At 43.8% G+C, this 144,179-nt stretch overlaps 4 protein-coding genes and 1 pseudogene across 11 annotated transcripts; 3 read left to right on the plus strand and 2 right to left on the minus strand.

Moving 5' to 3' along the window:
- The first annotated feature begins 19,821 nt into the window (after positions 1–19,821).
- Positions 19,822–37,752, plus strand: DEK (DEK proto-oncogene). Its single transcript, XM_080917445.1, has 11 exons — positions 19,822–19,943; positions 20,284–20,449; positions 23,461–23,562; positions 23,793–23,902; positions 25,073–25,167; positions 25,857–25,977; positions 26,909–27,097; positions 34,277–34,415; positions 34,707–34,855; positions 36,081–36,149; positions 36,473–37,752. Exons 2-11 carry the CDS (start codon positions 20,293–20,295, stop codon positions 36,482–36,484), a joined length of 1,143 nt encoding a protein of 380 aa, XP_080773571.1. The 5' UTR covers positions 19,822–19,943; positions 20,284–20,292; the 3' UTR covers positions 36,485–37,752.
- Positions 37,753–37,962: 210 nt separating this feature from the next.
- On the minus strand, positions 37,963–77,138 carry KDM1B (lysine demethylase 1B). 4 transcript variants are annotated; one of them, XM_080914471.1, is made up of 21 exons: positions 77,013–77,138; positions 72,775–72,874; positions 71,697–71,824; positions 70,210–70,299; positions 69,127–69,238; positions 67,488–67,604; positions 63,582–63,620; positions 61,443–61,665; positions 58,745–58,929; positions 58,254–58,430; positions 57,842–57,916; positions 54,697–54,834; positions 53,676–53,847; positions 50,317–50,444; positions 48,516–48,647; positions 47,926–48,000; positions 45,118–45,234; positions 44,236–44,361; positions 43,362–43,478; positions 41,666–41,818; positions 37,963–39,575 (listed from the first exon to the last, which is right to left on the minus strand). In XM_080914471.1, exons 2-21 carry the CDS (start codon positions 72,859–72,861, stop codon positions 39,492–39,494), a joined length of 2,475 nt encoding a protein of 824 aa, XP_080770597.1. In that variant the 5' UTR covers positions 72,862–72,874; positions 77,013–77,138; the 3' UTR covers positions 37,963–39,491. The 4 variants fall into 4 exon arrangements, with proteins under 4 accessions (XP_080770597.1, XP_080770598.1, XP_080770595.1 ...); XM_080914472.1 differs by having other exon boundaries at positions 41,671–41,818; positions 72,775–72,897; positions 77,013–77,117; XM_080914469.1 differs by having other exon boundaries at positions 72,775–72,897; positions 77,013–77,117.
- Positions 77,139–77,499: 361 nt separating this feature from the next.
- On the plus strand, positions 77,500–98,058 carry TPMT (thiopurine S-methyltransferase). 4 transcript variants are annotated; one of them, XM_080910163.1, is made up of 10 exons: positions 77,507–77,554; positions 78,205–78,418; positions 79,920–80,100; positions 81,044–81,136; positions 85,887–86,019; positions 87,398–87,450; positions 89,810–89,884; positions 93,808–93,893; positions 96,033–96,077; positions 97,635–98,058. In XM_080910163.1, exons 3-10 carry the CDS (start codon positions 79,964–79,966, stop codon positions 97,745–97,747), a joined length of 735 nt encoding a protein of 244 aa, XP_080766289.1. In that variant the 5' UTR covers positions 77,507–77,554; positions 78,205–78,418; positions 79,920–79,963; the 3' UTR covers positions 97,748–98,058. The 4 variants fall into 4 exon arrangements, with proteins under 4 accessions (XP_080766290.1, XP_080766289.1, XP_080766288.1 ...); XM_080910164.1 differs by lacking the exon at positions 78,205–78,418 and having other exon boundaries at positions 77,500–77,554; XM_080910162.1 differs by lacking the exon at positions 77,507–77,554 and having other exon boundaries at positions 78,192–78,418.
- On the minus strand, positions 97,790–100,560 carry LOC308437831 (NACHT, LRR and PYD domains-containing protein 4E-like; annotated as a pseudogene). The gene is made up of 3 exons: positions 99,277–100,560; positions 98,219–98,849; positions 97,790–97,794 (listed from the first exon to the last, which is right to left on the minus strand). The product of its transcript is annotated as an NACHT, LRR and PYD domains-containing protein 4E-like (transcript).
- Positions 100,561–115,373: 14,813 nt separating this feature from the next.
- On the plus strand, positions 115,374–117,597 carry NHLRC1 (NHL repeat containing E3 ubiquitin protein ligase 1; the record flags this gene model as incomplete). The annotated part of the gene is made up of 1 exon (XM_080939803.1): positions 115,374–117,597. The coding sequence occupies one exon, from the start codon at positions 115,374–115,376 to the stop codon at positions 116,562–116,564; it is 1,191 nt and encodes a 396-aa protein (XP_080795929.1). The 3' UTR covers positions 116,565–117,597.
- Positions 117,598–144,179: the final 26,582 nt, after the last annotated feature.

The raw sequence follows: 144,179 nt of genomic DNA on the forward strand, positions 1-144,179 counted from the left end.
CAGCCTGCACCGGGGCTGTGCTCCTTGTGGCCAAAAGAATTTTTTAGAATACCAAGCTGAAAAAGCAAACACATTCTGGAGCCTATACCCATGTGTTCTAATTGCTGGGAGGGGAAAATTTTCAACCCAAAGTGCCAGCCATTCCTCTGTGAGCTGGCGTGGCAGAGAGAGTGTGTGTGGGGGGTCAGTGAAGCATCAAGTTACAAACTAAATTAAAGGTCTGAGGAAGAGTGGAAGGGTCTAATCATCCAGTCAGAGGCTGCCAGAGCTGGATCCTCCACCATTGCTCTCCAAAGACTTGCACGGGCTATGCACACAGTAGGCCATGGACATCAGGCATCTTTTTCTCGATTTTTTTTTTTTTTTTTTTTTTTTTTTTTTTTTTTTTTAGGACTTCTAGTTCCAAATAGATCTTTATAGAATTGTTTTCTTGAAGTCTTTAGTTCTGTCATATTAAAATGTCCGTTTTTTAAAAAAAAGTGATCAAAACCTAATGCTTAACTATCCCACCACAGAGAAAAATAGTGTGGTTTTTGGTTCCTATTAAAAACATGTGTTACATATATAATTATGGACGTTTCGGATCTAGCGTGTACAACACACACAGAACCTTTGGGAAATAATACTGCTTCTGCCTCACCGGTGGAGTCTGTAGCGTGATGCTGTACTCTATCCGTGCCATCAAAGGGGCACTTTGCAAAGGCCAGCTAGCACAGGCTTTTCTGCCAGGTGCTGTGATCAGATCTCAAACCAGGATCTACAGGGATGGAGGAAGGTCACTTTTACTGTTTACAGCATTGTCCGGAGTTGGTTGGGCTGAATCATGTGCATCTGCACTATTTTTCCTTAGGGAAAGTTAATTTTAGAAAGGAGAAAAATTTTGCCAGGAAAACAATCATATTGGCTCAATAACTAGACAGCGCCTTTTCTCGAGTGTTCAAAAGGCTTAACAGTCTCCATTTGTCCTTAGTGTTCTTGAAAGCTGGTATCAGCCCCATTTCACAGTGAATGAAAAAAGAAATAAGAGGAAAGGAAAGGACATGACTGCTCCTCGGTATGGTGGGATTGAAAATTTATTATAGATATGTGGGAGATCATAGTCAGAGACAGACACGTCTGGGAGAGTCCAGAGTGGTCATGACCTGAATCGTGTTGGAAGAGGGGGAGAGGAAGGGAGCGAGGGGAAACCAAGAACTGCAGCCAGGAGGCCAAAGATACAAACGAGGGGGCGGGTAACCAAAATGTCTGGATTACATAGGGAAGAGCCGCTGGGGGCAGGGCAGCCCAGCCTCAGGGCTGCAGAGTTGTATGTCTGCCATATGCAGTAACAGGTAGGGACTGAGGGATGCTGGGAGAACCTGGAGGCCAGGTCTGCTTTGATATGTTAAATTGGCATAGCAGCCACTCCTCCCAGGCTTAAAACTGAACCTGCCTCGTTTCATAAAATAAAATCAATGCTTTAATAGCGTGCCAATGTGACAAGATATTAAGAAATTAGCCTTTCCCTCAACTTTTGAGAAGACTTTTGTCCCTGGTTGTTGCTCTCTGATGCTTAAAATGTTACAGATACTTAAAATGGCTCAGGCACGAATAAGGATGTGCATTAAAAAAAAAAAAAGCAGATGCACAACTGTGACACAACGGAGGATGGAGACAGATTTAGCTTCATCAAAAATAATTTATAAGGCTTACGGGTCAGTCAGAGTAGAAGACCTGGGCTCACATCCCTGGGAGCATAAACAGGATTTGCATTCATTTAATGACCATTCCTTCTTCTGTTGCCTGGAGACTTGATCTGTTGGAGGTTTTTTGTTTTTGTTTTTGTCTTTGTCTTTAAATAAGCAACAAGTACACAGGCCAAAGGCCTGCATTCCATCATTGACAAAAATCTAGGGGCCATCAGGGGAAGATTTTCAGAGTCCCAGCAGAATAGACCACCACCCTTTCCAGTCACAGGGGTATTTGTGAGGAAACTCTTACATTTTGAAGAAATGTGACGTTTTTAAATCTGGTCTCTAACAAATGTAGCATTTTCCTCAAGTCTGTATCTGAATTTCAACATAGCATTAAGCTTCCCTTCCCCAAACCACCAGCCCAGAAGCAAAGGCACCGCACCAAACCATCAGCTTTGGAGAACAGACTTTCTCCCATATGGACCTTATACTTTCTAGAAGACAATAGAGAAAGATCGCACTCACTTCCGGGCGCTTTTCTTTCAGATATAAAGTACATATACATACACAACAACTGCCTCTCTCCCACCCCGCCCCCTAATTCCACCAGCTCTGAATCAGGAATAAAGGGTGAGGCCTGAGGGTATTTTTTTAACAAGCTCCGGGATAAGAGATAAGTACTACAAGGTCTGATAAACTCGTAGGAATTGCTGCGCCTTGAAAACATTGTAAACTTATCGCGGCGTTTAAACTGGAAAAGGGTTAGGGTTGAGGCTGAGGAATCCCAGCTTTCTATTCAGTGAGGACGCAGATAAAGTGATACGTTGCAATGGCTGGATTCCAGAGTTGATACTCTTCCCAAAGTTAGGGCAGTAACGCAAGGCCAAAGGTATGTTCGGGAAGATTAAGAATTGCAGTGTTTCAGATTCCAACTTTTAGATCTTAGGGGCAATCAGTGCATTTGTACTCACACACCTGGAGAGGATGGACGATCTTGTGCCACCCACTTGCCCTCAGGGACCCAGAGTCAGGGTGCAGGGTTCCTGGAGCGGTCCTGGGAAAGAGAGGAAAACAAGGGGTGGATGCTGGAAACCGGGCGAAGGTGCCGCGGGCCGCGGAGCAGAAACCCAGAACGCGCAGCATGGGAGCCCTTACCAGTCCAGCACAGGGCGTCAGCTTGGCGCTGAAGACCCCGAAGAAGAACAGAGGAAGAGGGTGAGGAGGTGGCAGCCCCAGGGAGGTAGGAACGTACTCGGCACGGCGAGTCCTGAGGCTCCAGGGCAGCAGAGTTACTCCTTACCTTGAGGTCTGAACCACAGCCTGAGACTCCCGGAGGGGCAGGGCTAGGCTGTCAGCATCTCCAGCCAGAGGCTTCTGGCATCAAAGGCTTTCCAATCTTCTAGCTACCATCCTGGGGCTCGCTCCGGCGGCCTGCGGCCCTTGCACCCTGCTCCCTGAGCAGCGAGCGTCAGCCAAGCCGCTCCCCCGCTGTTTATTCCCGGAGCCAGGCCCCTCTCCGCCGCCTCCCCGCCTCCAGCGCGCGCGCACACCTCCCCGGGAGGCGCACTCCTTAGTAAGCAGGCAGCGCGAGTGGTCTGGGAAATCCGGACGCCGGCAACTTGAGAAAATCCGTTTAAAACCATTTATCTACGCGACAAGGTTCAAGGAACTATTTACATCTATCTTCCGCCTCCACTGAGCATCTTCGCTCTATTTCCCAACGCTTGAAATTCTCGGAAGCACCATTCTGAGACTCTCCTGCCAGGCATCTTCATCCCCCCACCTCCCAAATAAACCTACAGTTGTTCTTAAAATGTAGACACATTCACTCTCTTTGAACTTGACTGTGTCTCGGGAGGAATATATTCAGCTGCACAAGCCAGGGCAAGTCTCCTTAGCCAGTACTATAGATGCATGCCACCTGTCAGGGCCGCGAGTACGCGATGGAGCCTTGAATTACTCTCCGGTTTTGGTTACTGAGTCTGTCTCCTCTGACGCAGGAGAGACCCAGTTCTGAGGCTCCAGTTCCAGGGAGAAGCAGATGGATGTTCAAGGAAGAGACTTCTAATAGAGGACAAACTCGCAATGAGTGCAGCCTACTTAATAATACAGCAGAAGAGAAAGGATGGGAAGCGGGCCAGGAAACATCACCTCTCACTAACGGGAGAGAGCAGAGTGACGTAACCCCAACGGGAATGTCCAAGCTGTCTAGTGGGAGTCTAGCCATCCATTCACCTTTGAGTATAATGCATATTTACGGAATACATTATCCATAGTCAAGTTGTAACTCAAAGGCTGATCAGGATTAACTTGGTAACTGGTTTATAACTACAACCTGGAAAATACAGATATCCGTTGAAGAGACTTATCATCCCTTATCTCTTCCAATTTTCTCAAATCGCTTTCTAACCCTAGGGTTTCAGTAGGAGGTACATGCTAGAACTGTCAGCTTTCCATACTGAGCCAGAGGCAGACAATGGGAGGTGAACTCATCAAACATGTCATCGCAATTAGAGCTGGAGAGCCAAGAGCTTAGAAAGCGTCTCTGCTGACGTGAAGGTGAAGATGGATGAGTCAACCGCCTCTTCGATGCAGGTGCTGTGACGGAGGATGCCCACAGGGGGCAGTGCGAACAGACAGAGGGTCAGTGCAGTTTGGCTGCCACAGAAGAGTAGGAAAAACGTTGTCCCAGTGTGGGGAAGAAAAGGGCAACAGGAAGAGAAAGTCAAGAGGACAAATTCAAAGATTTTTTTTTTTAATTTTTAAACTGTCCTGCGGCAATTCAAGAATTTAAAGTTCATCACAGATGAAGAGTCCACTCTTGGAGGTGGGAATACAGACAGCTGGGAAGAATACACTTGAGTCTGGAAGAGAGAGGAGAACGGATCAGGCAGTATTTCCAGCCCGAGTTTTAAAACCACTTCATTTCACAGAGGAGGAGGGGGCACTGACCTATTAGCACACAGTGTGAATGTCAGATTTTTTGGGGTTTGGTGTGGGAAGCCACTGTATTCACCATTACAAGATGGCGCCCAGCCCGAAGGGAGAGTGGCCAGTTTTGAGATAAACAACCTAAGTGCGCATGCACGCCTGCCTGTTTTTGCTGAATCATGGTGACTCTGAGTATGCTAATTAGGGCGCACAGAATGCACCAATCAGGTGGCAGCACAGTCCTCCTAAGCATATATAAGGAGGGCTGGTTTCTGGGCTCGGGGTCTTTCGCTACTTCAATCAAGCCCGCAATAAACACCTGTAGAAGGATCCTGTTGTGGCGCGTCTTCCTTGCCGGCGAGATAGGCGATCGCTACAGTTTGGTTTTGGTTTTTCCAGATAGGGTTTCTCTCTTGTACCCTTGGCTGTCCTGGAATTCACTTTGTAGACCAGCCTGGTCTTGAACTCAGAGATCAGCCTGCCTCTGCCTCACAAGTGCTGGGGTCAAAGGTCTGCTCTACCACAGTCAGCTAAGAGAATGAATGGGATGAGAGGTGGGACTGGGGTACAGAAGGATCCAGAAAGGACATTTAAAGCAGTGAATACTGGCATGTAAGTCCTCCTGCTGTTGAGAAATCCAGTTTTGGCCCAATGAGGAAAAAGGCTCAGAGTGGTTAAAAAAAAAAAATCATGAAACAAAGGTAAACCAAAATTAAAGAGAAAATGGCTATTTAGAACTAAGTATTGGGCTAGAGAGATGGCTCAGTGGTTAAGATCACTGACTGCTCTTCCAGAGGTCCTGAGTTCAAATCCTAGCAACCACATGGTGGCTCACAACCATCTGTAATGAGTACGCTCTGCCCCAGTTACCTGGCACCATAAAGGGGGCTGCTTGCCCCCTCCTCTCTCTCTTGTGAAGTTCTTTGCTCTCCTGCTCTTGCTCTCCCCCACCTTCCCATTCTCTTCCCCTCCTCTCTCCACATGCTCATGGCAGGCCTCTGCTTCTCTACTCCTCTTCTCTCTCTCTTCTCTCTGCGTGCCCTGAATAAACTCTATTCTGTACTATATCCTTGTGTGGCTGGTCCCCCAGAGGCATCCCCTTAGCCCCCATGCCTCATCGCACCTCCATGGAACGTATCCCCCACTATCTTCATCTTTTTCCTAACATTGGTGCTGAAAACTGGGACATGATTTTTTCCTAACAAGATCTGATGCCCTCTTCTGGTGTGTCTGAAGACAGCTACAGTGCACTTATATAGAATAATAAAAAAAAAACAAAAACAAAAACAAAGTATCTTAGTCCGGGCGTGGTAGCTCCAGTCTTTAATCCCAGCACTAAGGAGGCAGAAGCAGGCTGTGATTTGAAGCCAACTTGTGCTACAAAACAAGTACCAGGAAAACCAAAGCTACACAGAAAAACCCTGTCTTGAAAAATCAAAAATTAACTAATTAGCTGTCTTATTTACATAGTGATTATCTCACTAGCTCAGAGACCAAAAGGATGTTAATGGGGGCCAGAGAGATGGCTTGACAGGTAAAGGTACTTACAGCCAAGTCTCATAGCCTGAGCATGAGGTTAGAAGGTGTCATGGTTCGAATATGCTTGGCCCAGAGAGTGGCACTATCAGGAGGTGTGGCCTTGTTGGAGTGGGTGTGGGCTTTAAGGCCCTCATCCTAGGTGCCTGGGAGCCTGTCTTGTAGCAGCCTTCAGGTAAAGATGTAGAGCTCTCAGCTCCTCCGGCACCATGCCTGTCTGGACACTGCCATGTTCCCCACTTGATGATAATGGACTGAACCGCTGACCCTGTAAGCCAGCCCCAGTTAAATGTTGTCCTTATAAGAGTTGCCTTGGTCATGTTGTCTGTCCACTGCAGTAAAACCTGAGGTATTGCTGTACTAGGCCTGACCATGCTTTTGTTTGGAGTAATGTGGATTTTGGACTTTGGAAAGCAGTGGAAGGCTTTAAATGGGCTTAATGGGCCGTCCTAGTAGGAATATTCAAGGTGTTGTTGCTAAGTGTGATTTCAACTGTGCAGGCCTGGCCCGAGAGGTTTAATTGGAGAAGAAGAATTTCAATATGTGGCCTAACAACTGTTATGTGATATTTCAGTGTAGAATGTGGCTGGTTTTGCCATTGTTCAACATGAGGCTGCCTGAGGCTAAGGTGAAGAAATTTAGATTAATTGCTTTGAAAAAGGAAGTCTCAAAACAGCCCGGTTTAAAATCTGTTGTGTGGTTACTAAAGTTCACTCTTATAAAGAGCATTTTAATGAAAAGGAGCAAGCTGAGAAAGGAAAAATACAAACTCTTATGGTTCAAATATTAAAGGGGCATCAGGAAGTAGAATGGAGCTGAATCCTATGTTCTAGGAGATGACAGATTAAGGGACTTTGGGGGCAGTATCCCAGCCAGCTACATTTAGGTTCAGGCATGGTGCTATACACCTTTAATCCCAGGAGATAGAGCCTTGCAGATCTCTGAGTTCAAGGTCAATCTACAAAGCAAGTTCCAAGACAGTCAAGTTTAGGCAGTGAGAAAGCTGGAAAACAGAAGGCTGGTATTAGAATAAGGGGGTGGGGGGGGGTTCTAGGCCCACCAAGCAGCAGAACTTGGCAGCCTCAGCCATGTGCCTCTGTGTTAGAGTCAAGAGCAGAAGGGACTACTAGGACAATTGAATCTGGTTAACTGTAGCTAAGAAATTAGCAGCGATTAAGAAGAGACTAGCATCACTGAGGTGAAATCTTCTGGGAAGTGTTTTCTGATAGCACAAAGAAGCTGTGTTCCAGAGAGGTTGTACCTCATGCTATAGCTAGACTTGCTTATGAGTAAGGATCACACCGGTGGTACTGGTTTTGAAGGCATGAAGGGGTCATGAAGAGCAGCTGAGGCTCTGCACTGTGAGAGGCTATGGAAGGCCATTGGTGAAGGTGCAGCCTCAGCTGCAGTTGATGGCCCTGGACAAGCAAAGGAGTTGAGGCTTGGTGCTATGAAGGGAACCTATGCTAGGCTATTAGTAAAGCTTAGTTGCAGTAGAAACACCAGTGTATTAGAGATGCCAGGACCATGAATGTTCACCAAGAACAGCAGCAGCAGTGGTGTGGAGTCAACCAAAGCCTAGAGTACTACAGAGGGCAGAGCTGGAGATGTGACCCAAGCCCTTTGGAGTAGCCCAGATCATGATGTATGGATCTCAGACATTTAAACAAGAAGAGACTCCAAGATGTTAAGAGATGCCAGATCTGTGAGATACCTACCAAGGAAAGCTACTAACAAGGAGTAGAATCAGCCCAGAAGAACGAGGTTTGTTGCTGCTGAATGCCAGGTCTGCTAACAGCAGTCAACAAGGATGAAAGGAGCTGGAGATCTAGAGAGTGCTTTGACATCAGACATAGAGACATTGAGTTTAAAGTTTGCCCGGGTGGTTTTCTGTCTTGCTTTGATCCAGGTTTGTTTGTTTGTTTTACTTTATACTGTATTACAATTAAGAGACTGCTTGAATCTCAGAAGAGAATTTGAACTTTGGATTTTTAACATTGTTGAGGCTGCTATAGACTATGGGGACTTTTGAAATTGAATTAAATGTATTTTGCATTATGCTGTTTGGGTATGGCCCCCATAGACTCGTATCTGAGCAAGCCTATGGGGCCAGGGAGTGAAATGTGATGGTTTGTATATGCTTGGCCCAGGAGGTGGCACTATTAGAAGGTATGACATTGTTGGAGTAGGTGCCACTGTGGGTGTGAACTTTAAGACCCTCATCCTAGCTGCCAGCAAGCCAGAATTCTGCTAGCGGCCCTCAGATGAAGATGTAGAACTCTCAGCTCCTTCTGCACCATGCCTGCCTGGATGCCACAATGCAATGTTCCTGCCTTGATAATAATGGACTGAACCTCTGAACCTGTAAGCCAGCCCCAATTAAATATTGTCCTTGTAAGAGTTACCTTTGTCATGGTGTCTGTTCACAGTAGCAAAACCCTAAGACAGAAGGAAAAATTACTCCTCCAAATTTTTCATTGACTGCAATGTACTGGCATTCTTGTGCACACACACAACCCCCCCCCCCCACACACACACACTAAAGAAGTAAAATGTAGTGATCTTTTAAAAAGTTGATTTGTAACTGAACAGTGGAATAAGTTAAAGATATAAAAGTCATTCTGAGATTATATAAGTATCTATATGTAATATATATGTGTATATGTATGGAATGTCTTAGGGGTGTTTAGGCTTCCCAGAAAAACAAAGCCTGTGAATTCTTCAGTCCCTTTTATAAATCGGTGTAATATAGTATTTGCATGTAACCCATTCACCTCCAACCCTACACTTGGTTTTTTTTTTATTCTGTTGTTGTTGTCTGTTCTGGAGACACGGACTAGTTATGTTGGAACTTCTGATCCTCCTGCCTCTGTCTCCCAGGTGCCAAGATTACAAATGTGCATCATGAACCTCACACTTTAAATCACCTCTAGATGATTTCTACTACCTGACCTGAGTTAAGCAGCAGTTAACACTGTTATGTAGGGAATAATGAGACACATTTTAAAAGTGTTTTTACTTGTGTGTATATGTATGTGAGCATGTCGCAGCATGAGTATGGAGATCAGAAGACAGGATGTAGAAGTTACTTCTCTCCTTTCATTGTGTGGGTTCTGGGAACTAAACTCAGGACATCAGGCATAGGAGCAAGTGCCTTAACCTGCTGAGCCCTCTCCCCAGCCCTTAACTACAGTTTTGGTTCATGGCTGGTTGAATCCCTGAAGTTAAAACCTGTGGGTATAGAGCCCATGGATATGTAAAGACACTATATATGCACACACACACACACACACACACACACACACACACACACTCACACTTGTGTGGTTCATATGTGGAAAGACTGTGAAAAAATGTTATGTTTTATTCTCTGAAAGGGATGGGCACATGTGATACTAGATGCCGAGGAGTCCTACTGTCCACGATTCCCAAGTTAAAGACCTAGGAAAGCTGAATGGAATCCAGAGACCCGAGAGCCACAGGGTGATAATGGCAAGACTTCTAGGGACTACTAAAGACAGGAGATCAGAGTTTCACTTTACAGCAAGAACTCAACCTTCCTCTGCCTTTGTATTCTCTCCAGGCCTTAAGTGGGTTGGATGGTATCTATCCATACATTGAGGAGAACTCTCTGCTTTCCAATTAAAATGGTAATCTCTTTTTGAAGCGCTTTCCCCAGCATACCTAGAAGTAATGGTTAACTCTGTCTTTGGGCACCCCATAAAGTATGAAGTATCACTGCCGTGTTTTGATCACCTTTCATTTTCATTTTTCCTCCCTGTAGTCTAGGATCTCTCTCAATGATAGAAAGCACGCCTTACACTTCCTAACTTTATGTGTTACAGATGCAGTGATCAAGTAGAATCAGCATGTCTCTCAGTTTCAAATCCCCCAAAGAAGAAACTGTCATGGCCGAAGTCAGAGCAGATACAAAGCTGTGCCTACCCACTTCTTCCTCTAGCTTACAGGCGAGCAGACCAGCATCAGAATAAAGGGAGAAGGTACTGTTTTGGATAAATGCTTCCCAAAGTCCACAAAGTGTTCTGTGTCTGGCTAGCAGCCTTTGACAGTATTAGAAGCTGGTGGTACTTTAAAAAGTGGGACCTAGCAGAGGAACCAGCGTCACTGGGTGCATGCCCAACCTCTCTTTTTCTTGGATGCTGTGAGGTGAGTACCTCTTCTTCCTCGTGCCCTTGTGCAGATGGCCAACAGCCTGCTTCGAAGCAGGGCCAAAAAATCATGCACCAAAACCTCCAAAACCATGAACAAAATAAGCTTTTAAAACCGACCTCGAAAGCCTGCGGGGGCGGTGCAGTCCTTTGATCCCAGCACTCGGGAGGCAGAAGCAGGTGGATCTCCTAGTCCCAGGCCAGCCTGGTCTACAGATCCAGTTCCAAGATAGCCAGGGCTACACAGAAAAGGCCTGTCTAGAAAAAATAAAAAGAAAGAAAGAAACAAACAAACAAAACTAAAAGAGAACGGATATATCTCTGGTATTTGTTACGCTGCCAGAAAGCTGACCACCACAGAGAAGTATTCCAGGAGTTTTTGGGGACTGGGCAGTTTTTCCACAAAGGGTACTTCTAGAAAGACAACTCACTAGGTGTTTGTTGTAAAGACAAAGATTTAAATAACTACAACACAATTTCACAAGAAATAATAAAAATATGAAGATACTGGGTGAATACATTGTAGGCAAGAAGGAAAAGAGTTTCAGCTGCAGAGGCCTCAGGGACACTTCATGGGAAAAGCATCACTCGGGTCTTAATTATCTGTCTGAGCCAGATATATACTAGTCTATGGGACTGGCAAGATTGTGACTTGTCTGGTGGACTCGCTCTTGGGTAATTCAGAGGAAAGATAAGGCTTCAGGGAGAGAGATCAGTAAGAAAACAACAGTCATGCCCTGAAGGAGAACAGAACAGGTGGAAGAGCTATTCGGAGGTGTCAAATCTGGGTGACTGGAGGAGTTGGAAGTGGGAAAGGCCAAATCTACGCAATGGCCAGGAAAAAGGCAGAGATTTGCTAGCAAACAGCTCCTCCCCCAGGGCTGAACTGCAAACGGTGATGAAATGCAGAGTGGGGGCAGCCAATGACACACTGTGTGTTCCATGCCCCCACAGCAGGGTAAGCTGTAAAGCTGCAGAGGCCACTGGCACAGAAAAGATAATTCAGGAATATCATGAATGGGCAAAGGCTTACGTGCCAGTGGTGGGCACCTGAAGAGCACTGAGTGGCCACTAGCCTGGGGACTGCTGGCCAAGGAAAAGAACCGATAGAAACCAATATTGTATAGACGGAAAAAAGTTTGTTTTTTTTTTTTTTTTAATAGAGAGGTGATAAACAGTGCCAAGGCTGAACAGAAACTCAGTAATATGCTGGGCTTGGTGGTAATGCCCAATACATTAATGCTAGCGCCGGGGAAACTGAGGTATGGACAATCAGGGTTAAAGGCCAGTCCAGCCAGAAAAGGAAACAGCCACAAAATAGAGTTGTTTTCCTGCTTAAAGAGGAGGAGAGGAGCAGCAGGGAGGAAAGAGAAGAGGAGAAACCGGGTTATACTCCAGAACTGAAAAATGAGGGCTTTTGACTGGGCTTGGAGTTTAGGATTAAAAGGGCAGTGTTGGTGAGGCGGGACTGCAGTCAGCTCTCCACTGGGGGCCCCTGCATTCTCTATCAGGCACACCTGCTGTTCTGGCAGGTCCTGGGCACTGCATGTTTGATGGCGTTCTCAGTTTCATCTCACTAGACAGCAGCAGCGCCGCTCCCCAGGTTTGGGAACCTGAACTATGTCTAGACATTAGTAGTGTCTCTCCTCTCTTCCCTCCTGTCCTTTCCTTGATGATCATGAGGTGAGCAGTTCTGAACACGTGTTCATGCTGGGACACGTTACCCTCCTACAGGCTTAAACGCAGTAGGGAAGCCAACCAGGAACTTGGTATCTCTGAAACCTTGGGCCGAAACACACTTTTCTCTTTTCAGGCTTATTTTTCAGAATCATATTGGGAGGCACTAATATCTAATTGTCTTATTTTTCTTTCCGTTATTTGAAATATTCAATTTTTAAAATGTTTTGGGACCAGTACTCACTGGAACCTCTAGTTCTCCTAAAGAATAAATAAAGTTAAAATTCTTTATTTGTTAAAAAGATTCAAAATAATATTTATAGGACTATCTTAACATTAGACATATTGGTTTAGTAAAATGACATTTTGACAGTTCTGTAGCAAGGGTAGCTCGCCAGCATACACTGGAAAACATCTTTCTTACTTTGATGTTATGACTTGGCCTATAGTAGCAGCATGAAATATGACCAGAGCACTGGATGTCAGTTCACAGACAGAAAAGCCTTCTACAAGGATGATCTTATTTTATGGCAAACAAAAACATTCTGGGTTCTGTTGTTTCTCTCTGTAGCTTCAGTTCCATTTCACTGACAAAACCTGACAAATCAGGTGAAAAAAAAAACACAAAATCAACTATGAAAAGGAAGGCTTGGGGCTGGAGAGAGGTCAGTGGTTAAGGGTACTGCACTGGCTACTCTTCCAAAGGACCCAGGTTCAGCTCCCAGTAGCTACATGGCAGCTCACAACTGTCTGTAACTCCAGTTACAGGGGATCTTACACCCTCCTTCAAACAGGTATACAAACAAACAAACAAACAAAAACAAACAGACAAAAAAGGCGGCTTAATCTTGGTTCACAGTTCAAAGCTATGGTCCATCATGAGTTCTAAGTTATAGTCCATCATTGAGGCAAGTCCGCCACGGGGAAGGATGTGGGGCCAGTAGGTTAAGGAAGCTGGTCACATGTGTCCACAGTCAGGAAGTAAAGAATGATGAATGCTGGTGTTTTCTATGCTCCTTTTTATTCAGTCTGTGACGTCAGTCCATGCGAAGGTGCCATCTATGTTAAGGCGAGTCTCTTCCACTTCAATTAACCCATTCCAGAAAACTGCTCAGAGACTAACCTCATCTATATAATTTCTCACAGGCATGCCCAGAGGTGACCCTAGATTCTGTCAAGTTGACAATCAGTATTAACCATTACAACTTCATCCTTTGTCAACTTAACACCCAAGCATATCCTCTCATCCCTTCTCCACACAGACATGGCCATCTCATAGCACAAAATACATTGTGTTCTGCTTCAAGTTTCCAGTCTGAAAGTCCAATGTCTCAGTAGCATCGGAGGCTTAAGGCGCTCTCCAAGCTGTGAGTGACCATTTTAAAACTTACATATTTCCAATATACAATAAATAGTACAGAAAATACATTTGCATTCCCAAAGGGAAGAATGGTAAAAGGCACCAGGAAAGAATGAACTGGAGTGAGACCAGAGGGCAAACACCAAATCCTGAAACTCCATAGCATTTTCGGCTCACAACAGAATGATCTGAGCATACAGAGCCTTTCTCTTGGGCCAACCCTACTCTGTAACTACACTTTGCTCAGTGGATATCCCAAAGGCCTGGTGTCTCTAACACCCTGTGGTCCTCACTGCAAGTTAGGCTTCTTGCCAGGACTCCAACCCTGCCACATATTGCCTGGCCTCAGGAACACTCTGAAGCCATGGTACAAGATTCCACAACTCTTCAAACTTGCATCTTTCATGTCTGCAAAACCAGTGCCATGGGAACAACACTGCCATATTTTGCTGCCAACTAAGGATGGAGACTGGTCTCCCTGTACCACAGCTGCAGGAGCCACTGTGTGCTTACCCAAGGTAAGTATGTCACCAGACAGACAGTATCTTCCCCTGACCAGCAAACACTAGCATTCAACTTGGAATCTTTGATGTCGGGAGCCTAGCCCTTAGGGTCCTTTCCTATTGGCTCACCATGAAGCTGATGGTTTAACAATTATAATTACAGCCTATTTTTTGGACAGGTATTGGCCATAATTTTTAACTTATCTGAGCTCTTGTCTTGACAGAATGAACATTTAAAAATGTCTTCAGCCCTACCTGTTGCTCTTTTTTGCTACAGACCTGGGAAAAGTAGTAATATCTATGTCTTGATTGGATGCCATCCTGCCATGACGTTTTCTTTGCCTAACACATTAGTCCATTCATTACTTTTAAATTCAGTTTCACTCAAGTTCTCAAGACATGGGTAGAATGAGGTCATACTTTTTGCCAGAGCATAACCTGACTGGCTTCACGTAGCTCCTGGTAAGGACCCAATTCCCTTAAAAACTTCTCGACCCAGACCTCAGCAGTTCTCGCTTCTCTTGGCTTTCTGCTTTTCCATCAGAATGGCCCATTAGGCTCTGCTTTTAGCATGTGAGGGTTTTTCTAGCCCAAAGTTCCAAACTCCTGCAACCAGTTCTAAATGCCTATAAAGTGCATGGTAAGGTTTATCACAGCAACTGTTACAGTTCTCAGTACCAACTGTCTTCGTTAACTATGTGTCTCAGGGCTGCAACAGAACACTTTAGGAAAGCAACCTAAGGAAACAAACTTTATTTTGGTTCACAGTCCAAGGTACCCACCAGGATAGGGAAGTCATGGGCACAGCAACCTGAGGCATCTGGCTCCACTGTATCCACAGCCAAGAAACAGAGAACAATGAATCTAGTGCAACCCACTCTCTTGATTATATTAAGTCCCAGCTCCCAGCCCATGGGACGCTGCTGCCCACGGTTGAGGTGAGTCTTGCCACCTCAATTAAACCCATCTGCACACTTCACAGGCATGCCCAGGGGCTAACTTAATCTAGATAATATCCCACAGGCTTGCCTTCTATGTGATTCTAGAAGATAAAATCAACAGTCACACATAGGAAACGGCTAATATATTAATTAAATGAACCACAGCATGGTAACACATACCTGTATTTCCAGTGCCTGGGAGGCAGAAGCTTGGGGATTTCAAATTCAAGGCAAATCTGGGTTACACAGTGAGAGACCCTGTCTCAAAACAAACCAGATATGCTAATGACACGTGTTATAAGTGATAAACTCATGTGACATTCCCAAGCATTTCTTACTCCCACCTCCCTTCTATGATCTAACGCTCACCTTGAGTAGTCTTCCCTGGCCACTGTCAAGCTACAACAGTTATCACCAGCCATTGGGATCCTACTGCACTCAGACAGTCTGAAACCCTTACAGTCTTGGATCACAAAGATGTCTATTTTGGCTAACTCTTTCTACCAAAATAGAGTAGGATATCTTGTTTTTAGAAGAAACAAATGTGTCACTATATTTACATTTCTGCCCAGGTTTAAAAAAAGAACTGGTCATCAGCTTGTTCAAACCATGTTAAGCCACTGAGTTAATTTTGCTGAACAATCTTTAAATAGCACCCAGACAATAGGCTTGTGCCACTGTCTAAGAACTGAAATGGGGGTACAGTGTAATTAAATACTCTGAAAATATCATGTCCCCAAATCAGCACTGGGAGGATAAAAGTACAGACATGGTCTCTGCTACGAAGCTTGCCGTGTAGGGCAGACATGTGTGTGCAGTTGTGTGATAAACGTATGGGAAGCACGGATATGGGTAAGGAATGGATATTAAGACTTATCAAAGGCAAACTGAAAATCTAGGGACATCTTAACAACTCCCAAATAAAAGTAACAGATATATTCAACTCCATCCTTTGGTCATCTCAGTTCTAGCACGAGTTTTCAGTTGTTGCTCCTTTTGATGGTGGAAGCAGCAACGCCCAGCACCTCTGCCCTGCATGCTTCCATGACTAGACCAGGCTCACAGAAGAGCAGCAGCCATCCTTCCTTTACCTACCATCTGAACATAAAGGGCTCATGCAGAGATGGCTGATCTTTCAAAATCAAAGCAGCCTGCAGCAATGAATAAATTTCATGAATGGAAGCCCCAACAAGCTGCCTCAACAGACCAGACCACAGTTTTACAGAGTAAAAATAAACCTTAACTGTCAGACAGCTGAAATAGTTTGCTGTATCTTGTAGAGCACAGATAGCTTTCAGTCACGTCATTGAAAAAGATATTCTAGATCCTTGTGGAAAGGGTTTATTTTGGCTGGCATTCATTCATTCATTAGGCAAATACTACCTACTAAGGCAAGCAAAGCCTTTTGTGCTAAGGAGAGTGACGAACAAGGTAAAGAAAACCTGCAGTGTCTGGGAGCTACAGTTTAAAGGGAAGGCAGAAAGGTAAACAGAAATTGCAGGTGCTGATAAAAATGTCAGGAGGAAAAGCAAACATCTCAGTTAACCCTGCGGTCTAAGTTTACTCTCTGTTCTCACTTCCCTTCTTGCTCAGAGTCTATGGTCCACCATCCACTCACTGTCTGCACACATCCTCAACCCAATCAACCTTTGCCCTTCTCTTTGTACCTCCCTATTTGCTTAGAAAAATTCCAACTGAGTTAAATGTGTCTTCCATCCCTCTCTCCCTTCACCCCATCTTTGTACCTGCTCCTAGGTAGCCAGATAAAAGAATAACAACAAAGCTGAAGTTACTGATTTCACGGCCACTAATCTCAACGGGTCCTGTAGCTGTCTGGGATGCTACCTGCTTAACCCTATCGTCTTCCAGTCGCCAGCAAAACTAGTTCAGTTTCCAACCTCAACCCTCCAGCAACCTTCTCTTGAGCTCATTATCAGCAACTTTACTGTTAAGATACAGGAATCAGAACTTCTAGAACTTTTGTTTTGTCTGCCATCCCGAATCTGAGTGCATGCATAGCTTCTGAATTCTCTCATACTTATTTTGAATGTGCTGCCCAAATTTCGTGTATTTGAATGGTACATTATATATATATATATATATATATATATATATATATATATGAATGATTTGTTTTAAAAAAAGTGTTAGAATTAGAAAAGGCTCTAAGAGAGATGTGACCCTATTGTACCTGCTCTTTCTCTGTCTCGGTGTAATGTCCTGTGCTGTAGTGACATAATAGCACTTGCTGGCACCATGCTTTTGAACTTTTCAGAACCATAGACTAAATAAACATCTATTGCTTACCAATCACCTAGTCCCAGGCATTTAGCAGAGCACAGACTAAGGTGTATGTAGAAGCTGTCTACTCTCTTACGAAGGACAACTCTTCCACTTGTGTACTAGGTCCCATGTCCTCTTATCTCCTGTGGCAAGAGTTGGAGTGGTGCCACTCAGGTCCTGTACAGCTGTGGTCAGTAGGTGGCCTCCATTTGTCACCTCCTTCAGGGTGTGTCAAAGTTGTTGTCACTCCCTCCCGTCCCCCTGAACTGACACCCTTCCTGGGGCAGCCTGTACACAAGTACGGAGCAACTTGCAGGCCAGCTCTCGGGGCCTCTGAAGAACAGTACTCACTCCACAGCTCCGGGGTGGGCTGACAGCCTGTGGGATCAGCTTCATTCTTCCTCTATCCAATCTTGCTTTCTTCTCCTTCCTCTCACAGGTCTTGACCCCTTAAAAACATATTTAGTGCTCCAAATTCTGTTTCTGCATCTGCTCATAGAGAGCCCAGCCTGACCAGCCTGATACAGTGGTTTCAGCTGCAGTCCCTCCCTTCCTTTGCATCACCAATTTTTTTTCTTCCCCAAGTCACTCCTATCATAATATAGTGGTATCTTCTTCCCTAAAAAGCAGGGTCCCTTTGAGCTACTGCTTTCTTACACTCAGTGGAAAGTCAAATTCCTGTAGAGGGTCTGAATTTACCTTTTATCCCCACTCCTAGCACCTCCATGGCCACTACCTAACAGAGGCAGCTCTTTGGGGTCACTGAGAATATAGTTCTATCCAATGGTCGAATTTTCATTCACCTCTCACCCAGTTTGTCACACTCTCTTTGGAAGACGCTATTAGTGGAGAAGTCACTTGGCTTCTGGGACATAGCTTTTCTGGGACACAGCTTTTGATTCTCCTCCACCACTGACTACTATTACTCTACAGCATCCCAGCTGGCTTTCCTTCCTCTCTTAAACCTATAAATTTGTAGCATTCAGAGGTTCAGTCTTGAAACTCTCTCTCCTCTCATGTCAAATTAATTTCTCACCACTACCTCTGTTCATCCTGTATCTAATGTCATTCAGTGCCGGGGTTTATATGCTAATCTCATGTTGACAGTTGCAAAGTTTATATTGTGAGTTACTGCTTGCTTCTTTCTTTGAACTCTAGACACTAACATTCAACTATTTATGTTATGATTTGTATATTCTTGGCCCAAAGAGTGGCACTATTAGAAACTGTGGCCCTATTGGAGTAGGTGTGGCCTTGTTGGAGTAAGTGTGTCACTGGATGTGGGCTTTAAGACCCTCATCCTAGCTGCCTGGAAGCCAGTATTCAGCTAGCAACATTTAGATGAAGATGTGGAACTCTCAGCTCCTCCTGTACCATGCCTGCCTGGATGCTGCCATGCTTCCATCTTGATGATAATGGACTGAACCTAAGCCAGCTTCAATTAAATGTCCTTTAGAGGATTTGCCTTGGTCATGGTATTTGTTCACAGCAGTAAAACCCTAAGACAGATTATTTTTAACTTCCACTTTGGTGATGATAAATCTCAGTCCTCTAACATCTCTAGGACGAAATAAGTTCAGACTCCCACAAGCTCCTCCCATCTCCTTCAATCTTCCTCCTCCCAATAAGTCCTCTCTGTTCTTAGAACTGTCGGAACCAAAATCCAAGATGGCAGGCCTGTGGTGATGAACAGAGGACTCAGTACTTAGAAAGGAACGAATGAGAATGGTATCAACAGTGATGGCCTGGAGGAAGGAAAAATACTTGGCCAGAGATGGGAAGGATAACAGTTCACTGAAGATTAACAGGAAGAAGCAGCCCTGGCAGTGCAAGTGTGAAGTGGATGGTTACTGTGTGCAGGACCGTGAGTTAAGACTTGTGTGACTGAACGGCCAACTGTGTCAGCAGCCGGAGTCATGGCAAATGGAACCAACCATATTTCCACCAAGTTGACTGGATAAAAGGAGGGGGGTTTGGGGGGAGATCATTCGTGTTCTCAGGGTAGGGAGAAAATGACAATCACACGCAGGAGAGCACGTGAGGAAATACTGTTTTTAAACTGTGGGTTCTTGAAAGATCAGTGAGTGGGTTTGCCTAAAATTCTTGACAGAGAGTGTGGACTGGACAGATACCGTATCTGCATTATAGGGGAGGCCTGGGGGTGGCGGGGTGGAGAGAATGAATTTATCTTACATTCACCGGTTTGAAATCTATTTGTGTCGCTGGTGGTGTGATCACCTAACGTGGTGGGTCCTTGTCTGGGTGCAGCGTACCATCGACGCGAAGCCTCACAAGTAGGTCACATTTGGGAGCCTTCATCTCGAACAACCTCTAGGAGACAGGGTGGTTGGTGGCTCCAGGTCAAGCCCGTCCGTAGGGCGATCCGTGCGTAAAGCCGTGCCGAGAAAGACTTCCGCGGATCCCGCAACTTCGCCACCTCCAGCCGCTCCCCGGCTACGCGGCCCAGGACGGCCCGTCATTTTCTCCCGGCTTGGGAGGCTAGAAGCTCGCAGGCCCCCTAGCGTCCGACCGTTCAGCGCGGAGGCCCCGGCTCGCGCCCGCCACCCCGTGCACCCACCCGCCCGGCGCCAAGGACCGCAGACCCCCCCAAAACCTCCCCCCAGACCCCGCCCCAGCTGCCAGCCAGGGCCGCCGCCGCCCCGCCTCCCCCGCTCGCCCTCCCGCGCGCGCCAACTCCCAGCGCAGCGCGCTGATTGGCCGGCGCATTCCCGCTCTGCTTCCCGAACCGCCATTTTGAAAATCTTGTTGATTCTGAGCCGCGGAGGGAGAGAGAACGAGCGAGCGCGCGGCGCGAGGATCTCGGCCCGCGCGCCTTCTACTCAGCGGCGGCCTTCTCGTGCGCACTCACGGTGAGGACTGGCCTCCGGGAGGCGCCGCTGCGGCCCCCGTGGCAGGGCAGCGGGGAGGAGACGCGGCCATAAGCACGGAGGCCTGCCGCGGGGGAGGGGACGAGGCTCCGCTCTGCTCGCCTTGGCCAGACTGGCCTGGCCCGGCCCCGGGCGGCGCAGGCCGGGCGGGAGCGCGCGCCGGCGGCTGGAGGGCGGTGCGGTTTCCCGCCTCGGGCATCCCCCGGGAGGCGGGCGGAGTGACAGACTAGGTTAGACCTTGGAGGTGAGCTAACGCCGGGCGGTCGCTACGTTCCTGCCCGCGCGAGCGAACCGAAGCGTGCGGCTTCCTCCCCGCCCGCAGGCCCCCAGCATGTCGGCGGCGGCCCCCGCTGCGGAGGGAGAGGACACCCCCGCGCCGCCCGCGTCCGAGAAGGAACCCGAGATGCCGGGTCCCAGGGAGGAGAGTGAGGAGGAGGAGGAGGAGGACGACGACGACGAGGACGAGGACGACGAGGAGGAAGAAAAAGGTGGGCAGGGATGCGCATCCCTCACGGGTGGATTTTTAAGTCCCCCTCCTTTTGGGAAGCAGATAACTGTGATTTTTAACGCTTAGAGGCATCCAGTCCGAGTGGCTGATTTCACACGAAGGCTAACAGTGGCAAAGAATCTGGATTTTTTTTTTCTTTTGAGTATTTGCCAGGCTTTTGGTGCAAGTGTAGCAAGAGTTTTCCCAGTGTGCCATCGGAACACTTCGTTCGTTAGGAAGTTTGTAAGTCTGAGATCCGCATTTTGAAGTTACCCTGAGATTCTGTAATGTAACTTAACACTACAGGTATTCTTGCTAAGCCTGGAAATGGTTTTTATTTCCACATTCTCAGCTGTTTGTATCTGCTGATGTTTTTTTTTTTTTTTTTCCCCCAGTAAGGGTTTTTTTCTTTGGGGGCACTTTTCTTTGCCTAGGACTCACATATGCAAACTGTTGCTGTTGGAGAAAGTAGTTAGAAAACAAGGAAACTGAACTGAAAGTTAAAACGTGAACCCGCAGCTGTCTCGGTTTTGGAACTAATTCTGACAAAGAAAGGTGGTAAGAAGCATCATTTGACTTTGGCTGAGCTGTGCAAAGTAGTATTGTGTCAGCCGATGCTGTTCCTCTGCAGCAGTCCCCAGACAGTCTCAGCTTTTCCTTCACAATCTAGCTTAATGGTGCAAACGGCCACAGCTCAGCCAAACTTAGGGACAAGCCTAGAAGTTAAAGTGCTCTTCCCAGACTATCATTTCTTTTTTTATAAATATCATTTAGGTTAAGAGGACAAGACACTTATTTTAAGTATTTAAGCATTGACTTTAATTATTAATCTTAATAAGAATTGTTTAAATTACTTTTAGGTTTGTAGTTGATGTGTTTTATAAAGCCAATGAATGTTTGTAGAGGTGGTATGGTGAGGTGTGCGGGAGGGGAACCTCAGCGAGCCCATGCTAAAGCATCCCTCCTCCCTGAGGTACCAACCATACCTTTTGGGGCATGGGAAGGGGCGGTAATAAGGGAGTGGAGAGAAAGGGACAGGCCAGAAACATGTGGAGAGAGGGAGAAGGGGGAAAGAACTAAGACAGGCCAAACAGACCCTTTTATAGGCCTACCTGGCCGTTGCTAGGTAACTGTTGGGCGGAGCCTAGAAGGAATGCTTACAATAATATGACTGAAAGTTGACTGCAATATCTCTGTATAGCTCAGACTTTAAGGGAGGTGGTGAGTTTTCTTGGGCAGAAAGAAGTTGAGAAGTTATTTATAAAAGGCCCAGTGATGTTTGGAGAGACTATCAGTGGGTGACTCATAAGATCCTGGGTTTTGTTCTAACTGAATAAGTTGGTTGTGTTTTTAAGAGAGATTTTTTTTTTTTTTTTTTTTTTTTTTTTGGTAAGATTAGTTCTTTACAGTTTTAGAACTGGTTCATTATTTTCTCTTTGGGGGTGTTTGGGGTAACTGGATTGTAACTTCCTGTTCTATTTGTCCCAGAATACTTACCTTCAGTATACTGACAGAAAGGTGTGGGACAGTGAAATTACTGAAGTCTGTCCCACAGATACTGAAGAATTGGAAGTGATTTTGGGGAGATGATATACAGGGTTTGTATGATGCTGTTCTGTAGAAAAACAAGTGTGCAAGCTTGGTGGTAATACTGAGGTGTCTTGGATATGTTGTTTGGGTTCCTGTAGGACATAGTGGAACTGTCAAGGTTACAGTGGGGTGTGTATTAATTTGAAAGTACTGTTCCAGGGTTAGACTTTTGAGAACTTTTCGTTTGTAGATCCTGGTCCAAAGCAAGTGAACAACTTATTACTGAGAGGAAGCCGGGAAACTACAGGAGCTGTTTGATTCAGTGCTGTCTTTCTCCATTTATTCATTGCAGCTCTTTATAGCCCCCAAGCCTGACCTGTCGTGGAAAGCCTACACTAATGCTTTGATTCCTTTTTCTTATTTTTCACCATATTCATTCTGGGGCTTTGACCCCTGGGTATTATTAGACTTGGATCGCCAGACTTGGCAGCAAGCACCTTTACGTGCACAGCAGTCTGGCCAGCCAGGCTCACACATTTTATATTTGGTACCCTTTTCTCTTTTCAAAATGGAGTATTGAGTCTAGGGGCTTGGAATTTTAGACATTTTCTCATTGAGCTTTACCCATAACCCTTATTTGTGTCTTTCTTAAAGATATTTATCATCTTTTATATGAAGTATAGTTTTTATTTTCCTAGTTGAAATTTCCAAAAAAAAAAAATGTTTAACCTCATTCTTTTGAGTATCTGGTACAATTTGGACACAGTAGACAGTGATTTGAATTAATGAGAGGACCTTCACAAAATATAGTTTTTTATTTAACTAGATTTTAATCAGTAAATGGTTTTTAATGAATATAACTTAATGTTTTAAGCTTTATATACCACATATTTCCTGGGATTTTTCTCAGAAGTCTGGACTAAAGGGTACCTTCTCAGACTGACTTACAGACAGTGTGAGTATTGTTATAAAACTACAAAGTAATTTTCAGCCAACTATCTTAAAACAGGTAACAAAATACAGTTAGAGGAGAAACATGTTCTAGTGTTTTTAGCACAGTAGGATGACTACTTAGTTTAAATAATTATTACATGTTTGTATGAAAATTTAGAAGAGTTCAAATACCTATGACAATAAAATGATTGAAATACTAATCTCATTACATTGAATATACATATAGATGCATTTACTTGTATATGAAAAATAAGATAAATGAGAAACTAGATGGTTGTTTGACAAGTCAAATGACTAGATTTTAATAGTGATAATTGTAGTTGGATGGAAGTTTCTGTTATTTTAGACCAGATGTTTGACAAACAAGTAAAATGTTACTCTTTAGAAAAAAAAAGCTTCCATACTCATTTACCTCTCAAAACTAGCTCAGGAGGAAAGTAAGGTGCTGAGTTCAAGAGCTCTTCCTGACCTGTTTGTAAAGTTGACATAATTTTAGCTTTTTGATATGTAAGAATTATTAATTTCTAGAAAAGAGTCTTATCGTGGAAGGCAAGAGAGAGAAGAAGAAAGTAGAGAGATTGACGATGCAAGTTTCTTCCTTACAAAGAGAGCCATTTACGATTGCACAAGGTGAGTTTATATTGCTTTAATGGAAAAAGGTGCTCAGTTAGGCAACAAACACTTGCTACTAGCAGCATACTTAGTGTTTAGGAAGTGGGATATACTTTTTGACATCATTTTAACTTTCCCTATTAGCACAAAGTAATACAAATCATGCAGTGTGTATAATTTTCATTAAACTAACTTTTTGTAAATGTTATTGAGGCCTTGGTATTTAATTGTGATATTTTGTTTTTCAGGGAAGGGTCAGAAACTTTGTGAAATTGAAAGGATACATTTCTTTCTGAGTAAGAAAAAAACAGATGAACTTAGAAATCTACACAAACTGCTTTACAACAGGCCGGGCACAGTAAGACATTTGAAAAATATCTTTACCATGTTTTTTCATACTTAATATATTAAGATGCTTAACCTTAGAGCTGTAATTTTAATTCTGTAAGACTTTAATGGTCAACTAGTTCAATTTCTACACTATACCAGTGAGTAAATCTAAGATACATTTGTTAAGGCCGTGGCATACCTGTTAAGGACATACCAGTACATAGCTGGTAGTGACTAGGGTTCTTTTGTTTCTCCTTCTAACTGGGGCTGTCGGAATAATTTAGAGATAGATTGCTCCTGCAATGCCCAAGGACCTGAGCTGAGTCCAACAGCACTACCACCAAAACAAAAACAAGGAAATGAAATTTGCTTTAAACTGAAAATCTAAATTATATATACAATCTGTTGTGACTTCTAATGATAATAGAATTAGTTTTTCCATGTTCTGACATGGTTCCTTGTAATTGTATCTTATTTTAGGCAATACCCATAAAAGTAAGCGGCAAATATTTGCCAAATTGTAGCTATTATATCATACTGCTTGTAACTGTGTTTGAAATAAAAGAGATTGTTCCGTTTCTGTAGGTGTTTTGGCTGCATGTATATATTTGTCTGTTCACTGTATGCTTGCTTGATGCCTGAGACTATTGGATCCCTTGGGCTGGAGTTACAGATAGTGCTGAGTCAGCCACCATGTAGGTGTTGGGAAGAATAGCCAGTGGTCTTAACCACTGAGCCATCTCTCCAGGTCATATAATTATATTAGAAGTAAAATTTGCTTTGGGTTGTATATGAAGGTAGAGGATGTCTGAAGTATGGTCTAACTTATTTTAATACACATTAACTTCACTCAGCACAACAATCTAATTTACACTTGTTTCTTAACTAGTAAATGGCATTAACTTTTAGTATACTTATAGTTCTTTACTTTAAAAAAGTAGTCATTGACTAGTAACTTTCTACATCTGCAGATTTATGGTGAATATTTCTAGGTGAAAATATGTTTGCATTCAGACTGTTGAAAAAAATTTAGCTTGTAGGATTTGTGTAATGTTATAACATGTTAGTAGCAAATACACTTTTGTTGAATAAATCAATGTTTTGATTTGGAAGATGAATCTGAAAATGAAGACATTGTCTTTTATTGGTTTTGTCTTGTACGTTTCTGGATAGTAGCATTAATAATAAACATTTTTAGGTGTCCTCGTTGAAGAAGAATGTGGGTCAGTTCAGTGGCTTTCCATTTGAAAAGGGCAGTACCCAGTATAAAAAGAAGGAAGAAATGTTGAAAAGGTAAGTTATTTTTACAAATAACTTTGATTAATGTGCTATAAGCTTACATTTAGTATTTTTAAATGAGTACCTGCTCATTTTCTAGTAGATTGCTAACTAATTGAGGTGTCAGGATTTGACAAGTTTTTCTGAGCATTCACTTGGGTTGTCTTTTCTGTTCTAGTAAATACTGACTGCCATAGTAATCATTAAGAACCTGTAAATTTTCATTTCCTCAGAGTTGACTTGATAAGATCTGAAGGAACTATAGTGAAATATATTTTCCTCCAATTACTGTTTCTTAATGTTTTAAACTTGCCTTGAAAGTAATCTCATGAGAAATTTTCTTAAGTGCTAGCAAGGTGACAAACTCTTAGAATTTTTTATTAAATGCCATAGATAAGAATTTAAATAAAAATGATTGAGACATCATAGTGCTAAATAACTAACCCAAACCATTTTTAAGTTCATGAATTTTGTAGTATTGGAAACTTATGTAATTTTCTAGTGCATTTATTTAAACTGTTGGTAAATATTTTTTATTTTCTATTGGTTGTACACTGTGGTCAGATCCATTAAAGCCACAGAAAAATTTTTGTAACGGCTATGTGAGCAAATCAAATCAATTTTGTTTGTTCTTGTCTCTCTATCATGAAGAATATTTATAATTCATCTGTAATCACCTTGTTTTCTCCTGCTTTCTGTTTCAGGTTTAGAAATGCCATGTTAAAGAGCATCTGTGAGGTTCTTGACTTAGAGAGGTCAGGTGTGAACAGTGAACTAGTGAAGAGAATCTTGAATTTCTTAATGCACCCAAAGCCTTCTGGCAAGGTAAGGATCACTTTTTACCATTTGGTTATTAACAAATTATTCCTTTTTGCTCATCAGTGATGTCATCTAGATTTAAAATATATACCTTCTATTTGACAGAACTATAACATTTTCATAATATAAACTAAATAGCATATTTGCTTTCTCAAATCAAATGTGAATAGTATAGGGTTAAGAAAAGTACCTAAATGTAAGATAAGCTACAAACCAGGGCTCTAGGTTTTTCTGTCTGGAAAGGAATTGGAATAAGGGAAATAGGTTGAAGAAATAGTTAATGTAGGGCTGTTACCTAGTTTTTTAAATTTAAAATTCAGCATATATTCCTAAGGAAGCACTTAAATTCATTGGCTAAATCACTTTTCTCATGCAGTTAGAAATTTATGTAGTTTAACTGAGGGCAAAATATAGCAAGTTACCTATTTCATGCCTGTAATTTTATATTAACATACTCAAAATTTATTACTTATCGAATGATGTCTCTGAGAAATTGGCATTACAGAGAGAGGTGGTACAGTTATTTATAAAGTTAGGAAAAACAATTTCAGGTTAAGCTTTATTTTCTTAGTGTGGTTCCTCCCGCTCCTTTGATTCATGGGATCTTTAAAACAAGGAGCTCCTTGTAATGGCATCTATAGTTCTTAAAAAGTGAGATAAATTGAGTGTAATTTTAAATATTGTCTTGGTCAAATGTAAACAGTACCTGACCTCATTGCAGTGAGTCTAGTCCTGCTTCAGATGGTCTTGCCAGGCCTTTATGATACAAATGTGAACGCTGGCAGTGCAGCCTGACACACTTAAATATGACTTCTTTCCATAAGCCTGAAATACTTTTCCGACATTTTAAGTTGAACAGTAGTTATCAAAAGGAATTGATTTGATTGACTTAGAAATACCCTTATTGATGTTACTGTCAATGAATTTTTATATGCAGCCATTGCCAAAATCCAAAAAATCTTCCAGCAAAGGTAGTAAGAAGGAACGGAACAGTTCTGGAACGACAAGGAAGTCAAAGCAAACTAAATGTCCTGAAATTCTGTCAGATGAGTCTAGTAGTGATGAAGATGAGAAGAAAAACAAGGAAGAGTCTTCAGAAGATGAAGAGAAAGAAAGTGAAGAGGAGGTAAAATGTTTTAAGCTAATGTTTTCTATCAGAAAGATATTTTGCTATATAAACAAGCAATTTTTTAAATTGTAAAGATACATAAATAATTGAGTAGGCTTATTTCTCTCCATTAAACATTTAACAGTTTAAGAACAGTTGAGTTTGTGATCTGATTTTGAAATGGGCCTTGAACTGGTTCTCATATGGGTGGGGGAATGGGAAAGGAAGCAGCAGAGGATTATATTCTGCAAATATGTCTGCACCACATGCATTTCTGGCGCCCACAGAGACCAGAAGTGGGTGTCAAGGTCCCCTAAAACTGGAGGTATGTATGACTGAGCCCCACCATATGGGTGCTAGGAATTGAATTTGGATCCATTGGACTAGCAGCCAGTACTCGTAAACACTGAACTCTCTCCAGCCCATTGAAGCACATTTTTATTTGTTGTGGTTGTTGTAGTTTTTTCATAACATATTAATATTTTATAATTGACTTGAATTTAATTTAACTTGATAGAAAAAATAAAATGTTAAAGGTTGTCATTTTCTCCCCAGCCTTTTGGCGATTATTTAATGAGTGTAATAGCATTTGGAGTTTATATCACTTAGAAATGGAACAATTTTTATTTACAAAATACTAGGTAGGAGGATAACTGTTATTTAAGAAATTTAGCTTTTGTTATATCTTCAGTCAAGGTCTGGGAAGGTAGGTACAGAAGGTGAGTTCCTATTAGTGGTGTTTAGTATGGTTTTTTGTTTTTTGTCTTCAGAGATTAGAACTTACTTTATTCTTTAATTAATTTATTTATTTTATGTATGTGAGTAACACAGTCACTGTCTTCAGACACACCAGAAAGGGCGTCAAATCTCATTACAGATGGTTGTGAGCCAACATGTGGTTGCTGGGATTTGAACTCAGGACCCCTGGAAGAGCAGTCTATGCTCTCAACCACTGAGCCTTCTCTCCAGCCCTAGAACTTATTTTATAAATGTGTATAGAAGTACATAGGTTCGATTAATCCTGGATTGACATCGTCTTATTTCCTTGTTGTGGGAAGCACCACACAATTGTGATAGCCAAAAATGTCTCTAAGCACTAATAGATATACCTTGTGTGCTTAGGGGGGATGCTTTGCATCTCCTGAACGCCATAGAATTGAAAGAATATGGCAAACTATGAAACTGGGAGGGTGGTTCAGTGGTTTAAGAGCTTATACAGCTCTTTCAAAAGATCAAAATTCCTTGTACCCAAGTTGAATGTCTGTAATTCCATCTCTAGAGGTTATAATGCCCACTTCTGGTTTCTGCAGGGAACTACACATTTTTACACAGAAAAGCATGCATACTTATAATTAAAAATAAATTCTTTTTAAAAGACATAATAAACATATCTTATGAATATGTTAGTGTATATATTTGACCTGAGATTGTTTTAATGTCTGTTGCCTGCAGAGGCTATTAGAAGAAGAGGGCATTGATCCTCTGTGAGTTGAGTTCTATATGGTTACCATGTGGGTGCTTTTAATTAGTCCCAGATCCCTCAGAAGAACAGCTCAGCCATTAGCTCCTAATGTCAGATTATTAAAGTTGTCTATGAAACTAAGTATGAACTTTGATAATGTGAAAACTTTTTAACATATCTTGCAGGTGCTTCATCCATTTTTTAAAATTCATATGCATGTGTGTGTCGGTATATATGAGTGCAGTGCCTTCTAAGACCAGAAGAGACTATTATCCTCTGAAGCTAGAGTTACAGGTGGTTTTAAGTTATCTGGCATGAGTTCCGGCAATTAAACTGGGTCTTCTGAAAGGATAGCAAGTGCTCTTAACCACCAAGGCGTTCCTACAACCAGTACTTTACAAATGTTTTTAATGTATTTTGGTGTGGAAGGAGAATGAGTAATCAGAACACCTGAGAGTAAAATATTTGTTTATATTTACATAAGAAATTGTAACAGATTGTGTCAAAGAGCAACCCTTGAGCAACTGCTCTCACTCTCCCACCCCCTTTCACTGACTAGCCTGGATCTTACTATAAACCACACTAGCCTTATTTACAGAGATATACCTGCTATCATCACCATACCCTGCCTCCATCCACCTGATTGCATCACTGTGCCTGGTTTTTTATGTGGGTTAAATTCAAGTCAATGCTTATGTGGCCTGAGCTGTCTCATTAGCCCCTGTGATTTTAAACTATTTTCCTCGTTCAGTTTTTTGCTCATTTACTATGTACCCTTCATTGTTTATTAAACTTTAAAGGCAAATAATGAAAAATTAAATTATAAAAGTTATTATAAAGGTTTGGAAACTGGGCTCAAGTGCCAGGTCACCCATAGTTTTTTTTATTTATATATATGTGTGTGTGTGTGTGTGTGTGTGTGTGTGTGTGTGTGTGTGTGTGTGTGTGTGTATATATGACTTTGTTATATATGATTAAATTACTTAATCTCTGTACTCAATCTCCCATTAGAAAATGGAACCAAACTCATGGAATCATTAAATGAATTCAGAGTCCCTGACAACATATATTATGCATTACTTGATATTGTTACTGTTAGAGTCCTTAGCTAGGTATTGTGGCACTGTGCCTATATGAGACAGAGGCCATCCTGGTCTACAGAATGAGTTGCAAAACAGCCAGAACTACACAGAAACACCATCTGAAGCCTCACATACAACAAAAGAATCCTTAAGAAAGTATTTATTCCAAGTATTTCAAAATTCAGTCTTATTGCCAATACAAAGTCTAGGAAGATACTTTATGGGCATATATAAACCGTCCATTTACAAAGAGTTTTACTTCCTCTAGTGACATAAACAAACCTAGGCCAAATGGGAATCCATGGAGGACAAAAGAAGACAATGCTCTGTAGATACATCAAATCACCCCCTTGTAAAAAGCTCTTAGGGTGATCTTTCCCAACATAGTTTGTTCTGACAGGCTTTATGAGATAAAATTCCAGTAGTCTATAGATACGTTTTTCCCCCTTCTCATCTAGTTTATTATTACATCTCCTCCACCAGCAACCATTAATAGTCCTTACTCCTGGGCCGGAGAGATGGCTCAGTGGTTAAGAACAGTGTCTGCTCTTCCAGAGGTCCTGAGTTCAAATCCCAGCAACCACGTGGTGGCTCACAACCATCTGTAATGGGATCTGATGTCCTCTTCATGTGTGTCTGAAGAATAAATCAATCTTTTAAGTAAATAAGCAAATAAACCTTAAAAAAATAGCTTTTACTCCTGAGGAAGGCATGGGTGAGCTTTACTGTTGCCTCTGTCCATGATGAAAAAGTTGGAGAGCCAGTCGGGTGAAGGTATTGTAGCTGGTGTGTGTTCATGGTTGAGGGGCAGAGTCTTATCTGGATGGCTGTGTTTCATGACAGTTGCTCCCATCTTTCAGCTCTTGAATTTATTCTGTTCTCTTCTATAATCCCTGGGCCTTGGGTGGGAGTTGATACAGATGTCCCATTTAAGGATGAGAGTGCTTACCACTCTTTGACTTTGGCCAGATAAGACTCAGTTCATTAATTGCTACCCTCTTGAGAGAGAGGGAGAGGGAGGCTGTTAGTTCCACATCCTATGGATCAGACACCTGTGGTTACAAAGTTTGTTAACTGTCTTGTTGAATGAGTTGTTTGATAGTAGGAATGTGGACATACATAGTCAGGTGGTAGTAGCGCATGCCTTTAATCCCAGCACTCAGGAGGCGGAGGCAGACAGATTTCTGAGTTCCAGGACAGCCATGACTACACAGAGAAACCCTGTCTTGAAATAATAAAATTATAATACTTTTAGAAACTAAGAACTTCATTACACAGCAGAAAATATACAAAACTGAATAATCTATTTAAATCTTGTCTGAAATCAAAGTTGATAGGTCACCGTGATAAGAATCCATTTACATTTCATTCTTTTTATGAATTATACCTGGAATTGCACATTTTTCTTTTGGCATTTTGGTTTTTCTCTGCCAACTTGTTAGAAAAATCCTGCATTTAAGCTAATTTTTTTTTTTATTATTCATCTGTTTGTTCATTCAGTACAACCTTTCTGCTGTGAGGACAGAATTCTGGCTCTGTGACAGGCATCTTTTTTGGTGACCCTCCTTCAAGAGCCCCGCTGCCTATAACAGATAGGTAAGCCTGTTCTCGCAAGATTTTTGGGTTTTTGGCCAAAAGTGTTTGTGCCATTTCTTGATTCTACATGGAAAAGCCTCTCCAATTTTTTGAAAATTTATGTTAATTAATCTTACATCTTTGGGTTGGAGAGATGGTTGAGCCATTAAGAACATTTGCTGCTCCTGTTCAAATCTCAATATATGACTCCAACTCCAGGGACTTTGATGCCCTCTCTGGTCTTAATAGTACACACACACACACACACACACACGTGCACAAATCTTTCAAAATAAGTTATAGTTTGGAATCTAGCTTCCCCCCCTCTGGAACTTCCTAGTTTTTAAAGATTCCTTTTGTAAATGGAAAAACAGTCTCGGGGTCTGTTTGGTTAAATAACAGAGGTATGTACTGAGACTCTTTCAGATCGTAAATTTCACTAACTCTTAAGAGTTAAGAGGTACACCTTTGTTTATATAGTTTAGGAATTCTTGTAATCTTTTTAAAAGTACTTGTATTTCTTGCTGGCCTTGAGCTTACAGCCAACTAACTGCCTTAGCCTCCCTAGTGGTGGTGGTGGTTTTTGTTTGGTTGGGTTTTTGTTGTTTCTCGTTTTGTTTTTGTTTTTTTGAGACATGGTTTCTCTGTGAAATAGTCTTGCCTGCCCTGGAACTCGATTTGTAGACCAGGAGGGCCTTGAACTTGCAGAGATCTGTCTGCCTCTGCCTTCTTGTGTTGGGATTAAAGGTGCGCACCACCACGAACTAGCAAACAGGGCTGTTCTTTTCTTGCTTTTTTACTGACTAGGAAAAAGGACTGGAAATGTGAGAATGGGTTGAGAATGCAAAATTAGCAGCAAAGTTGATATTTAAAACAAAGTTTGATTATAAGCTCATGTTCTTATTCACTGCTGTACTGTATTTTCTAAGAGGTTGTTAGGATTAATGACCTATAGGCCAGGTGTTAGAATGTGAAGTAATCAAATGTTACCAATCAAATTGGTAACACTGTGAGATGTTTAAGGGGAGATGGTTAAGTTGGCTTTAGAATCTTAAGGATTCTAAAGGATTCCTTAAGGATTCATAATATTTAGATTTATAAGGATTGAGTTAGTAGAAAATTAAAATTAACTTGCCTTCTCAGATGTCCGGTTGGTTGGTTGGTTGGTTGGTTGGTTGTTGATTGATTGTTGGTTAGTTGGTGGTTTTCACCACCAAATACCAATGACCTATATTTTCCTTAACTTTTGAAGCTGTCCCATTTTTTTTTTTTCTCAACACTGAGATGTTTGAAATGCTCATCTTTTCCAGAGTTACCTGTACCTAGTAACTGCATCTTTAGGGTAGGTGAAGTAATAGATAAGTTCCTTGTCTATTTTTTCTATGCCCATGGTTGTACCACTAAAGTATGAGCTTGTTGGTTTACTGTTCAGTTTTCAGTGTTTCTCAAATCATCAGGTCTAAATCAGTGTGTCACAAAAAAAATTACAGCTGATTTCTAAAAATAAGTGAAACCCAAAAACTTATAGAAATGAAGATGTTTGTTAGCCAAGTTATATCTACCAACATAAAGTTATGAAGTGTGATTGTGTCATGGTCAGCAAAATGCTACTTTAATAATTTCCATTCTCTAGTAGCTACTTTGCTATTAAAGACTGCAGCATCAAATTTTAGGAAAAATTAATATGCATAATGAAGGAGTTTCTTAATCACAAAAGGAGGCATTTGGTAGCAGTGGAGGGTAATATCGTTTCCTATATGGCAAGAGGCATCATTAAAAGTATTTTCATGAGCTGGAGAGATGGCTCAGTGGTTAAGAGCATCACCGATTGCTCTTCCAGAGGTCCTGAGTTCAATTCCTAGCAACCACAGGGTGGCCCACAACCATCTGTAATGGGATCTGATGCCCTCTTCTGTTGTGTCTGAAGACAGCTACAGTGTACTCATATACATAAAATAATTTTTTAAAAAGTATTTTCACACAGTTGTACATTTATCTCATAAAGACATAGATCAGTTCCTTTAGATAAGTGGGGGACAGTAGGACCTGGAGGTAAACTGAGGCTGGGATTTCACAGTCATCAGGTTACCTCAAGACCCTATGGTGTGAACTATGATTTTTCTTAATTCATACTGCTTGTGTGGTATGATTGCACTCTTAGGAAATGTGTTAAGCAACAAAAGTCAGGTGAGGTATAACATACCTGCAGTTGAGGGCTGGCTCTAGTACCCATGGCAAAGAATATTGTTCAGGGCTGTTCTAGGTATGTATTATAGCACTATCTCACAAATAACAAAACTCTGATTTTATGATGTAACTCCAAAATTGAGACTGTAAAACATTTTTCCGTCAAGCTATTTGTGGTAGTTTTGATGCATAAAGATGAGAATTTGTTTTGTTTGAAGACAAGGATATTCTCTGTAGCTCCAGCTGTCCTGAGCTCATTCTCTAGACTAGGTTGGCCTCAGACGTAGAGATCCTCTGCTTCCGAGTGCTCAGCCTTTGGGATTTTTGCTTTGGGAATGTTAATTAAGTGAAGAATTAATACTTAGTCTCTTCAGAGTATTTATACATTCTAATTTGGATACTGTAATTTGTGCAGATGTCCAGCACTTAGCTTTTATTGAATCATCTGTGGATTGGAATTTAAGAGCATATGTTCTAGAGTCAGATCTGTATTTAAATCTTGTATTAATGTGATCGTGAACAAGATGATGTCACTGTATACGTTTCCTCACATACTCACAAATGTTTACTACACAACTGCTGTATACTAGTCACTCTTAGAAGTTAGGGTTTATCAGTGATCACAAGGGATAAAAGTTCATCTTCCTGCAGCTTGGGTTCTCGTTCAGGGAGACAGTAGGAGATAATAAGTAGTATTTATTTAGTTATCTTTCACCCTCGATTAAATGGAATAATATAGGTGACATATGCTTAGACTTACATTGAAATAGCATTAGGGTACAATTCCTCTCAACAATTGATAATTAGTAATGGTTAAGCTGAGATAGCTAGGTTTTCTGTGAGAAAAGAGGGAAGGAATAATAGTGACTCATGCTTTCCTTTCCTTTCTAGCAACCACCAAAAAAGACATCTAAAAAAGAAAAGACAAAACAGAAAGCTACCGCTAAAAGTAAAAAATCTGTAAAGAGTGCTAATGTTAAGAAGGCAGACAGCAGTACCACCAAGAAGAACCAAAACAGTTCCAAAAAAGGTACACTAGAAGTAATGACAGCAACCCTCCGCATACAGCATATGCATATACATTCTATAAATGTATGTATAAGACAATAAACTTCAAAGAACATTGGGGGAAAGTAGCATGTCAGTTTTCAAAGCTAAAAAAATTTCAGTGCATGCTTTGGATGCAGTCTTAAATGTAAAAAAATAAAATTAAGCAGGGAGTTATAATTGGGCTAATGCTCTCTTGAAAACTTAAAAATGCTTTCATCTTATACCTTACTGTTCAAGCAAAATATTTCACACTTAGTATCCTAATTTTTAGAGTCTGAATCTGAAGATAGTTCTGATGATGAACCCTTAATTAAAAAATTGAAAAAACCACCTACAGATGAAGAGCTAAAGGAAACAGTGAAAAAATTATTGGCTGATGCTAACTTGGAAGAAGTCACAATGAAGCAGATTTGCAAAGAGGTAACGGGGGCAAGTGCATGTTGTGGTTATTCCCCTTTGGCTTCAGTTTTTTGTTAGTTTTAACCTATTCAGTTTGAAACTATTAATACATCTTTTTGTGCATTCAGAGGCTATTGATTGAACTGTTTCAGGCTCTTTTGTAAATACTGGTGCTATGGCGATCATAAATCAATTAAACATCTCTGTCCTAAACAATTTTTTGAATAGAGTGAATAAAATTACAATGTTACACTTAAAACAGTTTCCTGGTAGTGAATTGTTAGCTTGTATTGGCTTAAGCAGAATCTTATGCTATGTTTTTATTTTTAATTGATTAGACATCCATTGAGTCTTTATATACCTACCAAGCTGAGAGTAGGTAATTGTTAACTGATAAAGCAGAGAAGTCATTAAATATGCCTGCCATTCAGTGTGGTAGAGAGGTAAATACTCCAGCAGAGCTGTGGGAACTATTAGGACCTTTTGGAAGGAGTGAGTACATCGTCATAGAAAAAGAGGTATTCCTACTTGGAAATGGGGCTAGGCAAGGCTTGAAAGGGTGTGGAAAAGTATCTAGGATTATTAGAGTTCCAGAATAATAGAATATTTTCTACAGCAGTGGTTCTCAACCTTTCTAATGCTAAATAGTTCCTCATGATATGGTGACCCTCAACTGTTTCATGTTATTGTATAAAGATTACCCATGTGTTATTCAAATGCTGATTTCTCTGCCCCCATTTCTGGTTGCAATCTAGACATGGCATTGGAATGAGTATTCTAAGTGTCTCCTGTCTCAGTGCTGTGTGAGCTTTGTTACTCAGTTATTTGTCAGAAGTTGAGCATTTAGTGAAAATAGAGCTAGATTTCTGATCTCAGCAAGGGAGGGGGTAGAGAGAAGGGGAGGACTCAGCAATGAGGCGAGGGGCCAAGAGCTACCATACATGCATGGAGCAGAGAGTGCCAGGTAAATCTGTTAATGCAAGCATTTCAGAATTTTGGCTGGGAATTAGCTAGATTAGAGAATTAGAATGTATTACTACCTGCTCAGTTGATGTGCCATTAGGCTTGTTTAATAAAAAATACAGTCTCAGTTGCTTTAATTGTATTGCTTTGAATACAGTATTAAAGTAAGTCATTTGCAGATACAAGTCTATGGAGAACCAGAGAACACTTAGAATCTACATGTAACTTATGGCAAAGTTTACTTCTAATTCACAGACTTTTAAATATGCTTTTGTGTTTTTAGGTATATGAAAATTATCCTGCTTATGATTTAACTGAGAGGAAAGATTTCATTAAAACAACTGTAAAAGAGGTAAATATTTCTTCCTTTTCCTACTTGATCACTGGCATAAAAACCAAAAATTTATTATCAAGTATCGCATTTTGAGTATTCGTGTCAGTGAAAAATCATTTGACATCCCAGAGTTGTTAATAAACAGGGATGAGGAACTATAGTAAGTTTGGGCCTAGATTAAGATAGGTTCATAGTACACATGGTAGCTTTATATCTGTTTTGTATTGCTACCACCTGATTTCTTGTGGTCACTTTAATGTGTTCTAAATAAGATTTTATGATGTATGCATACTTGGTGTTGTGTGTTGGGTGTGGTAAAGTGGTTTTCTTTTTCATTGCAGCTGATTTCTTGAGATAGAGGACAGATGGCTTGTTCTCAGATTTGAAGATCTGATTTATACCAGCAAAGAGAATGTATTCTTTTTTAAGTCTATTGTTGGTGGAACTTGCTGCTGACTCTTTGTGTGTTAACATATATTTGAGCTTGTTTTAAATTGCATTTTCTTGCAGTTTTCAATTTAAATTTTGCATGGCAGTAATTGTTTCTTGCTTTTTATAGTTGTACATTTTGGGTTTCTTTATTGTAAGGTCATAGATTGCTGAACTATTGTGCATTTTAGTGAACTTAATGTTAGCTTGTTTAAGACATACTTTTAATCAAAGCAAAAACTATTATAACCAGCATTTATACGTGCAGACTATTGCAGTATTTAGCATATGAAATATTTTGAATACACCTTCTGTCAGTGTGAAACATAGCGGCGGTTTGTTCCTCATAGTAGAGCACAGCTGTTCAGATGACCGAGTTGGAACTTTTCTGCATGTGTATATATGTCAAGTTGTTGGCATGACAGAAGTGACAGATGTTATTTTTGTATTTTTAAAAACCAATTTGTTGTATATAATTTTTTTTATTTCTTTTGTGCAAATCAATTTTTTAAACTCTTGTGTCTTTAAACTTGTAACTAAATGTCAGTGTTCATCCAGGTAGCAATGACAGAACAGAGTTCAGTGGTGATGACACCGAAGGACTACTGACTTCTGCTTTGCCCTGAAAGTGTCATCAGTGTGGTTGTGTTAACTGTGTCATAGAAATTTTATGAGGATAAACACATCACAGCTTCAAAAACTGGGAAAGAGTGAGGACACATGGCTTACACATAGGTGAACTGATAGTAGTAAACTTTACATATAGGAAACCTGGTTACCTTCATAATTATGGTTAAAGTAAGTATCAGGTGTAAGGCCAGAGTTGGTGGACAACATAGGTATCTGAAAGTATTTATCAAAACTCACACATTAATATTAAAGTATTACAGAATCAAGGCTGATAATTTTTAAGTTTTGGTCAATCAAGATTTTAAGGTGATGAAACATGTAGTGCCCCTGAATTTAAATTTTAACTGTCCTGATAACCTCTCTGAATTATAATATGCTGCTTGACAAAGTGACATTTGATGTACCAACTTAGTGTTTAATGTTCACATCATAGATCAGATTTGAGCATTATCAGGTACATACTTGACTTCAATATGCTTAGAGTGAAGAGGAACACGCAACTAAAAAGTTGACCTTTAATTTGTCATAAATCTTTGCAATAAAGAATAAATCAATGTTTTAAGTGTCTTGTATTTAATCTTTGGTTTGTCTGCTTAAATATTATTTCTTCCCTAACCTAGCTTATAATAATAACTGACCATTTTTGACAAGAATTAGTTTGTTGACCACTTACTATTGAGGAAATAGGGTAGTAAATGCTTATGACCAAAAAGTTTAAAGGAGTAGAAATGAGGTTGACGCAGTGATGCTATGACCATTTATTAAGGGTATTTGCAAAAGTCTACTCATTGTGTATAGTTACATCAGAGTATACTTCTGCTCATTAACAAAATCTTAAGAGATTGGAAACATAACTCAGTACCATAGTTCCTCTAGAACAAAATATGAAACTGTCACTCAATGGGAGAAAATTAAATACTCACTTATACTTGAAATAGCACAGTACAAAGCACAAGTGCCTAGAAACTAAATAACGGACTGAACCACTTATCACTTCACACATGCTTAACATTTTAATTACACTTGAAAGCAGAATACTTCCCTTATCAGTACCAATGAGTCTCAACAAATAACCTCTACATACAGTGAATAACAAACTTTTAAATATGTAGTCACTGGCTTTGTATTATATTTTGAAAGGGGAGTCTATCTAGACTGTCTAAAGCACACTTTATTGTATAATCTTTGTATAAGATCTTTGTTTAGCTAATTTTGAATTTCAGAAATACCTAATATTTGAAAAAAAGTGGCTGTGAAGTCCTTATAGCTCCCCTTTAAAAGCAGACCAATTCAAATAAGAATTGTTCAAAGACTTTTTAAAACAAAAGTATATTTCTAGTCTATCAACTGAAGTTTCTTGGCAGAATAGGCAACCAAAGACCCTGAAACCCATGTTTATTAAACAATCTTTTTAGTGGAAGAGTAAGTTTTGCCATGTTCAGACTTTATGGCTTATAAAGTAATGTGCTATGTACCAAAAAATGATTGAGATTTTGTGCAGTTTTCCAGTGGACCTGCCTATGGGAAACTTACAACTATGTAAAATATTAGACACTTTAAAAATAAAGAGGGGCTTTAAATTCTGACAAGATTTTTGCTAAATTTCAAGTGTGCAGCCCACTAAAAATGGTTTTTATCGTGTGAAAACATTGAGAAAGTATGTACACACATGTATTTGCTATTAAGGGATTGAATCTTGTGTTGATGAGTGTACACAGGTCTAAAATATCAAAATATACCTGAATCTAAGTTTTGAATACCCAATGAAAAGAAATTTATGTAGTATAAAATAGCCTAGAAGAATCATGTCAAAATTCAAATTGCTGTATTAAAAAAGAATTGTAAATTTTAAGGAAAGCCCAAAATGGAGCTGTGTAAAAATATTAAGGCTCATTGGTAAAGGTACTGATAAATTGTCACTTAGCTTTCTCTAAGTTTGCTAGTGAGTCCTGCTGGATTACTTGGTTTCACATTATATGAAAAGCAATCTGCCAACCAGAATGTCCAATCTGAGGGGAATCCCAACCAGAACCAAGGTTGCAATGATACGTTGTGCTGCCTCTGAAACCCACAGGACTTAGCACTATTTGGATATGTTGAAAAATATAATTAAACATAAGTGCCTAGAAGGGTTTTGAGGATCAGTGATTTCAGAAGAGTGCAATGGGTTTACATTTTCCTATCACCACAGAAACATTTCAATTTTACTATACAGAATCCCCTCTCTTGCAAAACTTAAGTTTAACTTAATGTTTCAAACTTCCATTTGGGATACAGAACATTAGGCCTGTACAAGTTCTTTTAAAAGGCTGCAATCTTGCTTGCTTCTCGAACACCACTCAAATATGCCCCGGTAACAGTTTGTGGGAAATGCCTGTTTGTTGCCTGTTGGAAGAAAAAAAAAGTCTTTAAAATTATATATAAAGCATTTAGATAACATCAAAAGGTTATCTAAAAGTGGACTTTTTGTTTGTGATAGCCTTTGAGTCTCTTGGTTGTGCTTGCCAAATTTCCTTTTACAACTTGCCCAGAACTGTAGTATTCATGAGTACTGTTTAGATCAGCGAGAAGGTAAGTAATGGGGAGGAAGTGGACCACACAAGCTTCAGAAGTGAGTGTTTAGAAAAGCATGAGAGGGCTGGAGAGATGGCTCAGTGGTTAAAAGCACTGACTGCTCTTCCAGAGGTCCTGAGTTCAAATCCCAGCAACCACATGAAGGCTCACAACCATCTGTAATGGGATCTGATGCCCTCTTCTGGTGTGTCTTAAGACAGCTACAGTGAATGTACTTATAAATACATCTTTTTAAAAAAAGAAGAAAGTATGAGACTAAGCACCCAAAGAAAGCAAGAAAAGGCTCTAAATCCTAGGGTAGCCTAAGCCTGCCATTTCTAAAAGAAAGCCGATTGGCAATACCTGGCATATGGCCACTATGCCCCACTTGCACAGCTGGCTCTTTTAAGAAGTTTTTTTTTTTTTTTTTTTTTTACACAAAACCTAACTTTCTGGTAAAACAACTTGTAATTCCAAATTGCAATGTATGTAGTAGGACTGCAGGTATTAGACTTGTAGAGCAGCTAACAAAAGGCAAACCCATGCTGAGAATCCTCTGGGAATCTCTGCCCTTAAGCCTAGTAGAAGTAGCTACAGAAGAGTTTGGGTCCAGGTAACAAATGCTGCTGCTACTCCTCATTGATAAAGCACTTAAAAAGCACAAAGAACTATACTTGATCTTCTGAACTCATTGCAGCTTGGTATAGTGGCACCCCCAGGTATCCAACTCTAGGAAAATAGGTCCCTGGCACTTCAAGTTGAGCTCTAGCACACACCTCTCAAACGTGCCCATCTCTCAAACAAAAATATTAGATGTCATGTTAGATAAAAAGTATTCATAATTATCAGTGAGCCTTCTCCCATCCAGAATGCTTCAGAAACAAAGCTACTAACTACAACAGTAAAGGTTTCGATGCAGTGCTGTCCTGCTGGAGCTGTTAAAAAAACTTTCAAGAGTGCTTCAACCAGCATAAAAACCAAGATTTTTCAAAAGCCTAAATAACCAATTGGACAGGAGTGAAGTCAGAATAGAATAGGAAAACACTCATTTCAGAATGGAAATGTTACCAAAACATCTCAGAATAGACAAGAAAAAGGTAAAGGAGGACTAAAGAGGATACAGTGATCAGAAGTAAGTTATGGGACTGAAAGGCTAGTTAAGTCAGCATTAGATCCTACAGTAATCTCATGTCAGTGAACAGTGCAAAGACTCCAGGGTTTTAGATTGATAAGCCAGCTAGGAGAAGGAGATCTGAATGAATTGTAAATTGGATACGACTGAGGGGTAGGGGAGACAGACACCAGCTACGAATAAACATTACATTGTACAGTATGGTCCAAAACAGATACCAAGTGTTGATTCACACGTGTAATCTCTTTCCAGAGTCAGGCAGGAGGATTGGTAAAATCCAGCCTGAACTACAGAGAGGGAGCTGGTTTTATAAGAGCATGGATAATAGTTGTGTTAAAAGAATAGTGCAGAGGGGCTGGAGAGATGGCTCAGAGGGTTAAGAGCATTGCCTCTTCCAGAGGTCCTGAGTTCAGGTCTAAGCAATATGATGGCTCACAACCATCTATAGTGGTGCACTCTTCTGGCCTGCAGGTGTGCACACAGGCAGAAAGCTGTAATGACCCTTAATGGTGTAGAGGTCAAGTAGGTCAAGTTTTACAACAAAGCAAGCTGAGTCTAATATTAAATCATACAATGTCAGTATAAATATAGTAATGCAGGAAGATAAATCTACAAGAAATATCTGCACAAGAAACCAATCAGTTAAAAATTGTTGCTAGTAAGAATATAAGTCGGGCTTTTTAGAATGGATAGGGCTTCAGCCCTTTACAATATCTTTAAGGATACCTGATTTGATGTCATTTTAGCTGTAAATAAAAAGTAAAATTGGGCTTGGTGTCAAGATATTTACCTCACCAGCAAAAAAGATAGTTCCTTGAATTTCTTCGGCAATAATGTCATAGGCCTCGCCACTTCCAAAGGTCTTCACAAAACTATACGCCATCTGGATCCATGGCTCTGTGCTCCACCGTGTGACGAAATACTTTGTGGGATCTGGGATCTCCTTCATGTGCAAACAAAGTATTAAAAAGGAACTTGGATAACCCACAACCCAATTAGAAACACGCATCTTGCCCTAGTAGGCCTTTGCTTACTGTGGTAGCTTCCTGAGCAGCAGTACATCCCTCCCACCCATGGACTCTCCCTTCTCCTGCCTCACCTGACCCCTTCCCTTCTGTGTTTCACCTGCCAAAGACACATTCTGTACAATAAATCACTACCAATGTCCTGGCTCATATGAAAAGGTCGAGTGGAATTTTGTCCAGTGCAGCCAGTGGTATATTACAATATTGAAGTTTAGAATTTTCAAAAGTCTTCCACAAGACCACAATAAAAGGATATATGTTAGTCACTAAATTTACTTTTGTCTGTAGGCCTCTGGCAAGTTTTAACATGAGAAATACTTCCCTAAAAACAATAGTTCCAAACAACTAAAAATCTGGGTAAAAACCCAAGCTGATGAGACTGCCTAGTTAGACCCTCTTTTACAAAGAGCTGGCCAATAGCTATGTCTTCCTTGAAATAGATTTAGCTTTCAAGTTATTTTGCTTCTATTTCTACTCTTAGTTAGAAAAAGACAAGGCAAGGCTTCCAGATCTCCAAAGAATGGAAAATAATTTTTTTTGAGCCCCTTGTAGGAGAGACTTGTATATGTGATGCACTAGAAATTTTTAGAAAGCATCCCTCTTGTAAAAGGAATGTTAGTGACTACCCAATGAGAAAGCTCAGCAGAGAAGGGGACTTCGGCCAAAGCTAAGAGTAGAAGGAAGTTGTCCTCTGCCGTGTGTGTGTGTGTGTGTGTGTGTGTGTGTGTGTGTGTGTGTGTGTGTGTTTGTGTGTGTGTTTGTGTGTATGTGTGTGTGTCTGTGTGTGTGTGTCTGTGTGTGTGTGTCTGTGTGTGTATATGTGTGTGTATGTATGTGTGTGTGTGTGTGTGTGTGTGTGTGTGTGTGTGTGAATGCATACATATGCTCATCTATATACATGGATGTTTTTTAAAAGAATGTAGTCAAAGCTGTTAAAACGGCTTGGGAAAACACAGGAATTATAAAAAGCACCTTTTACAGTCTTCGGAAAGTAAGTGCAAATGATTCGAGAAGGAGAGGACAATAGTCATAACCCCGAAAAGACCCGAGTTCAAGTACTAACCCATCAGAATGGGACTTGGAGACTTGAGTCTTTAATGGGTAACAGAATTACAATGGGGATGGTAGAGAAGGCCTAATTCAGTGTGACCAGCATCTGTTTTTAGAATACAGAAAGAAAAAGCAATCAAGGATATCAAGAGCATCTACAACAGGAATCCTACAGAGATCAACTCAGTTAAACACCTTGAGTTGGCAGAAGCAGAACTAAGTCTCAGTACCTGTGCTGTGGTATTTGGCTGTGGCAGTCCTGATACTAAGCTGGGTACTCAGGTAGAAAAAGAGAAACTTTCAAGAAAAACAATGTGGCCTCCTGCCTTGATCCCGATGGCTTCCAGCCCCAACTGCTCAGATCACATTCACAATAAGTACTTTCTTGCTTTCAAGGAGGGTTTTTCTCACCTGCTCCTTAAACAGCTCCCGAAGGATGCCCATGCACTGCTGCAGCACCTGGTTATCATCCATAGTCCTGAGGGATGCCACTGCCTCCCCGGTGATCACCGACATCAGTACACTCTGCTGCTTTCGCCAGCACACAGGGAAAAGCACAGGACACTCGCTGTAAACGCTCAATTCCGCAGACAGGACCTCATTCTCCTAAGCTAATCTCACGACATTCCACTGCCCTTCATCTTCACTTCCGCCCCATTAATTCTCATGTACACTACCCCCAACACACTATACCACTCCCTCTAGAAAGAAGGAAACACTCATGAAATAACATGTCAAGTTCAAGGTTCCCTTAGCTATTTATGAAATTTTGTTTGAGATGCAATAGCAAATTGAGAAAAATCTGCAGGAATAGTTAAACCTTCCCATAGCTTCCACACAAAACCTCCTTAAGACATTTCACCAAAGTGAGGGTAGGAAACAGCAGTCATGTGCCTCTGTGTTGGCAGCACAGCTGCAGGGCACACAACTCTACTCCCAGGGCTGTCCTCGACCTCTCACAGTTGCCCCCATCAGTCCTCACCGGAACCTCCTGTATTCAGCCTTGTAGCTCAGTAGAGACAATAGTTAATAAGTTTGGACCACTCTTGCTGACCTGACCAACATGAAATAAGCTTTCACAGCACTGAGTTGTACCCCAGGGAACAGATCTGGTACTACAGAGAAAGTGAGACAAGGACCAGGCCTCGTCCACAGGAAAAGTCCCAGTCAAGGGAACTTCCCCGAATACCATGAATCTACACAACCTTAACTCATTCCTGAGCATGGCACATACCAGCAACCTAACCTTCAGGAAGGGGATTCAAACCACGCTGCACAATGTTACCTGGGAGCCCATGTCGTAGAATACAGCAAAGAGCCCTCGCTGGCTGGCACTGGGGGGAACGTGGCCAAAAAAGTCAGCCCCTTGAACTTTACTGTCCCAAAATCTGTATGGAAACTGCAAGGCGATCTGAAAAGCAGGCAGAGAAATGGCTGAACACACACTGTTGAGTCTACTCTGAAACCGTTCCTCTAGGTTCTTCCCACCTGGTTCTCTGAGCTTCTTGCTTACCCAGAAGCTACATGCCTCTGGAGGCTTTCCAGTATGTATGGCAATGCTAAGGACGACCATAAAGGATGAGAAAAACAAAACAAACACAGAAAATAAAAAAACAAAACAAATAAACAAAAAACCCAAACACTGGGCTCCCTGGTACCAAGGGAGAAAGGACAGCCATGGAAGCAGAACAAACCTAGAACTGCTTTGGCAAAGCCAAATTCAAACAGGCAGATTCATTCCCTTGCTGGGGGTGGTAGGCAGGCCCAATAATTTCAGCACTAGATAGGTGGAGGCAGGAAAATGAGGACTTCCCATCTACCCCTAGGCTACATAGTCTGAAAATGTCAAGAGTACGCAGGACCCTATCTGGGGATAGAGAGAACTGATTAGGAGCACCTAAAAGTCAAAATGGAATTTAGCTGGACGTTTTTAATCCAAATTACATCAGAATTTTTAAAAACTAGAGCTAAACTTTTTCTTAATATCGTTCTTCCCATTTTTAATGGACTAAATTGGATATTTGACAACTCATACATGTATATAGTATACTCTGTTTTACTCTTGCTCGCTTTTGTTTGCCTAACTGTACAACAGAGTTCTATCCAAACAAAACTATCAGCTAGCACTGACCTCTGAATTCTGAGACTAAGGGAAATTTTAGGTCACCTTTTCAATAATGCCTGCACCCAAGCTGTTGATGGCCTTCATCTTCTTCTCGGACAATGGTGGATTAAACTGGATGGCACCTCTCTGTAGTATGGCCAGTGGCACAGTGACTAATACCTGTGGGAAACAATGAACAGGTAACAGTAGCAGAAACCACACTTGTCAGTACCCCACTTCATAGTCTGCAATCTCTGTGGGACCACACAGGTTGTTCACTGCACAAGAGTGCCTGCATAAGTGGACAGAGAATCTACACAGGAATGCACATCCAGACCCTTCCTGGTGCCTGTCGAGAATGCTGGGTCAGGAGGGTAGCAGACGTTATCTTTGAAAAGCAGTGCTATATATGGAAATGCCCAGCCAAGTACAGTGGGAAACCTGTGTGATCCCAGCACTGCAGAGATAGAGATAAGATGATCATGTTATGGACTACATAACAAAGGTCCAGTCAATCAGATATACAGTGAGATCTTGCACCAAAAAAGTGAAGACAGATAGGGGAGGGCCTGACATCATCAGAGCTTGTTCCGACATTCTCAATACCATCCCTGCGAAGGAAATGTCTGCCCTCACTAATCTCAGACTCAAGTAATACTTAGAACTAGGAGGCAATGGTAGTAACTGATAAAGCACATCACAAGTTATTAGGGCTGTAACTGCAAAACCACATGGCAACTTTTAAAGCAGAAAGTACTTTTTACAAAACGGGGTTCTGAGTGGTTCTAAAGGTCAAACTGCACTCGGCTGGGGGTGGCAGCACAGGCCTGTGATACTAGCACTTAGATGGGTAAGGCCAACCAACGCTACTAAACAACTACCTATGGGGTGGCAGGGAGGATCCGTAAGGCCTCATAATAAAACCAGGCCATCAAGGGTAACTGCTGTCTCACCTTACTGTTCAGAATCATGGCTCAATCAAGAAGTTATTACTACCCCTATCAGCATCAGAACCACCCCACGTATAGAAAGACTTGCACCAGTGGAACAGGTCACTCCAGCCTTGCCTTTTGGCTCCCCGAGACCGCTGCCCTCCTTGTGCAGCAGAAGCAGTGGTCTTGACCCTGTGTTGTCAGCAGAAGTGAGGCAAAGCCAGGTGGGCCACCCTTCCCAGATGTGTGTACAACTGGTTGGGAAAACCTTAGTGGCACGGGAGCTCTGTGGGGAGAGGGAAGGAGGGAAATCTGCCTTTCAGGATCTCAGGACTGGATGGCACAGAATGCAGGTGGAACGTAACTCAACATCCTACATATCCTCATCTTCAAACACTTCCTATATTTGTTTTAACCACCAACTCCAGAACAAAAGCAAGCCCAGAGCTCTTCTGTGAATTCTGTCACTGTTTTCTGACACCCCAAAGTCTTAAAGTAGAAAGCATGTTCTCTCCTAAAGTTTCCAGTTGTTCACATGGTAGCATCCACATGACCGAGGCAGTCATTAACAACAGGAGTCAAAGCTACAAGTCTTCCTCACAGAGTACACACTCTTGAGTAAGCCACTAGTCCCATGGCATAAACACATCCTGGGGGACAATGAGGCTCATTCTCTGCAGAAGCAGCCTAGAGCAAGTTAGAGTCTGCCACAGGCTTCTATCTCGCCAGCTGGGCTGGCATGCTTCCATTCCCACCTGTGAGAAGCTGCAAACTGATGAGTGCTAGCCACATAATAAAAATATTTGATTAGTTAGCAGCTATGCCCTGACTCACCTGGAAGGCCTAAATACAAAGGCTCAGGAGTGCCATGTGTCTAGCCAACATTAGCCGGGAAATACCAAGTAGCATTTTATCCTAGACACTAAGATGTTGTCAGACAGGCTTCCCTCAGTCGAATGGTCAGCTGAGTTGTAATTTTAACAGGTGGTACTTGACATGCTAACCTTAAAGGAGCTTACAGACAGTGGTACCACTGCCCTGTGCAAGCTGCACAGAGAATCACAAGAGGCTTGAAAAACACACCCAGCCACATTCAGTGAGAGTGCGGGGACCACTGCAAGGTCATCCCGGCTGATGACAACCCCATGCATCTCTAGGCCCTGTCCTCCCATGTGACATGCAGTCCTTTGTTTCTGTATGAATATTCAGGACTAGGGAAAAGGTGTCAGATAGCAAGGGGGAAGAGAGCAAAGCTAGTGTGACAACAGGTGGCAGGGTCCTTCAGAGAGATTTATCCTCACCCACTCCAGAAATGACCGAGCCTGAGTTCAGGGTTGATTAAGTCCCTCTGCCTCAAGTAGCTGCCTTTATTTTCCAGTACTAGGCTTCACACTGTGAGCTAGACTCAGCACCTTGCACCACCAGCTCATAGCTGATTACCAAAAGTCCACGTGACATCAAAGTACTTAAGCTACAGGAGGTAGTTTCAAGACAAAACTTGAAAAGGGTTCCACAGTAAAGAAAACAAAGGTACAGACTTGAAGTTATTGGTCGCTTTGAAGCACAACTTCACCAAGCCCTTTCAGCCCTAAGAGGGCTGTGCTGCAACGCTTTCCAAACTCATTTGACCAAGGCACTTGCGGGAGGAAGAAATGAGGATGGTTCCTAGGTCCTCACACTTGCGCTCCATCTCCAGCCCTGGGAATGTTCTCATTCCGTTATTAGGACAGATGTACCACAAGGAACACAGAATTCCATCCGCCACATGCTTAGATTTCAGATTTACCAGCTACACACAACTACCGGGTAGACCTAGTTCACTAGAAACCAACAAGTCTCTAGGCAGACGGCCCAGGGCAAAGCTTGATAGGAGAGACTGTTTCCTTGCACACAGGCCGGGCAGCACAGTGCTCCACCACAGTAGGATCCCAGCACATACCTTTTGGGCAGAATGCCCCACACCATCTGTTGTGGTAACCTGCACTTCATCTCCGGTATAATCTATACTTTGTACCTGTTCAAGAAAAACATTTTGAAACAACATGAGGGTTTGAACCTTGTCTACACCCATTGCATGTGTACTTCTGAGGCTACGGGGACCAGAGTGCTGGGCATGTGGAACTCTCAAGGGGTTCCGGCTGAACTCACAGCTTATAACTCTGTCGGGATAATAGAATATCCTTTATTATAGCACAGACGAATCATCTGTACGATCTTAAGATGCTGTAAGCCCACTGGGATGAAGAACAAGTATCAGATTAGGATTAGAGAGGTCATAAGCTACTTAACCAGTGTATTATTAGCCAACTGTATCCAGGCTACTCTGGGTATCCAAACCTTAGGCACTATTTAACTGGGTGGATGATGTGTTTCTGAGGCTACAGCTGCACCCTCAAAAGTGTTGGGAGATACTGGCTGACTGTCCAAACAAACACCTATCTCCTAAGTATCACATGCCCAAAACTACAGCCTCCCAAAACCCCCCATCCTCCTCAAACAAACTTGAGTCTACTGCCCACCCCTACTCACTGGAGATTTGAGTCGAATGTCTAGCCCTTCAGCCAGTTTCTCAACGATCGTGGAGTAGCCTGGAGTTAGTAAAGTATGGTCACCAGCAAACTGGGCAAAGAACTCATTGTGATCCCAGGAGCGAGCAGACACCTGGGAAACAACAGTAGGACACTGGATGAGGCTTCAAGTGGGAGAAGCCACCCAAGGCATCAATCACGAAGGAAGCCCAGTGGACACCACTGTCTGGGGAAGACAGACTATGGGACACGCAGAGGGTCTAGACAGACATGGTGGCTCATGGCCTCTAGAATTCAACACCTGGAAAACTGAGGCACTGCCCTAAATTCCAGGCAAGTGTAGGCTACAGAATAAGATTACTTCAAAATATACAAAAGTGGATGGCACCTGAGGAACAGTATCTGAGACTGTCTTCTGTCCTATGCATGCACATGTACACCTACATACATGACAAGTGAGGGAGGAACAGTCAGCATAGGTACCACGCCTTGATTTTTTTTTTTTTTTTAAAGTTCATTTCATTCATCAGCGACTCTGAGAAAGGCAGATTTTATAGAGATCAAACTGCATTTGAGCAGTTCCATAAGAAAAACATACCACTTTTTCTCTTCAATAAGGTCCTGAAAGAAAGACCCAGCACCATTTGGGGAAAACAGTTCAATTCAAATTCTAGTGCAGACTGGCAATAAGGCCGGACTGCCCTCAAGACACCCACACAACTTCTAGGCAGAGTAGTAGGTGCTGGACTCACAGCTGCTTACATGAGTCAGAGAAGCTTGACTTAATCCTACAAAATGGGACTGCAAGGCTACATCATCTTGGTTCTCGAAGCAGTGTTTTTAGCAACATGGCTCCACTACAATGACTCCCAGGGTCACTGTGCAGGATAAGGACAGAACTGAGGGACCAGCAAGAGGCTATTGGCTCCTTTCTCTGATCCAGCCTAGTAGCTCTCCCTTCTTGATCTTACGGACTGAGCGTCTTCACAGGGAATGTGGTCGTGCGTGTCTGTAATCCCGTCACCTGGGAGGCTGAGAACGAGGAGCTTGAGTTCTGGACCAGCTTGGGCTACAGAGCGAGTGCTTAGCTTTAAAAACAAATTAAAAGCCACCATCCAGGTGTGGTGTGTGCCCGGGACCTCAGCAACATGGGAGGTGGTGGAGTTGAAGCAAGTTCAAGGTCAGCCTGGGCTCCAAGAACAGGGCCCAGGAAGATGGCTCTATGAGTGGAAGCCCTAGCTGCAGAAGACATGACCTGAAGTTGACCAAAAGAGCTTCTGGTGAAAGCAGAGAATCAGCTCTGGAAGTTGTCTGCTAACCAATACATGTGTGTGGTGGCACACAAGCAGCTATGTGTACACACACACACACACACAGACTCAGAATAAAAAAAAAAACCCTAGGGAATTAATAATACTGTGAAAAGATGGTTATTAAGTTCTGAGCAACAGCCTTTCTTCCCAAACAGCCTAAGTTCCATATTTATACATACAATATGCACATAGTTAGAAACGTTCTTTTATGTGTGCACAGATGTAGAGTATGTGTGTAGATGTAGTGGACACTGGGTGCCTCCATTTGCCTCCCTGCCTTAGTTTTGAGACAAGGCCTCACTCTGAACCTAGAGCTCACCAGCTGGCTAGGCAGACTCATCAGCAGCCCTCACAGACCCTGTCCCTGCCTCCTCAGCGCTGAGATCACAAGCACAAGCCACCATGTCTCACTTTCTCATGGGTGCCGGGGATCCCGAACTGGGACCCTCACGCTTGTGCATCAGGACTTTCCGGAATGAGCCGGCTCACCTGGTGCAGGTTGCTGCCACAAGCGTACTCCAGGTTGCTCAGGTGGAACTGCAGTACCTGTCCCTCCAGCTCGCTGAACTGGATGCCAGACTCCTTCACAAAAGCTCGGTAGATCTCTTCTATCTTCTCTGTGGTAGGAACGGATCAGAGCAGAAACATCAGTGGAGAAGAAAACGCCCGTCCAAGTCTTGATCTTGCTTTCTTTCCCCAACAGAGCCCAAAACTTCGTCTTCTCAACCCAACTCAGAAATAAGTAATACATAGTAAACTCCCGATAGGGCCCTGAGCACACGATCGCCTAGCTCAATGGGAAAAGCTAGAGGAAGCTATACCTTAAGACTTGTTGAGTTCCTGGTTAGTTACTTTTCCCCTCTGCTCATGAAGTGGAAATGTGTCTTTACTTAAGCATATACAGAGTTGCTACTCCTTTGCTGCTGATTGCTATGGCCTGAAGTTCCTATAACATCTCCCTGCAGCTACAGAAGTCTGTTAGGTTGCATTCTCTTCTGTGGACTTCCACCTGGGTCAGCCGTCTTCCTCAATACCAATAATAAATTCCTGTTGCAACAGACAATTAAGTTCTAAAAGCTGAGCAGGGTAGGCACCTGGTGGCCTCACCCAAATAGCAAGTACAACCTGCCCACTTCAAGGCCTGGCCACACAGCTTGTGATCCTTTCAGGGTAAATTCTAGCCCTACTGCACTCGCTTCTCAAGCTGTGGAGTTTAAGTACACCCTCTGTGCCTCGCCCTCCAGTGCCTGGCCCTCCTCGTGCCTTACAATCTAGCGTTAGTCGGCTGCTGCCTCAGCCTCCCAAGTCCTGGCTTACAGGTGCGTGGCTCCATTCTGGTTCAGCTTTCATCTTTATGTTGTTTTGCAGACCATGTGATCTTTCCCACTGTCAACTTCCGCACTCGTTTATCCCATTACTATGGAAAATTCCTGTGACATTGTTCTGATTGTCTTGACTAGCTAGTAATGGTGGGGGTGTGCACATTAGGTGTCTGAGGACTTTGGCTTATGCCTAATTGCAAGCATCTTGGTACAGGCAGCTCCTGTTTAGTGACAACAATAACCCACATATGTCACAGATTCCAGGAGTGCTGTGCATCTATCTGACTTAGACACACTACTGAGCATCTGTTCTGTTGGTTTGTTTTCAGAGCTGAACACTTGACTCCGCCTTGAAGCAGGGTAGACAAGTTATCTCCTAAGCTCCTGCCGGAGCCCTGGGTTTCTGAGACAAGGTACGTATTTATTAATACTACATAGCTTGGGGGGAGGGTGTCAAAAGGGGCAGGGACTGGAACTCCACATCTCAACCCAGACTCAACACCTTTAAGACCAGCTCAACTTTTGTTTCTTTGCTAAGTCCAAATTCTCACTAAGATGTTCTAATTCTTACACTAACTTGTAGTACCGAGATACCGAGGAACCATGTTTCTGCCCTGGAGTCTTGAGCTCTCTGCAGCAGCCCTCTCCTGCTGACAGCGGCTCTACAATCCTTCACGTTACAGCCCAGCATGAAATGAAGCATAAGCAGACCAAGAGGAGCGTGAACCTACTTTCTGTGTAAGTGATGTCTTAAAACTTTAGTGTGTATCACTTCTGAAATGACCTGTAGCCCCAAAGCATTTTCACACTTGGACACACACACTCCAGCCATGTACTGAGATTGCACACAACCCACATGCTGATGTGTAGAATACAACCATAACTTGATATAGATATATGCATATATTAGCAAAAAAACTTTTAAAATAAAATAGGCTTAAACAATTACTTAGAAATTATTCTTGGGCCTCCTTTAACTTTTTAAAAGCAAGGCCAAGAGAAAAAGCTGCATCAGCAAGTGAGGAGCTAAGAAAAAAACAGAGCCCGGCCAGTGTCTGCCACATAGGTATAAACACTGACAAGAGAGCTGGGGGTGATGACACTCACCTCAAATCCCAGCACTCTAGAGGCTGAGGCAGGAGGATTCCAAGTTGAAGGCTAGCCCAGACTACATAGCTTGTCTCGGTCTCAAAAGAAAAAAGTAAAATTTGGAGAATTCTCAAGTCAGCCTAACAATTTCAACTCCAAGAGGTTGATCAATTGGTCTGGACACTACACATTTCAGTGGACCTGCTGCCTGGAGGGTACTTGTGGGAAGTCTGTCATGGTCATGTCTGCCAATACTTCCAATGATGATCTGACTGTGGGTTGGGTCTCTCAGAGGTATCAGAGAAGCAAGGAACGTGCCTGTGTGCACATTAATTTTAATTGTCAACTTGACACAAAGTAGCATTTCCTGGGACTGGATGTGACTCAGTGAGATTACATCCGTCAGGATGCTCTGTGAGGGATTGTCTCAGTGGCCTTGATGTGGGAAAATAAAGCCTGAAAGTGGGCAACACCATGGGTTTTGGTCCCTGGAGTGTTACTGAAGTAGGAAAGGCAGGTGAGCAGGTAGCATGCGTTCATTTTTTCTCCACATATCTGACTGTGACTGTGATGTAACTTTCCTGCTGTGATGGTCCGAAACCTAAGCTAAGTCCTTTCTGTCCTAAGCTGTTTTTCTCAATGTATATCATAGCAACAGCCATAAAACTTCAAACGCCCACTACTGAAATGAAGTACATTATCAACTGAAGAACCGAGAACATGTTCGTCAAAATATATGGGTAAAGAAATTAACATATTAGAATTCAAACAGTCACACGTCAAAAAATACCATGCCTCCAAGAACTACATATAAAAAAAATGCAGAACACAAAATTGCAGGTCACATAAACGAAAATGTCAGAGGCACTGCACAGAGCCCCAGCTGGTACCTTCCTGGAAACAGGCCACCATAAGGAGTGAAGTACTTGAGGGTTGTGAGCACTAGTGCCCATTCAAGTACCACAGTCCGAGTTCTGATTTTATACGCTTATTTTAATATACATTAAGCAAAATACAGTAAAAAAAAAAAAAAAACCAACAAAAACAAAACTTAACCTATTACAACTGAAGCCAAAGAAAGGAAAGAGATCCTGATATCCAGAGACCTTCAGAAAGATTATATGGGCTAACCACCATATGCAAGGAGGGCTTACCAGAGGTTTCCATAAAAGTAAGTCTCTCTGGGAGACTGAAAAGTAAATGTTTAGATAATTTAAACAATGTACCACTCAAAGTAAGGTGCGTGTGTGCATGTGTGTGTGTGTGCTCGCCCCAGCCAGTGCACAATCAAGCATGCACATGCCAGCAGTGACAGACCCCAGGAAGGACTGCCCACCTCTGAGACAATCTGCAGAGTCCAGCCAGAGGGCTGCATGTAAGGAGCGGCCCTCCTGCAGACACTACGAGGAAACCAGCACACCACCGTACTCCCCATACCTCCTAAAGGGACATCTTGGAGCAGAGTCTTATCCTTCCTCCACTCAGAGACAACATCCAAGAGAGCATTAAAATGAAAATCCATGCGCTTGTCAATAGTGGGGTCAGTTATCCGTCCACCTTCCTGAATTAAGTCACATCTCTCTCCCAACTTACGCATGCTGATGCCAAGCTTCAAAATAACAAGAAGAACAGGGTCAAGGTCTTTCCTGGAAAAAAGTACCCACAACTTCTAAGCTCAAGTTAGACAGCGCTCTCATGACAACTCTAATAACTCAGAACCAAGGCTTGGTGTGCCTGCTGGGGGTGACAGCCAAGCAAAGCAGTAGGAAATAGGTAAGGTGACAACAGCTTCCAGCCAATACACTCCAAGTTTTCAGCTCATGCTTCTGGTTACTCTGGGCTGCCTGTCCTATGGAACGTTCTGTCTCTACCTCAGATCTTCATGCAAATGAGCATACACACTCAGAGAAGCCGAAACCTTCCAGGGAAAAATATAATCACCTGTGACCTATCAGGTTGGCAAGGTAAGAAGTCAGGATGCCAGGTGACTGACTGTCAGAGAAATACCATACTTCTAAAGCATTACTTATGCCCCAAATGTCACATGTACATTATCTTGTGTAATATTTGGGGAATACCTACACTAAGGAAATTACTAGTTTAAAAGACAAACTTACCTACGAATCCTACATCTTCAACCTGCTACATCTAGCCACCTAGGCTTCACTATGAACCAACTAAGTAGCCTGCAAATGACCCACAAATAAAAAAGACCTTGGGGAGGTCTTTTAAATGCCTAATGGGAAAGGCACGCTTGTAACCATTCTTATTTACTTTGCAAGAGGGTATGAAGGAAGACAAGTCTACTGCCCACCCCATCCCTAAAAACTCAAGGCCTCACACATGTTAGGCAGGTGCTTTACCACAGGGTCACACACCAGCTCCATATTAATACTCTATGCAAACAGAGGTAAGTTTTATTTTACTTGTCTACAATATAAGTTTTCAAGACACTCACTTGCTCACACATTAGTGCTACTGGGTTATTAATACAGCCATTGACAATCTGTGGTCCTCTTCCTACTACCACGCCTTTAAAGGACTTGTCATCCCATACACGGCCTCCAATTCGGTCTTTGGCTTCCAGGACAGTCACCTAAAAAGGTAATTGGGGAATGTAAACAGAACATCATACCAGATGCAGAATTACAAAAATGTAGAACGGCAGTGTTAATCAGCTCCTTGCTTAGACACTTTAACATACTTCTGCAGAACCAACTCTAAGAAAAGAACGGAGGAGCCCAGGTATAGTCAAGCCAGCCTAGGTTCTAGCAACAAGAAGGTGGGAAGTCTGCAGGATGGTTACTGTCCACCACTTCTCTCACATCAGATAAGATTCGGTGAATGAGCCAGATTGGCAGCTTCATGCCTGAAATATCCCAGCACTCCATGGGTTGAGGCAGGAGGACTGCCATGAGTTTGAAGCTACCATGGGCTACATAGAGAGTTCTAGGCCAGCTTAGGCTACAGAGTGAGACCCAGATCCTATCTCAAATAGACAAAAAAAATATTTGATGAGTAAGTGCATTTATCATCAAAAACATTAACTAAACACTATGTGACCACTGGGAATCAAACCCAGGTCCTCTAGAGGAGAATGCTATGCTCCTAGGCCGTAGGCCAACTCCCCACTCCCAGTACAAGTTGTTTTTATAATTTGTTTGTCTAAAAATGTGTGTGTGTGTGTGTGTGTGTGTGTGTGTGTATGTGTGAACAGGTGTACTTGACCTTCTGAGGAAGGCTCTCTCTCACTGAACCTGGAGCTCTCCCTTTCACCGGAACTGGCTGGCCTGCAATCTCCAAGATCTACTTGTTTCCAGTCTCCCAGTATGCTGGGACTACAGACACATGCTGCCACATCTAGCTTTTGCATGAGTGCAGGATGTCTGAACTCAAGTCTTCATGGTTGCACATTAAACAATTTATACATGAAGCTATCTCCCAAGTCCCTGGAAATCACATCAAAATCCAGTATAACTTATGAATAGTGGCATATGCTTGTAAACCTAGCACTCAGGAGATTGAGGCAGAAAGATCAAATGTGAGGCCATTTTGGATTACATGGGAAATCCATTTCAAACAAATGAAGTTATGTTTCAAACAAGAACTATGTTCCAGAGCTGAATTTTTCATGAAATATCTGTTGCTAAGACCTTTTCAAGTACGTACGTGTGTCCCTAACAAAGTGGGCCTGTGAGTCCAGTGAGTGCCACACCCATTTCCAAGTCACTAAAGTCAGTGAGACGCAGACTGCTGTAGGGTGGCAGGACCTTGGAATCTGCGTGACCCCAGGATTCCAAGTGCCCCGGGTTTTAGTAGGTGCAACTTGAGAGCTTCTTGCTGCAGTATCAGCCACTGGCTCTGGATTCTCACATGCACACCCTGAATGTGCTGCCATTTACCACTGCTTACTCAGTAAGCTCTGCTGTGTAACATTAAACCAGGATGGACGGTCTCCTAGGCTAGCTTGCTCCTGGGAGAGTGTAACGAGTCCTTTGGGCATCCTCCAGACAAGACTAGGGAGGTATAGCTTATGGCTCCACCCCTCCACCCTCATTCTCTGAATTTAACAGTGAGCCACTTGTTTCTATGGGCTGAACATTAAAGGCAGCCTCCCCAGACTTTGAATATTAATAGCCTTCCCTGTAATATAATCTTTAAGTTTCCCAAGTAAAAAGCAAACTAGAGACACTGACCCTAACATCTAATGCTGAAATAACACTTTCTATAGCTCACAGAAGGGACTCCCTACCACAAACACTGCCACTAACAAAGTCTGCTTTGCCAGGAGTATTATGTGACCCACAACTAGAACCATCTATCTACCCAGAAGAAAAAATCTTATAGGCATAGCTGTCAAACACTTCTAACAACCTGACATGGAAAAAGGGACTGAACCTTAAGTTATATTTAACCTGCCTTCGCCAGCATTCTGGAGGCAGAGGCAGAGGCAGGTGGATCTCTGAGTTTGATGCCAGCCTGGTCTATAAAAAGAGTTCTAGGACAGCCAAGGTTCAGAGAGACACCCTGACTTATGAAACAAAAAACAAAAACCCAAACAAAAAAACAAAACTATATTTAACTTTGCCTTCAATGAAAAGCAAAGTCCTTACAAAGTTTTAAACAGAAGAAATAGATCTAACTTAGCAAATCAGGGAAAGCTAGGGGGAAGATTCCTGATTTGATAAAAATTAGATACCAAATTCTGAGACAGTGCCTCACTCACTATATGGTGGTGACCGGCTGGCCTACATCTGAAGATCTGCCTGCCTCTGTCTCTTCAGTGCTGGGATTACAGGTGTGTATCACCACAACCAGTTGAACCATCTCCCCCTACTAAGACAGCAGTCTATCGTTGCTGCGAGTCAGACATTTTTTAGCAATGGGCATATCGCTCTGTCTTCCTTAGGAGAAGCCAGATGCCTTACACATCTACAGTGCTAAGGAAGCCAGAATTCTAGCTCAGCAGTAAGAGTGTTCAATCTATCCTGCTTTCAAAAGCCGTGGCATTTGTTTTGTGGAATAAGATTCCAAGGATGACTGGTTTGCGTAAGGAAATCTGAGGGCTGGTGCAGAGTGCTGGCCTAGCATTAACAGAAGCCCAGGGTTCCAATCCTCAGTACTAGGAGTTTAAAAAAGGACAAGAAAGGACATGGCTATTTCAAAAACTTCCCCAAGAGACAGTGAATCTCTGTGCTTTCATTTGTTGCTGTAAACTATCCCATCCCCTCCACTGGTTAGCGATAACCTGCCGAGAACTTCTGTGGATCCAGGTTAGATGATCAGAGTTCCTTCCTATAGGAAGTCTACTGCCCAAAGCTCTACCTGTTCTGACTCAATACCAACGTCAAAGCTTCTCTAAAACCTACTGTACAAAGGTGTGGGCTGCTGAGTGTCCCAAGTCTTTTCATTGTCAGCACTACAAAGGCAGAGCTATGTGACTTCAGTGAGTGCTTGACCAGCCTGGGCTATATACTGAGATGCTGTTTCAAAAGAAAGCCAGTGTATGTATTATTCTTAAATTTAGGAACTAAGTCTCAGAAATTTTGGAACAAAGGAGCAGTGAACCATCTGTCCCCACCCCCACATCCCCAGAGTCTCACCTTCATCCCAAAGTTATGTAGTTGCCTAGCAGCTGCTAAGCCTGCTGGACCAGCCCCAACAACCAGAACAGATTTCTTCAAAAAGAAACAAAACACCAGTTAGGACAGTAGTGATGACATGCTGTCACAGCTGCTCTGGAAGGCTCTACCTGCCAAGCACTGTCACTCTAACTGTATTTCTCTGGCGTCACTGGGATTTGCTTTCCTACAGTACATGATGGTACTCGTCTCAAGTAACTCCATTTTTCTTTCGGCCTGAAGAAACTGTGTTCCTGAGTCTCCTCCTGAAGAAAGTCTTCACAAGTCTTGCTTATGCCTAACAGTTTATGTGGTTTCTGGTATCATCAGAGCAACAACCCACAAGCCTCTCACCACAACCAAAGGCAGAGCTGCCACACAGCTAGTTGCTTACATTATGGTAGTGTTTAGGGAGAAGATGCTGGCCAGCTCCCACGGTGAGAACTCCCGTGTTGATGAGGCCTTTCCTTGTCATGAAGTAAAGAATCCTCTCCACTTCCTGAACACATCGGATTCGTACAAGGCCCCGGACGATGACATGGGGAATGCACTTCTGCGGGGTGAGTGCTTCCTGTGTTTACAACAAAACCAAAACCAACAGCAACAAGGTTAAGTAACTCAATTTCAAAAAGAAAAAAAAAAAAACCCCAAACAAAAAACTAGGGCTGAAAGTTTATTTTTATATCCTATTGTTAATACAGGGTCTCACTTTGTAGCTCTAGTCAGCCTGAACTCATTATACAGACCAAGCTGGCCTTGAACTCACACAGATCCACTGTCCTCTAGCCTCAGCCTCATGATTGCTAGGATTAAAGGTGCGCATCACCATGGCTGACTATGTGCTAGTCAGTCACACTCTGCTGCATGTGTCACGCTCTTACTTACTTTGCAGTTTGTGTACCACAGAGCGAGGATGAGGTTTCTCAAAGCCAGGTACATGGTAGGGTCTCGAGAATACTCTGGGAACTCATAGAGCTCGTCCAGCTCCATCACATCTGGCCTCACACACAGAGCTTTGCCACACTCGTTGGGTTGGTAGAATGGCTGGAAGTACCGGTTCATGCCTAGAACTGACAGGCAAAGCTGGAACTTTCAGATACACAAGAAGTGCACACATGCATGCACGCACACACAAACAGACAGACACATAGATGTAATTTTAACAATTAAAAAGAAAAATCTTTAGCACTTTCTGATTACAAAGTGAAACAGCCCCAAAGCCCTATGTCCCATGTTGTGCTACATTCTAGACACTGGTACCCCGTTCAGGACTCATCCTATCAGCAACATTCTGGACACGAGTGCTCCATTCCAGAACTCATCCTATCTCATCCTATCAGCAACATTCTGGACACGAGTGCTCCATTCCAGAACTCATCCTATCTCATCCTATCAGCAACATTCTGGACACGAGTGCTCCATTCCAGAACTCATCCTATCTCATCCTATCAGCAACATTCTGGACACGAGTGCTCCATTCCAGAACTCATCCTATCTCATCCTATCAGCAACATTCTGGACACGAGTGCTCCATTCCAGAACTCATCCTATCTCATCCTATCAGCAACATTCTGGACACGAGTGCTCCATTCCAGAACTCATCCTATCTCATCCTATCAGCAACATTCTGGACACGAGTGCTCCATTCCAGAACTCATCCTATCTCATCCTATCAGCAACATTCTGGACACGAGTGCTCCATTCCAGAACTCATCCTATCTCATCCTATCAGCAACATTCTGGACACGAGTGCTCCATTCCAGAACTCATCCTATCTCATCCTATCAGCAACATTCTGGACACGAGTGCTCCATTCCAGAACTCATCCTATCTCATCCTATCAGCAACATTCTGGACACGAGTGCTCCATTCCAGAACTCATCCTATCTCATCCTATCAGCAACATTCTGGACACGAGTGCTCCATTCCAGAACTCATCCTATCTCATCCTATCAGCAACATTCTGGACACGAGTGCTCCATTCCAGAACTCATCCTATCTCATCCTATCAGCAACATTCTAGACACTGGCGCTCCATTCGAGACTCACGCTATTAGTAAAGTAACATTCTAGACACTAGTTTTCTCAAAGCTGGACAAATGCTATAAAGGTGTTGTCTTCAAACTTGCTTCTTAAGTAAAAAAAAAAAAAAAAAATTTAACAGTATTATGTTTTTCCACGTATTAAATATAATGGCTTTATATTTATATTTTGCTTTATATTAAATAATTATATATGTAGTTTATACATATATATTAAATATAATGGTGTTATATTAAATTCAGTGGCTCTGTGTCTTACCATTCAACCATTCCCCTCTTGTAGGCACTTAGATCACACCCTACAATCACACCATAAGCAACACCAAAGCAAGTATCTTTGCACATGCAATTTTGAACTGATTTGCTTTAGTACAGCATTTTAGAAATGTTTGCTAGTTCAAAAGTCCAATCATAAGGTCTTGACACACTGCCAAACTGTTCACAAACATGCACTCCTTCAGCACTGAGTGCCCAGCTCATACACATTTAAGACACTTCCCCACTAGCACTAGCCCAGATCTCCCCACAACTACTCTGTCAAGTACCATCCAGTATTATCAGCTAAATCCTTAATATCGGGGCTTAATAGAGAAAACTAGTTTCAGGCTGGACAGATGGCTCAGTGGTTAAGAACACTGACTGCTCGAGGTCCTGAGTTCAAAACCCAGCAACCACATGGTGACTCACAAAACTTCTGTAATGAGATCTGATGCCCTCTTCTGGTGTGTCTGGACAGTGACAGTGTACTTATATAGAACAAGAAGAAAAACCTAGTTTTACCATCAAAAATGTGATTTGTTCATGTACAGATGGAAGATGAGGGGTTGTGAGAATTCCTTTGAGACCAATGACATATTCTGCCCTGACATGGGATTCTGAATCTTTTAGAGTGATCTCCACTTGGTGCCATCACAGACAGAAGAAGAATAAAAACAGTGATCACACAGCCCAAATTTCTAGAAAGTCACAGTGTGTGAAATCAGTTCAAGGCACAGCTGTCTTTGAAATAACACTCATTAAATCCTATATGTAACTCACAGTTGGGAACTATGGGCTTTCCAAGGCAATTGTGCTCCTAATGGTGTAATAGATGTGCAGGGATTCCCTCCCTCAGCATCCTCAGAAAACCGGTTCTATGACTCCCTACCCACACAAGTCTTTCAGCCACACATCCCTAAGTCCCTTACTGCAAAGGTGCAGTGTTTGCCCAGGTCCATCTCTAGACTATTCAACACCTAATACAATGCAAATACTATGGAAGAGCCTCTCTTCTGACAGACATGGTCGCACACAACAGAGTCTATAATGAGGAATCTGAAAATCTGCATGTTATCAATATAGGTGGGGCGTCTTCCCACGTAGCTTCCCACCCAGGTTGGCTACATCTGTACATGCAGAGCAGGTATGTAAGAAGGCCAACTGCATAACCAAATGCTTTATACCATGTCACATACACTAAGACGGTCTTCTGCAGTATGCTTACCCTTAAATTCAAGAAGGGGCAAGGGATGGAAGGAAAAGGGTACCAGAGTATCTCTCACCAAGTGAAGAGGCCTTGGAGGGCTCCATCTCCCCCGGGCTGGCACTGCTGGTGGTGGTGTTAGTGGCTGTCACAGCAGTACGATGTGTGCTGGTGCAGGAGGGACTCATGCCAACACAGTCAGGGTAGTAGGCAGAGAGCAGTGGTGCTGCCACGCTGTCTTTCAGCAGTGGAGGTTGGATGAGCATGGAGTACCACCAGTGGTTGGAAACTTCCAGCACTCTCTGTGATGGATGAGGAGAAGAGGGGAAAAGTACATGCTGTGGGTACTTACTCATCTGCATCCACACTCAACAATTTTCAGTTCCATACAAAGAATCAAACAAAAACAGATGAGGATACCCAGAGACAAGCCTCCTTAGGTAAAATTCTCCCCCACATGTAGAAAGCGTCCCTCCTGAGTCTGAAAACCCCAACTCACACCTGGTAAACATGCTGCTTCCCCAATACCCCAGGTCTGCCTCCACCAACCTCTCTGTGATAATTATACTTTAAATGTCAACCTTCAGCAACCTAGAAAGACTTAAGGGAAGTTTCAAATGAGGAACTGTCAAGATCAGGTCAAAGTCAGTGGTCAATTAGTCTTGACTGCTATTAACCCAGCCCACCATGAGTGGCACATTCCCTAGGCTAATCCCTGAACTGTGTAAGTGTGAAGAAAATGATCTGGCAAACAAAAGCAGGAAGCAAGCCGGTATGCATATTCTCTTTGGTCTTGACTACAGTTATGATGTAACAAGCTGCTTAAGTTCCTGCTTTGACTCCCCTCGGTGATGGACTCTGAGCCTGGGACCATGAACCAAATACATTTTCCCTACACTTTCTGTCTGGATATTTCATCATAGCAGCAGAAATAAAACTAGAACACTTGCTGAGCTCCAAACAATTCAGCTATTGGCATCCAGAGTCTGGCATCTTAAAAATAATGAATCCATTCTATTTCCTGGGTCATTCAGCTCAGAAGGAAACTGAGCAAACTCTGACATTTGCTATGAGTTTCTAGCTCTCTCTCTGCTAGAAGCATCCTTAAAGGGGGATGCTCCAAACTAGTCTCCACATGCTGTAAGCGAAACAAACAGCGACCAGTAAGCCCTTGCTGGTTGCCAGTCATGGCGGTCTGTCTAGGACTAAGTAAAGAGCCTCCCTGGTTGGGAGACAGCTCAATGGTAGAGTGCTTGCTTAGCACGCCCAAGGCCAGGGCTCCTTCCCCAGCAGCATGAAAGCAAAGCAACTCAAGTCCTTTGACCTCATGGATACAGCCTCTGTCTTAAAGTCAAGTATCTTCCGAGTATAAAATGGCCTTAGTATCAGACCTAATGCAGAGGGATTCTAACTGCACTTAAGTTATCTTTCCTTCTCTGTATGAATGCATCCTGTTTATCCCAAATCCAGAATCTACCTGGTTCCTATGGGAACAAAACTTAGTAAAAACAGAGCCACTCCTTCCAAGAGGAGAATGGATTCAAAGTGGATTTAATACATACCCCTTCTCCCTTTATCTGAAAACCTGCCATGGTCCTTGAACTTGAGACACTGAAAACAAGCTCAAAGTACCAATTCTGTATCACTGAAAATTAGAAGAACTTGGGAATTTAGGGAACTTAGAATATTCAAAATCAGTTTAAACCAGATCTGGTTACATGGCAAGTGGAGCCAGCAAATGTTGGATTGTGCCATGGCATGGCCAGCTGGACCCACTTCTGTATCTGAGCAGGGGCAGGGCAGAGTGGCTACCTTTTGGTCAGAAAGCACCAGAACTCTCTCCTGGTGCTGAGTCCAGGCCAAGATAGTCGAACCATGGCCACCCTGTTCTTTGTCCAGTAAGGACTCAGTGGAGGCAAGGTCACAACCATCCCCAGTAAACAAGTATGTAAGGTCTGATCCCCGGAGCAAGGTAGGAGCAGTGCCTTCCTTCTTGTGCCCTTTAATGTAAAGCAACGTCACCTCGTAGTCTTCAAACTGTGAGGGGTAGTGCATCTACGGCACCACCACCGTCACCGTCTATGGGCATTTTCACAATGCAGTCAGCATGTTGGAGTCAGAAGACTTTGATGTACATTCAAATAAATGGTAGTCATTTTCTTAGTGAACTTATCTTCAAAGGCCCAGTTAAACCCTGATTCCGAACACAAATACTCACTAGATCCTCGGGGAAAGAACAATGATCGGGGGTGTCAGGCTGCAAAAGAAAACCAAGTCTGAATTAAGTGTTTTCATAGCACACGGTCTTAAGTGTCCATTTTCTTTCAGTATGTTACCACCCTGCTGCCCCTTTTAACCTATTTAACTGGCAGGAAAAATCCCAGACATGTCACCAGAACAAGGGTGCAGGAAGATTGGCACTTTAAGATGTTCCCCCATGAAAACAGGGCTGCACAAGTGGCCTTGAGGGCTATGACAAGACACACAGAGGCCTGGCACTGTCAGAACTAAAGATGTGTAAACATACAGATACACATACCCAGTAGAGTACTTCCTAGAACACCTTGGAGCATGTGTGCCAAGCAGTGAACTACAAGAAAGTGCAAAGGCTGGGGACACAGTTCATGATAGAGGCTGCCTACTGTGCAAGAGGCCGTGGGCTCAATCTCTAGCACGGCACCAAAGAGGAACCGTGTTCAAGCCAAGGACAGCAGCATGGCCTGGGGTGAGGTGTGAGGCAGAGGATGAACAAGCACCCTGTGCAAGCCCACTCCACACAGTGAGTTCACAGCTATCCCGGATGATTCAGACTCCAAAGGCAGACTGAGCTACACAGCAAAACCCAGTCTCAAAGGAAAGAAAGAGCAGACGGAACAACAACACTCAGCGCACATATTTCTGACGTTCGAGGTTTCGTTTGTGACAGACAGAACAAGGCTAAATACAAGCCAACAGAAGAGGTGAGCCGATGTGTACCACGGCCAACAGTGCCATGTCACCCAGCAGTGAGAGGACACATGACAATTGCATGCCACAGCACAGGTGGAACTTTCCAGCAGCTCTGAAATATCACACTACATGATTCCATGTATGCAAGGTCAAAAATAAAGCAAAGCAGGAAATTTACCCTGGGGAGCAAGGTTGTAATTGACAGGAGTCACCAGGGCATCTGCCAAGTATTCCGTTTCTATATTGGGAGCCAAAAAAACAAAAAGAAACCCAGGTACTTGTGAAGGTTCATTGGCCTGGGGATTTTGATTTGTGCAATTTCTGGTTCAATACAGAAATACTGCCTAACTGAAGGTCGGGAGAACGCACGCCCGGCGGCTCTGACGAAAAAGAGTTTCCAGAGTAACTTTGACGGGTGTATAAGAGACTTGAGCACGCTGGGGCAAAAACACCCAAGGAAACACAACAGCAACAGCCACGGTTTAGAAATGAACTTCCTCTCTCCGGGAACAGGGAAGCGGGCACAGTGCAGACCCACACTTTCAAACACTACTCAGCAAGAATGAGTCAGGGCTTTGGGCATCAAAGCTTTGGCCTTGACTGAGAAAAGTCAGATGAAGTAGAATAAGCCCATACCATAAACAGGTTGTTCTCACTGGCTGAAACATACCCTAGGTGCCTTCGAAGCCCCGTTCCCACAAGTGCAACCACTCGGTTTGAAGGGGCCTTGCCCACACACTTTCCTAGGCCCTCATACTTCCTCCTTTTCTACCATTCAGAGACCTTCTCCCTGGAAGGAGACACTAAGAATCAATCATGGTTTTCAAAATCACTAAGCCAGTTGTAAGTGTTCTCATAAAATGTAAGTGTTCTCATAAAATGTAAGTGTGTATATACAGACACACATGTATAGTAATGTAAATTAACCTAAATTAGCCATTCTAAAATGTATACGTATTCTAGAATCTACTTGTCAATTAAAATTAATCAGTCTGAGCTACATAGTGAAACCCTGTTCAGAACAATAACACACTTGAGAATTCTTAGCAGGTGTCAAGGATTCCCATAGTCTCAGGACTCAGAAGAGTAAGGCAGCAGATCATCCTGAGCTCAAAGCCAACCTATTTCAAAAGTGCTCTTATTCTTCCTTGTACAAGACTTGCTAAGAAAATGCAAAGGCTAAAGACAGGCTTGGAAAATATAAAAAACATATGCATATTTAGATGTAAAGAATGCCTACATATCAGGAAGACAGACTCAACACCCAAAACTACTGAACTAACACAAGCACAGCAGAGAAACACCAGAAGACACCACCACTAGACTCATGTCACAAGGCCACCCCTCCCCACTCACCCGCACGGGCAAGCAGACACTTGCAGATTCACCACTCCCTCCACTCACACAGGTGGCACTTTACACAGAACTGCGGGGACAAGCCGAAGCTCGCACACAGGCTTAGGGGTTGGGGCTGAGCTCCACAGTTCAGTGATTACCTAGACTACAAAGCGAGAGGTTCAGTCCCCAGCACCTACCAGTGTTGGCACAGTTCTCATAGGATCCCTGAGTCTCCAGACATATTTTTTAAAGACATAGATAGCCTAAGGTATTCATGTAGACCAGGCTGGCCCCTAACTTACTACATAGGGAAGACTGGCCTTCCAGTCCTAATTGGAAGAAGTCCTAATCCTCCTGCCTCTACCTCCCAAGTGCTGGGGTTAGATATTAACCCCCAAGCCCAATTGAGCCATTTTTTTTAACTGAGAGAAGCAGTTTGTAGACTCTTATGAAAGCCTTTAAATGAGCCTAACATATCAAATCTATCTTTAAAGGTGTATTGGCAAGATGAATGAACCATTCAGACTGTACTCCCTGCCTCACCCCAAGCCCTGCCCTCGAGATGCTAACGTTCATACCCGGGGCTCCGTGCACACTGGGCAAGCACTACCACTGGGCCCTATTCTCCAGCCCCAAGAGTTTACTTCTGAAGACAGGGAGGGAAAAAAATGGCTCAGAATTTTTTAGATGTGTGTACACTTATAATCTGTTCTTAAGTCCTAAGGTTATAGTCATGTAACACTTCTATACAATATACTTATGTATATTTAAAATCTGACTTGTAAATATTTCTATCTTTTGTCCTTTCACCTTGCAAAAGAATGCTAGGCAAATACTCTATCACGGAATTCTACCCAACACTGTTTTCGTACAGTAAGTATGCTCAGTTTGATTTTACACACACACACTGGAGGGAAGGGGGTATTTTTCCCTTTATAAAAGATCAAACCCAGGGCCCTCGAATGCTAAGCAAATGCTGTCACTGAGCTATATCCCCAGCCCAATAATATATGCACTTGGAGCCCTACGTTTTAAAAAGAAATCTGATCATTAACCTCACACTGTTTAGAATGGATGTGTTTAAAGCAACAGAACCTTTGCTGGCAACAACTTTGTGTCTAACAAAACCACAAACCTCTGAAAGCACTGAAAATGGTGTATTTTACAACCCGCCTTCAGCCCTCGATTAGAAAAAAAAAAAAGACTATTTTGAGTCTAGGAGCTTATACCTAATATTAACATTCAGAGTTTGTGACATTTGGGTAGTATGTTTAACACATTTTCAAACACTAACTGCCACATTTCAGGACAGGCACGTGATCTATCAGCTCCGGCTGATTCCTAACTGCCAATCAGAGCCATGCACCCTGAACCTTCTTGCTGCACAGTTCTGCTTTGTCTGGCGCTGTGACACACAGGGTACCACCGCGTAATGAAGCAGACCCTTTCTTTGTCCTCGTGCAGTCTAGCATAGTTGTACGACTCTGTTCTAGCCAATGACACAAGCAAAACTCCAGCAGGCAGGCTGTCACCCAGTGAGAGGGATGGACGGACTCAGCCACTGCTCTCTCCTCTCCTTCACACTCAGATGAGGTCATACAGCATCCACTATATCCCCGAGGACAGAAGATAATGATGGGCTGGGCAAGAGACTGTTCTTGGAAAACTAAACCAACCCGGAACAGCCCATGGCCAACCTGCCTAGAGTAAAAGTAGCCCTCACTTGGTTAACCCATTGTTGCTGTTTACAACACAACCCTACACAATTACACACAAATCAACAAAGACAAACAGAGTGACGGATAGAGTAACTCAGAAGGCCACCACAGAAACATGCCTTGGTAACAGCATTTGGCTTCATGCTGCAGCAGTAAGTCCTCGCCATGTGTGGAGTAAGCTGGATCTCCTTGGTGAGCTGCCTCCACTTTCCACACTCGGGTTTTGTGCACTGAACCTACACCGGAAACAAAGGCAAGATCAATATAAACAGGCTAACCTTGAGCTTCCATATCTCCGCTCCGTCTGTCTCCACATGATCTGACCCAGGGGCTTTTGACCTTAGGAATTGAACCCAGGGCGTTGTGCATGGTAGAAAATTGCATTCAGTTCCATCTCCAATCCCCTTGGCTACCCCCCTAACAAGTCGAGCCTTTCTCTTCTCTCCCTTGCTTGTCATCCCCATTCTGATGGCATAGGGGTAACTCTGATTCAGTGCTGGCTCAGGCAAGAGGATAATAAAAGAAAGTTTGAAAACTTGTCAGGAAGATTTCCCAGCTCAAGCCAGAGGTGATAATGAGTTTAACTGTAGATACTGTTACTCAGGAAGTCTGGATGTGACATGTAACTTGCGGTGCCTAGGTCACTGGAAGGACAGGAATACTGATGACATTCAAATCCAATCTGGTCACGGAGCCCTCCAGACTGTACCCCTGCTAAGTTTTCAGTCTGACAAATATGGCAGGGTGTGCCTGGGGGCACCCGGCTTTTTATCACTCTCTCTGCGAGCTGCTTACATTACTCCAAAACAGAAAAGTCTACATATCTGCATGGAGACAAATGAAGTCAGATCTGGCTTCGCACATAACCCAAAAATTAAAAATGAGAAATCTAAAACAGTGAAAACCTCTATGACATCACCCGTTACTACTTAGCAAGTTTGAGACCAGTCAGCTCTACACCAGACCCAAAAAAGGCAAAAATAACGGGATGTGGTGGTACTCACCCTTGATCCCAGCGCTGGGGGAGGCAAAGAGAAACAATCGGACCTCTTGAGTTTGAGGCCAGCCCTGGTCTATTCATACTGAGTAATTTCTAGACTAGTCAAGGCTACAGAGTGAGACTTCTGTCTCAAACAACAAAAATAAGAAACAAAAAAGAAAAAAAAATCCGTGATGGTGCATAGAAACCTGACCCTCCCACAAGAGTGAAATATAGTGAAACAGCTCTGGAAAGAGTTTGGAGGCTGCAGGAGTTAAACCCCAGCCTTTCGGGAACACAGCACCTTTCAGGTACAAGGGCTCTTGGGCAACTTCAAAAGCTGACTCAAAATAAAAAGTAGGAGTGGGGCTGGGAATGTGCCATCATTAGTACATACAGCGCATGGCCTAGCAAGCTCAAGGCCCTGGGTTCAAGGACCAGGAACCACCAAAACCCAATCAACCATAGAAGTGCCATACAGCTCATCCCTATGTACATACCCCTGAAGAACTGTAAACTGGTTTCTACTGTGCCCCTGCTCCTACTGAAAGGTGAGACAACCGAAGTGTCCTTCAAAAAAGGTGGGTAAGCGTGAGGCCAGATGGCGGTGCGTGACACTCCTTTCTTCCTTAGGCTATACCAAGCAAAGATTTTTGGCAAATTTTAGAAGTATTTGCTCTAATAAGCCTAGAAATAACCCAAGAAAAGATTTCCTACGATGTAGCACTGTTCCCACCACCCCCACTTTCAGTGCTCTGGGCAATAGTGGGCCTCCTTACCCAGTAGGGCAACTGCTGGTCTGCCATGAACGCCTTGGGGCTTGGCTCTGTCTTGCCATTGCTGGTCCACACTCTTTTCCATGCGCTGTATTTGTCATATCCATCTTTGTGGCTGAGGAAAAAAAACAAAAAAACAAAAAATGTTGAGCCATAGTTATTCAGGTTTTCACACTCCAATTGATCAAGTTACAAAAAAAGACTTTTCTTAGGCTCATGGAGGGATGTTAAGATGCCACGCCCACAACAGGCTAGCAGGAGGAGCAGGCACCAGACAATGTCAGCTCTACAACAAATAAGGGCAGGGCCCTAGATGGTGAAAACTTTCAAATGTCCGTGGCAAATCCTACAGCAGCTGTTAACATCTTATCAGGGGATAAAATAATAAACACAAAGAAGAAAGCCGAGGGGACAGTACAGAAAGTAAAAGGCAGAGCAAGGCTTGGTGGCACAAGCTGACGTTCCCAGCTGCTCAGGGTAGAGGCACAAGCTCAAGGCCTGTCTAGGCTATAGAAAAAGCTGAAGAGGATGGCGGCCCAGTGCTTGGCCGGTTCCTACCAAGTGTCTGCACCCTATCGTGTATGCAGTGACCGAACAGCAGAGCAGCCAAGCTCTCTGGAGCTTACACATACCGGCCACGTGTCATGGCAGTCACACGAGCCTGCACACATACCACCTCACGACACACTGTACCTACATCCCTCTTTCTCGTGCCTCCCCACTCTGTCAGCCCCTCTAGACAGGTTTGCTTCTACATTTCTCTCACACACACCTATGTGATTATCTAAAATCCAGGAGCCACAACTGAGAAGATGAAGATTTGACAATGTTTCAAAGTTTGTCTTAACTTGCTCAATATGAGGACCTCCAGCTGCATCCACTTTCTTATAAATAACATGATTTTACTCTTTATGTCTTCCACCCAGCCCTGTGTATGAAGACCCAGCTTCAGCCACTGTGAATGCCGGTCACACTTGTAGATACCACTGGCATCAGATGGCCCAGGAAGCCCAGGAGGTCTCAGCTTTGTGACCACATCCCTCCCCAGACCTTGTCACATCACCAGTTCTCAGTCAGGAAACAAACCTTCTGTAGTAGTGGTCAAAGCATTCGTTGCAGAAGTGTTCCCCACAGGACAGGTGATACCACCGGGAGGTGTAGCCATTTTTGGCACATCTGAAAAGAGCAGAACCGGGCAGAGTTGGCAATAAAGACTTCTCTCTCCTCATTTAACTAGCTTGTCACTTGTGCCTGTTTGGAGCACCTCCCTTTCAAATAGCCAGGGGCTAGGATGAGCTGAAAGGCCATACAGGTTGAGAGTCGTTTATCTGAAATGTTTGGAATCACAAATATTTTAGACTTCCGCTGTCTTACAGGTTTCAGAACGCTTGCACCATGCATAGTGAGACATCGGGCAATAGGACTTACGTACAAACATAAAGGGAGCTGGCACTCACAAGTTTCGGAACTGAAGCGTTTGGATTTCAAGTTACAGATATACTCACTACCTCAGGAACAACACAACACACAGAGGACTGAGGTCAGCCAGGTGTAACTCAATGGCTGCCTGAGGCACTGGGCTGCAACAGAGACTCAGGAGCACCGGAGGTGACTTATGAAGCAATGGCCCCGTCCTTGCTATGACCTGAGTGTGAGAAAACTCTGAGATAACATCTGATCAGCTGCAACCTCAAGAGCAGACGCACAGTCTGGGGAATAGCACTGGTCAAGCAGCTAGTGACACAGCAAGAAGGAGATGTCACAACACCATGGCCATCTTGTCTTCAGACCCAAATGGGTTTTGTTGAAATTTAATTGAGTCATAGCCTTTACTGAAGATTTTCTTTCTTTTTTTTAAAAGATTGATTTATTTATTGTTATTTATGAGTACACTGTAGCTGTTTTCAGAAACACCAGTAGAGGGCATCGGATCCCATTACAGATGGTTGTGAGCCACCATATGGTTGCTGGGAATTGAACTCAGGACCTCTGGAAGAGCAGTCAGCGCTCTTAACCACTGAGCCATCTCACCAGCCCCCACTGAAGATTTTCTATGGAATGAGAAAACTCCTAACTGTGCCACAGTGATCACAAATGGTGCAACTATGGTTGGCGCTGTAGGTTTTGGGTTTAGTTTTGAGGCAGGGTCTCTTGCACCCTGGGCAGGCTTTCCAGTTTGCTGTGTAGCTGAGGAAGACCTTGAACTAAATACCAGTGATCCTTCCTCCATTTCCTAAATTTTGGGATGCAGGTGTATGCCAGCATGTCCATTGGCAGAGTAATGGGATGGAACCCAGCTCCTAGGTCACGTGAGTCTGTGATCTCCCACACCCCGAACACTGAGCCCCAGGACCGCCACACAGATGGCTGGGTGTGTCTGAGGACACTGTACGACACAGCTGATCTGGATGAGATCTCTCCCTCTAGGCTAGAAACAGCCACAGAGTACCAAGGACGCTGTGGCGGGTAGTGACTAAGCAGTCAGGTTGCAGTTCCTGCATTTGTCTTTAGAAGAGCAGCAAAAAGCACAGGCTCACGGGCAGACACAAGGCCAAGACAGCCCCTCCACAGACCTTTCGGAAGCACTGGCAAAGCACACGGGGTACGCGGCTGTACAGCCTGCCTTTTCACACTTCCTGTACTTCTTCTCTGACGAACCATCTTCATCCTCATCTGTGACCTCTACTGCTTTCTTCTTTGCCTAAGGAAGAACCCGCTGATGTCAAAATTTTACTTGGGAGAGGAGGGGGGCTTGCCAACAGGTTTGCTGCTGAGGTCACACGGGAGCTGAAGCTCTAAATGTCATCATGTTGGTAGCATTTGGGATCAAAATATGCATGGCAGGCAAACACTCTACCAACTGAGCTCCATCCACAGCTCCAGAAGTTGCATAGGCTAGGGTTAGCCAGTACAACCACTTGTATAAACAACAGTCTTACTACAGGATCTAGAAACAGCACCTTAGTGATGCGTAGGTTCAGAACTAACATCCACACGAGCTTCTCTTAAAGGAAAATGTGACAGTCACGGCAAGTCATTCCCGGGGGCTGAAAGTATGGCTCAGCGATTAAGAGCACTCGCTGCTCTCATAGAAGACCCATATGGTGACTTACAACTGTAATTTCAATATTAGGAAATAAAATGCCCTCTTCTGACATGTGTAAACACTAGGCATGTATGTGGTACACATACATACATACATTCAGGCAAAACATTCATATACATAAGATAAAAATAAACCTTTAAGTCATTTACAAACTAAGATTTTGTTCTCTTTTAAAATAATTGTCTTTCAGTATGGAAAATTTAAAAGCTAGAGAAAAAACATCTAAAGTATTAGAACACTCAACTTTTATTACATACTCTTCTACAAACAAACCATCCAAAATCACTCAAGTAACAAACAGCAAGCTCATGTCCAAATTCCCGTGAATGACATACAAGCCAGGCATGACCTGGCCTCAGCGTCCCATTCTGGAAGCAGCCACCCCAGCTGTGATTCTCCCGGTCTCTTGGCCCTCCCAGCTCCGGCTGCACAAGCTACACCCTGCCCCATGAGCTCCTCTACAAACAGTAACACAAGGACTAGGCTTCCTCTGTGCAGCTCTAACTCTCCACTCCCCATCTTAACCATGAGTGAGCACTGAATACCTGCCTCCCGGAGCTCCTCAAAGGCAGGGTATCAGGAGAAAGCTCGAAATTGCTTCTCTTCTTTGACCTTCCACGAGATGCCGCCATTGTTTCAGAAAACCTGCAGGGGGGGGAGAGGAGGGGCTGGGGGAAAGTTATACCATTAAGTTATTAGCATCTGTTGGTATTTCAAGCCATTACCATGGGGACAGGGTGCTGCTTGAATATAAACCCTACTCCAAGTTACATAATCTGATACATGTGTTGTCATGTACAAAATGCGGGCAAACCAAGCATACCTGTAAACCTTGAACTTGGGAGGAAGAGGCAGGAGGACCAGAAGTTCCAAGGTCCCCCTCAGCTGCACAAATCCAAGCCAGCCGGGTTACAGGATGACACCTTGTCATCAAGTTCTTGCTCTGGCCCCCCACCTACTACTGCCTCTCTTGTTTCCTGAATCGTGAAGTCTTAGCTTGTACTAGGAAGAAATAAGTTTCAAACTAACGAATGAATACCAGGCACACTGTATACAGAATACAGGAATCTGGATTCAATAAAATCACTATCTTCTCCTGGACAAATCTTGGGAGTTCTCAAAGTAGTCTGTTACCAGCACGGTTAGATCAGCATTAAGAATAAACATCTAGTTAGGCGTGGTCACTCATGCCTACAGTTCCAGCAGGGATGGTAACGCAGCCAAGGGTTGGACACTGATAGCCAGCTTCGGCTGCATACAGTTCCAGGCCAGTTTGGACATGAGACACTGTCTCAAAACCAACCAAACAGTCTATAGACTGGGTATTGAAATCAGGAAAAATCAGGAGCTATTAGAAAATAATAAGAAAAATACTTAAAAGTAGCATATGAATCTGCAATTACTCACCTTTTCTATCATGATCCTGTCCTGCTACCACACACCAAATGAAGGAATGAAAAATAAGCAGGCATCTGTATGGATAAGTGATGTGGAAGGACGGGAACCTTAACAGTTACACCATGTCAACCTTGAAATACTCAGTTCCCATTCATAAGTTACATTCATGTCCAGAAGACCGGTTCTCACAAGTTATTAACACCAGTGGGAACTCTTGCATCCATAGAGTAAGAAATCACGTCAATGTTGTGATGAGTTTTTCATTACTTTCTTAAAGGCAGGATAAAGCTAACTACAAATATGTAAGCCCAACATAATCCAAGATGCAGAATACTTCATTGTAAAGAGATGTTTTTCTTTATGTTTATATAAAGAAATATATATTTCTGGGGTGGGGGCACATACCATAGCACAAGTATGGAGGTCAGAGGTCAACCTCTGGGAAGAACTAGTTCTCTCCTTCTCCCATGTGGGTTCCAGGGATCAAACTTGGGTTATTAGGCTTGGCAGCCAAAGCCATTTTCCTGCTGATCCATCTCAATGTCTCACTGGCCCACAAAGGGGGTGGGGGCACCGCTAGGAGTTTAGTTCAAAGATAACAGACAAGCCTAGTATTCATGGGCCCCTAGATTAAATCCTCAACACAGAAATTAAGATCAGTCCTACAGTGTTCACTATACTGACACTATACTAATAACATTTTTAGAAATACCATCTACCTTCAATCATTGCTACACAAAGGCTTTCCAGATCCCATCCACACTTTGACACTAGACTGAAAATATAAAACACTAGGCGAGCACTCTACCACCGAACTCCACCCAATGCCTCATTTGCAGTTTTAAAAGGGTGTCCAACTTAACCATTCTCATGAAATTTTCACGTACATAAAAAATACACAGATTTCTTTACATGTAAAACATAATATTCTGCAGTCACACAATGAGCCACAAGTACAATATGTGTAAGTACATACAAGCTCTGTAGCAAAAATGAAACTCAGGAACGTAAGAGATCAGCGATGAACAAAACCCAGAAACACATGGCTCCTAAAACCAAGCGTGACTTCCAGAAGTCTGCAAACTTTACACCTGAACAGCAGAAAACAGTCACAAATAGGCATCAAGAAATGTCTAATGAAAGGAGACCATAGGAGCTATTCAATCTGACTGAAAGTTATTCAACTGAGAGAGCATAGTGTACTTCCACTCTGCTAAGTACTGGCTATAACCCGCATTTCCACCAAATGCTTATTCCTTGGGGTCTTCAATAAAGTGAAGGGAAAATAAAGTGAGTTGTTGCAAGTTTGCAAACTACTGTGTTTTAAAATATGCTCTTAGAAATAAAGTATTATTGTAACAAGCAAAATGAACACTTCCCGGCCTACCTGGTTTTCTTGTTAGCACAGGGTTTTAAGTGGAGCCCTGGCCACTCCAGATGTTGGCAGTCTTCCTGCCTGTCTCAAGGATGCTGGGATTGCAGGTGGGAAGCCCCCGAATAGCTGCTCCCTCCCACCTGGTTCTTCAGTGAGGACACCCAACTGACTAAAGTTTTGTGGTCAATGTTTTATAAGCCCATTTCTTCCTGATTTTAAATGCAGAGTTTTAGTTTTCTTTTCGTTAAAAAAAAAAACATGTTAAAAATAAATATTCAAATTAATATGTCAATATTTAGAATTATGTTTAAATAACTCCCAGGTGTTCTGAATGTAGTTTATTGACGAGTTTAAACACCAACACATAAAATTCATAAAAACAAGAGTTCAAAAGAATCAAAATAGAGTAAAAATGTACAGTAGAGGCACCATCACTTGTAAGAACAGGACAAACTACTAGAAACTTCTCTGTTAATGAAAGAAACTGAAGTCTCCTTGGGTCATTTAAAATAGGCTTCATATTCCCATAATATTCATAATCTGAGTTATGGAAATACAGACCCAGTGCTATAATTTAATATTGAATACCCAGCCCAATAATTCAGTTCTAAAGTCCCCATTGCCCTGTGTCTTTTCTCAACTGTTCCCTGTCTGGAAGACAATTATTGATGAGAATTTTCTCACGTTCCCTCTGAAGAAAACCTCGGAGAGGATTTCACAATATATTTTGTAAGCATTCAAAGCAGATGTGGTGGCTTTGTATTTGCAGCAGAAAGGCTGGGGCAGAAGGACTGTTTTGAGTTGGGAGGGCTGCAGACTAACCAATGCTTTGAGTTGTGCCTGTGGTAAGAAAGGGATTCCCCACACCTGGCATGGTCTGTTGCTTGCACTTGGGCCTCTGTTGCTGGGTTCCAGATCATTCAACCCCAACTTTCTGCAGCTGGGCCTGCTTCTGCCTTCTTCGCTTACGTGCCAGCTGCGCACACTATCAGCCATATGGACCCGAACCCGGCAGTGTGCAATCCCAAGGGAGGCTTCCCGGGAGCCCTCCTCAGTAGCCCTCGCGGCAGATGCCCAGGGTATCCGCTACACCAGCGAACCTGACTGCACCTCACTGCCCCAGGTGGGGATAGCAACCTGGGATCCCACCTCCTGGCCGTGGGGCTCCACACTGCCCCACAGGGTTTCTCCCCAACACACATAGTGGGAAGGGAAGCCGGGGTCCCTCCTACCAGTTGCGGGGACTCCCCCACCACCCTGAATGGGGAAGGCAGTCTGGAGTCCCCCCTCCTGGCTGCGGGGTTCCCACGTCCCTGATGGGAGCACAGTCTAGGATCCCTCCCGCACACTGCAAGTGTCCCTCTTTGTGGCTACGGGGTTCCCCAGGTCCGCAAGTGGGAGCGCAGCCTAGGGTCTCTCTTCACGGCTGGCGGGGGGGCTGTTCCCACGGCTATTAGCCCAGAGTGGGGTCCCTCCCTCCTTTGAGCTAAGAAATTCCCACAGTAGGGTACCACCTCTACACTAAAGGGGTCCTACTGCTGCGGTGGGAGCAGAGAATGGGGTCCTGTCCCCTAGTAAATGGGTTCCTACGGCGCTGGGTGGGATCCCAGAGTGAGGCCCCTCCTCCAGGCTGACTGGGATCCTACACCCCAAGGTGGAAATCCAGACTGGGATCCTCTCTACCGGGTCCGAAGCTGGTGCCGGCGCCAGAGTGCCAGGTGCAGCCGCCGCCCCAACTCACCTCTGCCCGGCCGAGGCGCCAGCAGCTCCCTGCAGGGTTCGGAGAGAGCGGCGAGTGGGAAAGCCCGCGGCCCCGCAGCCCAGAGCGGGAAGCCCCAGCTCGCACAGGGTCCCCCGTGCCACCCTTTCCAGACGCGGGACGCCGGGAAGCCCCGGGGGACGCGCGCGCCTCCTACCCGGGCTCAACACACAGCCGGCCGCTTTGTGCGGAGCTGTCACCCGAAACCCGCCGCCACCCCCAGACGCGCCCACGGAGCCGCGAGTCTCTACCTCAGAGCGCTGGCCAGGCGGTGAGTGCTGCCCCGGGCTGCACCGGACGGCCGGATCTGCACTGCCAGCTGCAGCAGCTCGGCCGCCGCCGCTTCCGCCCCTATCACGCCGTGACCCGAAGTGGGAGGAGCCCACAGGCCCAGGGAGCGGGAGGGTCCCGGCGCTCGCCCCGCCTCGATTATGTCCGCCACTGCGCAAACTCGGCAGCCGCAAGGGGCAGGGCCTATAAGTCCTGGGAGGAGCCTTTGTTCCGGGGCGGGGCTTAGGTTCGAAGGTGGGGCCTAAGCGGCCGGGACGGGGGCGTGGGGGTCACAGAGTCCTGGGAGGGGCCTGCGCGCACTGGGCGTGGTCTGCACGCTGGGTGGAGTCTGCGTGTTCTGGGCAGGGTTCTCACGCCTCTATAGGACGGGAGCCTGGATAAGCTTTTCCGGGGCGGGACCTGTCCACATTGGGCGGGGTCTTCGCCTCTGGGGCGGGGCCTGTGCGTCCTTGCACAGGTCCCGGCTTTCAAAGTCTGAGGCAGGCATCTGGATGCAGCTAAGGTAAGCTCCCAGCCAGTGATAAAGGTGGTGATTTGTTAAGACTGTGTGAGCCTCTTACAGTGTTTTTAGAATGGGGCACCCGAAAAACACAGATGACCCAGCTACTTGAGTCCCAAAAAGGGGTTCCAGTAACGGCAGCAAAAACTGGGAATAAATGATCAGACTAGAAATGCTTTGAGTCCAATGTATTTAGTAGCCCCATGTTTAGTGGTGTGTTTCAGATAACACATGTCCAAGTGTAAAATACCGAGCCAACCTGAAAATTTGTGGACTTTTGTGAAGTCAGTTTTCAGTTTAGCGAAATTCAAAAATAAAACTAAAGCAGAAGATAAGCGTTGTGCAACGCCTACAGCTCAGCTGAAGCTGAAGCAGGAGGATCACAGGGAGTTAGAAGTCCACCCGTAGTGAATTAATTTTAGATAGATCCTAAGCAGAAAAAGATAGTTCTTAGGTGTGGAGAGCTTAGAACAATGAGCACATTGGAAGTAAACGTTTATTAGTGGGAATTATTGTGGATTTGCTTTTTCTCACCCTTGTACTTTGCACTTTGTGTTTAGAATTTTTTTTCTCTAGAAATGAACAGTAAACACCATGTTGAAGCGCTGTTACAGCAGCTAAGTGGTTGTATTTGTGACACTTTCAACCCCCAGCTTCAGTGAGATAGAGATGGGCGTGCTAAAGATCTTTATCCCGTGTTCAGAAGAGCACTTCTTTCTGAGGGCTCCGTTTCATATCAGTTTCTGAGAGACAGCGGAGATGGGAGAAGAACAGTTCTCTTGCTTTTCTGTATCCATATTTCCCCCGGAACCCTCAGAATTCTTCACTCTGCCCCCTGACATGAGCACCTGGGAAAGCCTTTTGTTAGTAAGTACTTGCTGTGAAGTGCATTTCTGTTCCCAGAATTTATGGGGGGTGTCCTTCTTTAATCCTAAAGACAGAAGCTAAACCATGCCTTTGTGACATGTCTGCTGTTTCACAGATTTAAGTCATATGATCACCAGTGATTTAAAAGGCAGGTCGGGATTGTGGAGAGTTTTTTGTTTGTTTTATTTTAGATTTTTTTTTTAAAATGTATTTGACTTTATGTGAACTAATGTCTTGACTGTATTGGATCCACTGCAGCTGGGGTTACAGCCACGAGACACCTGTAGTTTCTGGGAATTGCACTGGATTCTTTGCAAGAACAACAAGTGCTCTTAATCAATGAACCATCTCTCCAGCCCCCAGAATCATAGTATTATATTGTCCTTAATATGGGAAGGGCAGGCATCTGCCTACATATTCAATCAGCAATTGTATGAAGTTTCTTCCCCCTGAATTCCCTTCTTGTACATGTTCTCAAGCTCAGTGGCATAGTGTTTGTCTGGAATGTTATGAACCCATAGGTTCAATCTTTAGTGCCCTTCCAAAAGCCAGGAGAAAGTTATCTGAAAATCCAAACATATGGTGTAGCAATAAGATATTGAACTGATGTGTCTTATTTTTTTCTCTCTCCTGAAACCCTAATCAAATTTCAGGATTTAAAAAAAAATGCATCAACATTAATAAAGAAGGACAGGTTAAGACAGAAAGGAAAGGGATTCAGGAGTTCAACAAGCTGAATTCTGATCATGGGATCATGATCAGTGGATGTCATGGGGTCAACCAATGGGTGACTATTGCCAGTGCAGAGCACCAGACCCTCCGTCTTAACAGAACTACTCCAGGAACCGTAGTAGGAGAAAAACTAGGGGATTCGTTGTTAGGTTTCTGCTTCAGAAAAGGCTAAGTCACAGGCTTCTTTTGTTGACTTCTTACAAGAGGGTTTCTACTTGTCACCCCCACAGGCTGCCAGGGTGGATGGAATACAGGTTATTCTCTGAAGACAGCACTCCTGATGTATAAAAATAAGGCATTCTTAGTACTAGACTCACTGACATGAAATTTTCCCTTTGTTGTTGATTAGTTAGTTTTGGTTTGTTGTTGTTTTGTTTTGGTTTTTTTGATACAAGGTCTCACTGTAGCCCTGAGAGGTCTGAAACTCACTATGTAGATTAGGCTGGCTTTGAACAGAGAGCCTCTTGTCTGTACCTTCCTAGTGCTGAGATTAAAGGCATAACGTGATGCCCGTCTTGTTTGTTTTTGAGACAGGTTCTGCTATATAGCCTTGACTGACCTAGAATCCACTATATAGACCACGTCAACCTGGAATTTGCAATAACCCTTTGCCTCTGTCTCTCAAGTATTGGGGGCACTACACCACTCCTGTCTTTGAAGTTGGCACATATTTTTGAAGCTGTTGCTGAAGGTAGAAGGGTTTTATGTAGTTCCTCAATAGAACCACAATGTTCCTGAATGACATCATTGCAGGTATCTTTCTACTTAGGCACTGGAGACACCAACCTCGGTGACAAAAATCATCTACAAACCATGGATGGTACCATGTCACTTAATATGAAAGAGCAACCTGATGCTGAGGTGCAAAAGAACCGAGTACTAACCTTGGAATACTGGCAAGACAAGTGGGTGACCCGTCATATCCAGTTCCATCAGGAGCAAGGGCATCAGTAAGACATGTTTGTTCTCTGGCAGAGAAATGCTTTATTAGAAACTGACTCTGGCAGGTGTATCCCTCAGTTGGTAGAGAGAGCTTAGCATTCAGAAAGCTCTTGGTTTGGTCTGTAGCACTGAACAAAACTGGGCACAGTGGCATAGGCATGTAGTATCAGTGTTTGAGGGATGGAAGCAAAAGCGTCCAAAGTTGGAGCTCCGTAAGTAAGTTTGAAGCCAGTACTTGGCTACAAAGAGAGAAAGAGAGGAGGGAGGGAGAGAAAGAGAGGTAAGAAGAGAGAGGGAAAAAAAGAAAGAAGAAAAAAAACTTTTATTCTTTGAAATAAAAGTAATGTACAAATACATTATTGGATTTATTTTCAGACATATACTGTCATCTTCTCATATCGTTTTGGAATCAGAAAGCATCTATAGCACATCATACTTGCATTACCAGTGTATTTTTTTCTCTCTGTGTATAATGTGCTATGTCATGGGTACATCATACATGTATGTGTATTATAAGTGTACACACAGACATACACACAACATAAATTAACTTAATTAAAATTAAAGAAAAAGTTAAGCTTTAAGAGAATATTCTGTGATATATTGAAAATATATACATTTAGAGACCCTCTTCTTAATATCACTTTCATGTATCAATAAAAATAATAATATTAATACAAATGCAGATCTTTCCAAATACATTTTATTTTCCAGTCTTGAAAATTCAGGTTGTTAGTCATATGTAATACTAAGTAGCTATGTGATGAACCAGCTAGCCTGTTTCTTTGAGTGTAACCCAGAAGTTGTAATAATTAACATTACCCTGTTGTTACAATGTTGGGAGTACTGAGATAATGCATGAGAAGTTCTCAGTATCATAAATTCTACTCTCCTCTCTCCTGTGCATCTGGACTAGTTAAAGCATTGTAGTGACTTTGTTTTCTTCCCCAGGCTATTAAAGAAGCATTTGGATACATTTCTTAAAGGCCAGAGCGGATTGAGAGTGTTTTTACCCCTCTGTGGAAAAGCTGTTGAGATGAAATGGTATGCACAAGTGAGCGCCAACTAGTCTTTGCAGACTGACTCTCAGGGTGAATATTTAACAGGATATATGTAGGTTTAAAAAAAATCTGTTAAGTATGACAGGACACACCATAATAGTAATGCTTGGGAGATACAAGAGAATCAGGAGTTCAAGACCAGCCTTGGCTAAATGTAAGTTCAAGGGCTGCTGGACTAGGGGAGACCCTGTCTCAAAAAAGCCAGGTAGCCTAACATATAAAAACAAGATCCCATTTTTAGTATAAGAGTGTTTTTATTTTTAGGAGACTTGGTGATAGTTATAAAATTAGAAATACTATTTCTAAACAACAAGAATACAAACTGAATCAGAAATGACCTTGTTTCTATATTTTGTTACAAAGGCAAGAAAGAGAGAGAACTGTTGGTCTGGAGGCAGAGGGAAAGAGCATTTAGCACAGTTGGTATAGCACTTGCCTAGCATGCACATAGCCCTGGGTTCAGTCTCCAGCATTACTTAAACCAAGGGTGGTGTATACACCTGTGATCTTGTAAATTAGGAGGTAAGTTATTTTGGAATCAAAATATGGAACACCACTTCCTTTTTCATGTCTCTTGGATCTTTGTATGTGATTTAATGTTGATAAATGGCTGAGAAACTTCAGTAACTATGGCTGCTTGAAAGGAAGGCAGCATAAAAACATAAGCTGCCATGCACCCTTTTATCAGGACAGTGCTTATAGTTCAGAGTTCAGCTCAGCTCTCCCTTCCTCCCATGAACAAATAGGAGGTTTTGTTATTGTGAAACAGTTATAAAATCAGTGGTAAGTATTGTGTTTATAAAAAGATAAAGGGGGCAGGAGAAATGGCTCAGTGATTAAGAGCACTGACTGCTCTTTTAAAGGTCCCGAGTTCAATTCCCAGCAACCACATCTGTAATGGGATCCAATGCCCTCTTCTGGTGTGTCTGAAGACAGCTACAGTGTACTCATGCACAAAATAAATAAATCTTAAAAAAATAAAAATTAAAAAGATAAAAAGATAAAGAAATGTCCCAGGTTTTGGCACCAATGTTAGGAAAAAGATAAGGGGGGAGGGGATAAGTTCTATAGAGGTGTGGTGAGGTATGGGGGGAGGGGATGCCTCTGGCAGGCCCATGTTGGGCATCCCTCCCTGCTGAGGGACCAGCCACATGACGGTATAGTATAAAATAGTTTATTCCCCTCATAGGGAGGGGAATTAAGAGGGTAGTAGGGGCAGAGAAAGAAGAGGAGTAGAGTAGAGGTCGGCCATGAGCACATGGAGGGGGGAAGGGAATAGGAAGAGGAGGAGGTAGGACAAAGGGGTAAAAGCAAGTGCAAGAAGGCAAGAAAGTGAGGGGGTCAAGCAGCCACTTTTATAATGCCAGGCAACTGTGGGGCGGAGCTTACCTGGCTATTGGCAGGTAACCGTGGGGGTGGGGTGGAGTTTGGAAGAATCCTAACAGTAAGGAGGGTGATTTTTATGAGCAGTTCTCTGTAAACAGAACTCACTTTAATTAACAAGGCACTGTTCCTACAAGATTTCCCTGAGTCATGATTCTAGAGATTATTTTTACACAAAATGCTGCTGCCAATGATAATGTACAGCCACAGACATGCCCTCCAAGATGTATGGTTATTTAAAAAATGAAAAGTTAAACACATAAATGTTTACTAAGTGGAAAGAACAAAAGGTAGAAAATGTTAGGGAATGCAGACTAGACTTACCTTAAAGTGTTCTGCCCACAGTGATCTATGCACAAGGCACACATGCATCTGGATTTTATTCTCTAATAGAGTAAAATTTTGTAGCCCACACTGTCTCAGTTTGTAGCTAAGAGCATGTATTAAGTGGCTGTTGTGGGGCTAAACAGACTGGCTCTGTCATTAATGCACTTGATATTCATTCAGAGGACCCACAGTTAATTCCCAGCACCCATATCAGATGGTTCACAAACACCCGTGGCACCCTCTTCTGCCCTCTGAGGACACAACATACACAGAGACATACACATAAAAAAATTTTAAATAAGCAAATAACATTTTAAAGTGGCTGTTATAACCTGAAATTTAAGTGTGGCCATGAAATTAAGAATTATATCTCTAGCCAGGCATGGTAGCATGCCTTTAATTCCAACACTAGGGAGGTAGAGGCAGGCATATCTCTGTGAGTTCAAGGCCAACCTGGTCTACCAAGTGAGTTCCAGGACAGCCAGGGCAGTTATACAGAGAAACTCTGTCTCAAAATAACAGAACTATATTTCTTACTAGACATGTTTTAATGGGCTCCCACCAAACCAGAAGAGTGACTCTGCAGACTGTCTATGAGTAGACAGCTCTATAAACAGAAATGGTAACTGGGGTTGGAGCGCAGAGTTTAGGCAACATTAATGAAACCATATAGCTATGTATGGCTACTGAAATTTTTTAGGTCTCAGTCAAACTAAATCAAGGATTTGGGGATGTAGTTCAATGGGAGGGTACTTGCCTAGTATCCGCAGGTTCAGACGTCATTCCCCTAAACTGCAAAATAATAATAAAAACTGAAATAAAAGTCCAGACTCAGACTACCATAATTGCATGTAAGTTGTCAGAGTAAATTTCACTTATGTAACTGACCTGTGTATGTACAGGCATAGGGTATGAGTGCATAACCTAACCAGGGGAAGAGGTCAGAAAGCATTAAAAGAAAATACGAAGGCTATTTCAGGGCTTCACTTTTGCCTTATTTGTGTTCCCGGCTACCATGCGTGTGTTGACTGGGCAGTGCAAACACATGCAGTCATCTTGGATATCTTATGTTTTTGTAACTCCAGGGACATGTATGGAGAATGAAAGAAATAGTCTCTGTATGCCAGGGTACAAATCCCCTGGGCAGTCTGAAAGACAAGGGATTAGAATGTTTCCTTTGAGAACAATAGGTAGCCCATGTTCTGCCCACAGTGGCAGTGTGCACTCTTGCGTAGATAGATAATAGGCGCAGTCTGTCTCCCTCCCAGTTAATAGATGAGAGAAACGTGATGGTCACCTTTGCTCACCTAGGGTTTCATCTGAAGAAGAAGACGCCAGATAAAAGGCAGACTCTGTCAAGATGAGTTAAGCTGTATATTGACAGACTACACATGTGTGCTCTTCAAACAGTGCCTTGCTACCCCAGTGCACCCCAAGCCCGGCCGTGCCCCTCCACATATGGTGTTAGAAACTTCCTATTCGGTTTTCCTCATCACAGTACTCCACAGCAATTCCAACAGAACATTCTCCAACACCCACCTTCTGAAGCTCTGTGTGTGTGTGTGTGTGTGTGTGTGTGTGTGTGAACCTGGAATCTCCTGACATGCCAGGATCCTCAGTCTCTCCCTTTCAGCACTGGCTTTGCAGGCATGGTTACCATGTCTGGCTTTCTCTGGATGCTGGAGATCTGAACTCAGGTCTTCACCGGAGCAATGAGCATTTTTGCCCATCAGGCCCTGGCCTCGTTCCTAGCTTTTGGTCTTGATATGCTTTTTAAAGATTTGTTTTAAGTACATGTTAACCGGTGTATCACGTGACTGCAGGTCAGAAGAGGCATCTGATCCTCTGGAGCTGGAGCTACCAGCCATTGGGAGCCTCGGGTGCTGAGATTACCAGGGCAGCTCCTGCTCTTACCCACTGTGGTATTTCCCCGGCCCCTTCTGTGAGTCTTTGAAACAGTCTCATGCAGCATGAGCTAGTCTCAGACCTGTTGCTGACCTTGACCTTGACCCCCTAGCCTCTACTTCCCAAGTGCCAGGATTATAAGCCTGTGCCCCCATGCCCAGCTCCCAATTGTTTCCATATTGATTCCTAACCATCAATTTCCCATCAGCCTGGTGAATTCTGTGCAGTTTTGTGTAGTCTGGTACCATTTAGCTGGCTCACACTGCATTACAGCCAAGCTAACTAGTTTCTGTGTGATTTGATATAAACTCGTTTCTGTGTCTCAATATCTGCGCTTGCTACTGTTTTCTTTCGACCATAAGAGTCTCAAAATGTGAACTCTAAAACTACTGTGCTTATTGGTAAAGTGTTAGCTATTTGCATATGGTAAGAAGATTCATTTTTCCAATCATGTTTATTGTTAATAAGTGGAAATTGTAAGACTACTGCCAAAAAAAGCACACAATGCCTCAAGCTTTCAAGTGTGGCAACCAGCAGCCACGTGTAGCAGTGCTTAAGAATTTATTTAATTATATTTTTTTTCAAGTTTGAAACAGTCTTGCTATATAGCCCAGCATGGCCTCAAGGGCAAAGTCTTCAGCCCACTCAGTATTACAACTGGTGGCATGACTTCGTGCCTGACTTGGCTATTTAAGTATAAGCCAGATAAAAATTTAAATTATCTCTACGGGACTGGCCACATCCACATGTTTAGTAGCCAGTGTGGCCAGTGGCTCTGTCTTGTTGAGGACAGTAGTAGGGATTATCCATCATCACAGAAAATCATCCAATAGCCAGTGTTGATTTGGAGGGATTGAAAAGCATCCCTCTAATCAAACACATTTCTATGAATGCCTGTGAAAACATGGATCCCTTAAAATTAAGGTAAACAAATAAATTTATTTTGTTGTTTCCTCTTTCTTCTGTGTTGATAAATTCCCAGCATGGGGCCTTAGGAATGGCAGGGACTCTGATACTGAGTTTTATTTTCAGCCAGGAAGAACATGTCTGTTGATCATGGTTCTTATTTTGTGGTATATATGAAGTAAAATTAAAGTGTAAAAATGGTTTCTCTGTAGGTTCGCAGACCGAGGCCACACTGTAGTTGGCGTAGAAATCAGTGAAATTGGGATTCGGGAATTTTTCGCAGAACAGAATCTTCAATACACAGAAGAACCGCTCATCGAAATTGCTGGTGCCAAAGTATTTAAGGTTTGCATTGATTATGGTGGTTACTTCCAGGCCTCACCAAAAACTGATTTCTTTTTTTCTTTTTACTGTGGGTAGATGAGGCTGTTAAACAGTGTCAGATGGGCACTCTCTACCACAGATTACCTGTGAGTCACACATCACCCTCTCTACCACAGATTAGCTCCAACTCACATAGTGCCGCTCACTACTGTGCACTGTGGTGAGCTAGGCCCTAAGCGTACAAATGGCAGCTCAGCACGCAGAAGTTGGTGGGAGGAGGAGCATGAACTCAAACTAGTCTAGGCTGTATAGTGAGATTTGTCTCAAAACAAATGATATATACATACATAGATTAGATAGATAGATACATATATACATATATACATACATACATAGATTAGATACATACATACATGCATGCATACATGCATAGATTAGATAGATAGATACATATATATACATACATAGATTAGATAGATAGATACATATATACATATATACATACATACATAGATTAGATAGATAGATATATACATACATAGATTAGATAGATACATACATACATGCATGCATACATACATGGATTAGATAGATACATACATACATACATGCATGCATACATACATAGATTAGATAGATAGATACATATATATACATACATAGATTAGATAGATACATACATACATAGACTAGATAGATACATATATAGATTAGATAGATAGATATATACACACATACATACATGCATACATACATATATACATAGATTAGATAGATAGATAGGATAGATATTAAAGATAAATGATAGAATTCAAACTAAGTATATAGATGATTAGATTAATACATAGATAATAATAATAGCTAAATTGATATAAGAAATAGATTTATAGAGCTGGAGAGATGGCTCAGCAGTTAAGAGCACTGACGGCTCTTCCAGAGGTCCTGAGTTCAATTCCCGGCAACCACATGGTGGCTCACAGCCATCTGTAATGGGATCTGATACCTCTTCTGGTGTGTCTAAAGACATCAACGGGTTGCCAACATACATGAAATAAATAAATAAATCTTAAAGAAATAGATGTATAGATGGTAGAATATATACCTGTGTGCATATACTGTGGTGCACATGTGGAGCTCAGAGGACAGCTTGGGGAGTCTGTTCTCTCCTTCCACCATGTAGGCCCAGGTATTAAACCCAGCTTGCCTGGCTTGGCTACAAGCGTCTTATCCCCTGAGCCATTAGACTGGCCCCCATCCAGGTTTTAAAAGGAAACATAAGGTCCAGTTAAAGCCTAATAAAGTTACTGTGTTTAATACATGTTTCCTGTATCTCCTTCCCTTGACGGTTTAAAGATTTCCTAGCCAAGTATGAGAAATGTTCTGCATTGTTTCATTACAGAGCTCGTCAGGGAACATTCTCTTATACTGCTGCAGCGTTTTTGATCTTCCCAGGTAGGACTGAGTGCTCTGTCTGCGTGTGCTCTGTCACATGAGTGTTCGGGTGAGTGTTTGTGTAAATGTTGAGTGTGACTGGTTGACACCTTTGCACCAGCCAAGTGTGAGTACGTGAGCGTGTGAGGGTGAATGGGTGTGTATCTGTAAATATCAGCATGTGAGTGTGTCAGAGTGAACTGTGTGTGCATGAATGCTAGCGTGCGGGTGTCTGTGTGCATGTGAGTGTATGTGACTGAGTATGCATCAGAGTATATGTTTGAGTGTGTGCGTGCTATGGCACATGAGTGGCGGTTAGAGGGCAAGCTTAGAAGCCAGTTCTCGCCTTCCACCCCGTTTGAGACAGTTTCATTGCCATTTTGTACTTAGACTGGGCTTCAAACCTTGAGAGACTCTCCTGTCTCCACCTCTCATCTCACTACAGGAGCACCAGGGTCTTGCTTTTACATGGGTTCTGGCTCTCTGGACTCATATGCTAGAGTAATTTTAAAAGTGATGGTTTTTTTCTTTATTCTGCTTAGCTCCCAAATAAATGAGACAGAAAAACTATACGATTTGTTTAATCAAACTTGATGGCACAATATCTGAACATTAACTAATCTATGTTAATCCTCTAAACTAATCTGGCTACCTCCCAGCCAAAATTCCCTGAGATACATGCATTTTAAATCTGGCTCTCTCTCTGCTCCAGGTGTGTTCCCATGGTGGCTTCTGGACCCTCTCTTCATGGTGAATTCTCACTCTGTTCCTCCCCCTCCCCAGCTCTTCGCTCCTCTGCTCAGCTATTGGCTAGTCAGCTTTTATTGACAAATCAGAGAACAAATAGGGAGAAAAGTCTACACAACATTCCAGCAGGAGATACTCAAAATAAGCATTACAATGCCATGTCTAGATTGCAACCAGACATGAGGGTAGAGAGATTGAATAATATAAGGTTAATCTATACACAGTGCATAATAACATTATGCCTACACTCACGGCCTTGTGCTTAGTGTTAGTACTTTATCCACTGAACCATCCATTTGTTCATTTAAAAGGGAGTGACGACATATGCCTTTAATGCAGCACGAGACAGACAGATCTCTGCAAGTTGGAGGTCAGACTGGTCTAAAAAAAAAAAAAAAAAAAAGAGTGGACCTTGGTCCAGCAAGATGGCTCAGATGCAGGCCTGATAACCTAAGTTCAGTCTTCAAAACCCACAGTGGAAGGAAAAACTAACTCCTGAAAGGTTCTCTGTCCTCCACATGTACATCTTAATATTCATGTGCTTACACACACACACACACACATACACACACAGTAATTGTAGCTGGACTTTTGGCTCCTTTGTGGGTTCTTTTTTCTTTTACCCTTCTTTACCCCTCCTTTCAACCCCCTAAAACTAGGTAGGAGAGAGAAAGGATAGAGAAGAAAGGGAGTGACTTCATCCTTAGACTATTTTCTGCTAATTAGGGAAACCGAGTTCCTTGGGGCAAGTTTAGTCTTCGAAGTCAGGATATTTAATTTCTTCTCTTCATCTCTTTATGTGCTTCTTAACAAACAGCAATCAACCACAACCTACCAACAACTCACTCTCTTGGGGCCCTGGCATTTATATATCTTCTGACATATTACCAGAATTCCAAGTGTCATATACCCTCGGAAACTATCTTCAGCTGGTAAAGCCATGCCCCTGCTAGAGCATGAGAAAAATCATTGTCGGCTGCTACGGAAAATCTGAAGCAGCCCCACATCTGGGATTAAAACGAAAACATTTATTTCTGTATCTTTAAAGAAACAGAAATTCGACAATGATAAGAGTAACAACAATCCTAGTAATGAAAGAGGGCCCTGCAGGGTGGTGATCAGAGGAGTGTAGATCTGTTCACTACTCCCGTGCACTTCTGCATCTTCCAGAATTGTCCTGCAGCTGTTCTCACCAAAGCCTCATCTTTCTGCTCTGTGGAGACAGGTCCCAGACCTACCGTTATTGTGATGCAGAGCAGGCAGGGTGAAGGCAAGGGGAGGAAGACTCTTTTCTGCCTTGCACCTGAGCCTGTACCAAAGCCAACTACAAGGCACAGGAGGCACTGTGGTACCTGACAGGGAACAGAGCTGTCAGCCACTGCCCTCTATTCCTCCCTCCTCTTTCCAAGTGGAAGCAAAACAGAATGCTGTGGCACTTAGGAGATGGATAGTCCCACAAGTGGGTCAGTACACCCCTCTAACGTCTATAAAGAAAAGCCACGTGAGATACTGAGACTTTGGTAATGGGTGATGTCCCAACATGCTCCTTGGGGTACCCAAGACATCGTGTTTGAGATTTGACCTTTTTTTTTTCAGATAAAATGTAGCAATTTTTCCTCTCTCTTTTGGGCAGAGCAAACCTTGGCAAGTTTGACAGGATTTGGGATAGAGGAGCATTAGTGGCTATCAATCCAGGTGATCGTGATCGGTAAGTTGGTTTCTTCAGTTGACTTGGTTTCAAGTAGTAAGCTAAGGTATGTATGGCGCCAGTGGCTCTGTCACTTTGCAAGCTTTGACCAAAGTACTGTGGTTTTTTTAGGCCTCGGTTTACTTGTCTGCAACCCGAGACTATTTTAGCACCTAACCACTGCTAACACTAGTTGGACTCTGTCCTGGGCCGGGCGTTGTTAGAAATACTGCGCGTGTATTAACTCATATAATTAGCACGACACCTCTATGACATAGATGCTGTCTGTGATTCCAATTTGCACATGAGAAATTTAAAGTCAGAGAGATATGTCCCAGGTTAGGCAGATAGTACCTGACAGTACCTACTGAGTTTGCTCAGAGATTCACATTAAATGACCTCCAAGAGTTGCTGTGGCAAGTCAAAGAAATATGCAAGCCAGGCGTGGCCATGCATGCTGGTGATCCCAGCCCTGGGGAGCCTAAGGCATAGGACTAGGAGTTTGAGGCAAACCTGGGCCTCATAAGAAGCCCATGAAACTATGCTGATGAATGGATGGATGGGTGGGTGGGTGGATGGATGGGTAGATGATGGGTGGGTGGGTGGGTGGGTAGATGGGTGGATGGATGGATGGATGGATGGATAGATGGATGGATACATAGAGCAATGAAATCTGTGAGAAATGTTATCTACAAAGAACTATACACTACTGGCTGTCATTACAAGATTACTTGTTGATACTTGGGGTAATCATAATTATAGCTAGCCTTACTAGGGAGTAAAATTAAGAAAGCCTATGAGGGAAATGCAATTCCCCCTTTCCTGTGTAAATAGTACCACATGTGAGTCTCCTTGGATTTGTCAGGTTGGATACTGAATTACTCATTAGACAGAGGCAGGCTCTTTACACATGCCAATATTTAGGTTCCATCTCAGTGAACCACCCCCCTTTTTAATTTTAAAAAATTGCTTCATAAGTGATATAAGATTCCACACCAGAAATGTCCATCTTTTCTTTCATTCAGTGGTAATTCCTTCTCTCCCCTCCACTCATTTCTCTACCTATGGTGTTCATCCCTCCTCCTTCATCTTCTTCTGGGCTTTTCTCAGTGATACTTCCTCCTGAACCACCACTTTACTCTGTTCCTACGCATTCAGCTTTTCACAGCTGTTTATGAAGTCCTGTCATGCACCAGGAGCCAGGGGGTGCGGCTTTTGCAGTGAAGTTCTATCATGCCGCTCTGCTCCTCCTTCCGGATGCACATGCTGCTTCTCCAGTGCATGCTGTGCATTTCCACATAACGATAGTATGTGTCCTTTATCAGCTCAAAACATCTCTGAAACCCCTTCAGTCTTCCTAACACACCATATTCGTGGACCACAATTGGTTGTGCCGAATGTTTTTAAGTTTGTAGGTATATCCAGAGCCCCCTCCTGTATGTTCCTTTGGGGACAGTCCCTCCAGGGGTTTTGGTTTGCTCAACAAAAAGCTACAGGATGGCGGGAAGAGAGTATGATGTATAACGCAGATCAAAGGGTAGGCAGGTCCATTGGACCTGACACATATTTAGTGCAAGTAAGGTCCCCATAATAACTGTGACTGGAGGAAGAAAACCAAGCTGTATATCAAGCAAGGCAAATGCACTGCTTCCTGCACTTGTTCCTCTATTCTTAGCTGTGAAGGACAGCCTAGTGGACACTGACCCCGCCATTGATGGCTGACAAGGTGGTGACACCCAGTAGAGTTTTACTTGGGGAATCAAGTAAAGATTTGAGGCTTGAGAGAGTCTAGATCCTTCTATTCTCTTGCTCTACCTCTCCTTGCTCACCCCCAACCCCTGAGGGAGGGAGGGGAAGAGCGGAGAGAGAGAGAGAGAGAGAGAGAGAGAGAGAGAGAGAGAGAGAGAGAGAGAGAGAGAGAGAGAGAGAGAGAGCGCGCAGGCGCACATACTCGTGCACATAGTGGATGCCCATGGAGACCAGAGGGCATTGGATACCCTGGATCTAAACATGCAGGGGGTTATGAACCACTCAGTGTACATGCTAGGAGCCAATCCCTGGTTGTCTGTAGGAACCATGTACACTCTCACTGAGCCATCTCTCCAGCCCTGCTTTCTGGATTTTTGGAGATTGATTGAAAGTCCATATTCCAAGAGGACCGATGTCTGTCAGTCCCAGTAGATATGACTGAGCCAATCTGATTATCCTAAGGACATGCTTTTTCTTGCCTCTTCGAAAGAGCAAGAGTCACACTAGCTGTGGTGTCTCACATCTGCCCTCCCAGCACTTGAGACACTCAAGTAGGTAGATTGCTGGGATTGTTGTCCTGTCAATTTGAAGCCAGTCTAGGCTACTTTGTCTTAGTTAGGGTTTTACTGCTGTGAACAGACACCATAACCAAGGCAAGTCTTATAAATAACAACATTTCATTGAGGTTGGCTTACGGGTTCAGAGGTGCAGTCCATTATCATCAAGACAAGAGCATGGCAGCATCCAGGCAGGCAAGGTGCAGGAAGAGCTGAGAGTTCTACATCTTTATCCAAAGAAAGCCAGGAACAGACTGAGCAACCTCAGGCAGCTAGGAGGAGTGTCTCCAAGCCCAGCCCCTGAGTGACACACTTTCTTCAACAAGGCCACACCTTCTAATAGTGCTACTCCCTGGGTCAAGCATACGCAAATCATCACAGTGAGTTCCTGGGCAGCCTGGGATATAGAGTGAGACTACATTGAGAGTGGGGGTGTCAGAAAGTTTAAAAGTGGAGGATTCTGCTCAAAGAAGTACTCTTCTTTCTTCTTCTTCTTCTCCTCCTCCTCCTCCTCCTCCTCCTCTTCCTTCTTCTTCTCCTCCTCCTTCTTCTTCTTCATTTTTGGTCTTAAGATGTAGCCAAGGCTATCCTCAAATTCATTATGTAGCCCAGGCTGACCTGGCTGGAGAGTTAGCTGAGCAACTATGAGCACATACTGCTTTTTCAGGGCACTAAGTTCACTTCCCAGCACCCGTGTCAGGAGGCTTACTCCACCTCCAGGGGGATCAGAGCCTTAGGCCTCCCTGGACACCAGCACTCACCTGCATGCACACCCTTCCCCAAACCTCAGACATACACTCATACATAATTAAAATGGTAAATGTCTAAAACAAGAACTCCTGCATGACTGCATTTATTTGGTGGTACACAGACATCTATGTATGTATAAAACATTGTATTTAATTTTTAATTTCTTTATTTAAAAATAAATACAATCTTAAACAAAAAAAAAAAAAAAAAAAAAAAAAAAAAAAAACACTGATCAGCATGCACAAAGCCCTTGGTTCCAACCACAGCCCACCATAAACTGGATGTGGTGTTCCCTGTCTAATCCCAGCACTTAGGAAGCACTTGGTGGGGGGTTAGGGAGCAGAGGATCAGAAATTCAAGGTCTGTCTTGGCTCCATAGGGAATTTGAGGCTAACATAAGGACAACAAGAACTGGGTCTTAGTTACTGTTCTGTTGCTACAAAGAGGCATCATGATGACATGATGAAGGTGGCTTATAAAGGTGTGACTATCATGACAGGGCATGGCAGCAGGCAGGCAGGCAGGCATAGTGCTGGAGCAGCAGCTGGGAGCTCACATCTCAATCTGCAGGCAGGAGGCAGAGAAGGAGCGAGACTGGGCCTAGCTAGGCCTGGCATTGCCTTTTGAAACCTCAAAGCCCACCCCAGTGACACACCTCCTACAACAAGGACACACCTCCCAGATAATTCCACCAACTGGGGACCACTATTCAAGTGTCTGAGCCTCTGGGGGCCATTCTCACTCAAGTCAGCACATGAGTTTATAGGATTATTGAAGACTTTTATGGAGTGTTGATTATAAAAGCTGGTTTCCTTTATTGACTCTTGTTCCCTCCAGCCTCACCTCTATATACTCTTTTTTTTTTTTTTTTTTTTGTGCTCTTTCTAGCTATGCAGATGTAATACTGTCCCTGCTGAGAAAAGGGTTTCACTACCTCGTGGCTATCCTTTCTTATGATCCAACAAAACATGCAGGTAACGAGTGTTTTTTTGTTTGTTTGCCTAATTGCCCTGATCCAGTTCTATGAACAGGTAAGACTTTATTTTCCCTTATCTCATAGGAAGCACACTGCTTATGTGCATGAAGACGGTCCTGGGCTAATGATGACAGTGTATTCTTCCACGCTGTCCATGTTTTCTTCCACTCCTTTTGTGTTTTGTTCAACAGTCGTTGTTTGAACTATAGAAGGGAGAAATGGATGATCCTAATGTAAAGAGATAGCTCATGAGCCCTACATTAAGAGAAAGAAAAGCGGTTGCCCTGCTATGGGCGTGGAGCTACTTGTGGTGAATGCTGATACACACTCAAATACATCCCCACGGGAATTCAGACAACCAAGCAAGAGGCGGAAAGAACCATGAGGTTGTAGGAAAATCTCTAAAATAATGTGGGCTGGTTTTGGTTTTGAGACAAGATCACACTTTAAAGCTCAGCCTGGTCTGGAATTTACTGTAGCCTAAACTAGCTTCAAACCCAAGATCTTTGTGCTTCGGTTTCCCAAGCGCCTGCCGGGGTATGACATGGGCCACCACAGCTAGCTGACCTTTTTGTCCATTGCTAACATTGTCTCTACTGTGTGCTACTGCTGGACAAGCCCACAGTCACTGAGCTTCACCCCTGGCCTGACTCTTTGTCTTGAATGTCTAGAAAGGATATTTTCATACAACTCATCTTGTTGCTTTGGGAGGAAGCTTTCTTGGCATGCAGGTTAGACCCAGGAGCTTTCCAGGTACTAGGCAAGTGCTCTCTCTCCCACTGAGACGTAACCCAGCCTGCACTCTGAAGCTTAGTGTTTCCCTTGGACAGACTCCTATTTTCATGGAGTTAAAAAAATCAAATAATCAGACTCTTACTTTGTAAGACTCCTTGATTTCTTATTTGGGGGAAAAGGTTGGTTGGTTGGCAGGTTTTTGAACCCCAAACTCAATATCCTTCTCCTCTACCTGGTGAGTTCTGGAACCACGCCTGGTTCCTTGGGCTTTGTTTTCGAAGGAAACTGCCAGTGTAGCCCAGGCTGGTCCCTGATGACTTGACTCCGCCACCTTGATTCCCTACATGTTGGGATTACAGATGTGAGTTAGCACATCTGGCATTGTTTGGCTTTTATTGTATTGTTTTTTAAAGATTTATTGATTTTATGTATGTGAGTACACTGCTGCTCTCTTCAGACACATCAGAAGAGAGCTACAGATCTCATTACAGATGGTTGTGACCACCGTGTGGTTGCTGGGAATTGAACTCAGGACCTCTAGAAGAGCAGTCAGTGTTCTTAGCCACTGAGCCATTTCTCCAGCCCTGTTTAGTTTTTATTTGAGGTTTTTAAAAAATGCCCCCATTTAATGAATATTTATGTATGACAGTCTTTTGCTGTTGTTTTATTTGAAAACCCTGGATCTAAAAAGCTCATGAAAAGATGAGACTTTAGTGTCTCTACCACAGGCACAAGGAAAGAGAAGGTAGTGAAGGCAGATATGAGAGCTGCTTGGCTCACTTATGTTCTGCTGGTGAGCAGGAGGCCCAGGGAAGCAGGCCTCTGGCTTTATGTGTGGTAAGGATGGCCCTACTTAACGGACTACAATGAAGATGCCTCAAGGCATGGAGGACAGAATCAGCACCTCAGAAGGCAAAGGACACTCCAGAGGAAACTGTCAATGGCTCCAGTCTGATCTTTGATAAAAGATATAGAAAAGCCAAATCAGGGGATCAAGGATGTAGCTCAGTTGGTAGAATGTTTGCTTAGCATGCATAACGTCTAAGTTGATCTGCAGTACTACGTAGACCAGATAAAGTGCCTACTTGTAAGTTCAGCACTCAGGAAAAAGGTGGTGGGGTTGGGGGTATCAGACATTCACCGTCATTCTTGGATACAGAGTGAGTTCAAGGCTAGTCTGAGCTACATAAGACCCTATCTTTAAAATACACACACAACCCACAACAAAAATACCAGAAAGGCATGCTTCATCCTCACCTATCTGGATTGCTGAGTAGTTTACAGACTAATATTTCAGTTCATGACATCTCTGAACTAAGCTGAGAGGTGAACCCCAAGAATTTGTTTGTCTTTGGAATTAGTGTTGGAAAAGAAAATTTTTCATCACAATTCTTTTTCCTAGGCCCACCGTTTTATGTACCTGATGCTGAACTTAAAAGGTTATTTGGTAAGTTAATGTTCTTTTTTGTTACATGTGTCCATACATATGTTTCTGTGTATGTATGTGTGTGATTGTGTGTGTATATATGTGCATATGCATGTATGTTTGTTTATGTGTGTATGTGTATATACATGTGTGTGTATATGTGTGTGTGCATATGTGTATATGCATGTGTGTATGTATATATATGTGTGTGTATATATGCATATGTGTGTATGTATGTATATGTATGTGCATGTGTGTGACATGTGTAGGTCACAGGACAGCCTGCAGGAAGCCAGTTCTTTCCTTCAATACTGTGCATCAGCTCAGGTTGTCAGGCAGGCAGCAGGTACCCTTACCATAGGTTAGACATTATACTCCTTATGTTTATTCTATTTTTTTAAAGAATTATTTATTTACTTATTTATGTATATGAGCACACCATAACTGTCCTCCGACACACCAGAAGAAGACATCAGATCCCGTTACAAATGGTTGTGAGCCACCATATGGTTGCTGGGAATTGAACTCAGGACCTCTTGAAGAGCAGCCATCTTAACCACCAAGCCATCTCTCCAGCCCTTTTATGTTTATTTTCAAAGATTTGTTTTTACTATTTTAAACATGTTTATGTGTGTATGTGTCTGTATGTGTATCTGTACATATCTATAGAGGTCAGAGACACCAGAGCCACAGGCACTGGAGTTGTAAGCAAATTTGGATCTTGTGTAAGAGCAGGGAATGTGTTAGCTGCTGAATTATCTCCCGGCCCCACTTACACTCTTTATAAACAAAAAAGTCAACAAACGAAGCATGGTGGGCACAACTGTGATCCCAGCACTCAGGTAGCTAAGTCAGGAGGAAAGAAAATTCAAGGCCAGCCTGAGTCTGGACCAAGGAGAAAGGCCTGTCTAAAAAATAGAATTAAAGAAGAATAAACAAAGAAAAATAAAAGTTCACTGTTGAGTTGCTAGAGAACTACCAGTGGTACATGCAATTAAAGTATGTAAAATGGAAAGAGTAGAGAGCATTTCATAGACGACTGTTTTATCCTAGAGAAGGGACTAGTCTCCCTAGTGTGCCCTTTTATCTGCCACAGCAACTGTAGTCCTAGCATTAGGGAGGCTGAAGGTAGAGGACCAGAAAGTCAAGGTCATACTTTTTACATAGTGAATTCAAGGCCAGCTTAGTTTATATGAGACCCACATCTCAAGCTAGAAGTGGCTGGGAAGGTAGTGTAGTGGGTGAAGTACCTGCTATGCAAGCATGAAGACCCGAGTTTGTATCCCCAGCACCCACATGACTGTAATCCTAGCATCCTTAGCACAAGGAGGTTCCAAAGCTTGCTGGCCAGTTATGAACTCTGGGATCAGTGAGAGATCCTGTCTCAATCAAGCAGAGAGTGAGACAGAAGACACCAAGCATCAGCCCCTGGCTGCTAAACTCACATCCATGCATTCATGTGCACACAGACATAACACAAAAGAGATAAGGATTGTAGCCACAAAATCCTCAGGAGCGTTTCTGGAAACAGCCCCTGATTCCTTAACAATATTTTAACCTGTTACCTTCTTACTTCAGGTACAAAATGCAACCTGCAATGCCTTGAGGAAGTGGATGCTTTTGAAGAAAAACATAAAACCTGGGGAATTGACTACTTCTTTGAAAAACTGTATCTCCTTACAGAGAAGTAAAAAAACAGCCCAGTAATGGAGCACACCTTATATCACAGCAGGCTAGCCTGGTTCCAAGATAGCCAGGGATACACAGAGAAACCCTGTCTAGAAAAACCAAATAGAAAACCAACCAAACAAACACAAACAAAAACCACCCAATCTCTGAGTTTTTGAACGATTAAAAATTATGTTGAGGGCTAGAGAGATGGCTCAGCGGTTAAGAGCACTGACTGCTCTTCCAGAGGTCCTGAGTTCAATTCCAGCAACCACATGATGGCTCATAACCATCTGTAATGGGATCCGATGCCCTCTTCTGGTGTGTGAAGACAGCGACAGTGTACTCACATACATAAAATAAATAAATCTTAAAAAAGAAAGAAATCATGCATACTTCTTAAAAAAACATTATGTTGAGGGTTAATGTCTTAGTCAGGGTTTCTATTCCTGCACAAAACATCATAACTAAGAAGCCAGTTGTTTCACAGTTACGCCGCGGCTTAACACCAGCGGCTTCTAGAATATTCTCTGAAACGTTTAGGCAACTTGGGTTCTGTTTGTTCCTGAGGACTTCAGCCAGGTCCTGGCAGCTTCTCCTGGAGATGAGACAAGATCTCACACTTGGTGACGCCAGTACAGTGTCTGGGAGAGTAAGAGCCCTACAGAGAGCCTTCCTTCCTTTGTCCTTCAGGTCATTAGAGCTGACGTCTAGGTTCCACCTAAAAACTTCCGAAAGATAGTCCCAACATTTCTCACTGAGGGAACATTTGGCTAACACGAAACACTCCAGAACTTGGTCTGGTGGCACAAAGCCTTGCACAGTAAGGATATCCCTTGGCCCAAGTTGTTGGATTCTAAATTAAGACTCAAGATCTTGCTTCTGATCAGGATAGAGCCAAAGATCTTGAATTCATCAGGTGAAAGGTCACAGGCTGCTGCTACCAGAATTTGTATGTTGTACTCTGCCTGGCTCAAGATACCACACATCTCTACATCACTGTGGGAGAGGAATGTGCCACTGAGGTTCAAGAGCTCCAAATTGTAGTTTTGAATCAAGTCAAAGAACAGGCACTTATCACATAAAAGGGACACATTATTTGCCACAAGTTCTTTAAGGATGCAGCTGGAGTTTTTTAGATAATTATATAAGATTCGAAAGACTGGCTAATTGAAATTAGTGCCCGTGCTTTGGAGGATGGCCTCATTCCTTATAAACACAGAGCATATGAAACACCAAAGGGTATTTTTCAATGTAAAAGTAGCTTTTCCCTCTGGTCCCGCTCTTCCGTCGGGACATTTTGGGTTGAAATGGATAAGTCTTTCCGTGCAGAACCCTCTTTTAAGCAATAGGCGCCATAATAAAATCAGAATAATCCTTAGCCACGATGTCAACATGGTCTCTAAGTTTGTTACTGGCTCTGTGACATCTTCCTCTTCTGTTGCAGACAGCAAAAGAACTTTATGCTACTTGTACTATAACACTCAAACAATTCTTGCTTTAATCAGTGAGAAAACTGGTAGCCAAAAAAAAAAAAAAAAAAAGCTTCTACCTTTTTTGTTCCAATTCATGTAAAAGGCCAAAGACGAAACAACCCCCAAAATTCCACCATGTTTTGACCTTCTTTAGAAAAGTAAACAGGAGTTTGTCTGTACAGTGAACATCCTGACTAGGGTGAGAAAAGATGGCAGCGCAGGCCTCCTGGATGGAGGGCTGGAGGAATATGTAATTTTCAGACTCCCTGCTCTGTTCAAGAATTCCAGTGTCCAGCAGTGTGAGGATGTCAGAATCCATGATCCCATTTCTCCTGAGGGCCTCCTCACTAAACAGATGTGTCAGCCCGCATGCCCTCGCCTGCTAGAGAACACAAACCCTGCAGCTGGTCTTGGCTTTTCTTACTTGGTTGGATACGGGGCATTTTGGGGAATGAACACATTGAAGGTGTGAGTGGAATGTAGGGAGGTAGTACGTTGGCAAATGGAGACAGGATCTCTTCCCTTCTTACCTCATTTTTAAGACAAGTAGCCACTATGCAGCAGACCACAGGGACCTGACATCAGTGAACAGCTACTCATTTTCTCTCACCAAACTGAAGGCCTCCTGGGCTCTGATGCTGTCTTAGAACAAGCTGTGGAAACACATCTTGCTATCGCTCTCCTCAAATCCCGTTATTTTTCTCACTTTTTGTGCACTCAATCCTGTCCTCCAATTTCTCAAAGGTCTCAAAAGTAGCTGAGATGAGAGGATTCGGGGAGCATCTTCCTGAGCCAACTGCTCAGCAGTACATTCTCTGGCTGCTGCTCCGTGCTCTTGTCACTGTCACACAGTGCTGACTCCTGTTTGGTGAAATCCCATTCCGTCCTTCCAAGCTGTCAATGAGACACAGGAGCTTCTCAGGTTGGGATAGGCTCTCCTCCATGGGGGCTGAGGGACTGGGCCACTCTCTGGAGACAAGTTCAGCCAGGTTTGCTGTCTTCAGTTGCTTCACATCTTGACAACAGGCATAGAAGATGTAGGAGAATTTGTCCTGAAACACCAGGCCTTCTGTCCAGACAAGCATTAAATTTTTCAACGTAACAGTCTTGCCGATTCCAGCCACACCTTTCAGGGACACCATGTGCACCTTCTTTTCGGTTCCCTTTGGTACAAGAAGGTTCCCAAGAAGATCATGTTCATCCTGGAGTAAGTTCTGAATGCTGATGTTTAACTTTCTAGAACAGACATGGGCCAGCTTCTTCTTTAAATGAGCTCCATTGGTTGGGTGTGCAGCAATCTCTCCTGCTGCCCTCTCAGGGAGACCCTTCCTATTGATCTTCTGGAGGATCTTGAAGGGCATATGCAAGGTTTGCTTCCCCTCACAATGTTTTGAGGTAAAAAAAGTTTTTAGGGGCTCTGAGACTTTTCCAAAACACCCCATTCTTAGAATGTGAGACCCTAAAGACACAGAAATGGTTAAAGTCAGACTCAGAGATTTTCCAGTCATCCCAAGGCTATGAGATCCCGCCTGTGCCTGACAAATAAAAACAATGGCCCAGAGTAATTCTCAGGAAAAAAACAAAAAACAAAAAAACCACACACACACACACACACACACACACACACACACACACACACACGATATACTGACTGATAGCCATCTGGCCCTCTAGAAAGCCCTAGATAGGGTCCTGACGCATGTCATAATTAACTCATGCTCTAATCACCCAATTCTGAGAAAACAAGGACAAAACCCCTCAAAGTTTTAAAATATATAAACAAGGTTCTGAAAATGTAAAGGCAAAGTTTTAGTGGACAGGTCAAGCTATACTGACCAAGCTGAGTTAAGACAAAACAAAAGTGACTGCTTTAGGGAGAGAGAGAGAGAGAGAGAGAGAGAGAGAGAGAGAGAGAGAGAGAGACCCTCTACCCCTCCTGGTGATAAATTCTGAGAAAAACCACCAAGAGTCAGCCTTACCCTGCCTGACCACCCAGTTCCTCCCCGCTTGGAAATTTTTCCAACCCAGCCCCTTCCAAGGACAAACACAAGAACTAGATGAGAAAGTGACTAACTGAGCCAAGAACAGCCCCTTGAGCGGGGCTAGTCAATGCCTGATTTTTGTCCTAAGATCCACCAATGAGAGTAAGCCAAATACTGTTGCTGAAATCTGCCAGCTGTAAAGAATAAAAGATGTGTGCTTTTAAAATTCGGGGATAACTCTCCCTGCGAAGATGAGCAACCCCATAGTATGGAATAAAGTTTAAACCTCTTGTTATTACAGTGATCTATCATCTAAGTGTGTTCTGTGGGTCGCGCTCCTGAGCTACGACTCCTCGGGGTCTTACAACAGTTTCACCTGTAAGATGGCAAGATCTTCCCAAGATGCTTCCTTTACTTCTGTCCAAGACATCTGTTTTAGCCCCATTTGCAGAAGCTCCTGTATGAGGAATTCCTTAAAGTATTCCTTCTTATTTAGCTCTTTCCAGTACCACATAAGGCCAAGACCAGGAAAGAAAGATGCCATTTTGTCTTAAGGAATATAGACTTGTCTTCAGAAAGGATGGATTTCGAGGATGGAAAAAGCCAGGTATAGTCAGCAGACTTGTCAGTGGATCCACACATGATCTTCTGGGCTCCTCCAAAGGGCTTGCTTTACTTCTCCAGCTCTGCCCTCTATAGCACTCTAAGTTAAGGTTGACCCATTCCACTGCTGCTGATGTTCTTGGAGATCATCCCATGGTACTGGCATCTCAAATACACTGGGGTCTTCCACTGCAACGAGGCTTCATCAATAGGCTCTCTTCATAGTGCTAAGCCTCCACTCCTTTGCATAATCCCTTCAGTCCTGGGTCATCAATTGCAACTGAGGCCATACCTTCACCAATGGCCTTCCATAGCCTCTCACAGTGCAGAGCCTCAGCTGCTCTTTATGACCCCTTCATGCCTTCAAAACCAGTACCACCTGGGTGACTTACACATTACCAAGTACAGCTGCAGCATGAGGTACAACCTTGGCTATCTCCGGAACACAGCTTCTTTGTGGTCTCAGAAAACACTTCTCAGAGGGTTTCATCTCAGTGATGCTGGTCTCTTCTTAATCACCACTAATTCCTTAGTTCCAGCTGACCAGCATCAATTGTCCAGTAGTCTCCTTCTGCTCTTGACAACATAGCCAGAGCCAAATGACCTAAGGTTCTGAGTTCTGCTGTTCCTGGGGCTGGAACTTGGCTCCCTTGTTATATTACCTTATCGCCAGCTTTATGTTTTCCAATTCCTTTACTGCCCAAGCTTAGCTGTCCTGGAACTTGCTCTGTTGATTGTCTTTGAACTCATGCCTGTCTCCTAAGAGCTGGGACTAAAGGTGTGTACCACAATGCCTAGATCTAAATTTATCCAGATGAGCTGGGTGGGATCTGGCCCCAAATTTTCTTGATCTGTTATCTCCTAGAACATAGGATTCAGCTCCGTTTCACTTCCTGGTGCCCCTTTAATACTTACACCATATATTTTATATTTTTCTTTTCTAAGTTTGCTATGCTTCCTCAAAATGCTCTTCATGAAGCAACCAGAGAGCAAAGTTTCTGCTGAGCTTTTTTGAGACTTCCTTTGTCAAATGTAATTAATACAAATCTCTTTACATTAGCCTCAGATTGACTCATTAGACAAAGGTAAACAGCAGCCACATTCTTCACCAAAATACCATAATAAATCTCTAGGCCACATACTGAAATTCTCCTCTGAAACCTCTTGGGCCAGGTCTGTACAGTTGAAATTACTCTCAGCAACAAAGTCTTTCATATTCCTACTAGGATGGCCCATTATGCCCCATTTAAAGCATTCCAAAGTCCCAAATCCACATTCTTTCAAACAAAAGCATGGTCAGGCCTATCATAGCAATACCCCACTCGGCTCCTCCACCAGCAAGGAAAGACGACCACCACCAGAGGATTCTTCTCAGATCATGCTTTATTGTGGGAGCCTCTTGGTTGAAGGGGAGAGCAGGAATCGAGGGGGCCCGAACTACCCTAGCTGTCCGCTTATATAGGGAGAAGCGCATACGGGCTTGCCATGATTGGTTGTCACCAGTCTGCTGACACCAGAGGCCTCGGGATTGGCCGGAGATAGGTTATGTACTGTGCATGAGCAGGGTGCAGTGCCTTAGCTGACAAGAGCATTACTATATATGGAGTTGTTTACCTCAAACCGTGAGGGAGCCAGCGCCATCTTGAAATGGCATCCGCATTCGGCTACCCACAGTTCCCCCTTCTGTTTTAACTTGAGCACAAGCAACATCGGACTTACTCCCGTATAAGTCCCCACCTCATGATGTGTGGACTGCTTGAAGGAGGCCGTGTCTAAGGCACACCTTCTCCCGTGCAATGGGAACTAGCCCAGGGAGGTGCAAAGGCTACACCAAAGACCAGGTTTTACACGCGCCTTCCCCAGTGCAATGAGACAACGTGGTCTCATGGGGGTGCAAAGGCCGCATGTGCAACCTAACTTAAGTGCTCTTTAAGGCTGAGAGCCAAATTTGGGGTGAGGCACCATCCTCCAATGCAGCGAATGCCTGGGTAATAGCAACCTTATCTCACTGATTTTGGGCGCACAGCCGGCATACCAACCATAGACAAAGTATGCAACCTCCCAGACAGCAAGCTATAAACAACCCCACCCCCACCCATTTTTTAAAGTAGGACACAGCAGAGGAGAGCCAAGAGGTAAGTCCCTCAGCAAATCTAGGATCTACTCAAGTAGCATTGATGTCAGTCACTGCTCTTCTTAGTTTGTCAAGGTTGGCATTGAAATTTTTGGACCAATATGGGCTTGGGGAACACTGATAATATTCCCCGTCTCAGGTTTGCTGCAGTCTTGGTCGCCATTGCTGTCAGTGACAGGAGCAGCAGGGACATCTTCTACCGAGGTCGACTCATTCTTGACGGGGCGCGTCAGCCAGGCTGGGACCCAATGAGGTGTTTCCTTTCCCTGGGGGAAAACACAAACAGCTCCCCTGGATCTCAACATAACTGGATCCGGTCCATACCATTTATTATCCAGCACATCTTTCCACATAACTAGCCTCTCCTCATCCGGTAGTCCCTCGGAGGCATGCCTGTCTGTGGCTGATTTTTTATCATCATTTAGATGCAAAAAATTAAGGGTAAAGAGTACAAGAGAGACTCTTTCCTGGGGGGGCAGCTCCTTCTGCTATACCCCCTTTTTGTTTTTGTAAACATTCTTTAAGATTTCTATTGGCCCTTTCAACAATGCCTTGGCCTCGAGGATTATAGGGCAATCCTGTCAGGAGTGAAACTCCCATGTGATGGCAAAATTGCTTGAATTTTGCTGAAGTATAAGCAGGACCATTATCTGTTTTTAACACTTTAGGTATGCCCCATGCACTCCACGCTTCAAGACAATGAGTAATAACATGAGAAGCCTTTTCTCCCAATAAAGGAGAAGCAAAAATTACTCTTGAACAGGTATCAATGGACACATGTAAAATATACTGAGATAATTGTTTAAAATAATTTGCAGACTTAGTAAAATTTTTATACTGAATACTGGTCACACATAATCCTGAGAACTTCCATTGGCAGCCCAGCTGGGCAACCTGCCACAATATATCCATCTGTTTTTGAACCAGATCAATTCTCTAAGGCATTATTATAAATAGTTTCTATATTAGGAGAAAAATTAAAGAGGCCCTTAACTGCCCAATGTACTCCCTGAGATTGACAGCCAGTCTAAGGATGCAGGGCTGAATCTCTTCTTCCTGTACAGAAAGGTGACCACTTAGGTTGGGCTGGAATAAACAAATTACTCTTTGGCTGGGAAATAGGCCAGCGACCAGCAATCCAGGTGGCATCAGCCTATCCAGGTTTTTTGTATATAATTAGCAGTGACTCTATAAGTTTGGACTGACTTTGCCAACTCTTTAACTTGCTTATGCTCGAGGCAGTGATCATCCTCGAACACGGGAAACATTTGCCTGAGGGCATGGCGTGTCTCCGGCGTACAAAAGAACTCGCACTTCCTCTCTGAATAGAGTGGAAGAGCAGAGGCGGCTGCTTTAAGAGCTTCCAGTTTTGCTACAGCAGTCTTCCGCCTGGGCTGAAACTGCTCCACCTCACATTCTGCTGCCTCCTCCTCTAAATCTTCTTCTTCTGCCAGCTCTAAAGCTTTTTGCTCTTTTAGTGGATATAAAGTATCCTCTCCGGGAAACTTGTACTTTGTTTCCCGGGGCACAATCGTTGTCTCCTCTCTCAGCGGTCTTTCCTTTCGGTTTTCTTTTTCACCTGCAGGCACTACTTTTAAGCTTTTGTCTTTGTTTTCCTTTTTTCCTTTTTTCTTAGGCCTACCCAAGTTTTCCCCCTTTTAATTCAGCTTCTGAGGTCTCTGACAAACTATTCTGGTACCTGGTTAACGCTCTGCGTCCTTCCCTACACCGCAACCAAAAGCAGCAGGCAAGGACAACAATCACCCAAATCACAAACACAGCACAGAGAACCAGGGGGTCGGGACCCGCAAGCAACATACCTGGGAAAACTTGACTTACCGAGGTCGCCGCTCCCGTGTGTTGAGTTCTGGATCCTCTTCGGCCCCTCGCGAGGTCCCGGGTTCCGGCACCAGTTGTCGCGCGCCCCACTTCCCGCCGGCAGGAATAGGCGTGCAACAACAGGATTCTTCTGCGAACAACCTATATTGTACAACACTCTGAGCAGAGGACCCACGTGGAAGAAAAATGCACTGCTTATATATGCCCAGGAGACTCGTGTTGCTACCTGATTGGTACGCCCTCCAGTAACTCATTAGCATGCCCCGAGAGCGGGCTGTGACGTCTGTGGCACATGCGCGCTATGTCTCCTGGGCTTGGTTTGCTGGTCATCGGTGGGAAGCCGGCGCCATGTTTGGGTGCGGCACAAACGGCTCTCTACACTGGTACCAACTCCTGTTTTAGTTAGGGTTTTATTGCTGTGAACAGATACCATGACCAAGGCAAGTCTTATAAGGACAACATTTAATAGGGCTGGCTTACAGGTTCAGAAGTTCAGCCCAGTGTCATCAAAGTGAGAGCATGGCAGTATCCAGACAGGCATGGTTCAGGTGGAGTTGAGGCTGCTAGCAGAAGACTGACTCCCAGGCAACTAGGAAGAGGGTTAAAGCTTATATCCACAGTGACACACCTACTCCAACAAGGACACACCTTATAATAGTGCCACTCCATCACAGTTAAAAATATAATCACTTTTTTTTCTCATGCAACATACAGATCTTTGCTCACGACTTTTTAAAAATGAAATCATACACTAAAATGTTATGAGTCAATCAATTCTTTAAAGATTGCATGACAGGTAGCAAAACATTAAATACTCATGTGTCTTTTTTTATAGTCAGCATACATTTCTTCTATAACTAAAAAACCAAAATATGACGCTTACAACTTTAAACAACAAAATTCTGTGTGGAAATTTGTCGCTACCGTCTCTGACCAGCAGAAAAGGAGCGACGACACAGCGTTCTTCTCAAAGCGGTTTATTCAGGAACCTTACAGCATGCAAGTGAAAATCTTTTGTCTCCCCTTCTCTTTTTCTCTCTCTGCCCCCAAGCGCAGTCCCTTTTATCCTCTCTCAACTCTACCTCCTCACTCCATGTTGCGTGGCTGCAGTTCATAAGTCCGCGTCATCTGGCCTGAGCTCGAGTCATGGGTGCGCCTGCGCAGCTCGAATGGTGGGAGTGGCTAATCTTGGGGGCAGGAGGAAGTCAGGTGCTAGTCATAAGACTTGGCCAGAGTCCCAAGCGCCATTTTGGGATTGCCGCCACACCCGCTCTCCACAGAAATTAGAATCACAAAGGAAATGTAAGATTTTAATAGGGTTTGGGGGTAGTCCATGTCTTTTTTTTATATTAAAAATTATACTTTGCCTATTTCCATGTTACGTTTTGTTTTACATGTACTTTATGCTTCTGGTAACTAGTAAAATTTCAGTGCATACTATCAAACCTTTAAAAAAAATCAAGTACTGACAAAAATATATTCATATAGTTTTATGTCAAAAAATTATACTTTGCTCTAAATCATAATCTACTTAGGTCCTGGAGCCACATCTTTACATACTTCTCCACTTGTCTAATTCTATATGTAACAGAATCAAGAAAGGTTAAAAAAAAAAAAAAGCAACCTATATGGAAAGGTTTTTTTCCTCAAAACTTTAAGAATAAAACCTTTTAAAAATATTTTTCCTGAGTTTGGTGGGTTTTTTTTTTAATTTGTCTTACTTAATTGAGTGGTCTAAAGCTGTCTATCATGGTGAAAGTTTAGGTTCAGAGTTTGTCAGTTTATATTAACAATCATATTTTGTTAAGTCAGATTTCTCTTTCTCTCTCTCTCTCTACACACACACACACACACACACACACACGCGCGCGCGCGTGCGCGCGCGCCTTCTAACTTCTGAATGTTTTATATTTTTAACTCATGTTAATAGAGTAATGTACATTTTTTAAAAAATCGATTACTGTACATATATGTATTTTTTTATATGTGTGCATATTTGTGTACATACTAAGGTGACGGTTGTTACTCAGAATATCATTTAAAACTGATGAAAGCTGAGCTTTGCATGGTGGAACATGCCTTTAACCCCAGTGCTTGGGAGGCAGAGGCAGCAGATCTCTGAGTTGAAGGCCAGCCTGGTCTACAGACTAAGTTTCAGAACAGCCAAGACGACACAGGGAAACCCTGTCTGTGAAAAAAAATGATTTGATGAAAGCTGCGAATTCTATTCTCCCTAGAGTCTTTTAAACACTAAACGTGGAGCTGGAGAGAAGGCTGAGTGGTTAAGAGCACTTGCCACTCCTCCAGAACACACGGGTTTGGTTTCCAGCATTCACGTGGAATCAGCTGCGGTGGCGCTACCTAGCAGAGACAGCAGGCCTCTCGGCTGTGCCTCCCTCGGGGAAGCGGAGATCGGCAAAGACAAGACCAACAAGCATTCCACGGCTAGCTCCACAAGCAAGCCAAGCTCACCCTCCCTCAATGTTCATGGGGTCAGTTTATACTCACTCTAAACATCACGTTCCTCCATGGGTCCCGCCTCAGCACGTGCATCTGTCTCATCTGACATCACTCCGCAAATCAGCCCAGAGTCCAGGGAAGCAGCAGAAAACTGCAGTACACTACCAGAAGTTTTTTGGGTGCATTTCTCTCTATGGAGCTCAGCTATGCAATGTAAGGCGGGTCAATACGTGCAATACATTGCATGTCTTTTCATATAGCAGAACTTCCTGTCTCTTGTGTCTGCTTCAGCCAAACATTCCTTCACGAGCCTGCCTTAGCCTTTCACCCATGTCCACTTCAGGAAAGCATTCCTTCCTGTGTTTATCCCAGCAAAACACCACTCAACACAAACACAACTGACCTTCCAAAGAGCCCTTAAGTTTCCACTTCATTTATATGTATATATATATATATATATATATATATATATATATATATATATATATATATATATATATATATATATGTAATTTTTTAAATGTTGAACTTTGTATAAACGTCTTTAATGCTGTGCCACCTCACATCCTCTCCAGCAGCAGCATTTAGGGTGCTGCTCTGAGATACCTTCTGCCATGGACCTATCCAAATATCCCGATCAGACTTGCTTCTCTGAAACCTGTCTCAGTCTCAGCGTGGACTTCTAAAGTCATGAGTGTCTGACTTCACCTTTGTAGCCAGTTGCATCGCTGAGCTGGGCCGATCCATTTCTCTTTACAGATTTCATTTTTATTTTGCTCAGAGCTGGAAAGACAAGTTGCCTGCTCAGAAGGCAAGGCTAATGGGTACAGCCAGGATCTCTCTGGTTCCACGGCCTAGCACAGGGCTGAGAAGTGGAGGCAAGAACAGTAGCGGGGCCACCGGCATTCGGTCCCACCCACCCGTTTTACCTTTCCCAAGGTACTGCTGCTCAGCCTAAGGAAGAAAGTCTTATGTGCATCATAGACACCTCTTCATGCAGTAGCTGGAGTTCATTTCCATAACTCAAACCCAGAGAGTCTTAAATGACACAAATGAGTTAGCCTGATAGTCAGTCTTTTGTGTAATTTATGCCCTCATTGGGGGAGTTCTGACTTTAAAAGCTTTGAGATTGAAAACACACCACGAATACATCATGTTACAGGGGTTGAATTCTTCCTAGGATTTTCCAAAAGTGCCTTTTATATAATTGCGTAGTTTAAATACTAGATTGGCCAGGCCTCTGTGCCCTACGTGGTGATTTATTAACTTCCCCCGCTCTGCTTGCTTGAACACACAAACATGACTTAGCAGCTGCAGATGGACGGAAACAAGGAAAGAGTGCCCTAGCCCTGCACTTGAATGAGGAAAGACACACAGGGAATATAGCCAAACTTCCCCTGGCTGGCAGGAGCTTGGTTCTGGAAAGGATTTATGGTCAGGACCACAGAAGGTGGCCTGGAAAACGCTCAAGAGAGCTCTCAAATGCTAGGGGACTCATGGACGAATGGAAATTTGGCCCACAGAGACATTAGCTTGCCTGCTCACTACCATAGTGCATTCTTGGTAGTCGGTTCTTTCATAAAGGAAGCATTTCCCCCCCAATGTTATGATTTGGATGTAAATTCTTTCAGTCTGAACTCTTGGTCTCAGGATGGTGGCAGTTTTGGAAGGTTCTGGAACCTTTAAGAGGTGGGCCTACCTGAATGGAGTAAGTCACTGGGGGCAGGTTTTAATGATTTGTATCTAGGTCTGGTTTAGCTCATTCTGCTTCCTTTTTAGTGGCAGTAAATGATCAGATGCAGGACATGCCAGTTACTTCAGTCCAAGCCCCCCAACATGTCTTCCCTCAAACCATGACCCAAAACAGACCCTCCCTTCTTCCTTAAGTTGTTTGTCTTGTATCTGGTCACATCAATAAGAAAAGTAGCTAGTGTGATTATGGGGGAAGTACGACTCGCGCGTGTGTGTGTGTGTGTGTGTGTGTGTGTGTGTGCATGCATGTGTGTTCGAAAGTTTGAGAGAGAGAGAGGGAGACAGAGACACACAGAAGGATTTTTTAAAAGAAAAATTTCTGGATGCTTTGTTTCTCAAGACAGGGTTTATTTGAATAGCCCCAGCCGTGCTGGCACTCACTGTGTAGACCAGGCTGTCCTCAAACTCACAGAGATCCGCCTGCCCCTTTAATCCCGAGTGCTGGGATTCCAGGCGTTTGCCATCACCACCGGCTCTGGATGCTTTCATTAGAATTGTCTTTAACTCATATGGCTCCTGCTTTCTACCATGTGTCATCGAATGTTTTATTCCTTGCAAACAGATTGCAAACCCACTAGAGTGGCTGAGTTAGTAATTGGCATGGGAGAGGGTTCACGTATGTAAAACTAAAGTGTGGTCACTCTGTTTTCAGTACATGGTCCTTGTTTTGGTTTTTTGGTTTGGTTTGGGTTTTTGAGACAAGGTTTCTCTGTTTAGCCCAGGCTGTCCTGAGTGCTGGGATTAAAGGCAGTGTTTTTAAGTAAGAGGTGAGTATTTATTTATATTTAAACAAAGCAAGCACGTTGAGGGGCCGGCACAGTGGCTTGGTGGTTAAGAGTGCTCACTGCTCTTCCAGAGGACCCATGGGAGGCAGCTCACTACTACCTGTAACCCCAGGTCCAGAGGCTGTGATAACCTTCTTTGTTCTGTCGTGAAGACCCTCAGCTAAGTGGCACACACATAAATAAGTGTTAAAAATAAATGTACTAGGTTTGGGATATAGCTCAGTGAGAGTGTTCAGTATATGTAAGGCCTTGGGTTCAATAGTACCACAAAATAAATCTTCATCTCTGAGAACCTGGAATGCCTATGAAGGACTGCCAAGGGCAAACAAGAGCAACCAAATGCCCTTCACCCAAGACATCACTGCTAAGAGGGAATGTTTTCTTCTCAGCTTTTCTGGTCTGCCGTTACATACTTGTGTTTTTACAAACTTATGCTCTCACTACAGGCCCCATGGTGCATCTTTAACGCCTTCCTCTCAAGTTCTTCTGACCTTTCCCATGTGACTAAATAGCTCTCAAAAGCAAAGTTTTTTTGGTTGGTTGGTTGGTTGGTTGATTCATCAGTGCCGGTGTTGGTTGTAAGCAACGTGCTCTACCATGGAGTTACCTGCCTAACCCAAGGTCTTTATTATTTCCTTATTTGAGACTAGGCTTTGCTATATACCCTTGGTTGGCCTGGAACTTAGGGAGGTATCACTGCCTTTACCTCCCAAGCTCGGGGACTAACAGTGTACCCCACAACATCCAAGGCTAAGTCCTTGTATATTTCCTTCTGTCCTGACGACAGCGTTCAGTCAGCAAATAAAGTTCGAGCCTTGTTGGACCTATGCTTGGTCCAATAGAATTGGATAAAACTAGAGGTGGGACTTAGTGTCTCCTTCAGAGACAAAAGCAATAAAGAGACGAAGACAGAGTGCAAGCTTCAAAACGGACTGTCGATTAGACTCTGTATCTTTGATCACACAGAAGAAGGACCAGGCTGTCAGCTTAGGCTGGTAGAAACTCCACAGTGGGAACTGGCAGATCCCACAGGATGAAGGCAAAGTCCAAAGATTGTGATGGCCAAGAACCCTAAACTGTGAGACTCAGAGCTTTGGTTTTCCACATCTAAAGCTGGAAGCCTTGCACGATTGGGAAAACCTTCACTGGCCATCAAATGCCATCCTTTTAACTTAATATCTGGGCCTGGCCTAGTAGCAAACACCTGTAGTCCTCAGACTAGAATGGTAGAGGATCATGAGCTTAAGGCCAGCCCCAGCCTCACAACCAGTGTGAAGCCAACATGAGCCACATGAGACCCTGGCTCAAAAAAAAAAAAAAAAAAAAAAAAAATCACCCCCCTGGGTAGGTGCATCATAGTAAACTCCAGAGGAGTTTTGTGCTGCAAAGCTGTTCAACCTCACGGGTTAGGCTAATGGTGTAGTGCCGCCTGTAGCCTCTCAGAGGCAGCAAAGGTCTGAGAAGGCAGAGGAGGAGGTTTAGCAGGCAGCAAGTTGTTGGACATCTAGAGGACACAGCTCGGCTCCTGTCAGCAATGAACTGGGGTCTTTGAATCATTTTGAGGTGATACTGAAACAGAGACTAGTTAGACATAGAAAATTAGCTGAGGTCAGTCTGGGGAATACCTTCAAAATATAACATCTCATAGCATGGGTCTGCATTTGTCATGCTCCATGTGGGAGCTGCCAGTCCCATGTGGAAATGAGCTTGTCTGAATCAGATTCGCGCTGAACATAAAACACGCCAGACTTTACTTAGTTCCCAGAATGATTGTTACATTGTCTTGTTCGTGTTTTCAGGAGATTACAATGTCCAAATGATGCACTGCATAAAGTATACGACTAAGTAAATTTCATTTTTCTTTTTAACTTTTAAAAAGGGGGCTACAAGGAAATTATTTTTAAAATGTGGGTTTTGTTACATTTCTGTTGGACCAGACTGGTTCAAAAAATAGTCCAGTTTTGGAATCCTGACTGTATTCCCTGAGTTAACATTTGTTTCTGAGGAGCTGTGGAGAAAGCTTAACAGTGAGGAACACTTGTTGCAGAAGACCTGGGTTTGATTTCCAGTATCCACATAGTGGCTCACAGTCACCCATGCCTCCAGTTTCCAAGAACTGATACCTGCTCTGACCTCCTGTGGCACCAGGCATGCGTGTGCGTGTGGTTCACATGCATAACTCGGAGAAAACACGTATACACATAAAGTAAAATAAATCTATTTTCTTATCACTTCTGAGGGTCTCAGTACTTATACACATTTGCCGCTCAAACTTGAAAGTCCACAGTAGGATCCCACCCACATTCAGTGGCTCACAACTGCCTAGAATTCTGGCTTTCCAGTATCTAACATCCTCTTTTTGGCCTCCAAGGGTCACACACACACACACACACACACACACACACACACACACACATGCACACACACTAATTTTTTAAAAAGTTTTAAAGTTACTAGTAAGAGATCTTTCTATGAGATGTGCTTTTAGTTGGTGTCTTATTTAGAATGAAAATGCATTTTGAAATCATAGCATCGGCTTGGCATGGTCTAACATTCAATCTCTGAGACATGTAATACTTGATTTTTTTAAAAATGTGTTTTCCTTGGCATCCCAAAGAATTTCTCTCCAAGAGTTTTAATTAAAGGCTTGGGTCCTCCAGTTTCTTGGGTAACCAATTATGATCACAGCCTTTAGCTGAATAAGAATGTCTAATACATGCTTTTGCCCAGGACCTTGATCGTGTAAGACAAGTTGACTCCAAAAATGAGAGTTCTGAATACCCCAGTGGACTGCAGAAGATTATACTGATCATTAAGATTGATACTTCTAAGAGGTGATAGATCATCCTTATTGTAAATCATTTTTTTTGAAATAGTCCCTATACTTCTTTCTATGCGGGTGTATATGTCTGTGTGGATGCATGCCACACGCATGCAAATGCATGGAGACCAGAAGAGGACACTGGATTCTCTGGAGCTGGAGTTACAGATGGTTGTGAACCACCCAGTATGAGTGCAGGAACTGAACTCATGTCCTCCAGAAGGGTAGCAAGCGCCTCTTCAGTCCCTCACTTCCAGGAAGACCCTGTGGGAAGGAACCACTGGCTCACACTCACCTGCATGTTATAAGTGCATGTTATAAGTGTAAGGGCACCAATGAAAGGAAAAGTCACTGAAAGGAAGAGTCACAGGACACCAATGTTAGGGGAAGGATGAAGACAGTGGGGAGCAAATGGCCCATGGGGGTGTGGCGAGGCCTGGGGGCAAGGGAGATGCCTCTGGGGGGCCCATGTTGGGAATCCCTTTCCTGAGGGACCAGCCACACAACAGGATAGTACGGAATAGAGTTTATTCAGGTCATGGGAGAGTTAAGAGGGTGGTAGAGGCAGAGAGAGAGAAGTAGAGGAGTAGAGGCCAGCCATGAGCACGTGGGAGAGAGGGGGGAAGGGAAATGGGAGAGCAAGGCTGCAAGAGCACAAGGGCAGGAGAGGCCAAGAGAGAGAGGAGGGGTCAAGCAGCTCTTTTATAGTGTCAGGTCACTGGGGCGGAGCATACCTGGCCACTGCTGGGTAATTGAGAGGTGGGGTATACCTGGCTGTTGCTAAGTAACTGAGGGGTGGGGTTTACAGAATCCCAACAATAAGCCCCTTCACAACTCCCTGCACCCAACACACTGGAGCAGTGAAGCCTTTGTCAATGAGACTCAAGTGTTTGTTACACACAACCATTTGCGGTGATTAGTGAGATGGTGAGAGGCCCATGGTCAAACTGCCCGCTTACCGATCTCAGCCTCCATGAGGCTTGAATAAAACCATGAATGAAAACCGCTTAAAAGAAGGCAGGCATGGAGCGAGTTCTATAGTAACTGCTACTAACTAACAAGTTTTGTGGTTGTTTGTTTTTGAGACGGGGTCTCCCATTTGTACCTCTAACTGACTTGGAACTCACTCTGAGGACCACCATGCAAGGGAACTAACAGCTTTTAAAATATTCCTTCCACACAAAGTATTCTTTTGTTTGTTTTGGTTTTGGGGTTTGTTTTTTTTAAGCACTGTAGCCTAGGCTGGCCTCCAACTAACCACCAACCGCTATTGTCCCGTTTCTGCCTCCTGAGCTCTGGTATCGCAACTGCCATACCCAGTTCTTTGAGACATAGCTACCGTCTCACAACTGTGATAAAACACACCAAAGAGGTATTCGCCTTTGGTGTGATTGAGGTGATCCGCCTCACCCTCTGGAAGTTATCTTCTTTCTTGTATCTCTGTCCTGAGACTAGGAGCCTTGTCTTGTTCCTGCCCAGCCCTGGTACCCAGTTCCCAGCGAAGCTGATTGGCAGGCAGCCCTGTTGTGCATCAGCCCTAGGAGACTAGCTGCCACTTACAGGCGAACACGGAGAGACCCACTTGTTCCACCCCGCCCCCCGAGGTGTCTCCATCCCTAACACCGGGATCTCCCACCCGTGACGTGCTCAGTCCAGGTCTGCGCACGGCGCATGCGGACGGCGTCGTGCGTCCACCAGAGGGCGGCAGCGCGCGCGCCCTCGCGTCAGAGCGCATGCCCCGCCCCGTGACCGTGGCCGTGACCGAGGGCTGCGCGGATTCCGGGGCGCGGCGGCAGCGATGGGGGAGGAGGTGGCGGGGGTGCGACCCGAGCTGGTGCGCGAGGCGGAGGTCAGCCTGCTGGAGTGCAAGGTGTGCTTCGAGAGGTTCGGCCACCGGCAGCAGCGGCGCCCGCGCAACCTGCCCTGCGGCCACGTGGTCTGCTTGGCCTGCGTCGCCGCCCTCGCGCACCCGCGGACGCTGGCCCTCGAGTGTCCCTTCTGCCGGCGGGCCTGCCGAGCCTGTGACACCAGCGATTGCCTGCCGGTGCTGCACCTCCTGGAGCTCCTGGGCTCCACCCTCCACGCGTCCCCGGCTGCCCAGAGCGCTGCCCCCTTTGCGCCCGGGGCTCTCACCTGCTACCACGCCTTTGGCGGGTGGGGGACCCTAGTGAACCCCACAGGGCTTGCACTGTGCCCCAAGACCGGACGGGTAGTGGTCGTGCACGACGGTAAGAGACGGGTCAAGATCTTTGACTCCGGAGGAGGAGGTGCACACCAGTTTGGAGAGAAGGGGGACGCGGCGCACGATGTGAAGTACCCACTGGATGTCGCCGTCACCAATGACTGCCATGTGGTTGTCACCGACGCTGGCGACTGCTCCCTCAAAGTGTTTGATTTTTTTGGCCAGATCAAGCTGGTTGTGGGAAAGCAGTTTTCTCTGCCTTGGGGTGTGGAGATCACCCCTCACAACGGGGTCCTGGTGACTGATGCAGAGGCGGGGACTTTGCACATGCTGGAAGCTGATTTCCCCGAAGGGGTCCTTCGGAGAATTGAGAGGTTGCAAGCTCATTTGTGCAATCCTCGTGGTGTGGCTGTGTCTTGGCTCACCGGGGCCATTGCGGTCCTAGAGCATCCTTGTGCCTTTGGGACAGCTGGCTGTAACAACACAAGGGTGAAGGTGTTCAGCTCCACTATGCAGCTGATTGGCCAGGTGGATAGCTTCGGGCTGAACCTCCTCTTCCCCTCCAAAATTACTGCCTCAGCCGTGACCTTCGATCAGCAAGGAAACGTGATTGTTGCTGATACCTCGGGTCCAGCCATCGTATGCTTGGGGAAACCTGAGGAATTCCCAGCCCTGAAGCCTATGGTTACTCATGGCCTTTCCCGTCCCGTGGCACTGGCCTTCACCAAGGAGAATTCTCTTCTTGTGCTGGATACTGCATCCCATTCTATAAAAGTCTTTAAAGTGATGGAGGGCAATGGAGGGTGATGGGGATCCTGAAGCCTGGAGTCAGAAGTCCTGGTGTCGCTGGGAGTGAGCCAGTGTCACTCATCCATCCAGACAGGGATAATGATAACTGCCTGGCAAGAGCACTTATTAAAGACTAATAATTAAGTTTGTCCCTCGGTAAAGGTCTATTTCCCAGTTAAGAAATTTGCACATCTTAGCCTCCTTGCTCCCCAACACGCGGTGATATCATTCCTGTTACCAGTCCATTTCAGAGATGAGAAAACAGACCCAGAGCACTCAATATGATTTCTTTAGAGCTGTATTAACTGGGACAGTTGGATTCAGTTCTGGCTCCAAACCACTTGCTCTTAAATATGGTGCCAGATGTCAAAGGAAAAAAAATGTGAGCTGTGTCTTATGTTCGATAACTGGCTAAATGCACAAAGAAACGAAAGAAAGGGGTCTCCATGGAGTTTTGTAGGAGAAGAGGGAAAGTGTCACCTTCAGCTGTGAGCTCCCCCAAAGGCAGAGGGGATGGTTTATTACCAATTCCAACACTGGAACAAGGTTAAACTCTTTCCTTATAAGGCAAAGGCTACCAGGATGCTAGTGTGTCAGTATTCCAAGGCTATCAGGATGATAGTGAGTGTGTCAGTATTCCGACGCTACCAGGCTGATAGTGTGTGTTGGTATTCTGACGCTTGGGAAGTGGAGGCAGGAAGTTCAGTGCAATCTACCGCTAGCCATCTAGTAAGTTGGAGGCTAGGCTGGGCTACATGAAGTGTGTTCTCTCCCGCTCCCCCCCTCCCCTTCCCTCGATTTCTTCCTTCTCCCTTCACTCTCTTCCTCTCTTTCCCTTGTCTTCTCCCTTCCTCTCCTTCCCCCACATCTCTCTCCTCCCTCTAGGGGGAGTATCCCTCAGTGATAGTTTGAGAAAAATCTGCAGAGCGGAACCTGCTAGAGTCGTGGGCAGATGAGACAAGTGTTTATTAGACGTCACCCCAGCACATTGATGGCAGAAGTAATTTTGTTTGCTGTGTGGTGAATCTCCGCCGCCCGAAGCACTTGGTGATGGGGGTTTTCTCTGTGCAATTTGACATGTGATTCAAACACTGCATACTCAATAAACAGTCCTCGTCTTTTTAGAGCACTGGATACGTTTCTTGAACTGAAGCACGGCTTTGACCAACATAAGGGCTCCTCAATGCTATAATTAAGGAGGGGAGTAGGAGAATATTTGGGGTGAAGTGCTGATTCTGTCTACGTTTTGCAAGTGAAAAGTCTTCGAGTGCAGGGCTGTTGGAATTACACCAAATAACTTGGACCTCTGAGGCAGTACGGAAATGTTTTCTGAGAGGTGTTTTGAAAGTTTGCTTTAGATGAGAACTGATGTTGTGTCAACAAAATGATATTCTTTTACACAAAGGGGCTGTTTGTTTGGGGGACAAGGTCTTGTACCTCTTGGGCTGGCCTTGGACATGCTCTGAAGCCAAGTCTGACCTTCAACTTCTGATCCTCCTGCGCCCATCTCCCAAGTGCTGAATTAAAGGCTTGTGCCACAGTACCCAGGTTCTGAGGTCCTGGAGGCAGATGGAAGCCAGGGCTTCATACATGCTAAGCAAGCATTTTACCCATCGAGTTGTATCTAGCTTTACAAAGATTCTATGTTTTTTTAATTAATTAATTAATTTTTGAGACAGGGCTTCTCTGTGTGGCCCTGGCTGTCCTGGACTCACTTGTAGACCAGGCTGGCTTCGAACTCAGAGATCTGCCTACCTCTGACTCTGGAGCGTTGAGATTAAAGGCCTGCACCACCACACTCAGTCCCTACAAAGAGTTTTAATAGAGACACTGGCTGAAGTATGACCGAGGTGTCTTCCAAAAGATAAGAAAGCTGACATCAGGAGCCCAGATGGACATGTCAGTCCAGAAATGTCCATGCTGTTTCTCTTTAAGTCATTACATTATTTGTTTATTTACTCGTTTATTTAATGTGTGCATGTGCATACATGTACCTGTGTATGGAGGTCAGAGGACAACTTGAGTGAGCCTGTTCTCTCCTGCCACGATTTGGGTCTGTGATATTGAACTTAGATCACCAGGCTTGGTGGCAAGCATCTTTACCCACAAATCATCTTCCTCCCCTGCCCCATTGTTGCTTTCACTGATTCCATCCCATAATATCAATAGTAACATGTCGGGCACCCCTCAGCACCACTGGTCCCTAATGGGTTCCCTAACAGGAAGCCCGGTGGTTGTTTCCTTCTCCTTCATCCCGGTCCCCTCAGCTGGGCATTGTGGCACACACTTGAAAAATGTGTCTGTTGACCCACTTCAAAAGACATTTTAAAAAAATTATCAATCACATATTTTTAATTTTTTAGGTAAAAAATTATTTTTAATTCATATGCAGTGGTGTTTTGGCTACATGTATGTCTGTGTGCGGGTGTCAGATCCTCTGGATCAGGAGTTACAGACAGTTGGGAGCTGTCATATGGGTGTTGAGAATTGAACCCAGGTCCTCTAAGAAGAGCAGTTCATGCTTTTAACCACCGAGCCATCTCCCAGCTCATGAATTTCCTCTTTTACTCTACACCCTCTGTGTTTGTTTTGTTTAGTAAGAGGGCATACACAGCACTCAGCGACGTCTTCGATGAGCTGTTTCCGTGGAGGTGTAGGTTTGTGGTGCAGATGATGTGGTACTTTGTGGCCTCTTGTGTTTCTTGGGAGTAGGGTGGGGGGTCAGGGTACGGAGCAGGAAATGTCCGCGAGCCGGTTATATGGAAAACTTGGGCTGCTCTTCATCCCGAGCATCCTCAGGCCGAGGGACTCAAGTCAGCAACCTGTGATGTAGATGTAAACTCTGTCCTCTGTGCTGTGTTCTTAAAGCAAACGTACCTCGGGGTGATTAAAATGAATGCTCAAATAGTCAAAAAGAAATGGTTTCAGTGGGTCATTCCGGGTGCCGAACGTGATGGGGCGGGGGTGGGGGGAGATGAAACGAGAGGGGATCCGACCTGCAGTAAGGAATGAAGGAGGAGTTCTCCCAGGACACCAGCCATGCTCGATCTACTGAGACCAAAGGAGGCACAGCACTGGCTCCAAAGTCTCCTCTCACCCTCTGCCTCTGCCACTGTGAGCTGACTTTGACCTCACTCTGGCCTGTAGATCTGGCTTTTCTCATCGTTTGCCTTTGGCATTTTCTAAGGATGGTTTAGATTTTATTTGAAAGACATTTGTCACTTTCTTTTTTTTTAAGTATTTATTTTATATTAAGTGAGTACACTGTAGCTATCTTAAACTCTTGAACTCCTCCTGGTCCTTCTGCCTCCATCTCCTGAGTGCTGGGTTGACAAGTCTTCTCCGCCTTATCCAGTTGCTATGATGCTGGGAAATTCACACATGCTAGGCAAAGTGCTCTACCACACGAACTACGTCTTCAGCCCCTACCAAGGGTTTTGATTAGACTAAGAACCTGGGCTGCAGAGATGGCTGGGCTATTAAAGGCTACGAATGTGGCTACAGATTAGCCACATTTTTCTTTAAAAATAAGCAACATAAAGCAGAACACGGGAACCCACTTCAGCTCTTGTCATTGAAATTTGGATTTGAGAAAGACAGAGGGTGATGGAAACACTCTGAGGCTGGAGTGAGCGCCTGAGAGCAAGCCAATCAGGGAGAAGCCAGAGGCAGAGGAAAAGAAACCCCATGGAGGAATCAGTGAAGATGCATTGGAAAGCCAGGAAGATGGATGGCTCAGCCAGTGAAGGAACTTGTCATCAAGCCTAACTGCCTGAGTCAGATCCCCAGGCCCCACACGATAGAAGGAGAGATCCAACTTCTGCAAGTTTACTCTGACCTCTACAGCTGTAATGTGGGATTTGTACACACACACACACACACACACACACACACAGTGACAGCAAAAAAAAAAAACAAAAAAACAAAAAAAAAAAAACCCACACTGCAGTGGCTTCCAATCACCCCAAACCTTTAGTATATTAAACCCCAGAGCTGCCGAGTCTTCGCCGTGCCTCTCTACAAGATCCACTGGTACTGTGATTTCTGTTTTTAGAATCCTGAGAACTTTTGCTTACATTGTATGACACCTTATATAGGTGTTCCTCACCTTTTAGTAGGGCTACATCCTGAAAACCCACCAGTAGTTGAAACCATGCTAATTCAAGAGAATAGCCAATGCACCCAAACCTACCCCTTCCACTTCAGCTACCCTTTCACCCCAGCTACCCTTTCACCCAGCTACTCCTTCCACCCCAGCTACCCCTTCCACCCCAGCTACCCCTTCCACCCCAGCTACTCCTTCCACCCCAGCTACTCCTTCTACTCCAGCTACCCCTTCAACCCTAGCTATCCCTTCCACCCCAGCATAGCATCACAGCCCACTGTGACATGTAGACCATTGCCTCTCATGGCGCAGCTGGTTGGAAGCTTTGGCTCTTTGCCCCCATTTGACATCACAAGAGAATACCACACTGCATCTATTTTTTTTTTCATCTCTCTATCTTAAGGTCAAACTTCAAAACTGGACTCATACCTTTTCCTGAACACACAACAAAATCATGAAGTAGAGAAGTCATCAACAAAATCCCTGTGAGTCAAGGCAAAATGCCCCCCTGGTTACTCTAACCTGCCTGAAACTTTTCTGCTTTTTGCAAAGAAGGGAAATATCTAGCAAAAGTTAGACTTTTCTCTTGTTTTGAGGCATAGTGTAACTTTAATGTTTCCAGATCCTATTTTTAATGATGGTTCTTAAGGGCTTTAACCTTCCTTGTAGCTCACCACCTACCAGAGGTAGTGGAAAAGAAAGGATATGGGGGTTGGGAGGGGAGGGAGTGGACCTGTTAAGAAATGGTTCTTTGGAGCAATTCCCATCCATGTTGCCTGGAAATCAGCAGTTCAGTTCACAGGTCAGCAGCAGCAGCAGTTTGATCCACTCGCAAACATTTCACACATACACCAGCAGTCCAGTTCAGTAGAGTTGGGTTAGCAGCAGCAGTGACATGACCTAGCAGAGACAGTCAGGCCTCAGCCTCTGCTTGAGTCAGCAGGAAGGACCAGGAGGGACACCAGAAGTTCTTGGCTGTGCCTCTCTAAGGGAAGTGAAGATCAGTGAAGACATGAGACCCACAAGCCTTGCACAGCTAGCTGTACCAGCAAGCCAAGTTCTGTCTCCATTACTCTGTGGGTCCTATTTATACCCTTCAAACATCACATGTCCTCTATGTGTCTTGCCTCAACACAGGTCTTGCCTCAGCATGTGCATTCAATTCAGCTCAAGTCCTTAGAAGCAGCAACACACTGCAGCACACCACCAGAAGTTTTTTTGGTGCCTTTCTCTCTATGGAGTCCCAACAAATGAAGCTCAACTATGAAATGTAAGGCCAACCAATACATGTGTGTGTCATTAGCAAAGAATCCTTCATCACGTGTCCTCTCACGTGCCTGCTTTAGCAGAGCATCCTCTCTCCTGTGTCTGCTTCAGTGAAATGTTCCTTCATATGTCTGCCTTAGCCTTTCACACCTGTGTCCACTTTAACAAAGTGTTCCTTCACGTGTCTGCCCCAGCAACACACCATCCAACACAACCGACTTTCCAAAGAACCCTTAAGTTTCCACTTTACATAATCTTATTGTCTCAGCTTAGGTGGTCCTCAAACTTATAATCGTCCTCTCTCCAGTGCTCCCAAGTATGGGAATTTCCATACCCAGCTCAAAACTTATATTATTTGGCTGATCTGTTTGCAGAAAATTCAACTTAAATCTACAAGTTTTGGTGTCGAGAGTAAAGAAAGAAACATGCAGGGAATGGAATCTTCCAATGAGCACATCAACAACCGTGATGTACTTGAGACCAGGGCACAGTGGAAACTCATATGAAATGGGTCTGAGTAGTTAGGTTATAGAATAACACACACTGATCCTCTGACTTTGGCAAAGGTAAATATTAACGCTATAAATATACTCTCATTGGCATCTGGAAAGCCAGCTTATGGTTTTGAATGTTTGGAGGTTTTCCTCAACTTGGCAATGCTGCATTTTAAGAAAATTGTGGTGATACACACCTATAATCCTAGCACTTGGGAGACTGAGGCAGGGGAATCTCAAATTCCAAGACAGCCCGGACTCCAGAGCAAGCCCCAGTCTCAAACAAACTGAAACATAAAAAGACTTAGGCTAAGTTGAAACGTATTTAAATTAACAAATGAAGAGAGTCTATTTTCTATCAGCTTTTAATTAGAATGTAATTAATCCCCCTCATTAAAGACATTTGTGTTGTTCAAAGCTGCGTCTCTTGAGCCTGTCAGTGTAAGCATTCAGATCTCTTTCTTGAATTAGTTTGTCTTTCCCAAAGAGATTTTCTAGGCTCTGCTTTCCACTCACTGATAAAAAGTTAAGAGGTGCAGTCAACTAGGGACCTTGGAGAAATAGTCTAAGGAGACCTGTGATGGGTCTGCTGAGTGACTAAGAGATATAAAGCCATTATGGTGGCTTTGTGGTAGCCTGGGTTGGTTTCGTATGAAGAACATTGTATTCAGTCACTGTCTCCTACATATTTACTCAAGAACTAAGGTGTTGAAGTCCCAGAGCTGCCTGAATCTCAGATCTTGGGTCAATCCTCAGACAACCAGAGGCAGTTAACTCTCCAGTATCAGAAAGTGATTTCAAACAGCTCTGGAGACAGAAGGAACTCAGTGCTCATGGGTCATGTGTCTGGTCATACTTGAAGTGCTGCTGAAGTCACCTCCAAGTTAATGTTAGCTAATAATGGGTGCATAATGTGGCTTCTGCCTTCCCCAGAAATGAACCACATAGGAAGCCTAGCCACAGGCATCTGCTGACTCCAAGCTGCAAATAAAATATGCCTCCATTACCTTGGCTGACAAACAGTCACTATTTTACCAAAACGTGGTGACATTATAGATGTTAATCTCATGGCAAGAGATCCTGGCCAAATCATTGCTTTAACAAATAATGACATAAGAGCATGCGTAGGGAAGAATCTAAAATTGTTTACAAAATGACTTTAAATGATCAGGTGAACTTGTGCTTTTAATCCACCAGTCAATTCATTTTAGGAATGGAAAGAAATTTCAACATGTCCTGTTGGAGTCCAAGCTCCAGCTGCGGCTTAGAGACATAGAGAACTAGCTAAGCTCACACAGCTAAGGGAAGGATTAACCAGGAATAGGCTCCAGTTTGACCCCTTTAGTGGGAGAGGATTTGAAAGTCAATGGCAAAGGTACACACACACACACACACACACACACACACACACACAGAGGCATGAACACACATGCACACACACACATGTGCACATGCACACACATGCACATACTTCTTGATCTTTGCCGTTTCCCTAAGTAAACTTTCATCATATCATAGTTTCTATTAGGATAAATATTTTACAGTGTGTCAAACAACACCCAAGCTTGTACACACAGTAGTTACTTTTAAAGGAAATCTCAACTTTCAATTTTACCAATGAAAACCCAGGAGCCAGATGCTGGGTGAAAGCCGGCTAACTCAGGTAGGCAGAGAAAGCACCCAGCTGACCTTCCTCCTCAACCTATGTCCAAGAAGCAATGCTCCTTCTCACACCAGCTCCCTCCCTTCGACTTCCTGTCCGTCTCTCTGTCTGTCCTCTGGACTTCCACTTATCCTCTATAGTTCTTTTATTCCTTAATAATCCTATGTTCACTTCCTGTCAACTGGTTGCTTGCTCTGTCTCATGACCAATGGCTGACTTTATTTATTCCTGCTTAAAATATACAAGCAGAAAGCTCTTGGATTAAAGCCATGTTCTAAGGCTGAGCCACACCACAACTAGAAACAGCCCCCCCCCACACCACCACCCCCCTCCACCATTACAGTAAATAACACAATCTCAGGGTTCACAGTGGGATCAAACACCCTGTAACACACAGTGGTTGGAGACAACACTGGTGTTTCCCAGAGTGATTGGCTTGGCCATAACCCTGAAGTCCTTCTCTTTAATTGTTGCCTATCTGAGCCTTTATGGGTCCAGAATCATAGGGCTCAGGTCTCACAGCTAATCTATCCAGGGTCATCAGATGTGTTCTGTGCTCATTTTGTCACCGAAAGGAGCCTGTGGCAGCAAGACGCCCATTAAAGAACGCATGTGATGTGCATGTCGCAGTATTTGTCTGACTTTAGAAAGAAATGCATTTATTTGACCTTTACAGCATCTCTTGAAGCAGTCAGGTGTCTTAGAGTATCCACTGCTGTGAAGAAACGACACAATGGCCTAGATAACTCTTATAAAAGAAAATGTAATTGGAGCTGGCTCACAGTCCACTATCTTCATGGCAGGAAGCATGGCAGCAGGCAGGCAGAAGTGGTGCTGGAGGAGAAGCCGAGAGTTCTACATCTTGATCCGGAGGCAGCCAGGAGAAGCCTCTTTTCCACTGCAGTTGGGAGGAGGCTCTGTCTTGCAAAATTATGAGAATCTTGAGCTCTAGTAGCCCTCAAAGCTCAACCTTTGACACACTTCCTCCAGCAAGGCCACACCCATTCTAACAAAGCCACACCTCTGAATAGAGCCACTTACCATGGGCCAAACATAATCAAACCACCACATAAGGTTTTCTCAAGTTGACTTTTTAGGTGTAAAAATATGGGGCTCACAGAAATTGAGTGACCTGTTCAAGATGAGAGAGCTGATCCCTGGTAATTTTTTGATCTGGGAGAATGAGTAGTTTATTTAAAATTTATTTAAATTTATTTTGTATGTAGGGATGTCTTATCTTTATCTGAACATGTGTCTGTACACCTGTGTGTGCATTGCCCACAGAGCTCAGAAGAGGCCACTAGGTCACTGGGATTTAAGGTGAGCTCCATGGTTCTGAGTTGCCATATGAACTCTGGAAATTGAACCCAGAACCTCTGGAAAGGTAGCTAGTACTCTTACCCACCGATCCATCCCTTGAACACAGAGAATGGCTGTTTTTAATACACCTTGCCTACCGAGGTGATTTTTTTGTTCACCTAAGGTTGGGTTTCATGTAGAACCTAAATGTCCCTTCCTGGTGTCATCCCTACTCTGTTCACTATTCACATCCACTGGTGGCAACTCTGGTGATGTTTAGGGAGGAAAGGAATGCCATCCTTTGCAAGATTCAGAGTCTAAGCTCACAATGAAGTTGAAGTCTGTCCACTTCTGGGTGCTGCATGATCTACACAATGATCCCTTCTCTGACAAGCTAGAGAGAGGCCACCAAATACGAAGGGACCTTTTTATGAGCTGGAAGATCATCAGTAGGGTTTCAGAGAGACGGTTGCATGATGGAAACCAAGTCCGGATGAATTCCTTTGAGTCAACTACTCTCACTTTAAAAATCGAAATGAGCTTGCTTTCAGAATTGCCAGAGGTCCGTAGCTCTCTGACCGGACTATTATGTGAGGTTGAGTCTATGCTAGGAATGACTTCAACAAAGAATTACCAAATGGTCGGTGTACTGGTTTTCTGTCAACTTGACACAAGCTGGAGTTATCACAGAGAAAGGAGCCTCAGTTGAAGAAATGCCTCCATGACATCCAGCTGTAAGGCGTTTTCTCAACTAGTGATCAAGGGGGGAGGGCCCAGCCCATTGTGGGTGGTACCTCCCTGAACTGGTAGACCTGGGTTCTATAAGAAAGCAAGCTGAGCAAGCCAGGGGAAGCAAGTCAGTAAGTAACACCCCTCCATGGCCTCTGCATCAGCTCCTGCTTCCTGACCTGCTTGGGTTCCAGTCCTGACTTCCTTTGGTGATAAACAGCATGTGGAAGTGTAAGCTGAATAAACCCTTTCCTCCCCAACTTGCTTCTTGGTCATGATGTTTTTGCAGAAATAGAAACCACTGAGACACCAAGGAGACACCTTTCTTTTCATCCTTGGAGGCCCAAAAGTACTCTTCTAGTTCATCCTCTTATCACTCAAGAGAAACAGAAATAGGAGAGAGAGAGAGAGAGAGAGAGAGAGAGAGAGAGAGAGAGAGAGAGAGAGAGAGAGAGAGAGAGAATTATAATAGATTTGAATAGCTTCCACCATAGGATCTGAGTAGGCTAAACTGGCTGTCTGCAGGTTATAGAAGCAGAGAAATGGCAGCTGATCACATATCCACGAAGCCTCAACAGTCCTAGTCTGTTACTAAAGACCTAGAGGATACCTGAAGAGCTCCTGGTACTCACTCTGTCTTGGGAAGTGAAAGAAGCTGCAGGCTGACAGCAGCAGTAGCATCAGCAACATCATCATTACCAGCAGTAGCATCAGCAACATCATTACCAGCAGCAGCAACATCATCATTACCAGCAGCAGCAGCAGCAGCAGCAGCAGCAGTGGCAGCAACATTGTCATCATCACCATCATCACCACCATCATCATCACCAGCAGTAGCAGCAACAGCAAGAGGGGCAGTGGCAACAGCAGCAGCAGCAGCAACATTGTTATCACCATCAGCAGCAGCAACATTGTCATCATCGACATCACCATCACCACCATCACCACCAGCAACAACATTGTGAGCAGCAGCAACAGTAAAATCAGCAGCGGCGGTGGCGGCGGCGGCGGCAGCAGCAGCAGCAGCAGGGCATGTGCACTCAGGAAGGAGTGGAAGCAGGCAGGCAACACTGCTTTTCCTTGGACCTCTTCATGCCTGAGACATTGTTGCAAAGTGCTGCCCGCTCTGCCGGATCTTTCTTAGCTGATCCTCTTCAGAAGGAAGCTCACAGGCACACCCGGATATGTATCTTCTAGGTGATTCCATAGAATCAAGACTCACAATCAAGATTAGCTATCACCATGTCCCCACCCCCCAACTATAGAAGTGACATATGCTTATTGTAGTGTTGGAAATGCAGCTAAGTGTAAAGATATGTAAGCATTTACAATTAACAAACAAAAACTACTCTTACTATTTTTTAGTGGGTTGACTGTTGCCAACCCGGGATTAATACTCTAAGAAAACACACCGTATTACCCAAATTTCAGAAAGCAGTCAGTGCATCCATAAGCCACAGATTCGCCTGCCAAAAAGGAAGTTTTAAGGACATGCAGCTAAACGTGGGAAGCGAAGCTCTGCGGGGGTGGGAGTGAGCACAAAGACAGCAGCCATCTGTCCTCCGAGGTTCATCGGGTTCATGTGACCAGTTCTTCCCTTGAGGAGACAAAGTCGATGGAGACAAAGAGGATGCAGATTCTGATAGATGTTGAGGTTGAGCCGCGTGCTCCTGTTTCATAGTGCAGGCATTATGATCTACCCAGATAAAATGCCAGGCTTCGGTTTTACAGGGAAGTTAAAGGGACTGACAGAGCTACTCTTGCAATTTGATGAGAGCTTGCATCAAGAGGAAAGTTCAGTTTAGCTTATGTGTTCAGGACCCCCCCCCCATTATGTGCACAATTTATCCTGTTGTGGGCTGAATCTGGGGGGGGAGAGGTCTTTAAACATGTGAAATCAAAGGTTGGTGTAGAGATAAATATTTGCAGGAGGATGAACAGGATAGAAACAGAACCGGTCCAACTTCTTCACAATGGCTACTTACACTTCCAGCCCACGCTTTGCTGAGCAAGGTGTCCTAAAGTATCCTTCCCTGTAATGACCTTTCTTCCCAGCTACGGAAGTTTGTGCTGTCCAAGCACTAACTGATGGGCTCAGACTTTGAAGCTGATGACACAAGGAGGCTAATTCCATTATGCTTTAGAGTTAATTTCTACGTGGCCATAACCAGTCCTTCTATAATGGACACCAAGTTATGAAATGTCAAATCAGAATTCTGAGACTATTTACTTGTTAAATTTGCTAGAAGTACTGTGTGCATAAGGAAGATAGAAATAAGTAAAAGTAACCTTTTATCATCTATGGAGTTCCCAGCATACTCCATGCCCTGCCAAGTAAAATAGTCTGGTAAAATGAGTTGGAAAAGGTCTCTCCCCTTAATTTCCACGATAATTAGTGCAACATTATCATTACTGTTTCCTTGGTGTTTGATAGTGAACTCTCATGGTCAGGAATTTTCTTGTTTCCAAGACTTTATTTAATTATGAATTTTATTTCTTTACTACATAGAGAATGGAGATTGGTTTTGGCTTCATGTTATTTTTGTTTTTTATAAAAGCTCTTTATAAGAGTATTTTTCAGGACAGTTTTCTAGTTAAACCAAGTAATTTGTTGATAATAACATTGTCCACAACATGTCCCTTTTGTCACTTAAAAAATCTGTAGGGTCTGTTGCTGTGACACGTCTCTCATCATAAGTATTGGTGGGATGTGTTCCCTTTGTTCTTCCTGATGTGTCTAGTAAGGACTTTATTGGGTTTGTTTCTTCCAAAAGTGGGCCTCTGGGCTTTGTTAATTTTCTTCTTCATCATCTTCTTTCCTATTTGATTCTGATGCTGGGGCTTGGTGTGCGTGTTCTCAGGTGCCGAGTCTGTGTCTTATGTTTTAGGGTTTGCTATTGTTGTCATTGTATTCCCGGGGATTTTCTGTGCTAGTCTCACTGTATCTTTTTTTTTTTTCTAAATGTCCTATTACATTATTTATCTTGTGTGCAGGTGTGTGTGTGTGTGTGTGTGTGTGTGTGTGTGTATGTGCACACTGCTTATCATGTGTGAAAGTGAAAGAACAACTTTCAGGAGTTTTCTTGTCTTTAATTACATGGGTGCCGGGAATCAAACTCAGGTCATTGGGCTTGGCCGCAAGCTCCTTTAGCCACTGAATCATTTCTCCAGCACAGCTTTTGTGCTTCTTAAGTATTATTTTAGGTCACTAATGGTAGAGCTTTTTCTTATGATGATATGATATGGTATGACATGATATGATATGATATGATATAATATCTATGAGCTCTTCTAAGGCAGGAATTTCCCCCTTATGTATGTTATATGTGTACATACATGTTCATGTGCAGGGGGTGCATACATGGGGGTTATGCATGAGTGCTGGTTAGAATGTTTTGGCTTTTATTGGTTTCTTGTTATGTTAACAGAGGATAGCATCATCTGGGAAGAGGAATCTTGGCTGAGAATTTTTCTCCATGTTGCCCAAAGGCATGTCTGTGGGTATTTTCTTGCCACAATGGGCACTGCCACAGGATAATCAAGCCATGAGAAGCAAAACAGTAAGCTACGTTCTCTGCCTTTGTTTCTGCCTGAGTTCTCTCCCTGACTTCCCTCAGTAGTGGACTGTGATGTGGAACTGAAAGCTTAGGAAGCTTTTCTTCCCCTGAGTCACTTTTGGTCATGAGGGTTATCCACCATTAGAAAGCAAGCGAGGACAGTGTGTTAGGGGGGCGGAGTTCTTGAGACGGGGTCTTCCACTGACCTGCAGAGCACCCTGTAGGCTAGGCTGACTGGCCATACAGTCTCAAGGATCCATCTGCCTCTGCTTTGATCAGGGGCTAGGATTATAAGCAAACACCATTGTATCTGGCTTCCTTAGTGGGTTCTGGGGACTTGAACTCAGGTCCTCAGGCTGTGTGGAAAGCCCTTCACAAACTGTGTGCTGTTTCTCCAGCCTGGGAATCTCCTATTAAAATGGGTTTCCAGAGCATCCCACCAACTTCAATAAATTCAAAAACTTTGATTTGATTTTGTTTGGTTTTGGCGGTTTGTGTTGTTTGAGACAGTGTCACATGCAGCCCCAGCCAGCCTCCACCTTGTAACTGAGGCTGTCTTTGAATTCCCGATCCTCCTGCCTCTGTCTCCCAAGTGCTACCCATTAGAGGTGTGCTACAGATCTCAGCTAAAAATCGCTTTTAAGATTTCTTTTGCCATTTCCTCTCAAACTGGCTATTTCAAAATGTTACTTAACCTCTAAAGATTTGTAACTTCCCTATGTAATTTTACTGCTCACATCTAATGTTATAATTTAGATGGCATGATTTCTGATCATTTTCAGTGTGTTAAAATACACTTCATGCAACGCCTCGTGTCCTAGCGTTATCAGCTTAGTCTATACTCCTGAAGGAGCGCACTGCACGAACTTCTCAATGTTTTGTAAAATGCAGCCACGTTGTTACTTAGTGATAGAGACACATTCTGGGTAACGCATCATTAGGGGATTCTGTCAGTGTTTGAGCAGCATACAGCGAACCCACACAAACCTAGTCCCATCATTCCACGTGTTCATATGGCTGAGGATGACTTTGAACTTCTGAGCCTCCCAGACCCCCCTCCCCACCCCGACATTCTGGGATTTCAGGTGTGAGACACCGTTCCTTGCTGATACAGTGCTCAGGGTTAAACCCAGGGCATCTTTAAGAGCTGTAGTACATCTGCAGTACATCTGCAGACCTGATGTGGCCTCTCGATGACATCGAGGCACTGTTGGAAGTGGTTGCAGTTTAACGGGTAATACATTTTCATAGTAACCCCCCCTTTCTTAAAAATGGATATTCAGCTAGGCTGGCCTTGAACTCAAAATACTTCAACCTCACCCTCTTGAGTAATGGGATTACATGTTTACATCATGCTTGGCTTGCAAACGACTATTTATACAAGTAGAAGGAACATACTCTAAAATACAAGAAAGGCATAGTAAATACACAAAGAGAATGCATATGTAAGAGCATAGTAAGTATGTTTAATACATTATTATTATTATTATTATTATTATTATTATTATTATTAAGGTTGGGTTTTATGGACTCTCTCTGATTGTGCATGCTGAACTTCTGTATGACTGATTATAAAAAAATAAACCCTCCCAGTCCCTGCTCCTGGAATAATGACTCTGAGGTCAATTATTTACTAATAAATACATAGGCCATAAGCTTCAGCTCGGACTCTGACTTGCTATTAACTTATTATCTCTTTAATTCTAACCTGGGTTCAGTTACGTGGCTGGTTTCTTTTCTTATGTGAATCTCCCCTTTATTCTATCCTGAGTTCAGCAACCTGCTGGTTGATTTCAGTTCAAAATTCCCACACCTCTGACTATTTCCCAGAATTCTCTCTATCCCTCAGGGATGTCCCACCTCCTATTTTCTGCTCAGCTCATTGGCCATCAGCCTTTTTACTGACAGGTGATGTTTATAAGAGATTGTCTCCCCCACCCCCCACATCACCACAAACATGAGAAACTCACCACACGATGATTTTACCAGCACTCTATGTCACTTAGTAACAGGAATTTTCCAGCTGCTTTGTAGAACTATTTTCACCCACATGGCTCATTAGTCACAGGACTCTGTAATGAATGGTTATTTAAGGTCCTCGAGGTTGAGCATTCTGATAAGTTCCCCCATGTCACTGAATGTTTTCTCTAATTGTTTTGTCTAATTGCAAAGAATGGGAATTAAACACAGAGTCAAGTTCTGAGTGTGGCTACACACGCCTTTAATACTGTACTTGAGAGGGAGGCAGAAGCAGGTAGATCTCTGAGAGTTCAAGACCAGACTGGTCTACATATGGAGTTCTAGGCCAACTGGGGCTGCCTAATGATGCTATCTTAATAGATAGATAGATGGATAGATAGATGAATAGATAGACAGATAGACAAATATTGATATATTCATGATCATCTTATCATATTCTTTTAAAAAAGATTGATGTTTATCATTTTGTGTGTGTGTGTGTGTGTGTGTGTGTGTGCTCAGTGAGTACAGGTGCTAGTAGGGTGCAGAATAGGGTGTAAGATCCCTGGAGCTGAAGCTATAGGCAGTTGCAAACTCCCTGATGTATGTGCCGGGAATTGAGCCCAAATCCTATAAAGAGCAGTATGTGCTCTGCTTTTCCCTCATTTTAAAATTTTCCTTTGAACGTCTCATATCATGCATCTTCTCATCTTTGCACATCCTGGTCCCTTTCCTGGTCACACCCAACTTTGTTCATTTCTTCTTCTCAAAGCCCATCAAGTAGAGTTTATGCTGCCCACATGTTCTTGAATGTGTCATGTATGATTCCTTTTAAGCCTGCCGTTGTTTAGTTCATGGATATACTATACACACACCCATCATTATGACTATCAAGGGCTCCTAATATATTAATTCAGATTTAAAGGGAGTGACTTCTTGAGAGGACTGTCTGTTCCCAGTGACTTTCTTTGGCTTCCTTGGATCTCTTGATCAAACTTGAGCATGTTCTGCAACCACTGTATTGTTTCTGCAGAGCTTTCAGAATGCATGACTTGTGGAGTAACCAGATGGACTGGTGGGTGCTTCAGTCTTTGAGAGCTGTTGGGAACGTATTGGCAGGACACTGTCTTCTTAGGAGAAATTGAAAAGTGAGTGGATTCTGGAGATCAGTGGCAGGCCTGTCTTAGTCAGGGTTTTACTGTTACGAACAGACATCACTACTAAGGCGACTCTTATAAGGACAACATTTCATTGGGGCTGACGTACATGGTCAGAGGTCCAGTCCATTATCATCTTGGCAGGAGCTTGGCAGCATCCAGGCAGGTATGGTGCAGGGGTCGCTGAGAGTTCTAACAATTTCATTTGAAGGCTGCTAGGAGAAGACTGGCTCCCACGTGGTTAGGAGGAGGGTCTCAAAGCCCACACCCACAGTGACACACTTTTTCCAAAAAGGCCACACCCACTCCAATAAAGCCACACCTCCTAACAGTGTCACTCCCTGGGCCAAGCATATTCAACCCACCACAGGGCCACAGATGACAATGCACAAAAGTATCTGTCCATCCAAGCGCCCATCCACACATCCAGGCAGCTGTCACCTCTGAGGCTGCAAGCTCCTCATGAGAAGTATAGGCTCACAAACTTCTGGCAATCACTTCCGGCCATCAGAGGCTGGGGAGGAGATACTTACAGGGAGTCCTATAACTCACTCTGCAGCTAAGAATGACTTTGAATTGTCAATCCTCTGGCCCTATCTCCCACATTCTAGGATTATGGGTTTGCAATACCACACCCAGCTTTTGCAGGGCAGTGGGACAAGCCCAGTGTTTTGTGCGTCTCGACTAAATGAATTATAAGTCCAGGCCAGGAAGAAGCTATTCTGCTTCATCCTGATGCCTGTTTTAAATCTCTTACGGCATTAAGCCAACACCACAGGAATAACTCTCTTCGCATCAGCCTACATTACACTCGTCCCCATTTGAACAAAGCTTTGGTGTGTTACAATAGAATACTTTCCATGGCATTTAATGACTCATTCCTGTCCTCAGTGCTTCTGCTGTTCCGATTGCATGGCTCCTGCATACTTTCTGGGGGGACAAGGAGAGGTGAAAAGATGGAGGTTGCAATCTCCACTAGACTGGGAACTGTCTTCAAAGAGGTCAGAAGCTCTGGCTATCAGGGAGCAGAACAGGGAACCTGAGACTAGTTTTGATTCCAGGAGCACATCGCTTGGCCAGGAAATTCAGGATAAGTCCTACAGTTTGACCACTCCGATGATGTGTTGATTCCGTGGACCAGCTCGCAGTCTCCTTGCCAGGCATTTGTTTCCAGCTCACACATTCCGTTTCCGACCAGGCGCTTGCTATCTTTGTGGTGAAGCTGGACCATAATTTATGAATAGCATTTCCCGTCATCCCTTCATGCAATCGCCATCGATGAAAGACTTCCTGTGAGGATGTGACCTTCACTTGGGTTCCATACTCTCTCTTCCAGCCAAGTTTAACTCATTAGCATCTCCCTCCTGGGGAGACTGGGCTAACCCCCAGCGCTCTCTGGCTGGCACATTCTAAAGCTGGCTCCTCTGGGGCTTCCAGGTTTCAGGTCCCTCATTGAGCAAAGGGCTTTTTAGTTCAAGGGTTTTAACTGGGATGCACCATCCAGCACACAGGCTGATGACTGGTCCCCATCCAGGCTGGATGACAACCCTGCCCGGTCCTATGCCCAGCCCCAAACTGACATAACAAATACCTTTCTAATTCGTAGATGGTCCTCACTGGAGGAGTGCTCCGACAGCTCCTGTGTCCTTGCTCTGCTGTGGTACTCACTCAGTACCTGCCAACAGGCTCTTTGGCTTTGAGAGTGTCAGGACTGTTCCTGCTCGCCCAACTTCAGTAGCTCAGGCGACAGAGCTCTTGTACTTTAAGTAAAGATCCAGTCTACATCGGTCATCTAGGCAACATCTTCTTTGTTATCAAATGCTAGTACTAGGTGAGTACCTGTGCTGGCAGCTTTATGACAACTTGACATAGGCTTGAGTCATTTGGGAAGAGGGAATCTCGATTGGAAAAAAAAAAAACAAAAAAAAAAACAAAACAAAACAAAACAAAAAAAAAAAACAAACACCCAACGCCCCTACCAGACTGGCCTGTGGGGCATTCTCTTTATCAATGATTGGCATAGGTGTGACCCGGAGCTGTTTGTGGGCAGATGGCTGAGCGAGCGTGGGAAGGAGCCAGTCAATTGCATCCTTTTTTTTTTTTTTTTTTTTTTTAACATATTTTCCTTTTCTTTCTTTCTTTCTTTCTTTCTTTCTTTCTTTCTTTCTTTTAAGATTTATTTATTTCATGTATGTGAGTACAATGTTGCTGTCTTCAAACACACCAGAAGAGGGCATCTGATCCTATTACAGATGGTTGTGAGTCACCATGTGGCTGCTGGGATTTGAACTTAGAACCTCTGGAAGAGCAGTCAGTGCTCTTAACCTCTGAGTCATCCTCTGAGTCCAATCGCATCCTTTATGACTTCTGCTTCTGTTTCTGTCCTGATGTCCTTCGATAACGGACTTGGACTATGCTGTAGATGTGGAAGCCAAATGAATCCTTCCTTCCCTGTGTTGCTTTAGGTCATGGTGTTTTAATCACAGAATTAGGAAACTTAATTATGACAGCACTTGTGACTCCCACATCTGAAACTTAAAATGTTTGCTCCCTAACAAGTGTTAAGTTTCCTTTTCAGGTCTTATGTTACAGGCCACAACCAAAAAGCCCTTTTTTTCTCTCTCTCTCAAATGTTGTGGAAAGTGGGCTGAAGGTACTGTGTTTATAGTGAGTATGAAACCTAACAAACTGTCCCCCAAAATCTGATTATGTAATATGCAAATATCCCAAACTCTGATAAGGCCAAGAAACTTCCTGTCCCGAGCACTGAGGGTAAGATACCTGGTTTCTGTAGCGAACACGGAAGTTATGGGTTCGGAGTAGGAAGTCAAATATTTCACTTTTTCTTTTTAAGTAGGAGGAGATTCGCTGGGCACTAACAAGGGATTTTTTAAAAAAATATTCCTTAGATACATAAAACTTTAAAGTCTACCACAATCCCAGAGATGCTAGTGTCTACACACCTTGATGCTTAGGAAGCTGAGGGAGAAGCCAACCATACTCAACTACACGGAGGGAAAGCTGGCTTGCTCAGTCGAGCTGCTGTTTTCAGTCAGCAGGGCGCGTGGGTAGATGGAGAGGGATGAAGGACAGAGCATCGGCTCTCTTGACTCCTGACCTACTCTGCCACTTTCCCCCATCAGGGTTTGTTATTTGTTCGTTTTGCTGGAGTACTTCCGTCCTCTGTGGCATTACTAACTTATTTCGAATCATAAGCACAGTAGGTAGGGTTTCAGGTGAGCTACAGTGCCTTACACACTTACCATGTCACACTGAGAAAAACCTTAATGGAGACAAGAATTTACACATTTTCCCCAAAGCTGAAAAAAACACCTCTCTAAATGATTCAACGTGTCTTTTCCCCAATTCTTTTATTTACCTCCTCCCTCCCTCCCTCCCTCCCTCCCTTCCTTCTTTTGTTTGAGTCAGGGTCTCATTCTGTAGCCAGGTTGGCATTGAACTCATGGCAATCCTCCTGTCTCAGCCTCCCATCTGCTGGAATTATAGGAGTGAGTCACGACATCTTTTTCTTTGGCTCTCTGTGGAAATTCACGTTCAGTTCTCCTGCCAACATCTGTATTTTTTTTTTTTTTTTTTTTTTGCAAAACTCAACAGTTGTCTGGCTATGGTTCCTGTGTGTGAAGGTTTTATTCTGTGGGTAAGGCGGTACACTGAGCCCACTCTGAAGGTTAGAATCAACCCTGACTTAACTATATATCAATAGCCCCCTGCCTCCTGCAAGCTTGTGGGAAAGCCATGCCTTCAAGAGACAAGAGCCATAAAAACCTCTCTCCCCAACAGTCGTGAACCTGACAGTAAGACTCTCTGAAAATATGTCAGTTTCAGAAGCCCTGCTCCTGATTGCCAGGATGTCACAGACAAGTCAGACTCCCCATAGCCTCTGCTCTTCCAGTCAACTGGCCCCATGTCTGTGGTGACATTTGTATTCTGACTAGAAGAAACACTTTTCTTTATAATATCTGTGGTAATGATGGCTCTGTATTTACTATCTTTTCTTTCCCAAGTATTTAGTTTAGCTTGTTTTGTTTTGAGATAAGGTATTAGGAAACTCATCTTTGTAGCCAAAGCTAGCCCTTTTTCCCCCTTTTTTTCCTGCCTTCACCTCTGGAGTTCTGGGATTATAGGTGTGTGCTGTCACCCCGGCTCTTTCTAAGGTAGTCTGCATTATCTGCATTTGCAACCTGTGCCTTCAGAATTCTATCAGTCTTTGTGGAGTATGCTCTGCACAGCGGAAAGGATGTGTTCATTGTTTAAAATCTGCAAGCCCATATATATATATGTTTTGGTCATAGGCTTTCTTTTCCTTTTGGCACATTGCCCATTCTAAAACTAAGATGCATTTTGTGCAAGTCTGTTTTTCCCCCAGAGTTTCAGAAACATTGATGACAGACACTAGGGTCAAAGCCGGGCAGGCACTTTAAAGACCAGTAAGACCTGCTGACAAAGGTGGTTCCAGAAATCCTCTGCAAGGACTCATTGGTGACATTTTCATTTTCAGTGCTGTCGAGACCCCAAAACAGATTCTTGAGGGGCTGGACATACAGTTGCTTTTCGCTGCTTCAGGGGCTCTTCTGAATACATGCACACTCCCTCAACAGTTTATGTTGAGCCAAAGCCAACCTATGAATGGCTGCTGTCACACAGACCTGTTAGCCAAGCGTCTAGTCATTTGTCATTATACATCTTAAAATATGTTTATCTTAATATATTATTTTGTTAAGTAATATATTTAGCAGTATTGAATAATTAATAATATAATTAACACTAATATAAATATTTATTTTATTTTTAGTTGTGGGTGTGTGTAAGTGTGTACATGTGTGAGTGCAGGGACCCATGGGATGTAGAAGAGGGCTTTGGATCGCATAGAGCAGGAGTTAGTTTTTGAATCACCTGATGTGGGTGCTGGGAATCCAACTGAGACCCTCTGCAAGAGTGGTATGTCCTCTGAACTGCTCAGCCATTGCTCCCCTCAAGGCATTATACATTCTTAAGCAGTTTGGTTTATCCTGAGACAACTCAGTCCCCAACCTGTAGGTTGATATCAAGGCGATATATGATTGGACAGTAGAGAGAGGGGTGAGGACAAGGTTGGAAAAGTGGGAGGAGGAATGGGAGGTGAGAGATTCACGTTGGAGGCAGCCAAAGAAGATGGTTCAGACCAAGGTGAATCAGATCGGTTTTATCTTGTTTAGGTGGGCAGTTTATATCATTATTAATTGGCAGGGAATTTATTGTTTATCTGTATTGTGGATTGAGAATTTAACATATAAATCTGTTTGATAAGTTAGTGATTGCTAAGTCATGTTCTTACCAGGCGGTGGAGGACAGTGAGTGAATGCAACATGCTGGGGAGGTCGTAGGCCACTGGGGACAGAAGCAGCAGATAGGGCGAAGTGAATCTTAGAATATTCTCTTAAGGAGACTTCTTCCTCTTGCCCTTGTCCCATTACATCCAGAGCCTGTGACTGACCCAGGTTGTAGGACTTAGCTTGGACTGACAGGCCTACTGAAGCAGAGAAGGTGTGTCAGTTCAGAATGCCTCCCATTCTGTGCTGAGTCGGTAGCGCCCAGCTTGTCCAACTGTCCTCATGGCCTCCTGGCTCACCTGAATTCTGCACAGAGCCTTAAAGCCTTGCAGAGGAGGGGCACCACATTTTCAAATGAGCCCCTAGCGATCCAGTCTAGACAAAGCAATGTTTTGGTTCCTCTGTTGAAACAGCAAACATCAGGACAGCGTGACAGAGACTCCCATTCCTTGTAAGTGTACCAGTGGGATACTTTACATGACAAGCAATGGAAAACCCAACCCGAACTAGCTTAAATAAGGGTATTTACTCTCTTATATCATTGCTCCAGGGGCATGGTAGTTCCAGAATATGTCCAGTCAGTAGCTCAACAGTATCTCCTATACCTTGTAACCCCTCTAGACAAGTTAGTTACGAATCTAGTCGCTATGACCTTGGGCATAAAAGACAGCTCAACAGTCAAGTGTGCCTACTGCTCTCATGGGGACCTGACAGTTTATAGCACCCCCATAGAGCATCGGCCACAGCTGAGACCACTCCTGCCACCATGCCTTCTCCCTCCACATCAGACCAGTCTTGGGATCTGACTCAATGCAGGAAACAGAGATCCATTGACTATTTTAGTAAAGAATCCAGCTACCATGATGATGGTCCTCTGAAATGCCTCTTCATTTTAGCATCCTGACGTCGGTGGATGAAAGTCCCCTGGTTCATCTCAGTTGTAATGATCCCACTTTGCTGTTAGCTCAAGGCCGGTGGGAAGTGATGGATCAGAAGAAATCCAAAGCCTGGGGGTTTCCCCAGTTCTCACTCAGTAGCAGTCTGGAGTGGAGTGGAATCTCCTGCCATGGTGGGTGGTACTCATGGTAGTGGGGAATGAATGTCAGGTTCAAGACTTTAAATGCTCCCTCCCGAAGGCACGGGCACCCGCCAAAGAGTTCCCAGTGAGGCAATGACCAGAGGACAAAGCTATGAGTGGATATATCCAAAGGCAACGCTTGTCCTGATGACTTGTATGTTCTTTGTGGTCTAGATGTGATACTTTTTTTTTTTTATTTCCATCATTAGAATCTGGAGTGTGTGTGTGTGTGTGTGTGTGTGTGTGCATGTGTTCATATGTTCATGTTTCTGCATGGAGGTGCTTGTGCACATGTAGATATGTGCATGTGAGGGTCAGAGATCAACCTCCAGTGTCCTTGTCTTTTTGGGACAAGGTCTCTTACTTTTACCTGGAATTGGCTCAGCCGGTTGGTTAGTGAACCCCAGGGGTCTGCCTAGCTCTGCCTCTGTAGCACTGGGATTATAAACATTTACCACCATTCCTGGCTTTTCTAAAAGGGTTCTTGGCATCAAAGTCAGGTCTTCATGCTTGCATGGCAAGCATTTTACTGGCCATCTCCCCAGAACCTAGAATCACTATTAGTTTTCTCTTGCACCATCAGAGATTGCCGTAAATGCATTGGCTTAAAATAACACGTATTGGCTTATTGTCTCTCAGCTCAAAGTCTGTCTCCTCGGGTCCTCACAAGGCTGAAATCAAGGATTGGCTGGGTTGAAATCTCCCTTCCAACCCCGAGTTTAACTACGGAAGAATTCACTTCCAACCTCATTTAAGTTGTCACCTGAGAAAATGAAGAAGCTGCCATGGAATCAAGGTGTCTGTGTCCTTCCTGACTGTTGGCTGAGGACTACTTATAAGACCTCTGACTTCACAGCTAGCAGTGAAGATACTTCCTGGTGTTAAATCATTTTTGTGTTTCCAATCTCGTCCTGCCCCCCCCCCCCTTAAAAAAAACGCCTGGAGCTTCGATATGGTCCCTGTGATCACATTCAGGCTCACTCAGATAACATCCTTTCTTAAAGGCACATGTATCATCTGCTCACTGAAGTGCACAGAACACTGAATTCAAAGCAGTGGAGTATGTTGTATGTATGTGCCAAGGACCAGGGATCTCAGGCAACATGCTAAAATCTGCCTCCTCCCCTAGATTCCAAATGCCTCGAGGTCTGGAAGTGGATGGAGAATGTTCTAGAACTTAGCATGGAGCCTTGGCCATTGACACAGATCAACAAAAATGGTTGATCTAGAGAACACATCTCTGCCATTCTGTTTCAAATGGTCCCGCACTCACACCACTCGATGTCTCCTCACTTTCTTAGTTCTCAGCACTTACCACCACCTGACATGTTACATATGTGCATTGTCCTTTCTTGTCATGTTTCTCTGTGTAGAACTGGGTATCTTGCCTATGGCACAACACTAAGTGTGGAATCTGCACATCACACATGTTTTATATACAGAGCTGGAAGGTAACTAACTGCATGTATCATTTCAAATAATTTGGGGCACGAAACAAAGCTTCACGGCGTGGAATCATCACTGTGGTGCCATGTTGATACTTAAAGGGCTTGATAATTACATTTCTTATTTTCAATGACGATGTTATGTATGTGTGTATATATGTGTACTGGCTGGTTTTGTGTCAACTTGACACAAGCTGGAGTTATCACAGAGAAAGGAGCCTCAGTTGAGGAAATGCCTCCATGAGATCCAGATGTAAGGCATTTTCTCAACTAGTGATCAAGGTGGGAGGGTGCAGCCCACTGTGGGTGGTGCCATCCCTGGGCTGGTAAACCTGGGTTCTATAAGAAAGCAAGCTGAGCAAGCCAGGGGAAGCAAGCCAGGAAGTGACATCCCTCCATGGCCTCTGCATCAGCTCCTGCTTCCTGACCTGCTTGAGTTCCAGTTCTGACTTCCTTTGGTGATGAACAGCAATGTGGAAGTGTAAGCTGAATAAACTCTTTCCTCCCCAACTTGCTTCTTGGTCATGATGTTTTGTGCAGGAATAGAAATCCTGACTAAGACAATATGATATATTATATAAATCTGTTTTTTGTTTTGTTTTTTTGTCTTCTCGTTCTCTGCTATCCCACCATTCAAAGGAAGCCTCTTTGAGGCATAGAGCCTTTCTAGTTTATTCATTCATACTGTTATCCCAGTATTTAAACTAGTGCTGGCCACGTGATATGCCAATTAACAAATAATTAAGTGTAGGGGCGTATGGCTCGGCGGGTAAAGTGTCTGCCTCAGAAGCATGAGGACCTCAGTTTAGATCCTCAAAACCATAAAGCCCAGAATATGTTGAAAGCCTGGCATGGTAGTATGTGTCTCTGTAATCACGTGGATGCTGACCATAGAGGCCAGAGAGGAATATCAAACCTCCTCAGATGGATGGAGTCAAGCTGAGCTTGCAGCCTCCAAAACTATACCCTGAATAAACATCTGTTCTTTATCCGGCATCTGGCCACAGTTATCTTGAGATAGCAACAGAAAGCAAAGCTTGCCATCACACAACCTCATATCCTAATGAGCTACACAGGGCAGCTAGAGCTAGTAAAGCTCCCAGCCCCGGTCCAGCCCCAGTTTTCACCCATTTACCTTGGACTGTGGTTTAAATATGGTCTCACTGTAATCCCCAGAGGTTCAAGTGCTCAAAGTGTGGCAGTGTTAAGGTGGAAGATCCCTGGGCAGGAGAATAGGGCTCTCTCTCTCTCTCTCTCTCTCTCTCTCTCTCTCTCTCTGTGTGTGTGTGTGTGTGTGTGTGTGTGTGTGTTAGTAACAGTGGTTAAGAGCTCCTCTTGCTCTTGCAGAGGACCCACTTTTGGTCCCCAGCACACACATCAGTCAGCTCACAGCCACCCACCTCCACCCAGCCCAAGGAATTCTGACACCCTCTTTGGTCCTCACTCACACACATACACACACACACACACAACACACGGTGCACCCATACATATTCCTGATGTGCATGACAGGAACCAAAAGACTGTCAGGCCTACCCAAATCTACAGAGGCTCTGTTATCTCCACCAGAATACCAATAGCCTCTGCAGCCTCCAGAAACCGAAAGTCTGATCCTCAAATCTTATGGAAGTACAGAGGCTTCAAGTGGCATGATGATCCAGAAAAGAAAAAAAATGAAACACTGGATGATATGCTCTCTGATGTCAAACACACGCTAAGGTATAGTCAGGAAAAGCCTATAGACAGTAGAGACAGATGCAGAATCAAATGCACACAACTCTGGCCTGTCGGTTTGCAGCAAGGATGCCAAGGCGACAGGATGGGAAGACTGCTTCACAAACAGTCCTGAGACAGCTGCACCCTGCTCGCAGGCAAACAGTGTTAGACCCCACGAGAAAGAACGAGTCAAGTGTGCATGCTACAGATAGGACACTTGCAGGATATAGTGCGAGCTGGGAATAGGATTCCTAGACACCACATGACAACTGGACTTCATAAAACTGTAAAGTTCCGTGTATTAATGAACATTGTTGATGAGAAGGAAAGACAGCTCACAATCTAGAATATACGTGATTTGAAAAATCCATCAGATAAAGGTCCGGTATCCAGAATTTGCAAATAGGTCTTTATGACTTATTTTCTTTCACGTTGCGTGTAGGCACATTTTGCCTGCTAAACCATAGTAAGTCTCACAATTCAACAGCAAAAATGATACTTAAAAATACACAAAGGGGACGCAGTGGGCTGAATAGTAATGACTATCATGGGCTCACGTGTTTGAATACTTGGTCTCCAGTTGGTAGAACTGGTTGTGAAGGAATAGAAGGTGTGGCCTCGTTGGAAGGGGTGTGCCACTCACTGTCTCTCAGTCTCCCTCTCTCCTAGTCTCCCTCCCTTCCTCCCTCCTTCCCTCCCCTCTCCCTCCCTCCTTTCCTCTCTCTCTCTTCCCCCATCTCCTCCCCCTCCCCTCCCTCTTTCTGACTTGTGCTTTTGAGTCAGATTAAAGTCATCAGCTACTGACCGTTCCAGCCCCATGCAGCCTGTCTGGAGTTCCCTACCGTGGTCATGTATTAACCTCTTATAAGTTCTTAGTAAATTCTTTTTTATAAAAGTTGCCTTGGTCTCAGTGTCTCATCAGAGAAACAGAAGAATCACTAAGACAGGGTTATTGAGATGGGTCATCTGGTAAAGGTGCCTGTTGCTAAGCCCTGAATTCTATCCCTGGATCCTACCTAGTAGCAGGAGAAAGCTGACTCCTGCAAGTTGTCCTTTGATCACTATGCGTGTGCTTTGGTATGGATGCATGTGCAAACACACACACACACACACACACACACACACACACACACATCAAGAATGTAATAAAAAATTTAAATACTCAAGCAGGTTCATTTTTCCCCCAAAGAAAGTATATCATTAGCTACCAAGAACACTAAACTCAGGGGCTAGGGAGATCACTCAGTGGGTAAAATGCTTGCTGGGCAAACATGAGGACTTGAATCTTCAACACCCATATAAAAAAGTGAGGTACAGCAGTGTGGACCTGTAATTCCAGATGCAGGGACACAGAGATGGGAGGATTGCTGGAGCACAGAGGCCAGGTAGCCATGTCGGTTCAGTGAGAGGCACTGATTCAAAAATAATAAAGCAAAAAGTGATAGAGGAAGAGACTCCATATCAACCTCCGACCTCCAAATGCATGTATACACATCTATATATGCACCCATATCCACACAGGTGCACACACACACAAGCGTGTACACATGCACGAATACATATCTATATATGCACCCACCCACCCACACACACACACACAAGCATGTACACATGCATGCATACACATCTATATATGCACCCACCCCCCCACACACAAGCATGTACACATGCATACACATCTATATATGCACCCATATCCACACAGGTGCACACACACACAAGCATGTACACATGCATGTATACACATCTATATATGCACCCATATCCACACAGGTGCACCCCCCCACAAGCATGTACACATGCATGTATACACATCTATATATGCACCCATATCC

Source organism: Micromys minutus, assembly GCF_963924665.1.
Source record: "Micromys minutus genome assembly, chromosome: 1".
Taxonomy (NCBI): Eukaryota; Metazoa; Chordata; class Mammalia; order Rodentia; family Muridae; genus Micromys; species Micromys minutus.

Bases quoted from the DNA above. Each gene is read 5' to 3' on its own strand.
- DEK (XM_080917445.1), top strand. From the start codon at position 20,293: ATGTCGGCGGCGGCCCCCGCTGCGGAGGGAGAGGACACCCCCGCGCCG. The intron at 25,168-25,856 runs GTAAGTTATTTT...TTTCTGTTTCAG, and splicing joins AAGGAAGAAATGTTGAAAAG to GTTTAGAAATGCCATGTTAA. The intron at 34,416-34,706 runs GTACACTAGAAG...CCTAATTTTTAG, and splicing joins CCAAAACAGTTCCAAAAAAG to AGTCTGAATCTGAAGATAGT.
- KDM1B (XM_080914472.1), bottom strand. From the start codon at position 72,861: ATGGCGGCATCTCGTGGAAGGTCAAAGAAGAGAAGCAATTTCGAGCTT. The intron at 69,239-70,209 runs GTTTGTTTCCTG...TTTTTTCCTCAG, and splicing joins TTTGACCACTACTACAGAAG to CCACAAAGATGGATATGACA. The intron at 44,362-45,117 runs GTGACCTAAAAT...CCTGCTTTTCAG, and splicing joins GTGCAGGCATTATTGAAAAG to ATCGCCTTGCAGTTTCCATA.
- TPMT (XM_080910164.1), top strand. From the start codon at position 79,964: ATGGATGGTACCATGTCACTTAATATGAAAGAGCAACCTGATGCTGAG. The intron at 86,020-87,397 runs GTTTGCATTGAT...GTTTCATTACAG, and splicing joins CTGGTGCCAAAGTATTTAAG to AGCTCGTCAGGGAACATTCT. The intron at 93,894-96,032 runs GTAACGAGTGTT...TCTTTTTCCTAG, and splicing joins TGATCCAACAAAACATGCAG to GCCCACCGTTTTATGTACCT.